This window comes from Zootoca vivipara, chromosome 5 (assembly GCF_965207765.1).
Source record: "Zootoca vivipara chromosome 5, rZooViv2.hap1.1, whole genome shotgun sequence".
Lineage (NCBI taxonomy): Eukaryota > Metazoa > Chordata > Lepidosauria > Squamata > Lacertidae > Zootoca > Zootoca vivipara.
Window position 1 is genome coordinate 81,031,109 of NC_142588.1, and position 121,896 is coordinate 81,153,004.

General features: G+C 44.5%; 2 protein-coding genes across 4 annotated transcripts; one reads left to right on the forward strand and one right to left on the reverse strand.

Moving 5' to 3' along the window:
* Positions 1 to 25,632: 25,632 nt before the first annotated feature.
* On the forward strand, positions 25,633 to 39,015 carry LOC148685752 (uncharacterized). Its single transcript, XM_088669906.1, has 7 exons — positions 25,633 to 25,648; positions 26,804 to 27,000; positions 28,664 to 28,757; positions 34,690 to 34,808; positions 36,291 to 36,433; positions 37,577 to 37,774; positions 38,904 to 39,015. The coding sequence occupies exons 1-7, from the start codon at positions 25,633 to 25,635 to the stop codon at positions 39,013 to 39,015; spliced, it is 879 nt and encodes a 292-aa protein (XP_088526032.1).
* A 23,866-nt stretch (positions 39,016 to 62,881) lies between these two features.
* On the reverse strand, positions 62,882 to 119,047 carry GOLIM4 (golgi integral membrane protein 4). Of its 3 annotated transcripts, none has more exons than XM_060274400.2 (16): positions 118,056 to 119,047; positions 90,769 to 90,843; positions 89,115 to 89,164; positions 88,144 to 88,197; positions 87,206 to 87,356; positions 86,909 to 86,991; positions 85,809 to 85,892; positions 81,000 to 81,167; positions 77,296 to 77,655; positions 74,041 to 74,237; positions 72,749 to 72,825; positions 72,312 to 72,430; positions 70,381 to 70,548; positions 69,179 to 69,247; positions 67,865 to 67,945; positions 62,882 to 66,568 (listed from the first exon to the last, which is right to left on the reverse strand). In XM_060274400.2, the coding sequence occupies exons 1-16, from the start codon at positions 118,240 to 118,242 to the stop codon at positions 66,401 to 66,403; spliced, it is 2,091 nt and encodes a 696-aa protein (XP_060130383.1). In that variant the 5' UTR covers positions 118,243 to 119,047; the 3' UTR covers positions 62,882 to 66,400. The 3 variants fall into 3 exon arrangements, with proteins under 3 accessions (XP_060130383.1, XP_060130382.1, XP_060130384.1); XM_060274399.2 differs by having other exon boundaries at positions 73,999 to 74,237; XM_060274401.2 differs by lacking the exon at positions 85,809 to 85,892 and having other exon boundaries at positions 73,999 to 74,237; positions 118,056 to 119,045.
* Positions 119,048 to 121,896: the final 2,849 nt, after the last annotated feature.

Here is a 121,896-nt window from a genome sequence, read left to right on the forward strand (position 1 = left end):
TTCCACCCACACGCACAGGCCCCTATTGAGGATCCCGCAACCGCTTTGCAATTCGCGGCTCATAACCTCCTCCCCCCCCCCCGCTCGCAAGCCCTCCCCTCTCCCGCATCATGCAAGCTGGAAATGGCAGGGGCTGCGAGAACCCGCAATGTGGGAGAAGGGATCCGAAGCAAAGCCGCCATGCGTCCATCCCGCCCCTTTAAAGTCATCGTCGTCTGCTGCTACCACCTTCCTTCCCTTACCCTCCCCTTTCTAGCAGAAAGAACTACACACACACCCTGCGGGTCTCACCCTGGGGGTCCGGATGTGGGGAGCACTGGAAGAGCCTCGACTGTGGGCGTATCTGCATGTGGAGCGGATAGAGGAGCGGTGTCTCGGTTCCTAAGACCATCGGAAATATGTGTTTTCCAATGGTCTTAGGCGACCCCTGTGAAAGTGTCGTTTGACCCCCCAAAGGGGTCATGACCCACAGGTTGAGAACCACTGATCTAGGGGATACTCTGGCAGCAGCTCGCCAGAGTTCTTGACCATCACTTGCTGCCTGGTCCATTTAGCAAGAAATGCTGGGGGTTGAACCAGTGATTTCCACATACAAAGCAAATGTTTTACCACTCAACTAGGGTCCCACCCTCCATTTTCCCACTGTTTCTTCTCTCCTAAGTCCCAACCTTACTCCCCTTGGTCTGCTGACTTGTTTTTCTAGGCCTGTAGTCTTGCCTCCTTTCCAAGCCCCTTCCAGCTGCCTTGCCTCTCCCTGCAGTCTGAGCAGACATATGCCCTTCTGCCTGCTCCCCGCCTCTCTGACACCAGGGCAGCCCAACCAATAACTGCTAAGGCCTTCAACAACACTACAAAATCACTGAATGCATTACAATAGTTTGTCTTGGCTTCCAGAAGAAAGCAAGAGATTGACTGGAATTCAACTCTGCCCTATCCCTATCCTTTAGGGCTGGTTTAGCCGGTTTGCTGAATGAAAGAAAAAGTCTAGAGAAATTTGTGCTCATGCTTCCCTGCCCTGTGCTCAGCTCTTCGGCCCAAACTGAACCCATAGGCAGAGAACGGTGCAAGTACACAGGGGCCATGTGAACCCCCCAACGTGCTTCTGAGCTCACCATAAACGTTTGCAGATATAAGCATGAGGATTTGTGAACTGGTGGTAGTGGATCTTTGTTAAAGGAAGCGCTCCTATTTTGTCTGCTACAACAGGTGTGAGGAATATTTGATCCTCTGGATGTTGCTGAACTACAACTCCCACCAGCCCCAGTAAGTGTGGCCAATGACCAGGGATGCTGTGAGTTGTAATTCAGCAACATCTGAAGGGCCAAAGGTTCCTCTTTTTAAATCATGACCCAGGCACGATTCATCCAGCCTTTCTATCTGCCATTGGAGGAGTGGCAATGTATTTCCTTCAGAAGCCCCGGGCATGTTGTTTCAGTGCAAAAGACCATTGTAAACCACTTTGCTTCCTTGAAGGGAACCGCATGTTGTACATGGGCTGTACTGCCCTTCACTGCCCTTGACTTCATTTGCCCCCACTAACTACTGCTTATTCTGATTGGCTGTGGTGACTCACATGACTTAATGCTACATCCAACGAGATGGTGTCACAGAGGTTCATAAAATCACATAAGTCATTACAGCATATCAGAGTCAATATAAGTATGAGTAAATGAGGCCAAGGTCAGTAAAGGAAAAGCAAATGATAATGGCACCGAGAGGCAGCAGACAGAGGAATAAAAGAATGCTAAATAGTGTTGAAACAATGTGAATGTTTGGTGCAGTGAATATTTTTTGCTGTAATTGGTTTAGTGGCATCAAATATGCTAATCTTGAAGCAAATATCAAAACTGAGCCTATCTGATGATGACTTGCTGAATCATGTACCATTTCATTTTTCATTTTGCTTTTACAGTAATTTGTATACCGCCTTTCTACATTACTATACACAAGGCATTTCACAAGCTGAAGAAACAACAAAGACTTCGCACCTTATAGCAATCATATCCAATACAAAAAAGTCATAATAAAAACATAAATTTAAAATACACAACTTATATCATAGAATCATAGAGTTGGAAGAGACCACAAGGGCCATCCAGTCCAACCCCCTGCCGAGCAGGAAACACCATCAAAGCATTCTTGACATATGCCCGTCAAGCCTCTGCTTAAAGACCTCCAAAGAAGGAGACCCCACTCCTTGGTAGCAAATTCCACTGCCGAACAGCTCTTACTGTCAGGAAGTTCTTCCTAATGTTTAGGTGGAATCTTCTTTCTTGTAGTTTGAATCCATTGCTCCATGTCCGCTTCTCTGGAGCAGCAGAAAACAATCTTTCTCCCTCCTCTATATGACATCCTTTTATATATTTGAAAATGGCTATCATATCACCCCTTAACCTTCTCTTCTCCAGGCTAAACATACCCAGCTCCCTAAGCCGTTCCTCATAAGGCATCGTTTCCAGGCCTTTGACCATTTTGGTTGCCCTCTTCTGGACACGTTCCAGCTTGTCAGTATCCTTCTTGAACTGTGGTGCCCAGAACTGGACACAGTACTCCAGGTGAGGTCTGACCAGAGCAGAATATAGTGGTACTATTACATCCCTTGATCTAGATGCTATACTCCTATTGATGCAGCGCAGAATTGCATTGGCTTTTTTAGCTGCTGCATCACAAATGAAGTAATATTCAATAATCCATTAGAATATAATAGTTCACAATACAATTAAATATCAGCAAATAATAGAAATCCACTCTTAACAATTACAATAAATAATTTCTAAATTATAATCAACAAAAACAGCAGGATTTTTTTTATTGTACCATGTAGTCCCATGTAGTCCATTGTTGTTGTTGTTGTTTAGTCGTTTAGTCGTGTCCGACTCTTCGTGACCCCATGGACCATAGCACGCCAGGCACTCCTGTCTTGCACTGCCTCCCGCAGTTTGGTCAAACTCATGTTCGTAGCTTCGAGAACACTGTCCAACCATCTTGTCCTCTGTCGTCCCCTTCTCCTAGTGCCCTCAATCTTTCCCAACATCAGGGTCTTTTCCAAGGATTCTTCTCTTCTCATGAGGTGGCCAAAGTATTGGAGCCTCAGCTTCACGATCTGTCCTTCCAGGGAGCACTCAGGGCTGATTTCCTTAAGAATGGATAGGTTTGATCTTCTAGCAGTCCATGGGACTCTCAAGAGTCTCCTCCAGCACCATAATTCAAAAGCATCAATTCTTCGACGATCAGCCTTCTTTATGGTCCAGCTCTCACTTCCATACATCACTACTGGGAAAACCATAGCTTTAACTATACGGACCTTTGTCGGCAAAGTGATGTCTCTGCTTTTTAAGATGCTGTCTAGGTTTGTCATTGCTTTTCTCCCAAGAAGCAGGCGTCTTTTAATTTCGTGACTGCTGTCACCATCTGCAGTGATCAAGGAGCCCAAGAAAGTAAAATCTCTCACTGCCTCCATTTCTTCCCCTTCTATTTGCCAGGAGGTGATGGGACCAGTGGCCATGATCTTGGTTTTTTTGATGTTGAGCTTCAGACCATATTTTGCGCTCTCCTCTTTCACCCTCATTAAAAGGTTCTTTAATTCCTCCTCGCTTTCTGCCATCAAGGTTGTGTCATCTGCATATCTGAGGTTGTTGATATTTCTTCCGGCAATCTTAATTCCGGCTTGGGATTCATCTAGTCCAGCCTTTCACATGATGAATTCTGCATATAAGTTAAATAAGCAGGGAGACAATATACAACCTTGTCGTACTCCTTTCCCAATTTTGAACCAATCAGTTGTTCCATATCCAGTTCTAACTGTAGCTTCTTGTCCCACATAGAGATTTCTCAGTCCATTAGTTTTACATAACTCACTATCATGAAACTAGAGTAGAAGTAAATCAATAGACCTGATTTATTCAGAGGCTCATTTCTTATTTTAAACAAAGTCGGGATCAGGTTCAGTGAACTGATTGTGTACATAGAAAAAATGGTTGTGACTGGAGCATTTACCACACAATGGCTCCAGTCATGGACAGGAGACATCCAGGCTGCACTACTGTAGTATATGTATACACATGGGGATGCCTTCAGATATTATTTATAAACTTAAAATAATGCAAAATGCAGCCCCCAGGTGTTGGTGGGGACCAGGTGGTTGGAACACTTATCACTGATACTAGTGGCCAGTGCATTCCTGAGCCCTGTTTAAGGGCTTGTGTTAATCTTTAAAGCCCTACACCATTTCGGTCCAGATACTTTTGAGGATATGCATGACCCTGTCTGGACCATAAGATCAGCCTCAGAGGCTCAACTGTAAAATCAATTTAATTGGTGGACACGAGACAGGGCTTTTTCGGTGGTGGGTCCCAGAACTGTAGAATTCCCTTCTAATCATTCTGCCCGGACACTGAGGTCCAGCGCCGAGGGACTTCTGGTGGTTTCCTCACTGCGAGAAGCAAAGCTACAGGGAACCAGGCAGAGGGCCTTCTCGGTAGTGGCACCCGCCCTGTGGAACACCCTCCCATCAGAGGTCAGATAGATAAACAACTACCTGACATTTAGAAAATACCTAAAGGCAGCCTTGTTTACGGAAGTTTTAAATCTGTGATATTTGATGTATTTTAATGTTTGTTGGAAGCCGCCCAGAGTGGCAGGGGAAGCCCAGCCAGATGGGTGGGGTATTATTATTATTATTATTATTATTATTATTATTATTATTATTTATTTATTTATTATAATTAAGTTGAACATTGCCCCTTCAAATGGGCCTTCAAAATCCATTTGTTTGGGGCAGTTTTCTCTCAAGTGTGTCTTGGCCCTGGCCTGAAATTATTTTCCAATTTCTTATGTGGATTTTTTTTTTTTTTTTTACGATTTCAGCCTAAGCATTGGTTTTAATCCGCTGTTCTAATACAGTAGAAAGGTGTTATTTTAGGCTTCATGACTGTCTTAGGTGTGCCACTGTGTGAGGGCTACACCCTCACAGGCAGCCTAAAAATGCACAAATGAACAAACAAACGGCAAGCCATAAGGCAAAGCATTTCCTGATTCTATCCAGATTTCAGGGTCCAGTTCCCCTAAATTGTGCACAGGAGGATCAACCGAGGCCTCATTTCATGCACTGTGCCCTGACTAAATAAGCAAAAATTCCGACACAATAGAAACTCCTTAAAAAATAATGCTCAGGATATGCTAGACTGCATCAACTCCGCTGGACACCTTTTATGTAGACAAAGGGCCCTCTCATCTGTGGAAGGATCCTTTGTGCTTGGCAACACCATAAAGAAAATGAGTACAGGGCAGCCTTAATGTGCCCAGGCAGGAACATAATTCTATTCTTCCGGATTCATGAACCCGCAACAACGCACACCCATCAGCTCCATGTTCCTCGTCGCTCACACAGTTTAAAAAATCCACGTTCTACCACCAAATGTGTATTGAAAGTGAGGGAAGAAAATCTATCCTTCTTACAATTCTTCTCAACTCAGAATGTGTACTTACAACTGCATGGATAAGGTGAGGGGAAGCATTTCTCCATCACGGTTAAGTGAGCTTGAAAAGGTAGTTCTGGAGCCTTGGCTTTAAAATTTGATTCAGGGGCTAATGTTTTGTTGGGCTGTGACACACCATGCATTTAAAGCTCCTTCTGTCATAGCTAGCAACAGGTAATCCTGCTTACATTTGGGGGGGGGGGCTGCAGATCTCAATTTTTGCGTTTCAATAATTTTCAGTATCAAGCATGATTGTTTTGGTACAGAAATTTTTAAACAGAACTGGCAGCTACACTGTACAGTATATAAAATTGACACACGCAAACACCAGCCAATCGGGCGCCTGGGGCCCCGGGGATGGGGCCAGCCGTCCGTGGGGGCAGGGCCAGCCAGGGCAGGACGCTCCGCGGGGCCTCCGAGGAGTCTGCCTGCCTCCTCCCACTCAGCTGGCCTACAACTGGGGGGAGGTGGCGGGTGGGCCGTTTGGGGCAGCGGGCACCCAAGCCACTGCGCCACTCCCATAAGAGACGCATGGCTCGGGAGTGCTGCAGGCCCCGCAATGAGTGCTGCCCGGCATTTTGTCACCCCCCCCCCCTCAGTGATGACACCCAGGGCAGACCGCACCCCTCTTCCTCCACCCCTGACAAACACACCCCACAACACACAAGGTTGCTTCTTTCTGGTGTATTTCAGGTATGGGAGAATGTGATGCTAATGTCTAACGTAGGTCTACCAGACTTGCATGCTGCTTTATGGAAGTGAGTCATGGGCAACTTACAACTGCCAGAAGCATTGCCTCAGCACCTGCCATCAGCAAGGTTTTGGGCATCACATGGCAGGACAGAGTCCCCCCAAAAGATGTGCTCTTCCAGGCCCACATTCCTGGCATGTTCATGCTCCTGTCTCAGTGATGTCTATGCTGGCTTGGTCATGTCCACAGAATGCAAGATGGCAGGATCCTCAAGGACATGCTCACTCTTTGGGGAGCTGGCTTCAGGCACCAGGCCCATTGGCAAACCAAATCTGTGTTACAAAGATGTCTGCAAACATGACATGAAGGCAGGCAACACCAACCCCGCTCTGAGGGAATCTCCTGCAGACAACCAGAGACAGGCAGTCAAGTCATGCAGCCATAGCTGTGACCAGAGGAGGAATGATCGCTGGGAGGTGCGGAGAAGAAACATCATGACGCCTCTGCAGCATCACAACCAGATGCCTTCTTTGGTCCTAGCTGCAACAAAACATGTTTTCCCCACATCGGTCTCTACATCCACAGTAAGCACTGAAAGCACAGTAAGCACTCTACATCCACAGTAAGCATTTCACTCCTCCGTTGCTGGATGTGTGATTGTTACATCACATGTCTGTGTTTACTTTCTAGGCTTGGAAAGTGTAAGAATGGAACCCAGTCTTATCTCTTCCGCTGAACTGTACTTTTGTAGTTACTTTATCTCTCTCTCTTGGAGAAAAAGAGGAAAGACGCCATGATTGCTTTGTGCGGTATATATTGCTTAATAAATACTTAGAATGCACACACCGACGCTCCACTTCATTTCTGCTAAACTCTGCTGAGCGTGCACATAGTCTTCTGATATGTGTCGCTGGAAGAGTGCCGGGATTTATGGACATCCCAAGCTGCGCTTCATAAGGAAGATGCCTGGAGAGGTTTGTCTCATTCCGGGGGCTGTGTGTGCCCCCCAGGCATGTTCCAACACTGTAACTTTCCAACAGTTTGACTTTGACTTCACCCCAAAGGTGCACTCCTTTGTCTCCCTAGAAAGGTGGATGCAAATAACTAAAACTAATCTAATCTTTCCACAGTTACACTGTTCCGGTTAAATCCATAATGAAGCTGGAGCTCCAATGCAAATGGGGAGTTCATGTCTGCAAATATTTCCTGACTTGACATCCACTGGGGCGGGACACCTTTGTGCATGCAGTGATTTCCACGCTGTCCTCTGTACTGAAATGAACAGAGAAACTTGTGTCTTCAAGATCTCCATGTATACATAGGAGTGTACATGGAATCCTAGGGCAATGTCTTTCATTTGGCAGCATCGCAACCATACGTATCTATCATTAAACCACTTTGAAGCCTGTGATTATTTTGTGGTGGTTGCATTTTGGCAGTTCTTCCAAGTCTGTAAATTCCACAGTATAAACAGTCATTGGGAAATCTCTGAAGCAGGGAAAATTATTCGCATCCTGATTTGAAAATGAACATTAGAAAGCTGCAAACGGCAATAAAAACAGGGTTGACAAACAGGGCAAGATTCTCATTGACTCCAGCAAATAAACGTCTATCTCAGTGTATAAAATGAATGCTTGTGAGACCAGGAGTCATACAGCGACAGAAATGAGTAAGTGATCGTTTAGTTCAAATGTGTTGTGCTTGTGTTTCTCCAGATGTTTTTTCCCCTTCTCGCCAACATTTATCATCGAGACAGTCTTGCTGAGTCATATCAAACCTTTACAGAAGCTGGATCAATGTATGTTATGCCTTTGTTAGAGCCCTGAGAGCAGGATCGAGGAAGTAATCCATTCCCGCCACGATTAAATGCATAATCTTACAACAAGACTGCCACTGCAGGTTGAGGAAGCAAGTACTGTAATTCACCCTTAGCTTTCGGGTGCCTCCCCCCCCTCAATTACTGGTAAATACCATATTTGAAAGAGTCATCCCCCCCATGTTGATGGGCTTTCTATGTGGGGCTTATCTGCCCCCCCCGTATTTTATTAAGGATGGAAGAGGGAGGGAAGGAAGGAAGAAATAGAGAGAGGGATAACTCATATTTGTGGGTGCCTCTGTGTGACGCTGTGATGCTGGAACTCTGCAGCAAGAGGAAGATACCGGTACGGCTGTACAGGAGCCTTGTAGACAGCTTTCTCTCTGCTTGATTTACAGCAGGCACGTCCAACAGGTAGATTGTGATCTACCAGTAGATCACTTGATGTCTGTGGTAGATCACTGCTAGGTCACTGGCACCCCTGAAAAAAGCTCACCCAAAATTTTCCTCCTCCCTAAAAAAAGCTGAACTATGACCTGAAGCCCTAAACAAAAATGGGCCTCCCACCCTCCTAAAAGAAGCTCAACAAGTTTGACCTAAACCCCCCAAAAGAGGGCTTCCCTTCCTTAAAAAAACAACAACTCAACAGCTTTGACCTGAACCCCCCAAAAGGGGGTAGATCACTCCCAGTTTTAAACTCTGTGAGTAGATCAGAGTCTCTTGGGAGGTGGCCACCCCTGATTTACTGTATACTGATTTACAGTATACAGATGCAGGAGGAGGGGCAGACTGGAACACCACTGCTTTTTATAAACATCACTGTGTCTGTCAAAGCTACAGCCCCCCCTTTTCTTATTCACTTCCTTTTAGCCTTGCAGAGCCACCTTAGTCAAATTGAATCCTCTGCACCCTCATTAAATCACCAATACTGTAGAACTCTTAATGCGATCCCTGAATGCTCATTAACAACTCCCACTGAAGAACAATAGGGTGAAGTGGTGAGCTATCGAATCTTGCCTGGGGATATCTGCTCCATTGTCTTAACTGCTTAACTACTGGTAGCCACTTTGCTTTATTTATTTGATGTGTTTTTGTTACAGCTGTGTGTCCCCCAGCAACCCCCCCCCCAGCAAGCGGAGACTGAGCTGCTCTTGCTAAAGCAAAGCCCTTTCCACTTCAGTTTTTGGAGGGGGGAAGTGCTGGTTATGGTTTGTAAAATACATTAATTTTTTGCTTCTAGGGAGGGTAGCTGCCCCCTCCTGCCCCCCCTGCCTACGCCCATGGAGAGAGAGACTGCATCTTTTTGGGTTTGGCCCTGTCCACCACTAGCATTTGAAAAGAGGGTGGTCTTCCCACAAGTAGCCCTGGACTCCATTCACCACTGGATCTGGCCCTCCCCATTGCCAGCATGCAGCCCCCACCCCCACCCTGACACATTATCCCCTTGGCAGAAAAAAAAGGTGCTAGTGATCCTAAAAGACAAAGCCCTCTCCTCTCCCTGCCTCAAAGATAGCAGAGGCCTCTGCAGGACTGCAACGGAGAATCACACCCACTGCCTTAAAATAGGTTGATGAAAAACCAAAGGGAAAGTAATCAATGCTCATAACCTTAAGAGGGTATAGACCACCAGGTGTCACTGTGCCCTAAGAAGCAAAATTACTTTTTACAAACCATAGTTCAAAGGGGTTTTCAGCCCTTTGTAAACTGCAGTGAACAAAAGGGACACCTTCTGCTACTCAGTTTGCACAGTGCTTTGGGCTGGAGATTTTTCAGTGCAGTAAGAGTTTGGCACGCTCTTTCTCCTTCTGTGTCCCTTTAAAAGCAGGGGTGGGGAATGCCAGCCCTGGAGGCCAAATATGGTCCTTCCTGTGGCCACACCCTTTACCTCCTGGCTTTGCTCTATGCCAGTGGTGTCCAAACTTTTTTCAAAGAGGGCCAGATTTGATGAAGTGAAGGGCCATGTGGGCCGACCATAAACCAAAGTTGTTGACCTTTTTTTAGGATTGAAGTTTTTGAGCTTTTTTTTAGGGTTGGAGTTGTTGAGCTTTTTAAAGGATTTTACCCCAGGAAATAAACTGCCACAGGGGTCGGATTAAAACAACTTGGATTAGGCCCCCGAGACGGACTTTTGACATGCCTGCTCTACGCCCTCTTTGAATGCCTTTGTGTGTGGCTAGAATATGTACTTAGACTGTGAACGTTTTTCTTGCTTGCTTGCTGTGGATGGATCAGAGAACTGTAAAAACTTCTGGTTTATGTGTGGATGGAGCTTAGCCTACTATGCAAAGAATCACATCTGTTGCTCCTCCCATGTTTGCCTCTGGCACTGCCCAGCTGGCCTCCAGAGGGCTGCCCATGAGGGAATGCGGCCCTCAGGTTGAAAAAGATTCCCCCCCACCCCATGCTTTAGAGCACTGAGGAATTGTGCTGTGCTGTGCTGTGTCCGGCCACATTCACAACATAATTTTAAAACACCAGGTTAACACTTTAAACAGTCATGGCTTCTCCCAAAGAATTCTGGGAGCTGTAGTTTGTTAAAGGTGCTGAGAATTGTTAGAAGACCCCCATTCTCTTCACACAGCCACAATTCCCAGGGTTCCCTGCAAATAGGAATGGACTCTAGGAATGGTAGCCCTGTGAGGGGAATAGGGGTCTCCTAACAATTCTCAGCATACCCAAACAGCGGAAATGTGCAGAATACTTTATGCAGATAAATAAGAATAAGAATGTATTATTTATATTCTGTCCATCTGACTGGGCCGCCCCATCCAACAAATTAAAAACATTAAGCACAGTAAAACATTTTAAAAAAACCTTCCCTATTCATGAGAAATAAGACAAATGGTACAAACTGTTGTAAGAATGTATTAAAAAATATATAAAGAATAAGTTAATAATGACAGGTACATTCATTATCAGAATGGGAGTTACACACCGGGAAATAATAGGAAGCCCAATTATATGCTTTTAATTTATGTTAGTAAATAGACAAGAAAATAAGAGATAGTAAAAAAATATAAATTAAGCTTAATTTCTGTAAATATATAGAATATTACTTCTATATGGTTTTTGTTTATACGGTTTATATTTTTGTTTATTTAAGAAGATGTACACTATATTTGTTATATAAGATTGTCAATAAAGCATCAAAAAACTCAAAAAAAAACTTCCCTATTCAGGGCTACCTTCAGAAGTCTTCTAAAAGTCAGGTAGTTGTTTACTTCCTTGACATCTGACAGGAACGCATTCCATAGGGCGGGTGCCACTACCAAGAAGACCATCTGCCTTGTTCCCTGTAACCTCACTTCTTGCAGTGAGGGAACTGCCAGAACCATGTATAACATATACAGGTTACAGAAACTCCGCTTTGCTTGATGAAGCATCTGGAGCAGAACACTGCTATGTTTTATTTTGAACATCGAATGCATTCAGCCTGTTGGCGACGTGTGAGATTGTTGTCTCTTTAAATATTGCTTCAGTTGGGGAGATGACAAATAATTGAGGGGCAGGGGGAATGTTGCTGCCTCAGCATCAGCCCACATTTCGACCAGGAAAACAGCACACTCAGATATTCCATTGGCTTCTGCTCTTGTAGCCCAAGGGAAGCCGACTGGCGTCTTGCAACTTTGTCTTTCAAAGACGCTGACTGCAGCTTCCCCCAGGGCCTTCCTTGCAAGTTAGAGCAACAGTGATGGACACAAGCTAATGGAAGAGTCTAGACTACAGAACGAGCACAATCCCAAAGTGAGGTCATTAAATACGTGGAGCAATGAACATGGGCATGTACTTAGTGCACCGGCAGATGAGTACAATGCTCAATGCACAAATGGATTCTCCCTTTCGATTCAGTGCTAGAAACTCTCAGCCTCGTTCCAAAGTGACCTTGAGAAACTTTAGACTCACAGAGCCACCCCGAAACAGTGCAATTGTATTATTCACAATGAGGCATGTAATATATATGTAAATGGTTTATATATAATAGACCTACATTGCTTTGCTCTCCTTGGGGGAAAGGGATGTGAATATTACGCTGCCCTTCCTTTGAAGCAAAGTGCACTGAGACTTACTTATTTTATTTTTATTGCTTTTATTGAATGTGCTGAAAGTGACCCGAAAGGTGTTTACATAAAAAGAAACAAAACTTTTCATTGCAAATCACGGAACACAATTACGATAACAGTGAAACAGCAGCGGCATTATCAATAATAAAACCACAACATTAGTACTGTACTATGAAAATAAACAGTCTGGAGGCTTGAAAAAAGTCTTACCATTGAAATCAAGAAGTAGAAAAAACAAATAATTAGCCATGGAGCAGTGTACTCCAAGCACATATGTGGCCATTCATGACTTCAAAAAGAGGGTTTGTGACTTGCGAAAAGAAATCAGGAGAAAGAGACTAATTTGAAATAAGACATGACTAATTTCCAGGAGAAAGTGTTACAATTAAAATGCATCTTTAAACATGTTTTCAGTAAACTGGCAATGCTAATAAGCAGAACTTGTGTATTTGGCCATCAAATATGTTAATGTGTATTAGAGATATTTATGCTTCTGATGCTTTTTTAAAATAATGCTTTTAAAAAATGTGTATCGAACCTCTTCATTCTCTTCTATCCTTTTAAAAGGAAGCTGTGTTTTTAACCCAGTTGGATTGAAAACTTTAGTTGTGAGCAGTGCTGAATATATCAACTTCGATAAGAAATAGTTCAAGCCTTAGTTACTGCATAGCAACCAGTGCGTGTGTGTGAATGGGTTTTGCACTGAGCATGGGGGAGGCTATGCAAAGAAGCAGGCTTGGCTTAGCAGATGAATTGTGATGTCAGCAATCTAGACTTTTTGCTACTTTGGGGAAAATTCCAGTGAGTGTGGAGATTGCCATACTGAGAAAATCCACACTTGGATCTTGTCAAAGAATGCTGTTCTCACAAGCCGAATGCATTTCTGGATTAAATGGGAAATAACTTTTGTTTGCCAGGACATGTGACTACAAAAACAGTTGCCTCCCAGTACTAGCTTAGAGAAGGCAATATGGGTTGAAGAAGCCATAGGCAGAAAGGACCAATTGGAACTGGAAAGACCAATTGGAAGAAACCAGTTGGGGAAGGATAACAGTCAGATGCAAAGATTGCAATTCAGAGAAGAAGTAAAGAGCGGAAATCCAAAGAAGCAACATGTGTCTCATTTTTTCCCATCTGGCAGCTGTATGAATGCAATAAACAAACAGATAAATAAGACTTGTGTATTATATCAAAGATCTTTGGGGGTAGGGAGATATTTCATAGTGGCATCATCCCCCACAATACAGATGTTGGTTTTCCTCTCCTGTTGTGGCTGCTCAGGCATTTAGCTCAGTTCAGGCCTAGAGAGGAGGAAATCGAAATCTGATTGAGCATTTGCATGCATGCTGATCTGTGGACACCTCTTGATTGACATCACTCGCCTTCCTCTATTGGGCTATACCTGTGGTGAAATCCCCACTCAGGCATAAGGCTCACTGCATGACTGGCTCAGGCAGTACCTCTCAGTGTAACCTACTTCTCAGAGTTCCTGTGAGGAAAGAATTGTGGAGCAGAGAACCATAGGACAGAATAACAATGCAATAAATAAATGCATTCCTGGAGCAGCTTTGCAACTGCATTTAAATCTATTTTTGTAAGGTGAAAAATGAACATATAGGCAAATCTGTGCCTACGTGATTGGGTGCTCAGTCACCCCATAGTCGCCCCATGACTGGTTTTCCCCACTCCATTTCTCATTACCAGCACTTCAGCTAGCATGCTATTTTGTTGTTGTTTTTTCAAGTCAAAAAAACCCTGTAGTTAAGTATTTGTTTTGCAAAACACAGTCCATTTGATCAATAAATGTAATTCAGTCAACACATAAGTAGATAATGAGTTAATGAGCTATTAACATGGCCTAGAGAAAAACATGCAAAAGGTTAACATTTTCCATTGACTTTTTAAAATATATAATCACAGCAAAGCCATCATATCAAGGCGCCCACTCAGCCTTAATCAAGTCAAGGTTCCCACTCAGCCCGGATTACAAATTTTGTGGGTGGCCAATTTATTTATTTGTTTACACTAATACAGAACCTGTGACCCTTCAGACACTGCTGCACTCTTAACTCACATCAGCCCCCAAAAGCGTAGTCAATGGCTGATGGGAAATGGCCATAGATTCCCTGCTCCTGGATTCCTATGCATTCTATAACTAGTCTAAACCAAAGCAGGTTCATTTCAGCATATTTATACCAGGGCTATTGCATGTCTGAAGGCAGATGGCCTTCTTGGTAGTGGCGCCCTGTGACGGAATAGTGCCTGATGATGATTCCAGTTCATCATGGGTTAATCTATCACTCCCAGTTTTGGCAGGTGTTCCTTGGGAGGCGGAGCTAGAGGGCATTCTAAAGGGCAGTTGGCAGTTGGGAGTTGTGGAGAGTAGAGGGTGATGCAGGAGCTGTAGTAACAAGTCTGTGTTAAATAAAAGGAAGATATGTGCTTTTAAGAACCAAAGAAACTCATGTTTATAAGTGAAATAATAAAGTTAAATGTGCTTAAACGTTCACTGACTCGGCAGTGTCTCAGTACCTTCAGAGGTGTGACAAAGAGGGGAGAACAAAGCTTTCCTGGGGAAGAGGAAACTGTTTGCTTTTTCTCCTGTCATACAAAGGGCTGGTTAGCGAAGCTGAAGGAGCCACATAGTTGCCTAAGGGAGAGGCACACTGTAGCAGTAGGGGTCCATGGGAGGGACTTCCCACTGGTGGCCATAGGTTTCGAACGCAGCGCCTGAGGTACTCTGGAGACAAGTCCAATTTGGACACTCGAGGTTTTCTTCTCCTGTTTGTAGAGAAGCACAGGGAGAGCCTCTGATGTTAAAGCAGTGAGGGGGGGATCCCTCACATTTTTGGTGGCAGTGGTGGGATCCTCACACGCCCGCCCTGTGGAAAGCCCTCCCATCAGATGTCAAGGAAATAAACAACTATCTGACTTTTAGAAGACATCTGAAGGCAGCTCTATTTAGGGAAATTTTAAATGTTTGATGTTTTATCGTGTTTTTAATACTTTGTTGGGAGCCGGCCAGAATGGCTGGGGAGCTCCACCCAGATGGGCAGAGTACATATTATAAATTAGTAGTAGTAGTAGTAGTAGTAGTAGTAGTAGTAGTAGTAGTATTTCTGTTCCTCCACATTATAGGGATTGTAGAGTAAATGGAAGAGCTAGCAGGTAGGCCAATTGTCATAGAATCATAAAATTGTAGAGTTGAAAGGGACCCTGTGGATCATAGTCTAAATCTCCGCAATGCAGGAATATGCAACCGTCTCATATGGGGATCAAACCTACGACCTTGGTGTTATCAGCACCATGCTCTAACCCAGTGTTTCCCAATCAGGGGCTATATAGCCCCCTGGGAAACCCCAAGATATTCCAAGGGGGCCACAGGTGAAAATCGCAAAAATGGGGGGGGGGGCACAGCACGAGGCTAGGGGGCCACAGAGGGAAGTGAGAAGTAAAAATCACATATATTTTTAATTATGACAAAATTCCTGATTGGCTGGCTATCTGCTTGGCCAATCACAAGCGGGTAAGGGGGCTGCTCACCAGGGCCCAATGCTCCTTTTTGCCATGTGTGTTTTCTTGGAGCAAACCGGGACTGAGCTACCCAGGCAGACCACACACTCTGCCACAATACACTCTGGAGGACATGGACTTCAGTCTTGATCCTCCATAATCTGATTCGACATTCCCCAACCTGATGCCCTCCAGTTCTTTTGAATCACAACTCCAATCAGCTCCAGCCAGCCAGTAACTAGGGATGATGGGAGTTGTAGTTCAAAACTTCTGGAAGGCACCAAGTTGGGCTTGGCTGCTCTAATCCATTCTCAAAATGGCCCCCTGGGCAAAAACTAACTGCTACTCTGCCATTCCTCTTTAATCAGGTAATAAAAAAATGCTAGTATCTGGAAATGATGGATAACGTGGCAGATTTATCCCATTGATGAATCATGTATAACCTCGTGTGTGTTGTCAGCCTCTAGAAAACTCCCGAGGAAATAAAGGGTTCTTTGCTATTGGCTGGAACCACACAGGAAATCCTTCGATGCACTTAAGAGATTGGTAACAATACCTCCTTCAGGTGGACGAGCATTGCGAGTCGAGCAGGCTGTCTCCTTAGCGACACTGAATCCAAAGAGTTCCAGCCAAGACCCCAAAGGGGTTTTTATGTTTCTGTCAAAGGGATGCCGTGTTGCAAAGCCAGGAAGAGGAAAGCTGGGGGGAGATGCTTTTTTGGAAGGCAAATAGCTTCATTGGAGCCTTGAAAGCTTCACGCAGCCGCGCAACATGTCTGAAAGGTAGGCAGCTGAAAGTAGGCGAGTAACTTTAGTCTTTGCACTATTGACTTGACACACTTTGAAAAACCAAGATAGGGTTACAGGATTGAGTATCTCCTTTTTTGTATATTAACGCACAGTTAGCAGTCACTGAATGGCTGAGGCTGGTTCTGCGTGCCGGGAAAGCGAAGGGGAAATATGTCACTTATTCATTACTGAAGACAAATAGCACCCTCGAAGAAATGGATTATTTATGAAAAGCAGGTACAAACAGCCGCTCAAATGCGATATTAAATGTACAGTCGTTAACATTATTGACGACTAGCCTGGTGTCCGCGTTTTGCATCCGCCGGCGATGGCTAATTGTATGCGATATGGCTAATTATGCTAATTGGGCCTGAATTGGAAGTCAGAGACATTTTCTGTGCAGCAAAGAAATGAATGCCGCAATGTTAGGATAATCCTTCACGGTGTGGCCACACGTTGGAAAGGTATGTGCGTTGGTAAAATTGCTCCCAAATGGTTCTGTTATAATACTTGGAGCTTCTAATGAAGCCCCAAACAATATATTGCTGTGTCTAATGGCTGAAATGTCGATGGTGGTGGTGGTGAGACCTGGAATGGGCACCTCTAAAGTATGCCAAGCTACAGCTGGGCTGTTAAGCTAGCAGGAGAGAGATGGCTGCAATCACCAAAACAGCAGGGTCAGAACAAAATAAGAATAAAAGAAAAAGAAAAATAGCAGTCACTGTGGAGTGTTGAAAGGACTTTGGTGTAATGTAGGCGGCTCCTCATAGAGGAGGCTCCACAGCTATTTATTTCCATTCCGTCTCACATAATGGTCAACTGACCAGAAAAAAACAATGCAGTTTTCTTTAGTTGTTCTGCTTTCAGGTACTTGCCGGAACATAAATAGGGAAGGCTTGCTATTGTTTTTCCTCCCTAACCTGCCTGACTTTTAAATAGGGTTGCCAGACTCAACAGAGGACAGGACTTCTGTGCCTTTAATTGCCCTGCTCTCTTTTGAGTCTGGAAACCTTAAAGAGAAACCAGCAGACCCTTTGTTTAATTTCCAAGCAAAGGGTCTGCTGGTTTCTCTTTAAGGTTTCCAGACTCAAAAGAGAGCAGGGCAATTAAAGGCACAGAAGTCCTGTCCTCTATTGAGTCTGGCAACCCTACTTTTAAAGCGGTATATTTGGGGTGAACTGCACTGGCCACACAACCAAACTCTGGGCACGCTAGCCCCCAAACCTACCTAAAAGAATCGAGCTCCACCTAGGGAGGCCAGGTGCCAGTCCTCTATTGGAAGGGTGGTTCTGTGTTTCGCCCTCTGATGTTTACGGAGAAACTCACTACAAACTGAGTGAATGCTATAGCAGACTTTATTCTTCATGAGGCCTGGGAGCCAGGCCACACCACTGGGATAACTCTCCAGGTGCTGGTCTTTGTCAGAGTTGTGTCTCTTAAAAGGGGCCATGTGGCACTTATTTAGCTGGTAACGCATATGCTACGGTCTGGTCCAAGTCCAGTTTAAAAATAAAGAACGGGAAGAAAGGAGGGCAGGACGGACCTTAAAGTTGCCCACCAACTCTTAGATTGAGCAGACACAGCTTCTTCCCTGCTATGGTGAGAGGTCTTGTATTTTCATTATAGCTTCCTTACATGAGCATTAGCATATCCAAATGTTATGCAGATCCGTGTCATCATTTGCCCTCCTTTTTTGGTGATGAACAAGTGCCCAACTCTACCCTTCGAGCAGCCTAGCTTTGGGCTCTGTCCTCATGCCCTGCCCTGGCATCTGAATTTTGTATTTCAAAGCTAGTAGTCCTAACCCCGCAAGCCATCCCTCTCGGTCCTCACATCCCTCACATTTACTAGTCATTTACAGCAATGCATTGTTTTTCCATTCATCCCCGCCAGTGAGATTGCAAAAGCCAAGCTCCACACACAGCCCTCTAATTCTAGCTGCCAATTGTAAGTTGGCTCATGTGGAGCAAGAGCACAGTGCCAATAGGAAGTGCTGCTATGTTATCCTTCTCTTGATAACCCCCTGCCTGGATTGCCTGCCGCTCATTGTTTCTTTCACACATGGAGTTGGTGTTCAGCCGGCAATGCTGGAGTTCCATTGCCGTGCGGTTCACTTTTCTTATCTCTGTGGGTTTTGCTATTGGAGAATCCACTCCTGTGGTCTCAAATGACCCTGATTCTTTTCAAATGCTTTCCCTCATCCCTCGGAAAAATTGAAGGTGGACATTCTAGGGCTATCAGGCAGAAAAGGACAAAGGTTTGTTCTCTGCTGCCCCAGAGGGTGGTACTTGAGCCACATTCACAGCAGACATTTATAGCACTATTAGATCACTTCGAACAGTCGTGGCTTCCTCCCAAAGAATTCTGGGAACTGTAGTTTGTTAAGGGTGCTGAGAGTAGTGAAAAAGACCCCTGTGCCCCTCAAAAAGTGGCAATTCCCAGAGTTCTCTGGGAAGAGGCATTGGTTGTTAGGCTATACAGTGGAACCTCAGTTTATGAACACTTCGGTTTATGAATTTTCAGTTTACGAACGCCGCGGATCCATCTGGAATGGATTCACTTTCCATTACTTTCAATGGGAAAGCTCGCTTCAGTTTATGAACGCTTCAGTTTATGAACAGACTTCCAGAACCAATTACACCCATGCTTCGGGTTAAGTACGCTTCAGGTTGAGTACTCCGCGGACCTGTCTGGAACAGATTAATCCACTTTCCATTACTTTCAATGGGAAAGTTTGCTTCAGTTTATGAACGCTTCAGTTTAAATACTCCACCGACCGTCTGGAACAGATTAATCCACTTTCCATTACTTTCAATGGGAAAGTTCACTTCAATTTATGAATGCTTCAGTTTATGAACAGACTTCCAGAACCAATTGTGTTCATAAATCGAGGTACCACTGTACTGGAACTGTAGCTCTCCTAACAACTTTCAGCACCCTTAATAAAATACAGTTCCTAGAATTCTTTGTGGGAAGCCATCACTGTCTAAATTGCATGATGATGCTTTAAATGTATTGTGTGGGTGCAGCAGTTGCTAGGAGGCTATTGGACAAGATATTTCTGGTCATTGGATTACTCAGTATTGGGTGACTCTCAGATGAATTGTCTCAGTTTAAAAGATGACTTTGAATGATGTGAAATTGGGTGCCGCCTCATTCACACATCCAAGCAATTGCTTGTTACTGTGGTCAGTGAGTGATGATTATGAGCCCTTTTTTTAAGACGCTGAGAGGGGCTGAATGTTTATTTGAAACCTTCCTTCCTTCCCACAGTACCATGTGTCAATATTATTTTTCTCTCCACTGGAAAAAAACCCCACCCAAATATGAATATAATATTTTCAGACACCATATTCAATACTATATTGGATTCACTTGTAATGTGTTGCACACCTCCAGTCCTTTTGCATATGGGATCCTTTTTTCATGTTTTATCACGTAATATAAACATCTAGAACAATGGCAAACAATCCTCTCTCTTTTTTTACATATAATGATAAACTGTATTTGGATTATTGTAAATCTTACGATTTCTTCTTTTCCTCTCCCCTCCCCTCCCCCCTCGCCCATCCAACATTATTTGGCAGCAAATTCAGACAGCGGATTATCAAAAGTAATTTTTCTCAAAAGTTCCTGTTCTGTGGAGAGAAAAGATAATGACAGTCTTGACTGTTGACCGTAATCTATTTTTAATAAAGGATAATTTGGAAAACGTTTTTTTTTCTCCTTCAAATGGGCAGAGCTAGATAAGGGCAGAAAGCCCTGGTAACATGTGGAAAATCTTCAACCCGTTCCTTGTTGTCAATTCTCTTCAGGATTCTATGGGCAGTGGTCTCAAATCTTTTACATCCCTCTGTAGTATCTGATAAGTGAGTCCTCCCAGCAAAAGCAGAAAGCGCAGAGAGGGGACCAATTGCTTTCTGGCTGATGAGGTCTGAGAGTACCCGATTCCACGTCTAAAACACGCAGCCTAATTGTTGATGTGAAACCTACCAGCCATAATTTGTGTTTCTAAGGCATCCCCAAACTTCGGCCCTCCAGATGTTTTGGACTACAATTCCCATCATCCCTGACCACTGGTCCTGTTAGCTAGGGATCATGGGAGTTGTAGGCCAAAACATCTGGAGGGCCGCAGTTTGGGGATGCCTGTTCTAAGGTGTGTTTAATTTAGTTAGCTCATGGCAAGGGGACATTATCATCCTATAGTTGAATTTGTTTTGTGATTATCCCCCTCCCCCAGTTAGGCTTATGGAGTTTGTTAGTGAGATTCTTGCCAGTAGAGAGGGGAGTTGGCTTCATCATAGCAGTCCCTATCTACCAATGTTGATTATCAATGCTGATGCGGCCTCTTTGTGGATGTGGCCCAAGCAATTGCCCCATGTACCCCGCCACACATATACCCAAACAGAGATGACCATGCATTTGTGAACATGAACTACCTCCCATCTGGTTTGTCCCCAGAGACCCACTTGCAGCAATATTCAAATATCAGCAGTCCCAACCTAAAGGGAGACCTCTCTTGTTACAAATTACCAGGAGGCTGAAAGAGGAAAAGGCCTAGGACTGGGGAGGGATAAATATTATAGCTCAAGGGCCACATTCCTTCAATGGGAACCTTTCCAGGGCCACATACCAGTGATTTTGTACAGTAGGCTGCATCCAAGCCATGGAGACTTTACTGCACACCTTTCTCTATCCAAACAAGTAAGAGGCATTATTGCAGTTCAGTATTCCAGCCAGGCAAAAGCATGCAAGGACGGGGCTGAACTGAGCCAGTGAGGGATGTGGGATGTGAAGGAGCATGGCCTAGGGAAATTCCTGAGGGTCATATAGATAGAACTGGAGGGCCACATATAACCCACTCACACACACACACACACACACACACACACACACACACACACACCACTTCTCTGGACCTGAGGTTTCCCACTCCTGCTATGAGCATAGCAGATTTCTGTGAGAGCATTAATGGTATGAATTCCTCTCTAGAAGTAAGGCCTGTGATTTATGGTAACAACCAATTTCTCAATGTGAGCAAAAGGAGGGAAATAACTCTGCCAAGACAGACAGCATGAATCTCCCACCCCCTTCCACTTAATGGTTGATATCATCTAAAGCGTGTCTCCCAGAGGGCCTGTTTGGAGATTCAGACCGAGCCAAAGTGCTCTCCGATCTAGGCAGAAAGCTAAGGTAGTTTAAAATATGGTAAGCTGTAATTGTTTTAAATTGCATCCTGCCTCCACTGCCACAATTAGTTAAACTCGCCCTTAAGAGGCAATAATAAAAAGGAGAGCGAGGGGGAAATTGTCATCTAGCTGAACCGATCACCTTACTTGGAGTTTTAAAATATTATGAGGTGTGAAAATACAACCAGCTGAAGCTCAGCATCTTGCTGGCTGAAATGCTGTTCACCTTTAATGTATCTTTTATATACCTGCCCTGCAGCACCAATTCCCCAGCCTCCATTTAGCTCAGCTCTGTCTAGTATGAAAGAGAGCAAGTTCCCAGAATCTGAGCCAGAGGCCTCTCACGGCACTTCCACCTGTGATGCTTTTAGCTGGGGATGGAACCTATGACCTTCCACTTATCCATGTCCTGTACTTTCCAGATACAGTCTCACACTCTCTTGCTTCTTTCAATGGATAGAGATATTAAGGCAGCCTTATGGGATAAGAAGAGTGCAGAGAAGGCTCGTGGTGTTTTCGCCATCTGTGTTCGTTTATGAAGATACAAGAAGGCCAGATGGGAAGGAAGCAGGCGGAAAGGCAGGCGCAAGAAGATGTTTTAAGGCAGGTCAATCCATAGCCTTTGTGCATTAGACACATGGAGATCCATCAATGCAATTAAGGGGAAGTAGGGCCCCTCCACTAGCTTTGTCTCCATAAGAACAGCCCTGCTGGATTGGATCGAAGGCCTTTCTAGTCAAGCATTCTTTTCAACCAGATACATCTCTGGGGCCATAGGATACATTGGCTCTCTCCTTCCAGTGTTGGGAAGAGAGAGAGAGAGAGAGAGAGAGAGAGAGAGAGAGAGAGAGAGAGAGAGAGAGAGAGAGAGAGAGAGAGAGAGCTCTGACCTTGGAGAAGGAGATCTAATGTCTGATTCCTCTCTCTGAATCTCCCATGGCTTTATCTAGCCTTCCAAATATGGGACCACCAACAGCAATAGGTGTGGAAGAGGATGAGTGTCAAGGCATGCTAGTGCAGACCAGGGGAAAACTTGGGCCTTCCTGATCCCTAGACACAAACTAGAGATTTAATTTTGCCAGCCAGGAGCTGGTGTAGCTCAATCCCGTTTCTTTCCCTCCAATTGCTCTTTTGCATATCTGTAGAGCCAGTCTGCAACAGGCTTCATATTTGAATATCATCCTATCAGATCAGCTTCTTCATTCAGCTGTTTTTTTTTTTCTTTTATCTTCATTTCTTCTTTTATCTTCTTCTCTTTTTTTAACTGCAACTTTGCATTTTCTTAGCATTAAATATCTGCAACTGAACCTGTGGTATCCGTGCTGTAGCATTTTCAATCTCGCATTTGTAGACTAAATCATTTTAATTTAAATCAGGGGCAGGCAGACTTGAGGCCTGTCGGATCTGCTTGGTTTTTTACTAGAATCCCAAGGTCTGCCCATCAGAGCCATTTTCAAAAGGGCAAAACGCTTAGAGTGAAAGAAAAGGGTGCCTCGGAGCACATTTGGAGTATAGGATTGGAAGAAGTATTCTTCTGAATACCAAAAGTGGGGAAGAGTTGTTTCACTTTCACTCAAATCCTGCCGGCTGGCTGGCTTCCCATGGAAATCTGGTTGGCCACTGTGAGAATAAGATGCTAGACTCAATGGGTCTTTGGGAGCTTTCTTGATGTTCCTCAACACCAGCATCCATGGTTTTCCTCTAGGCTTGGTTAAAGCCATCTTGGGATTGACTCTGCAGAAAAGAAGCTGCAAAGGAATGGCACAGAAGAAGACCTATCCAGATCCAAGCCAATAACTCTTTTGCATTTTGTCTAGATGTTTATGAGTTCAGTAAATTGTTCCTAAGTGGCCTCAGTCTCTTAAGAAAATATCACTGCTGCTGCCAGATTTCTATCTTGGAAAACATCCCCATAGAAACCTGATCAGAATTGGGTAATGTTAATAGTGAACTTTTCCATTTTGTAACCATCTGGTGGCATTAAAGGTGGAAGGAACCATAAAATAATAGCACCTCATTCCACTTCGCAATGAAGCTCCTTGGGTGGCCTTGGGCTAGTCACTATCACTCTGCTAAACCTACCTCACAGGGTTGGTGTGCTGATAAAATAAGAGAGAAGCATTGTATGCCACCCTGACTTCTTCGGGTAGGGTAGGAAATAATATTTAAATCATCATCATTATCATCTCCTCTATAACACTCTGCACTAACAACCACCTCTCTCCTATTCTGAATTATTTTCCGCGTGCATTGTGACATGGTATAATGACATATTTTATGACACTGACAGTGCATCAGATGATTATATTGTATAAAGCTAATAAAAGTCACCCCCACAGAACAGTTCGCTCAAAACAGCTTCAAATCCTTGCGCACAGCAACAATCTGATGTGGCTGCATGTATAGAAATGGCACAGTAAATTAACATTTTTATCGGCTTGGGAATTGAGGCACGTAAAAATTGTTTCTCAATCCAGCTTCATAAATCAATCCTAAAACACCAAAACACATACACAGATGTTTGTCAGACTCTAAATTTAAGCTCGTATAAGTCAGCCCATGTATAAAACAAAAGATATGTGAGATTCAGAGGATGTGTTAGTAAAATGACCATGTGCTTGATCCAAGCCAGGGTTTGTAGGGGAGTCCTGGCTGAGCACAGTAAACATCCAGAATAGGCTGCAGGTCATCAGGACCCTGGACAGCTCACAGTGGCACTTATTAGCTCCTAGGTAAAAGCTTGCTCCGACAGTAGTCTAGATAAGGTGGTTCCCAACCTTTTTTGGTGTGGTGACTCACACGTTTACTTGGTATGTTGATCCATCAGTTTATTGTCACTTGAATTTTGGACCTTAGGTCTTCTCTGCCGCCAGCCTCCAGAGAACTAAGTGTGGTGTAATGATTAGAGTGTCAGACTAGGACCTGGGAGACGAGGCTTCAAATCCCCACTCAGCTACAAAGTCCATTGGGTGACCTTGGGCCAAAAAGGAAACATTTATATCCCACCTTTCTTCCAAGGAGTTCAGTGTGGCGCACAACAATTGTGAGTCCTGAAGTCTTACTTCATAAGTAAAGCCCAAATAATTGCTGCTTGTAATCCATCACAAGAATACCTCTTAACATTTTTCTTGCTGTTTCACTGCCCTATTATAATGCTGTGTTCACACTTGTAACCAAACATTGGAAAGCATTAAAATTTAAGGCTCAAGACTTTGGTGTGGTACCAGAGAGAGGGTTCAGAGGATGAGACTGAAGCATCCCTTCCCTCCTCAGTGCAGGAGAGAGCTATCTCCTCAGCCACAGAGGATGAAGGCATAACTGGTCTCTGATGCTCCCCTTCTGTCTTTGATGGAGCAAAAGTGTACAGAGTCCAGAACCCTGGGAAACTGAAGGTTCAAGACCATGTGAACAGGAACCTGGAGTCATCCAGATGTATCTACTGTGCAAGCGTTGCCATTCGTGTAGGGATGGAGAACCTGCAGCTCTTCAGATGTTTTAGGACTCACCACAGACCATCAATCCAGGTTCACGATCCATGCCTGAGTACATAAAGGCCAAGGGGTGGAGTCAGTAGGCATGGCCCACAGCTTGTCCACCTCCACAGATCTTTCTTTTCGATGCCTAGCACACACCCAGCTTGTCTCCTGTGTAAACAGATGGCATGCCTTTGAGGAAGCCAAAATTTTGCCACAGTGCACAGGAAGTTCATGTCAGGCAAATCAGAATGGAAAGGGTTCCCCTGAGCTTAGGGAGTTTGAGAAGCATTGCTTTAAAGAGCATATGCAATATTTGGCAGAACCTCTTTTATCGGATATTTCAAAACAGTGAGTTTTGCCGAAGCAACTTATGATTCTGTTCAAGGGTATTCTCAAATGGCAACACTGCTTCAATTTGAAGCCACTTAGTACTTTATATTGGCCTTACACTCTCGTGTAGAAGGAAGGTTCCATTACCATTCTTACCAGAGCGTTTTATAGTTGCACGTCTTCCTTGGCTCCCTTGTGCAGCTGTTATAATCATGTTTTGTGACAGATCATGGGGCTTGTAGAATAACCGGAGTGTGGTTTGCTGAATCGACTGTGCTACTAAAGATCAACATGAATATCTATCAAGGTATTCCTCCATAGACTTCTCTGCGCCTTTAGAGATGTTCATTTGCTTGAAATCACAACCTTGAAAATTGCACCGTTTATGCAATAAAGAATAAACCAATTTCAGTTCTCTTGCCCAACAAACTAACAAACCGTATAAGCTCATCTGGTGCATGCATAAAATGCATAAAATTCTATCTGTCAGACTCGGCTCCAATGGTGGAGAAGAGAATCATAGAATCACAGAATTGTAGAGTTGGAAAGGGACCATGAGGGCCATCTAGTCCAATCTTTTGCTCAATGTGGGGCTCGAACCCACAACTCTGAGATTAAAAATCTCATGCTCTGCGGACTTAGCTATCTCAGCAAAAAGGGGAAAGTGTCAAAATGGAAGTATAGAGTTTGCAAGTTGTTCTGGTCAATGAACAAGCCTGATCCAGAAGCTTTTATAGGGATCAGGGTGTGTCAAGGTCTGTCCTATCCTTGTTAAGAGGCTTTCTTGCTGGCCATCTAACAGTTCCCTTCCTTTGTGCAGTGCCAGGTGATGTTACAGAGGCCCCATGTCCTGGATTCAGTGGCAGAGCACATGGATTGCATGCAGGAGGCTCCCAGTTCAACCCACAGTACCTGAAGTTAAAAGGACCGCTCACTGAGACCTCAGAAGTTGCTGCTGATCAGAATTGACAATGCTGGGCTAGATAGACAAAGAGCCTCACCTGATACCAGGAAGCATCCTTGCCTTGTTCAGGCATTGTGCATGAACAGGGAATTCCCAACATGAACAGAGAGTACAGGGTAGGGGGGAAGCACACACGAGCCCCACTTCCAAGAATCCAGTGCATGTTGGCCCCATCTACTCCACCCTTGATCTTCTCGTGTTGTGCAGGTGGGTCTGAAGGAGATGTCTAAACATGTTTGGGTGAATGTGCTTAGAATCCTGTGCTATCAAGGTTCATGCCACAGGTTCTCCATTTACGTTAGAACCAGACTTTAACCCAAATGCATCTTGGATGCTGAGTTCTAAGAGTAAGTGGACTATGATGTACATTTCTGCAGAACCAAGATCATTTTCAACTCTGCGCTTTGCTCCTATGCTTTGTGCACACCAGCCTCACAGCAGTGAACTGTACCTCTGTGTTTCCCACCCCTATACCCTGGGCCTGATTGCTGATACCAGACCAGGAGACCCCTCTGCGAGTTTACAATGTGATCTTCTTAAGCTCCTCAGGTCTGAATGCAAGCTGGCTTAGATTGCGCACCAACCATTCATCGCCCTTCTCCGATCTAAGTGATACAGAAATCCCTTTGCCGGTGTTATCGTCAAGGAGCAGAGGGGTTCGCCCGCCCAGTTGTGATTCCGGCATTGCCTCTCCAGTAAGCATTCTGGTTCTGAGTTCTGTGGAAAGAAGCACAAGTTGATGGTAACCTCACTACTAGCCTCTCCTTCTGCAGCATGACAGTGCAAACATTCTCCCTGAGTTTTAGCCATCAGAAACAAGAGACTGTCTATTGTAATAGGAAAAGTAAGGGTGGCCAATTTGGGTGTGTGTAGAGATGGATTGCCTCTTCAGATCCACCTGAGTAAGGACTTCAAAGCACCTTGCAAGGTGCTGTTAAAATAAAGTCGTTTCCCCTCCCTTTAGTTTTAGCAGGGTATTTCATGCAGTTTGCATGGAATTCTGCTGAACTGAGCAAGATTTAAACCCTCTGCATCAGCTGATGAGCTCAGTTTTCACATATACAAGGAGATTAAAAAATGTATACAAAATCTCATGCTCGAAGTCTTAAAAGTCCAGTATAAAGTGCAATATTCAAGTCCGATTAGGTTGTTTATACATTTAATATCTGCACCTCATGGTGGTTTACCTTTTCATTGTTTCACCAACATGTTGGACCGTGTTGTCTGTTTGTTGCTGCTACGATGAGCTCAGTTTGGCTGCTTGGTCCTGTTTATTGCTAGGAAAAGGCATGTGTAGCCTATGCAGGGTTTAATCCTGTCCTGTCACCTATCAGATGATGTCACAAGATGATGTCACAAGTTACGTATGTCAGCTGCTGGGCGTGTGGACACGGTCTGAGGGAAAGGGCCTCGTGGGCCAACTTGAGCTCCCTCATGGGCCACAGACCAGAGGTTTCTCACCCTTGCCTTAAAATAATTAAGAAGTGCTCAGGTGGTACATATTCTTGCTTTTACACTTTTTCAAACTTTGCGACTTCTCGCTAGCCTTGCTTTCTGGTGGTTATTTGAGTCCTCAAATAGGCTTATAGACCTCCCAATAAGCCTTTAAAGGTTTGCAGCAAGACTTCCATTGCAAAGCTGTCTAGTGGTGTTCCTGTGGAATTCTGAAGAGCTCTGAGGTTTATGTGTTGCTAAAGTAGAGCAGTTTTTTTAAAAAAAATAACTTAAACTTTTCCATTTTAAACATATCCTCTGCTGTTGTGCTCTAACAAAATAATAATAATAATAATTCAGAGCTCTTCCATGCTCTGCAGGCAACGTTTTGGACAGCTTCACTTCTGGCAAAGCCCATGAACCTAGAGAAATATAGAGTTGTATTGACACAAAACAGAGTATTCTGTGACAGGGGTGCCAATATGAATAAAATATTTGGGGGGCAGGTAAGCCCCACCCTGCATAATTGATCACAAGACATGGTGCACACACACACCATTTCCATGGCAATGCTGACCAATTTGGGGGAGGCCAAGCCCCCTCAAATATGATAGGGGACAAAGGGACCTTGGCTCCTATGTTCTGTGGCTTTTGGGGGGTGCTGATCCAAATGGAGTCAGTTGTTGACATTGTTCTTCAATATAGGGTGGGAGACCCCTAAACCATCCTGATTTTTCAGTGCCCCCACCACCACCCCTAATAAATGTGCCGTCCTTTTAAGGTGCTTTTGCTATTTTCTTTCAAATGCATTGAAAATGACCACTGTTTGGAAACAAGCTAAAGTACTGTCTGAAATTTTTGTGCTGATTAAAAGGTATCTGGCAGAAGGGGAAATATTCCTAATTTGGTTTCTCCTCTTTCAAGCTTCCATCAGATTCCTTCAAGTATCTCACCTGGCATGAATTAGAAGAGCATGATGTTCAAGGGAACCAAATCCGCTGCCCCCGAGTGAGAGAAGGTATAGAAAAAGAATCTGGTTTGTAGCCTCCATGATATTAGGAGATGGTGTGGTGTGAATGATGGCAGAAATATGAACTGTCGAGGCAGGTGCCTTGCTTTGGAGCTCATGTGTGCTTCAACGAACGTGCCGTAGGATTGTGCAGACAGACTGATCTATGAGTTCACTGAAGGTGTACCTCTGCATTCCCACAGGAGGTTGCCCTTTTCAGTGAACTGAATGGGTTTAATTAGTCTACTCGGTAGATAAATCAAAAGATTTAGATAATTATCCGTTGCAGGCCAAAATTTATTCAGCAGGGTTCCATGTTAAAAGTAGGCTTGTTTGCATTGCAATTGGCCTGTTTGCATGGTTAATAATAATAATAATAATAGTTATTATTTGTACCTGGCCTATCTTACTGGATTGCCCCAGCCATTCTGGGCAGCTTCCAACCTGTGTCAATATATAATAAAAGGCTTCCCTAACCATTCCTGTTAGGCAGTTCACTGACTAATAGCCCAGAATGATTGTTGCTATCACATCAATGGAGCTCATGGCTAGCAGATAACTGGATGTCTCTCTGTGTTTCAGAGCCTTCACCAACCTGGTGTCCTCCAGACATTGTTGAGCTACAACTTCCTTGGACACTGCCCATGCTGGCTCAGGCTGATGGGATTTGTAGTCCAAAAAAAGTCTGTAGGCATCACTGTTGTTTGTTTGCTTCCATTTATGACTTGCTTCCGATAAACTATCTCAAAGTTATTTAACAGTAAAGACATCAACAATAAGAAAAAAAATGCAAGAATTTAAAATAGAAAGCAATTTCAAACCCAGTACTGATCATAGCTGCCAAGTTATCCCTTTTTTACAGGGATTTTCCCTTATGCTGAATAGGCTTCCTCGCGAGAAAAGGGAAAACTTGGCAGCTATGGTACTGATAGAGACTGGGATTAAAAAAAAAATATCCATAAGGCTTGCTGAAAAAGGAAAGTCTTTAAGAAGCACTGACAAGCCAATGGAAACTGTGCCTGTCTGATATGTAACAGAAGGGAGTTCCACAGGGTGGGTCCACCATGATGATGATGTTTTTGGAAGGAGGCTCCCTGCCTGTGGAACTTCCTCCTCCTCCTCCAATATTGAGACAATTTTTTTTCTCCTGCAGGCTCTTTCTTGCAGAGCATGGTGATCAGTTGGGCATATGAAGGATGAGATGACCTTTTAGATACTGTATCCTGGTCCCAAGCTGTAAGGGCTTGGTACACCAGTACTAGCACCTTGAATTTAGCTTAGTAGCTAACTGGTAGCCAGAGCAATTCTTTCAGCAGTGGCACAGCATGATGGCAATATTCTGCCATCAAACTGTTGCATTTTGCATTAGCTTCGGTTTCTGGACCAACCTCAGGGCAGCCACACACACAGTGCATTGCAGTTGTCCAACCTGGTGGTTGCCAATGCATGGAGGACAGTGGTCAGGCTACCCTGGTCCAGAAATGGTTGTTGCTGGAAGCTGGTGAAAGGCATTCCTAGCCACTGAGGTCACCTGGACCTCTAATGATGGATATGGATCTAGGAATGCCCTCAGATTATGAATCTGCTTCTTCAGGAGGAGTATGACCTTGTCCAAAGTGGCCAATTTACCATTTATCCTGGCTCAGGATCTGCTCACCCACAGTGCCTCCATCTTGCCAGGATTCAGACTGGGTTTATTGGTCCAGGACTTGCACAGCTTCTCCCAGTTCCGAAGTGATAGAAAAATAGCTCTGGGTATCATCAGCCCCAAATTTCCTACTGACTGGCAGCTGCATATACAGTAGATGTTAAATAGCACTGGAGTCAAGATGGTATCCTATGGTATCCTGCAGTACAGTTGCCAGGAGGCAGTCAGATAATCATCCAATGACATTCTCTGAAAGTGATCCCAGAGATAGGATCAGAACCAACGTAAAACAGAGCCGCCAGCATGCATCTCACTGTGTCAGCTCAAGAGGATATCATGGCCTAGGGTATCAAAAGTTGCTGAGATATCAAGTAACAACAGGGTCTCAATCCCCATTCCTTCTCCTGAAAAAGGTTATCCATCAGGGTGATCCAAGGCCGATTCAGTCCCACAAGTGGGTTGAGATAATTGGCTTGCAACCATCCTGCTGTGACCCTCTCAATCACCTTCCCTCCAAAGGGGGCATTTGTGACCAGGCAGAAGTTGTCATAAACCAATGGATCCTGGGTGGGCTTTTTCAATAGTGGTTGAATCACTGTCTCTTCCAAGATGGCCAGGACAACTTCCTCTCCTAAGCAGGGCTTTTTTCAGCCAGAACTCAGATCCAGCACCTCTCAGCTGCCATTATAAGAGAACAAGGGAGGCATTCATGCCAAGTTCTGGCACCTCATTTTCTAGAAAAATAGATATCACAGCCCCCAGAATATCAGAAGCCTGCTTCACAGTAACTTAGAGGGGAGTCTTCAGTTTGGTTGCCCCCATGCTGTAGAACAGCATCTCTGTTGAGATATGACAGGCACCCACAATCCATACTTTGCAGAAACATTTGAAGTCGTTTTGGTTTTTCTTTTGGCTGTTTTTTCCAGCAAGGTGGAAATGTCTGTGCCTTAGGTCTCCATTCTGTCTTCAGTTGTTTTTGTACTGTTTCAGAGACTATTGTTAGCTGTTCTGTTTTTATGGTATATCTGTAAATCAGTTTGAGACATATGTAAAACAATAATAACAGCACTAATGAATTAAACTTTATTGTTTAAAGCCATAGACAGTCACAATATAAATAGAGCAAACAATATATTTAACATATTCAATGATGATGATGATGATTATATCCCCTCAGCATGCTTTAGAAGCCAGGGGCAAGGATTGTCTAGCCCAGTGGCTCCCAATTAGCCAATTACTGAGGGCCCCCTATTTTTCAAAAGTCAAGCCACGGACCCCCTACTTTTGAAAATTTTGATAACTCTATGGCAGCGGTCCCCAAACTATGGCCTGGGGGCCACATACAGCCCGTGAGGCTCTTTTATGCAGCCCCCAGTACCCCCAGCCGCCCGCTGCCGCCGCCCGCTCTTGCTGGCGTGGTGCGGCGCGGCTACCCACTCCGACTGAAAAAGCGATGGAAATAGCTTGCGCACATGCGCAAGCACATCATTTCCGGTGTACTTCCGGGTCGGAGAAGGCTCCTGCAAATGCACAGAAGCTATTTCCGGTGCTTTCCAGGTAGGGAGTGTGCCAGAAATAGCATTTGCGCATGCACATGGCCGCACCCGGCCGTGCACTCCCCCGCGCGCTCCCCCGTCCTCCGGCCCACCGCGCGATCGGCGCGGTGGGCATCCGGCCCAAAGCCGGGTAAGTTTGGGGACCCCTGCTCTATGGTAAATTGCAAAGCAATTTTTTGAACAAAATGTGGGGTAGCCCCTAATAAGCAAAGGATTTTAGGTACACTTTAAAAAACAGAACATAGAATTTGTGATATTGCCATGCAAAAATGACAAAAACTTAGTTGGAGGAGAGGCAAGGAATGGGACCATGGACCCCCCAGGGGTCCCCAGACCCCAAATTGGGAGCCATTGGTCTAGCCTCTTTCATTGCCCTTTGTTCTCTAGTATACCAAAGTGCAGAACAGGCTCAGCAGTGCCAGAGAATACTGTATCAAGAGAGTATCATGTCTCACTTGTCCACTGTGCCATTGCCACCTGGAAAAACAGCCCCTGGAAAAACTACTCCATTCCCCCCCCCCCGCCAAACATTCCCTCTCCACCTTTGTGCATTTGGGATCAGCTCTGGTTATCAGTCAAATGCTGTATTTGATTAATGGATCTTCTTAGTAAACTTGACGCAGCTTACAACAAAGAAATGGGCCATGCTAGGATGTTACAGAATGTTGGGAGTTTCATAAGAAGCAATCACCTTACTCTTTCCTTGGGACCATAATAAAGCACATGCCGTGGGATTTTGGCAGCAAACACATTTATTTAAAGTGGCAGAACAATGCAAAGCAGGTAGAAGATTGTGGAACTGCCAAATCCAAAGCTAGGCTTGTGTCGGCAGGTTAGAAGATGTGGGTTCTTCGGGGGGGGGGTGTTTCCTTCCCCCCATTTTCTGCCAGCTGAGGATTTTAAAGGATTTTACTTCCCATTGGTCCTGGTGGAGGAGAAAATGAGTATGCCAAACCAGGACTGGCATATTTTACCTTCCATTCTGGAAGAATAAGAGATTTGGACAAGCTTCCCTAAATCCAACTCACCCCCCAACCCAACACATACAGAGAGCACCTCCTTTTTTGCCCTCCGCTATAGGAGCACGGGACACGGGTGGCTCTGTAGTCTAAACCATTGAGTCTTGGGCTTGCCAATCGGAAGGTCGGTGGTTTGAATTCCTGCGACGGAATGAGCTCCCATTGCTCGGTCCCTGCTCCTGCCAACCTATCAGTTCGAAAGCATGTTAAAGTGCAAGTAGATAAATAGGTGTACCACTCTGGCAGGAAGGTAAACTGTGTTTCCGTGCACTGCTCTGGTTCCACCCCGTTGCGGGGATTCGAACCGCCGACCTTTAAATCGGCAAGCCCAAGGCTCAGTGGTTTAGACCACAGTGCCACCCGTGTCTCCCTTAAAGGTCAAAGGCGGCCCATTACATTGGGCCCAGAACCCAAAAGGAAGCCAGTGTAACTAGCCCAGACTTGGTGTGCAGTAATGTGATCTGAACACCTGGCACTCAGCCTTAATGGCTCTCTCTCACAAAATATATATAATGTACTCCAACTACGGAATTGTCTTCCCAGGGACGTCCACCTGGCAGGAGAATCATTATTGTTTTGGCACAAGGCTTTACCTCCAGGAATCAAATCTTTAATGTTTTGTCTGCTGGTCTGGGTTTGATTTTGTGAGCTGGTTGTTCTAATAGTGGCTCCTACCCGGTACTAGTCTAGCTGTGCAAATTTTGAATCGCAATTGCTTTTAGTGAGCCATGTTTCAAAAAGGACACCCCAAAAGATGAGCTAAAAATGCGATTTTTAGATTGACTTGCCTATGATCCAAAGATCCAGGACAAAGAGCCACTTTTCAGAAATTTCCTCCGGATGTGTATTCCGCCTTTGAAATCCCGCTAATGTCTGGGAAGATTCGGATGTATGTCAGCCCTAGTTTGTATTCTATTTGTATGTGTAAGCGGCCTTGAAACATTCGAGGTGTAAGGCACTATAAATATATGTGTGTTTGTATACAAATGTGTGTGTGTGTGTGTGTGTGTGTGTGTGTGTGTGTCACACACACACATGTACATATATCCCCTCTTGCATATTTCTAAGCTTTCAAATATTCTGTTAAGATACAAGGTAAAGGACCCCTGGACATTTAAGTCCTGTCAAATTTTACTGTGGGGTTGTGGCACTCATCTCGCTTCAGGCCAAGGGAGCCGGCGTTTGTCCACAGAAAGCTTTCCTGGTCATGTGGCCAGCATGACTAAACTACTTCTCGTGCAACAAGCCCTTGTGATGAGTGCCATACCGTATGGAAACGCAATTTACCTTCCCAATGCCGCAGTACCTATTTATCTACTCACGGTGGTATGCTTTTAACTGCTAGGTTGGCAGGAGCTGGGACAGAGTGATGGGAGCTCACCCTTTTGTGTGGACTCAAACTGGCGACCCTCCAATCGGCAAGCCCAAGAGGCTCAGTGGTTTAGACCACAGCGCCACCCACATCCCTCTGCTAAGATATAAATGATAGGAGCAGGAATATAATATTGAGATGCCCTTCTCTCTCTCCACCTCTCCTCTACCCCAGCCTTATACTGTCTATAACATTCGTGTCTCACATTGAATATAACTGATCTGTAGAAAAGACTCCATGAACTGAAAGCAGAGGTGCTGTATGTACTTTTGTAACGCCATAAAATCTTATTTTATTTTATTTTATTTTGAAAAATATTGAGATGGATATCTATATTTCTGAACAGGACCTTCTGAGGAAGAATGTTTTTTCAGAGGAGAGCATCACACTCTGTGTGCAAGAAAAAAATTGACAGAGAATGAGAAATGGGAACGAAGGCTGCAAGAGAACTGGGAAAACTGTGTGGTAAGGACTTTTTAAAATTGTGGGTTTTATTTTTAAAAAATATTGTTAGTAATATCTCATTCAGGCTGCATTCCTATACACTCTTACAGGGAAGTAGTTGTCATTGGACTCCTAAATGATTGTTTCTGACTCTGAATAAAAAGTATAGGACTGTCAGTACGATTTTAAATTTATTTTATTTGAAGAATTTGTATCCTGCACTTCTGCCAAAAACGGTTCCCACAGCAGCTTATAGATCAACACAAGACAGTCCCTACCCTTAGGTTTATAATTTTAAAATATGGGGCACAAAGGGAAATCCGATTAGGAGGAAAGAAGTTTGTACTTATGCATGGCATCCTCCTACCTAATCAAATTTCCATTTGTGCCACATCTTTTTAGATTACAGATGTGTGTAAACTTTATTCACTTTAGTAATCACTTATTCTTAAAAGGTAAAGGGACCCCTGACCATTAGGTCCAGTTGTGACCGTCTCTGGGGTTGCGGCGCTCATCTTGCGTTATTGGCCAAGGGAGCCGATGTACAGCTTCCAGGTCATGTGGCCAGCATGACAAAGCCACTTCTGGCGAACCAGAGCAGCACACGAAAATGCCGTTTACCTTCCCGCTGTACCTATTTATCTACTTGCATTTTGATGTGCTTTCGAACTGCTAGGTTGGCAGGAGCTGGGACCGAGCAACAGGAGCTCACCCCGTCACGGGGATTCGAACTGCCAACCTGATCTGCAAGCCCTAGGCTCTGTGGTTTAACCCACAGTGCCACCCGCTGAATAAGAATAAGAATATTCTTATTCATATTCTTCCTCTACTACTACTACTACAGGATTCTCAACCCTGTCAGGTAGTTTGAACCTCTGCCAAAGGAGGCAGCAAAAATCAGCTTGTCAAATTTGTCACCCTAATTTGTTAGCAGTTATAGGTATAACAGAGAGCCTATATGCAAAAACCAAATCAACTCAGAGTGAGCCTCACAGTAGCTCAGACATCTTGCTTAGAAGTTAGGAGGGTTCTGCGTTGCATGGAAACCAAGGGCCAAACAGAGATGTGCAAAGTAATCTCTGCTCCCTTTAAACATTTATTGTATCCTTTAAACATTTGCAATCGAGCTATGGAATCTGGGGATCCATACTGGAAGTGTGACAGGGGACATGTTAACCCTTTCCTCTGTACCATTTCCCCCCATGAATATCTACCAACACCACCTCGGAGCTGTGATATGCATTTCCCAAAAGAGTAAATAACAGTTTTGGAAGAGATTTTTCTTGGCGAAAGAACATGGTGGGATTAATCGTCCCACCTCACCAAATTACTCAAATCCATATTGTGGTCCTTTGGAATTGCTATTTGCAAGACCTGAGATGCATTCTCGTCTAGTTTTGTATTGATGCTGTCATAAACATTCAGTGTGCAGAAGATCTCCACTTGACTGTTCAGCTAAATGGAATCTATTTGTGTGTTCTTTGAATTCCCTCCCACCACCAGAGTTTAAATCTTTCGTACCAAGACTTGGGAGACCTTTACCAGGTAGAAAACTGCAAAAGGATTCTCCGCCGTCTAATCCGAGTGGAGAGGCTTTGGCTGGTGGACAACTCCTTGACAGATCTAAGTGCCATATGCTTGCCAAGGTAATTTGATTATTATTGGGACTTTTCCAAGCATTAACTAAGTTAACAGCAGAACTATGTATATCCCATGCACCGCATCTGCAGTCACGATTGCAAGCAATTTACTATAGTGGGTTTAAATCATTAGATCACGTTATACATCATTTGTTGCAAGCGCCATCTGGAAAGGTGTTTTTTGGCCACTAGGAATTGCACTCAACCTTAGTTCATCCAAGTTTTATTCAGCTTGGAAACTAGGGTTTCCCAGTTCAGAAAAGAAGCCAGGAACTTGAACCACAGTTTGGAGTCGGTATAAGATCCTAGACTGTTCTGACCCTGGAAACCACAGTTTGCCAGTCTGAATGAAGAAAGGGAGGATAACGATTGAGATATTGTGCAGAGCTGAGGCTTCTGCAGGACTTATTCTCAGTGTGTTTCACTGGAACATTATCTCATCATCCCAGAAAGTAGCACACCCAAGCTGTAGCGTAGCCAGTGCTAAATAAACAACCTGAGAGAGGCAGCCAGGTGAGAGGCAGTGAAGAGTGGAAGGTTATGTCTGTGTTGCAAGGAGGGAGGAAGAACCAAGGCAAGCTTCTTATTTTTTCCCATGAAGAGAGAGGAAGGTTAAAAACCAAAAGGGCAAATCTAGGTTGGGAGACATTTTGCTCTTGCAGCGATACCAAATAGTCTCTGTGTGGTCTTATCAGAAAGGGAGTTTTTCCACACATTGGTTAATTGGAGACTTCTGGGTTTAATTGCCGCAGGTTGTGAAAGGGGAAGCAAAGTGGCTGTTGACATCTTGGCTAATTGTGTCAAGAAACTGTTTTCCAAATGAGCCCCTTCACTGACACAGGAAGAGTGTCAGAGAAGTGCAATGTGAAACCAAGCTGATACGGTCCTCACCTGAGGTCTTGACCATTTCGCAAACAGATCTTTGAGCATAGTTCTTGCAGCACTGGAGACTAATTAGCACATTTTCTGGTGCCTTTTGTATGATAGTGTCAGTATAGGGGTCCATTGAATTGCTTCTTACAAAAGAATCATTGTCTACATTTTCAGGGCTTAAAAAATAACCTCCCCCCAAACCCTTGTTGTTGTAAGTTGGAATTTCTTTTCCCCTGCATGTAATAACCGATCGCACACATTTAATGTGCTTTCCAGATGCAAAGAGCTGAAACTCAGCAGAAATCATTTTACATCCTTCAAGCAGCTGCCAAAACTACCTGCGATTCAACATCTGTCCCTTGATGAGAACAACATTGAGACCCTACATGGGCTGTGTGCCCTGAGACATACTCCATTGGAGTCTCTCGTACTCCAGAGGAACCCCTGTGAGTTTCATGACAACTACAGGCAGCTGTAAGTTATTGCACGCCACTGGAGTGTATTTAGTAACAAGTCGGCCTGCAACAAAACGTTGCAGCTTGTCCAGCGTCTCATTTAGTCAGCCACGCCCTGCGCTCCACTCCAATAGTCTGTTCCAGGGGTGGGGAACCTGTGGCATGACAGCTCCCATCATTCCTGACTCTTTCGCCACCCCTCTTATCCGGCTCCCCCCTGCCAACAGTCACTTGCTTCTCTATGAGCAGTGGGCAAGTTGGGTCCTCACTGGTATGTTGAGGGGAAGAGGGAGGTTGCACCCTTGAATCCCCCCCACCCTTTTGTACTTTGCAAACCATAGGGTTCCTTTGAGTCTGCTGACACCTCCCTCTCATACATGGATAAGAAACATAGGAAACTGCCTTTCACAGAGTCCGATCGACGATCCTTCTAGCTCAGTATTGACTGGCATGGACCGTCCAGGATTTCAGACAGGGGATATTCCCAGTCCTATCTGGAGATGTCGGGGATTGAACTTGGGGCAGCGTTTCTCAAACTTGGATCTCCCCAAGCTGTTGTTGGACTACAACTCCCATCATCCCTGACCACTGGTCCTGCTATCTAGGGGTGATGGGAATTGTAGTCCAACAACAGCTGGGAACCCAAATTTGAGAAACACTGACCTGGGGGTTTATGTGTGCAGTTCAGATGCCCTACCACTGAACTATGGCCCTTCCCCTGGTATTGTCCTGAGTGGTGGTGTTTTGCTTACCGAAACACTTCCGAACACTGGAAATAGAAGGAATTGTGTGTTCCTGGGAAAGCACATTAAGTTGTTCTCAGATTCACTGATACACCCAAAGGCATGGGAGTTGTAAGTTAAGGCACATAGCCTTAACCTCTGCACCATGGAGTCAGTCAAAGCATTCTACTCTCATACAGAGTTTAATTTCTGGGCACCAGCTGTTTCCTTTGGTCTTTCTAGTGGGTCTGCTAGTGGCAAAAGTGAGGTTGACCGACACACAGACACCAAATTTCAGGAATGGAGAGCCCAAACTGGAAAGGTGGTGTGGGAGTAAAACTGAAGTTAAGGTCAAGGGCAGTTAAGGTCAAGGGCATGGGATGATGGAAATAAATTAATTTACTCCTAAACCATATTCTCTTCTAGTGTGTTCTCTAACTTGCCAAACTTGAAAATGCTGGATGGGATCCTGAAACTGCCAGAGGACTGTCCTCCACCGGAAACCAATTTTATGTCGAAAATATGCACCATCCTATAGCATTACATTTTGTGAGAGGACTGAAGGACTTGCCACAATTCAAAGAATGAATCCTGCGAATGCACAAGTCTGTTTCCTGCCCTTGTGGCCACAAATAGAGCAGATTGTATGTCGTGCCAAAAAATGTCCAAATTATGCACCACAGAAAACCAAAATATGCATGTATATATACTTAATTTGGAGTATATTTCCAATACTTTGTGGCGGCTGAAGGTGGCCTCAATGGCTAGGAGTGCCTATTTCCAACCGCAGTTGGTTCACCAGCTTTGACCACTGTACCCCATGCTCTGGCGACTTCCAGATTGGATTACTGCAACATGCTCAACATGGAGCTGTCCTTGAAGATGACTTGGAAGCGTCGACTGACCCAAAAATGCAGCAACCAGATTACTGGCTGGGGTTTAGGGCTCACATAGCTCCTGTGTTTAAAGCCCTAAATGACTTGGGCTCTAAATATCTGACTTGGGCTCCTTCCCTCTTGGGTGTGAAGTTAAGCTGAGAGGTACCTTTTGGTAATTCCACCCACCTTGGAAGGAAAGGGCATTCTCTAGGTCAGCCCCTTCATTGTGGAATTGCCTCCCCATAGAGGTGCATCTCGCCACCATCCTTGTATAACTTTCACATACAAGACACACCTCTGTAACCGGACCTTTGGCAATGGGGATATTCATTTTCAGAACCCATCCTGTTCCGTTGATTGTACATTGTTTAAACTGATCGTATTATTATATTTTTACATTGCCGTAGCCTGCCTTGCAACTTTGTGGTGAAGGGTGGGTAAGGGATCTAATAAAACTATTGTTATTACTATCATTGATGATGGTGGCGGTGATGATGATGCTAAAGATGAAATAATTCTAGTCCTCATATAAGGAGCTAGATATCCTGCCCCTCCTCCAAGGGGGCACATGCTTCCCCCTCTCCCCCCCCCATTTCACCCTCACAACAACCCTGTGAGATAATGGCTAGGATTTGAACCTGGGTCTCTCCGGTCCTGGTCTAACATTCTAACTACAATGAGATATGGCCGAAAACCTTCACTTTTTATTTTGATGGACTCTTATAGAGCAAACAGGCCTCTTCTTTTCTTTTTCTTTTCTTAGAATAAAAACTAAGGGCTTATTCTGACACCATTACCTGGCTGATGTTTTAGCTCACTGAGCGAAGAAGTGGCCATTGAGGTTCTCATGGGTCCCCTGGCCCCCAACCCCAAAATAGGTTGGGGTTGATGGATGTAGTAAGTCTATTCCCATTGCAGCTCAGCAAAATAGGGTGCTATACACTTCCCGCTACTCCAGCCCCCAATTGGGGAGAGCTTTCAGGAGCAATACTCACACAGGTTTGGAGAGTTCTCAAGAGACTTGCAATATTGTAATATGTGAATTTATGTACAAATATATTGTTATGGGTTTGAAGGGGGGCAAGTATACCATACTATAATATGTACAAAAGAGTCAAGTTCCATGGTGCACAATATTTCTGCAGCGTAATTTTATAAGTATATTAATGCATACATATTTTTACACAGTTATTATATGCACTGATGTATATATCTATCTAATTTGCTTTTTACTTTAGGGAACCTGAAGTATATAAGTGTGTACTATGTGTATAATATTGTACGTATAATAACACATATAATAATACGTATAATATTGTTTGTGTTTTATCAGAACTGGGGGGCAAGGGGCTTTCTTATCATCAAGGTTAAAGAACAAGACAAGAATTAGGAGAAGTCCATACAGAACTTTGACGTTGATATTTTCAGAAAGTTCCCTCTCCTGAGCTTCAGTATGGGAGGAACAGGGAGCTACAGTAGATATGGCAAAGTAGCAGGCAAAGTGTCACCAGAAGACACTTGAGCCCTCTAATTGTTTCCTACAAATACATACTATGTCCTGCCAGAGAATGTGTTGCGCTGACAGATAGCCAAAACATTTGCTTTCTGCCCTCTCCCTCTCCAGCTGATTATAATCAAAACCTTTTCATTCATGGTGACCACTGACTTGGCCATCCCCAAAATTGAAAACCGCAGAAAGCCTGTGGAGAGAATTTCTTGGTCATCAGCACTAAAAGAGAAAAATGAATTTAAGCACACATGTGCTGATGGATGCTCTGATCAATTTGGAAGCATGTACAAAAGCACGCAGGGGCACCGTTATGAGAACTCGAGTCAGGCGCATGCTATTAAGCTGTTTCGGAGCCCATCATTTTTCATTTGTGAACTCAATCGCAATATTTATTTCAGGTGGTGTGCACTCTGCCACGCTTAATAATTGAAAGTGCTGACAATAAGGAATGGGGTTCACAGGCAGCATATGCCGGAGATCAAAGGAAGTGTATAAACAAATGTAATCAGTTTGAGAAGAATCCTGCAGGCTGAGACAGTGATGAATTAGCAATGACCGCTGCACTCATGAATAGTCAAGGGACAGGATGCCCCTAAAAGCAACAGAAATGACGAGATGCTTTAAATACGGAGAAACAATTGACACTGAAGAGTGTGTTCGTTGTCCTCGCACCGTGGTCCTTCATGTACAAGACTGATATCCTGGGGCTGGGGATGTAGACACAGAGAGAGAGAACTGACAGCGAGGGCAACCCTTCTACAATGATCTTGAAACTTTGTGCTGGGGCATGCGAAAGGGCTGCAAAAAGGCACAGCAGTGTCCATCCATTGCCTGTTTTAGTCACCACACTGGATGCATCCATTATGCTAGGGGCACCATCCCATCAGATGGATTAAGAATGACCTGGGATAGCTCAGTTGGTAAAGCATGAGACTCTTAATTGCAGGGTCATGGGTTCGAGCCTGATGTTGGGCAAAAGATTCCTGCATTGCAGAGGATTGGACTGGGTGACCCTTGTGGCCCTTTCCAGCTCTACAATTCTATGATTCTAAGAATGAACTGGGAATCTTTGGGTTTTTTTACTTAGAGCAAGGGATTTCAGGCTCAGGGGATGCAACCCTACAGGCCTCCTTATGTGGCCACCAGGATCTTACCTCGGCCACCATCAGTCTCCCAGAGACACCCATCACAGCCCCACTGCATATCCTCCCAGAGGGCTTACAACTGAGTCAATGCCTCTTGCTTGCTTGCCTGGATGGAGGATGAAGTAGCATTCATGTATGTATAGACACCTCTAACCTTTACCTGTAGCCCACCACACCAGAGTCGCATCTGTTACTCTGCCCACTATTCCTTCTGGCCCTGCCGGTTCCTGAAGGGTCTCTGGGACCATATAACACTGATCCTAAAGGATCTACATTGGCTCCCAGGAGGCTTCTGAGCACAATTCAAAGTGTTGGTGCTGACCTTTAAAGCCCTAAATGCATACCCTCCAACATCACTCAGATGAGAATAGGGACATTTCTCACTCCCCCTCAACTGACACGCCGCAACTCCCCATTTTTACCGGAAGTCTGGGAGTGGGGTGAATTAGACACATTTAGGGTTAGTTACATACCTACTTGATGCAGCTTTCTCTACACAGAGATGTGGAGAGAAATCCCAGAAGCATCAGCATTTGCCCCCCAAAAAAGTCCCATTCCTAGGGATGAGCAGATCTCCCTGTTTCATTTTCGCTCAACTTCACCATTTTTCCAAGCTAAAATTCAGTTTTCCACATCAAATGATGCCGATGATGCTGAAGGTGATGATAAATGGTGCTTGCAAGCCCCTGGCCCGATCCAGCAACCTCTTATTATGTTCTTATCACCGTTTATGGCTAATGGCCATTGATAGACTCCCATGGTTGAGTATGTTTAGCCTGGATAAGAGGAGACTGGAAAGAGATAGCCCTCTTCAAATACTTGAAGGGCTGTGACATGGATGATGGAGCAAGCTGGTTTCAGAGATTCCAACAAAACATTAGGAGGAACTATCTGGTGGAAAGAGCTATTTCAGAGAAACATACTGCCTTAGAAGGTGGTGGACTTTCCTTCGCTGGAGGCTTTTAAGCAGAGGTTGGGTGGTCATGTGTCAGGGATACTTTATGTAGTCTAGATGGCCCTTGGTTAGTCTAGATGGCCCTTGGTGTCCCTTCCAACTCTACAGTTCTATGATTCTGTGACCTATCAATGGGTACTAGTCTTGATGGGTCATGGGTGGTGCTGTGGTTTAAACCACTGAGTCTCTTGGGCTTGCTGATCAGAAGGTCAGCGGTTTGAATCCCCAAGACAGGGTGAGCTCACATTGCTTTGTCCCAGCTTCTGCCAGCCTAGCAGTTTGAAAGCATGCCAATGCAAGTAGATAAATAGGTACCACTGCAGCAGGAAGGGAAACAGTGTTTCTGTGCACTCTGGTTTCCGTCACGGTGTTCCGTTGCACCAGAAATGGTTTAGTCATGCTGGCCACACGACCCGGAAAGCTGTCTGTGGACAAATGCCAGCTCCCTCAGCCTGAAAGTGAGGTGAGCACCACAACCCCATAGTCGCTTTTACTGGACTTAACCATCCAGGGGTCCTTTACCTTTCTTTACCTTTACTACTTCTAGGAAACATGTTTTTTTTTTTGAACATACTTTTTATTAATTTTACAAAATACAAAAAAGCAAAAAAACGGTACATACTTAAACCCCTTTTCCACCTCCTTCCTACCCACCCACATGGGTCCTCCCCTGCCACAGAAGTATCCCATGTATGTGAACAGTCAGAGATGGTCCATTTTATGCTTGGGTTTCTGTCCTCCCCCCCCTCCCCTGACCCCAAAGCCCCCCCCCTGCCACCAGGGAGCTCCAGCAAACCAGGGCAGTACGCAGGAGGACATCCATCCAACCATCTATTGTCATACCAAAAAAAAAGAGAAAAATAGAAATAGGAAAAAAGGGAAGAAAAAAAAGAAAGGGCGAAAAAAGAAAAAAGAAAAAACAATACAAAACAAAAAATTTTTCTTGCATTCATAGTTGTAAAACCATATTTTGTGGGCTTCCCCTCCCCCCCTTCCCCGGTTTTCATCCCTTTTTTATCATCTGCAACAGTTTCTTACTTTATAAAAATACACCTTTGCATCTTATACAACTTATAAATCAATTGTTAACATTTTCATCTAATATTCAAATCACTGAAAAATCAAACTCCCATTTTCTCTTCCCGTGCCTAATTTTTTGTTTTTTCTCCCTCTATAAGCCTCCATATTTTCACATTTTCCAAAATCCATTCACTTTTAAAACTATAACTATTCTCAATTTAACCTTACATCCCCGATTGCCGGCTCCACCCCCCCAATCCAGCAAATTCCAAAATCAGCAGACCAGTTATAAACCTGTTAATCCATCCTTAATCACAACATCACTTTCCCTTCACCCCACCCCCTGTTTACAGTCTTTTGCCATCCAGGCCACCATACAGGACCCCTGGATTTCTTCCCTTCTCTGCATATTTTTTCCTTCTTCCCTGTGGGCGTTCTGGAGTTCCAATAATACCAATTGTGCCCCCCTCAAAAGCAGGGCACTCCATCCAACTTTTTGTAGAGTAGAGTCATCATTTTTTTCGTGATGTGCTTCATTTTGTGTTGAATCATCACAATCCTCATCTTCATCTTTTCCTTCCCCATCATTGTCATTCTCACATTCATCTTTTTCAGTGTCAAAAGCTTCATCTCCTAAAAAATCATATTCCGCCATCACCTCCTGGAATTTTTTCTGTAACTCTTGCCGTCGTGTCTCCTCTTGACATAACTCTATTCTTGTTTCCCACATTAAGGTCAAAACAGACCGCTGGAACTCAGGGGAACACTTTTTTGTTGACATATTTCAGTCCTGCCAAGGTCAAAACTTGTCACGTGGGGTGGAATATGATCACAGTTTATTTTTTCGACTCCATTTTAACAAGCTGGCTGCATTCTTCAAGTCTTATTGACAATAGAGTTCGAACTCACATTTCACAAACACTTAAGCCAAGAAATTCCACAAAGTCCAGAAATACAAAGTGAAGTAAAATTTGACTTATAAATCCTGACAACTCACTGGGTTGTCTGGGCTGCCGGCTCCCGAGTGGAAAGAAAGGTTTTTTCTTAGGCTGTACCTCTTATTGCAGGGCAGTCATAAACCGCAGTCTCTCTCCCCTTTTCACCCTGCATCAAAGGGGAGATTCTCTTTGATGCCTTTGAGGGATCCTTTGAATTGTAAATCTTCTGTTTATGGCTTCGGGTTTCTATTTACTGTCTCTTTTGTTGCCGTGGGGGGGGGTGGCTTCCTCTTTTCTCCCCTCTCTCCCAGATCCAAATTATTTTATAATAATCCAAATCATGAGATTACTTAGTCTTTTCCAATCGTTTTATTTTCGGAAGAATCCAGCGCTCTCCGCCTTCGGCTTGAAGCTTCTCCCTGCTAGAATAACGTTGCCGCTCAAAATGGCCCCCGCGACTTCTACCCTCCTCACTCCGGAGCTCTTATTAGAGCTAGCCGAAGAGTTGGGGAGTCCGGATTGGGTCTGTGCCGAGCAAATTGCCCTCGGGACGCCCTTCCCGAGGTTCTAAGGGGCGCAGCGTCGCTCTCGCTGCCCTCCCCACTCCTAGCAGAGACGGGCCATCTCGGAGACGAGACGAAGCCCCGCCGATCGACGCTGGCGCTGAACCCGGAAGCCTCTAGGAAACATGTTTATGAACATCAGTCACTGTGGATCAACTGCAGTCATGTCCTGTTTGTGGACTTCCCATAGGCAACTGAGGAAAACTGGATAACGGCCAAATAAGTCTCTGTTCTAATCAATCAGTACCCTTCTTACGTTCTTCTTCTTATGTTCTTTCTTCATCAATTTGTTTAATTGCCTGTTCAAGTTGTTTCAGCTTAGTGGTCATCATAAATTCCAAAAATTAATCATACATTTTATGAAGACATTCTTTCATTTATCCGTCTTGAAATGACTTTTCATCAATTCCATTGGGTTACCTCAAACTCTAGTGTTATAGGAATGAGAAATAAAATCTCTGTAGTCAATTTTCCCCAATCCCCCCCCCCCAACACACACAAAGGTGAAAATGAGCAAAAGCAACACTAGTTTCAGCATAACACTAGAACATTCTACTTTCTCTCTCTCTCTCTGTCTGAAGTTTCTTTATTTAACCCCGCAAAAGTTAAAGAAATATTTAGGCAGGTATCCTCTGAGGATATTTCAGGAAAAAGGAATTCTGTCTTGGGACTAGGAAGTCACATGAGATGATGCATTGGATTCCTTGCAGCCCCCTAATTCTTCCTTCTATATTGCTCTCCGGTTTGTATCATCCATCACCGCAATCAGCGTGTTCAACATTAGCAGGTTGGCATCTCCTATGTAGCCCATGTAGACCCCATAAATCACAGGTGGAGCAGGTGCGTCTACAGGAAAAGGCAGATCCATCAAGGCTCTCATCAATTCCAGTGTTGTACACACAGCGTCCTTGGGGAGTCTTTAGAAGGCAAACACTTCTTCAGGACGAGTGTCTGAAATGGCATATAAAAATGCGAGGGGGAAATAACTAAGAAAAATAATAAAGGCACCAAGGTTCCAAAGACCTGTGAGATTAAGCAGGACACAGGCAAGAGAAATGGTGCCTGAGTTTTTTTCCTGGTTATACAGAGAATGTAAGAAATGCCCTGCTGCGTCAGAACAAATACCCTTTCCAGTCCTGTTTCCCCACAGTGACCTTCCACAAGGCCTTTCCCACTGTTAGGCCCCAACAGCTGATGTTCAGAAGAAAGTTGATTCTCATCCTGGAGGTAGCATATAGCCATTATTAGAGGGTGTCTCCCAGTACATTTCTGAGCACAAATCAAAGTGTTGGTGCTGACCTTTACAGCCCTAAATGGCCTCAGCCCAGTATACCTGAAGGAGCATCTCCACCCCCATCGTTCAGCCCAGACACTGAGGTCCAGCACTGAGGGCCTTCTGGCGGTTCCCTCATTGCGAGAAGTGAGGTTACAGGGAACCAGGCAGAGGGCCTTCTCGGTAGTGGCACCCACCCCGTGGAACACCCTGCCATCAGATGTCAAGGAAATAAACAACTATGTGATTTTTCGAAGACATCTGAAAGCAACTCTGTTTAGGGAAGTTTTTAATGTTAGATGTTTTATCATGTTTTTAAAATTCTTTTGGGAGTCGGCCAGAGTGGCTGAGGAAACCCAGCCAGATGGGTGGGGTATAAATGATTATAAATTATTATTATTATTATTATTATTATTATTATTATTATTATTATTATTTCTACTCAGAGCAGACCCTCTGAAATGGGAAGTTTTATTCACACAGGCACTCCAGTTGCAGTTACTATGCCCAATTCCTGCTCCCGACACTGGCCCTGGCTACATTCTAAAAACTGTGCATGCTCAGGTACACACGTGAATTTCCTGCACACAGCCTTAAAGGGACTCATGCACTTACTATCTCTGTTTAAAATCAGCCAAGATACTCTTTCATTTGAGTGAGCCTATATTGGAGCCCCTGGATCTTGACCACTTTGTGTGGTTGACTAAAGTTCTTAAGGATCTTTCCCTTGAACAGTTCCACCTATTTCAGTAACGTTGCTTCTGAAAAAAGTATCCTCACTCCTGCAAATGAATTCGTAGAGTTCCACAACTCTTCAATTAGTACAGAAGCCCAAGATGAAGTTAATAAAGCAAGAGATTTATTCATGGACAGAATCCAAAGCACATAGGCTTGCCTACTGCATCGTAATTGAAAACTGCCCCAGCATTGTACATTTTCTGGCACAAAAGGTCTGAATTGGACCATCCAATAAACAGCAGCTGGAGAGAGAGGAACAGCTCCCAAACCATGACCGATGGTCCACGGAGTAACTGTCTGAGAAATTAAAGTGAACTAGATTATCCTCAGTAAAATAAATGTGTTATTAAGAAGCTCCCCCAGAGGCATTTGAAGATGAATAAGCATTTCACAGGAGAGAGAAAAATTAAATTAGCTGAATACCTTCAAACTAAATGCCATCTAAATGCCAAACTCTAATGCAGAATTTCTTATTTACTTTTTTCAGTTTCCCCTCCCCCCTTGATTGTCTTAAGTAACTGGCTGGAAATTGTTTCCCTCCAATTAAATTCTAAAAGCAGATCTTAACATCCTCCATCCTTTTTTTCTCTTCCATTTTTTGAGTTTTAGTCTTGGTTTAAATTTACTTTTTTGTGTGTTCTAACTTTTTAACATTATCTTTCGTGCGGATCACATTGAGACGGTGGTTTAGAAGACAATTAATAAAGCAATAGTGTGGTAGTGGCCCAAAGGGCCCTAATGAATGTGATAATGTGAACCCCTATAAATCCTTGAATATGTTTCTAATAGGAAGAATTTATGGTAACCTGCTGCTTAAAAAAAACTGATGATTTGGCAAGATGCTGTCCCCCACTGGGACAGAAGGACAGCTAATACGTCAATCACAAAGATACAGCTCATAAGCTAGAACATAAGTTGATACATGGTACAAATGGCTACACGTAATAGAGGTACCCAAGATGCATACTAACACAATGTAACAGACAGGGATGGCGCCTCCATTTAGGCAAACTAGGCCTTGGCCTAGGGCGCCGAAATGGAGGGGGCGCTGTCGAGCCTGCCCGCCGGCCGGCCGTGCCAGGAGCAATGAGCGAGCGGTGGCGGCAGCAGCACCCGTAGCTGAAGCCTTCAGCTATGGGCGCTGTTGCTGCCGACGCTCGCTCGCTGCCGCGGCCGCTGAAGAGCTCACAGCGTCCCCTCTATAGCTGGGAGGCGCGCGAGCCAAAATGAGAGCTCAGCGCCCTCCCGCCTATGGAGGGGGCGCAGCGGGGTCAGCGGCGTTGTGCACGCGTCATGACGCATGTGCCAGGGGGGAGGCGCCAGGTGATTTAACCTGGTAACAGATCACGGTGATCTGCTTATTGCTCATGCATATTAAACATGAAATGAGGTAACGATGTACATGATTGGTTAAAATTGAAATCCTTTGTTTGAAATGTTATAAATACCCCTGCCCGGACCTTTGGGCGGGGTTGCAGTTTTGCGAAAAGATTTGACTGTAACCTACCTATTGCTTTGCAATAAACAACAATGGACTCCTAACTCCTCTTGTCTCTGAGTTTTATTGGCGTAACTCAGAAGATAAGCCATTTTTGGCTTACAACAATAGTAGTAATAGTAGTAATAATGATAAGAAGAAGAATCCACAACAGGTTATATCATTGTCCATAAAAGGTTATGTTATAATAAATGTCTAGGGCTTTAAGGTAACACAAGACTCTTGGTCATATTACATCAAGTACAGGTTACTGTGTGTAATGTATGTAATTTGATTTTAAGTACAATTTCCCTCAGTGTTGAGGATGATGTTGACAATAGCAAATAATGCCTTCAGAGAGGTAATCTCCCCTCCCTGCCCTGTATCCTCCCTCCATCCCGTCCATTTTCTAAAATATTTTTCTTTAAGGGTGTCGTGATTAGTGAACATTTCACATCCAGTTTTTAGTGCTGAAAAATTGCCAGAAATAATCCCTACTGCTTTTGTTACAAAAGAACCCCCCCCCCACACACACACACACATTCACACACATCCCTGCACCGGCATGATAGGCAAGCCTGTGGAACTAATGAGAATGAGCATTGCAAAGTTAATCCAGTCCACATTGCACTTGAGGGATTCATCCAGGTTGAATGGGAACTGCCAGAAGGCCCTTGGCACTGGACCTCAGTGTCTGGGCAGAATGATGGGGGTGGAGACGCTCCTTCAGGTATACAGGAGGTATAATGGCTGTTTAGGGCTTTAAAGGTCAGCACCAACACTTTGAATTGTGCTCAGAAACGTACTGGGAGCCAATGTAGGTTTTGCAAGACCAGTGTTACCGTGTTTCTCATAAAATAAGACGTGCCCACAAAATAAGCCATGGCAGGATTTTTTTGAGTTAAAAAAATATAAGATATACCCCAAAAATAAGCCGTACCAGGTAGTGGTTGGAGCAGGTCTGGATGGCGCTTCCGTTAGAAAGAGGAAAAGGAAGATGCCTGTCGGTGCCTGGAACCAGATACTGCTGCCACGTGGAGCCCCGACCGAGTGGGAGCCGGCAAGAGCTGCAGCACGCGCCACGCCACAGCCGAGCCCCGACCCAGCAGGACCCAGAGAGAGGTGAAGCCCCGGAAGGACCCGGCAGAAGCCCCGGGAAGACCAGCAGGAGCTTTGGCGCACGCTGCGTGAAGCCGCAGGACCCGGCAGGACCCGGCAGCAGCCTCAGCCGCACCGCGTGAAGCCCCGGGACCCAGCAGCAGGCTCAGCGGGCGGCGCGCAAAGCCACAGGAGCCAGCAGCAGCCTCAGCCGTGCCGCGTGAAGCCCAGGGACCCAAAGAACAGTGTCAGTCATAAATATGATTTGAGCTTCTTAGCTGCGGTTTTGCTACCCTTACTTCAACAAAAACCTACCAGGAGATTCTAGGGGTTGAACTTGGGACCTTCTGCATGCAAAGCAAATGCTCAACAACAGAAGTTGAGCAATACAGAGAATCTGCAAAATTGCATCTACTCTTTTGTAATTTGTAGCACTTTCAAGAGTTTGACTTAAGATATTGACTTGCGACTTCATGACCACCATTATTTGCCATTTCTGTAGTCCAGGGGTAGCTTAAACTTGGCGTCTGAAATTTCAGCGACAGCCTGTGCAATGCATTTAAACAACTCTCATCTCACACCTTTCATTGGACATCATAGTTGTGGGTGCCTCTGCAACGGTGCCCCAGAAGCTCCCTCCCCTAGATCTGCCTTTGCTAACGTGATTCTCTCCTGACTTTGTCGGGCTACAACTCCTATCAGCCCGTGAACACAGCTCACCCACCCTTCAATTCCATATTATAGATACACACACATATTTTACAAAGCAAATGCAATGTTACAGAGGGATTTGGGCATGTCATTAGGAAAGGTTCTGCTTATCCAATATTTGTGCTTCTGCTCAATCGGTTTCAGGTGCCTGCCATGGTTGCAGGTATTATTCATATTACAGCATGAGCAAGAAGTTCCATCGGCATACTGTGATGTTGGTGCTTTATCACTATTTGTTTCAGCGACATGCATAATGAAATCAAACTGCTGTGAAATAAACACATTTGTATTTACCCTAGCCATTCTTAATTTATTTGTCAAATTTTCCATTAAAGCAATGCTCCGTATCCTTTTGTAACAATAAGCTTTCATGGTCCCTGTAGTATCTTTCCCAGAATAGCTAAGTGGACAGTCAGGCTGACACTAGTCAGAGCTTTGCTTTGTAAGTGTATGTTGTTCCTGGAACAAAATAGTCAATAGTGCTGGGTTTCCCAAAGTGGTTGATACAGAACTCCTTTGGGGTTGACGGGACGGTGCAGGGAATGAATAAACTCTAGAAGTTAACAGAGGGCTGAAAAAAGCCTTAGGGTGGAAAAGAAGTTTATGAAGTTTAGTGCAAAAAAAATTAATTAGGAACTACATATGAGCCTCAGAAATAAAGAACATCATGGGCATGTGCAGAGCGCACTCATCTTGCCAGTGAGGAACCTCTGCATTTAATAAAATGATTCCACGCCGCAACAATATTCTCAGGCCATGCTGCTTTATTGCTTAACGTCCTGATTATTTTACATTTTATGATCCCAAGAAATGGCCATGGATGATTAAGAGGCGTTGATTATATATTGATTTCCCTTGACTTTATTTCATTGATATTCCTAAGAATTAGTGTTGAACTTGACCTCAACTTTACGAGCTCACCAAGGGCTCAATGAACTCTGAAGTTTTGGAAACCCTGGCCTAAAGCCATCCATGAGTGGTGCATCCTTTACTTTGTTCCTCAGTGAGTAGAATGGGGTGGCTAAAACTTCCAGTAGGTCCTGGCTGTTTTTTTTCCTGCTGGAACGTTTGAGAATTTCATATGCATAGCAATGAAAACCAGTGAGAACCCGCCTGTTTTAATCTAGTAGCAAAACATCACTGTGATTTACAGTCTCCTTTGCCGCATCCTATTAAGCTCAATGACATCCCAGAGTATTGAGGCAGAATTTAATTTTGCCTGCTTCAGATTTTTATAGGGGGCTATAAAAAAAGTTACGGTATGTATCGGTGTTGGTGCGATGGTCCCAGAAAAAGGCCAGCTCCTATATTTTGGTTCAGAGTTAATGGTTGTTTTCTAGGCTTTCTGAAGTTTGACGTTCTCAGGTCCTGCTGGAATTCAGTGAAGAGGTATGAGCTCAGAGTTAGAGGATGTGAGAGCATGGGGAAAGCCAGGATTGTACCTTTAGGAGTCTGGGCTTTTTAGCAGCTACGCAATGGACAGGAAGTTAGAACCCTAATACGTGGAACTGCCATATCCTCAGCTTCCCCAGACTAAGGAATGCTGAATTTTGTTAAAAGGAAAGCACAAAGAGCTTCTCAGAACAGTTGGCCCCCAGAAGCTTGCCCAGAGGGAATGTGGCCCTTTTAATGAAAAAGTTTCCTTTCTCAGCAGTGGCTGGTGCTCACTAGGACTTGTAGGGCAGAAGATAGAGAGCCCAATAATAGGAGGAGTCAGCCAATGACAGGCATAACCAATGGATTCTTGTTGTGTCCCCATCAGAGGCACCAGCTTCTCCAGAGGATCAGGGAGGCACCACAGCATCCTCTGAATATTGAGGGGACCCAACCCCCTGGAAAAAAAGTATTTGGGGGACCAAAACTGCCTCGGCCCCTAGGAGTTGGCACCTATGGTCCCCATCCTTCTCCCTGCTGAATTCTATAAGGGCAACACTGAGACTCTGGAGAAGGAAGCTGACAAGCAGAGACATCCCCTAGCATGGCTGAGAGCATCTGGTTGGCCAGACAGAAAACATTATGCTGGGTGCTGATCTGTGGACTGATCCAGCAGGCCTCTTCTTACATTCTTGCATACAGATGATGTGCTCTCTCCCCCCCCCCACTAAAAACATCACTTATAGTCCCTCTGTTAAGTTCTGGCACTGTCGCAGCAAAGAAATTTGCCCAGATCTGCACAGTCTGTTAAAAAGCAGCCAGTTGATGTGATGGATGGATCTCTTTGCCCTGCCAAGCTGTAAACTGAGCCGATTCCACACCTGATGGCTTTAAATGAAGTGCTGGACGTTCATTTAAACACAATGAAAACAAATGAGGACGTGCATGTCTCCTTTTAAAGTCAAATTTGATTTGATTTACAGTCTCCTTGGCTGTATTCCTTTCAGTCGAATTTTGTATTGCTTGAGAACGAGAGAGCAGGCAGGTAAGGTGGAGACTTGGTCAGGCTAGAGGGGCAGAGAGGAGTTGTTCTCCCTCTTTCATACAGCTAGAACCTGGGGCCATCGAATGAGTTGACTGGTGAGAGGTTCAGAACAAACAAAGTGATATCCTACTTCATTTGGGTCAGTATCAAGGATAAGCAACAGCAGGTGCCTGCCGAGTGCCTGCACGTTTAGAACAACCCATTATGAACCCAACTACCAATGGGGCTCCAACCACTATCAAGACTCACCCGCGCCGCCCCTTCCTCTTTGCAGACATATTTACCCAAGCAGCAGTGCTTGTTGCCCAGTTGGCAGCAACATTTATTGCAGAGCCAATAACTGAGTCAGCATAGCTCAAGGAATCAAACATGGTGGCTACCAGAGTTTGGAGGGCAAAGTTCTGACGCAAACAGCTTCCCCTACTGATGGAGGCGCCCTGCACAATTTAGAACCTTGCATCATCACGACTCTTAATGAAGCGGGGAGCTTCCCTGCTTTAGAACTTCACCCTTAGGTAGATGGATAGAGATATTATATTGCAAATATATCATTGGTCACTTCGAGAATTTACTTGAAATATGTCAGGTAACTAACTAACTAACTAACTAACTAACAAATAACTCACAGCTGATGATGCGATCGAGCCAGCAGTAAATCGCACTAAGCAAGTGATGTTAACTCTTTATTAGCAAAAGCAGAATCTGCACAGGAGTGCCAGGCCTAATAAGCACAGCAACTCATTTCTGGTAGCTCTTGCTGGGACTGAAGGTCCCTGCCTCCCCACAGCTGCCTAAGTACCCTCTTCTCCAGGGTTTTCCCCAAGCAATCTGAGACTGCGCCTGCACAATGCTAGTTTCTCCTCTGCCCTTTTCATACCTCTTCTGGTTCTGGGAGGCAAGTGGGGAAGGGAGCTTGTCGCAGCAGGAGAGGAAGACACCCTGGCTTCTTCACTAGCCAGACTCATTGCTTCCTCTTGGCCTCCCTCCTCTCCTGTTTCAGCTTCTGCCTCTGATTCTGGACTTCTCTCTGCCACAGACTTTCCCCGCTCACTAAGCCCTGTTATCTCTTCAGCTTCCAACACCTCCTCCTTAGTCTTCTCCCTCTGACCACTCATCATCATCCCACTACCAATCCCCAGGCTCTGAGCTTTCTTCCTTTATGGATTCCCCAACTGGTTCCTCCCACCATTCCTTTGCATTCAACCTTTCCGTGATATCTGGCTGGATCCTAATTAAGGCTAAAACATCTTTTCAGCAAGCCTAAGCAGGCCTGAGGCTTGGTGTCCACCCATTTTTTTCAAGATATATACCCAATGTGTCAAAGGAGAAGCAGACCCTGCCCTAAGGGCCACCGTCTATGCATCCATCACCACCAATGTCTGTACAATCAGTGTGGTCCGAAAAGAGTGCCTCTCATCAGAAAGCAATGTGAGGGTGTTTAGGGAGGCAGGAGAGGATATATTGTTTAATAATATCCTTCCTAACTTGCATTAGCAAGTTCTATAACTTAGCAGAGTTCTAAACATTCCCCCTTTTAAATTACACAGCAGTTAGCTTGTTGCTGGCTCATCTGAGTCTTACTACTTAAGATTCCTGGTAAGATCCCTTCTAATCCCTCTTAAAAAGAATAGACATGAGAATCTGATTAAACTTAATATAAAAAGTAGTTTACTCACAGATTCATTCAGGTTCACAGATAGAGCCCTGAAGGCAGGCTTAGGTTACACAACTATATATCTACATGAACTGTCCCATAAGGGAATTAGTCACTTCTCCTAACACACAGGAACACAAAATGGAGGAGGAGGAGGAGGAGGAGGAGGAGGAGGAGGAGGAGGAGGAGGAGGAGGAGGAGGAGGAGGAGGAGGAGGAGGAGGAGGAGAAGAAGGAGGAGGAGGAGGAGGAGGAGGAGGAGGAGGAGGAGGAGGAGGAGGAGGAGGAGGAGGAGGAGGAGGAGGAGGAGGAGGAGGAGGAGGAGGAGGAACATCTGCTCCTCTGCTCAGAATAGGTCACACCGTCTTCATGTCACATGCAGTGGAAGTTTGTCCCAGCTCAGGAGGAAACAGGAAGTTTTCTCCTGAGTGGTACAAAACATCCCCTAACATGTCCTCTGGAGGAATGTTGTACTTGACTAAGTTTCACATCCCACAAGCAATACACATGTAGGCTCTCTGGCCAGCCCATCATGAGGTGATGTGAAGTACCTGCTTCAGGCGATGGAAGTGCAAGAGGCAGCACTCTGCCTACCCCCCAACTTCTTTTGCTGGTAAGAGGGAGGCCTTCTGGCACACGGCATTGCTGCTCATCTTCTGCACCCGTGGGTGGAGCAGCTGAGCAACAACGCTTTGAGGAGTGTCCCGGCTCGCTCTGAATTTGGCAAAAGCTGGGGCCCGGTTGGCTCCCACCCCAGGGGGAAGCCAAGGGGCAATGCTTGAAGGATTTAATGGCGTCTCTCAAATGTCACTAGGATTCCCTTACAACCCTGGACATAGGATCTCAAACAGTAGCTAGAATGGGCTGGAAAGGAAATCTGCTGTTACTAATACAATATTAAAATCCTGTCACAGAAGCCTTTTCCTACTTAAGCCTACTCTTAAGTTTCAAGTTCTGCTTTTTAAACAGATTTGCCCGGCTGCACATTCATAATAGTTGTAAAAAGAAGGGAAAAAAAGAGAATCCAGGTGTTATACTTTCAATAGGGAAGTCATATAAATTCAGTGGATTTCAACCTGAGAGAGGTAGCTGCTTCCCCACAAAAAAAAAATGCTGCGTTGCACACATAAGAATTTCACTGAATATTTTCCTCCCAATTGGATTTTTGTATCCAATTTCCTTTCTCGCTAACTCACAGAAAATGGTTAGCAGGAGGGGAGAGGCATCAGTATGTATTGTGATTATATTGTATGCTTATTCTTTAATTGTCATTCTTTGTTAACTTCTTTACTGCCCTGTTATCAAGCAAGGTTAGCAAATACAGCATTTCAAATAGAATAGAACAAGTTATTTGCAACACATCAACAACATAAAAAAGGATATTCTTCTCCCTTTTAAAATAAAAAACTACCAATGAAGAGACTGGTGAGATGGAGATGGCAATGATGTAAACAGTCTCTCTGCACCACTTGCATTGGTTTTTGTGGGCAGCTGGGCTTGTAAAATGGGATTCTCATTTTTGTGCAATCCTGAAATAGGGCTTGGAGGCCCATTATTTGGGAGAGTGTTGCAGCTTCTAGTTTCACCTCAATCCTAAAAGCATTACCCATGAACATTTACTGGTTATTCACAGTGTGCTTTCCTATGCATGCCTACTCAGAAGTAAGCCACATTTTACATAAACTAAACCGTTCAGTATTCCATTGTTACATTGATCAAAACTTATTTACACTGTCGAATTTATCTTAATGCTGCCAACATTTTCAAGTGTACACAATTTCCCCCCATATATTCAATAAGCATTTTCCAATCTTCTTTAAACATATGTTCTTCTTGTTCTCTTATTCTATATGTTAGGTCCACAAGCCGCGCATATTCCATCAGTTTAAGTTGCCATTCTTCTTTAGTTGGGACCTAACTTGTTTTCCATTTTCAGGCTAACAAAACACAGGCTGCAGTAGTGGCGTTCATAAATAACCTTTTTTGACACCTGGGAATTTCCGTCTGAATTATCCCCAACAAAAAAAAGACTCTGGTTTTTTGGGGAAAGTACTTTTAAACATTTTTTTTCCCAATTCATTATGGATTATGTCCCAATACTCTTTTACCCTTTCACAGGTCCACCACATATGAAAGAACTTTCCCTCGACCTCATTGCATCTCCAGCATTTATCTGATTCAGTCTTATACATCTTAGCAAGCCTAGGTAAAGGTAAAGGGACCCCTGACTATTAGGTCCAGTCATGGACGACTCTGGGGTTGTGGCACTCATCTCGCTTTATTGGCCGAGCAGCGCACAGAAACGCCATTTACATGCTTCCAAACAGCTAGGTTAGCAGGAGCAGGGACCGAGCAATGGGAGCTCATCCCGTCGTGGGGATTCAAACCACCAACCTTATGATCGGCAAGCCCTAGGCTCTGTGGTTTAGACCACAGCGCCACCCATGTCCCTTCATAGCAAGCCTACTTGGAGTTAAATACCACCTGTAAATAATTTTCAAGTAGTTCCCCTTCAAAGAATAACATGCTGTAAACTTCAAATCGCTTTTCCAAAGGTTTTCCCAGAGATTAAAATCTATATTATGTCCTATTGCCCAGTGTGTCACAGAGGCTTTGACAAGCTCGTCTTTTGTTTCCCTGACCGGGATTCATTTCCAGTTCATCATCAAAGTCTCATATATTTGCATGTACACGTAAGGCACCCGTGGCCCAAATCTAGGACTTCTTGCATTAGCAAAGAATTGGAACAGGATTGGTCACAAGGGTCCTCGTCTAGTGCCACTGGCAGTAGGATCAAGGAAGTGTGTCAGCGGTTAACTTGTCTGGTGAGATCCCGCAGAACTGGAGGTGGCAACCCTATCCAGGAGACCTCATACCAATGACAAACTTAGTTGGTCTCTAAGGTACTACTGGAAGGAATTTGTTTTGTTTTGTTCCCCCCCCACATCATTAGAGTTAGTTCACGGTATCTGACCATTAAAATACAAACCCATTCCTGCTATAGTCTTCTGTGTAAGCTCCGCAGCACAAAGCACAACAGTATTAAATGTCTGTGCAGATGGGGTGTTAATTGGTGACTGAATGATCAGTAAACAGAGACGTGTGCAGAGAGCTAGATGGGATCTTGTGGAAATTGGTGCTGGCTTCCATCCAAAACTAAATCATTCCACTAAAACAACTTCAGCAGCAGGATTTGGGGGGGGACTGAACGATGACTGTGCTTGCTATTCAAATAAGGAAGAATGTTTCAAGTGTTGAAGCTTCCTTCTGAAACCATTTCCAGTTATAGGCAGTTGTACTTTACCCCCATATTACCCTCAGTGAAATTAGCCGCCTATTTATTAACAACTTTTCTCTGGCTCGCAGCCAAAAAACTCTTGTTATGAATGTGGAGGGGAAGGTTAGAACAACTAAAACACAATGTTTAAAACAACTTACAATTCCGGAAATAAGTTGGAGCCTAAAGAGATACAGTGGTACCTCTGTGTTAAGAACTTAATTCATTCCAGAGGTCTGTTCTTAACCTGAGGTACCACTTTAGCTAATGGGGCCTCCCGCTGCTGCCGTGCCGCCAGCACGCGATTTCGGTTCTCATCCTCAGGTAAAGTTCTTAACCCGAGGTACTACTTCCCGGGTTAGTGGAGTCTGTAACCTGAAGCGTTTGTAACCCAAGGTACCACTGTACACCTCAAGTGTCAAAAGCCAGGGTAAAGAGGTGTCTTCAGAAACCACTTAAAGATAGTGATAGTTGTGGGATGTGTCAGTCAACTCCAACATTCCAAGAAGGACCAAGTGTCATCTCTGAGTCCGTTTGTTTGGACCGTTGAACAGTTGAGCTGCTGCTGCTGATAGATGCTATGAAGGAGTTGTTAAGACTCACTAATATGCAACATATAGCTTATTTTATAACCTAAGTATGAATCTGACAGTTTTATTATAACACAGATTCATGTGTGTTGTTTTTAAGAGGGATGAAAGGGATTTGCAACTGAGAAAGACTCTAACGAGTCAGCAAGCCGTTTTGCTGCTGTGCAGACCTCAGTAAGGAAACGTTTGACTCTGCAACTAAACTAAAGTATATTATAAACGTTCCTACAATAGTCACTGGCACCCACAGTGTGCTCAGTTTTTTTCTGTATTGTTCCTGGTGCAACATGTTTTGAAGGGTTGAATCAGACGTCAGTGAGTCTGAATCTGAATCTGTTGAATCAGACGTCAGTGAGACAAAAGACATGAGTTTTTTCACCAAGGATGGCCTTTCAGTTGCTCCTTGTCATGTTGACTGGTTCTGATGGGAGTTGCAACTCAAGTCTATTGAAGGACCACTGGTTACTCATGTGTTCCCAAGTGAGCAAGATTCAAACGGTCAGTAGGGGTTAAATCCCGCTGTTTCAGCTGTGCTTGCCAGTTCCCAGCAGGGGAACTAGCACGTGCAGTTAAAGCAGAATCAAACCGGACCTGCCACCCACCAGCTGATATTGGAATGGCATCAGCTGATTGGCAGGTGGACATGGATTTTTGAAAATGTCCTTGCAGGCCACATTTGACCTCCGGGCATTTGACCCCTGGGCAGGCCAGGACTGGCCCATGGCTAGGAGGGTCCCCAACCCTGACGTACTGTAGATCAATGCACTTGTTTCAGTTGGACGCTGCATAACAGCTGTTAAGATGTCTGTCTGCTGCACTTTCCATTCTCAGCAGCTGGAAATATTTATATTTAATACGTTGCAGACTAGTGCCTCTTTTATATTCCAGGATTCAGCTAAAGCTCAATGTTGACATTTAAATTCCAATAAAAATGTAAGCATGTGTTTTGACTTGATGTGGCAGGCCCATTTATTTCATATTTTGTTTATATGTATTAAAAATGGCTGGTGATGACCGAGAAATTAATGAATAAGTGAAAAATTGAGCCAACCCAAAATATTGAATTTCTTCCAGGAAAACTATCAGAAGTAATATTATTATGTCGTGCATATTAAGGGAAATGTTTTATCTTGCTGCAGTTCAGCAGCTTTGGGTGTATGGGTCTTGACATTCTGTAAGTATTTCAGTTGTTAAACTACAAATGCACCTGCTTATAAATAGCAAACAAATGTGCACTTTCAGAATTTGAAAACCCTCATGAAGGTCACTTAAGAAAATCAATAGAGTGCTGTGAAGCAGCATTAAAATTTAAAACATACTGTCTTCTGTTCAAATATGTTATTGGTTATTCTGAGTCAGTATATATGGGGGTAGGAGGTGGGGAGAAGACTTCATAGTCTCTTTGACCGCCTTCACCTCCCCACAAGCAAATCCTTTCCTGTCATGACATTCTGTTTCCATTTGTCTCCCAATTTTAAGACTCCATCCCTCAAACTCTAAATTCCCCATCCCTCTGCAGTACACAACTCTTCATCTCAGAAGTTCCCGGACTTTCCCTGCTCTCTCTCCCCCCCTACATACTTTGGCATCCTCCTCCTCAGCTACCAAGCTTCCTTCAAAAAAGTGTAGGCCAGGGAGCACCAGTAACTTCTATGGCACCCATAATAGTTCTCAGCAGACATGCCCTCAACAAGCCCACAAAGCCCAGGAACCTGTGCTTCCTGCTCAGTTCCTGTCGGCATTGGCTTGGCCTTGCCTACACTGAGCCACCCCTTTAAACTTGCTAATTTTTCACTGGTTGCAGCCGAAAGCTTCTCTGCAAGCAAATGTGGTGTTGTGCCAGGCCTTGACAGCAGCCATTTTGTCACTGCCAACCACTGCATGGATGTGCCAACTGACCCATGAAACTTCATCTAGTGCCACTTCTCACCTTGTACTGCCAGTGAAGCGTGAAAGGGCTTTACCTCACCATACCTCAACATTTGGGGGGCCCTGCACCCACTTAGCCCCACTCCTACGTCCTCTTCCCACACAAATTACTTGCTTCTCCACAAATAGCAACTGCACAGATTTTAATACCTTTTTTTTATTACCAGCACCTTGCTCCTTAGCAATTTAGATATGCCTAAACCAGGCATGTCCCAATTCCAGCCTGGGGGCCTAGTCTGTTACAGGAGCGTCCTCAGGCCCGGCTCTAGGGGTAGTCTCGGTGGTGGGGGGTGCCAGAGCGATCTCCGCGCCACGGCGCCCGACCTCCTTGAGACGGCCCTGAGCATCCTACACATGAGTAGGACCTTGGCAAAGACACATGCCCGACTGGCATGTTCTCTCCCTCCTGGTTGATCGTTCGGGAGCTTCAAAAGCTTTCTTCAGCCTGAACATCACAGCGACTGATGCCAAAAAGCATTAGCACGCTTAGGGATCCGCAGAGTCTTCGCAGTTTGCGTAACAGACCTCAGCAACTCAGCATTTGGCTAATCCATTTTATTTACTGATACATATAAACACACACGGAGCACTGCAACATGGCTCCCTCTCTCTCTAGCATCATACAGCAAAGAGAGAGAGAAACAAAGGATAATAGTCTCACTTCATGGAAGACAGTAACACAAACACCCTGTCTCCGTCACTTCCAACTCTGTGGAGTGAAAAACATACGCCGTCATGTGATAGACAACAATCCCATGACTGCAGACACTGGGAATGAATCTTCAACATAATCCGGCCCACCGGTTGATTTAATCCAGCCCCTGTGGCAGTTTATTTCCTGGGTTAAAATCCTTTAAAAAGCTGAACAACTTCAATCCTAAAAAAAGGTCAACCACTTTCGTCAGCTCTTACGCATGTTCACTTCATCAAATCTGGCCCTCTTTGAAAATAGTTTGGACACCCCTCGTAAGCATTCTGGTGACATCATTTGTCTTAGAAAAGCTTGGAAGAACCTAAAGATATGAAGGAAGGCAATGCACTATGATTATAATATCAGTAAAACATGGCATATGAGTCAAGACTGATAGGGTTGGGTTTGATTAGCTTGAAGAGGGAAACCTGTAACAGCCTTCAAAATGCAAGGACCCTTGTCTATCCTGACTGTAGTGTGTCCATTGGTTTTACCATAAGATGTATTTCTCCTTGATTGTAAAGATGTCTCCAAGGCCACCACATATCACTCAGGCACAAGCCAGGCAACTCCAGTGCAGCCTTGAGCAAAGGGAAGATTCTCCAACTCTGGGCTAGGTTCTCTTCCTTTCTCCTATCTTACTTCAGAGGCCTATTCAGAATTGAGGCAGCAACAGGAACACAAACAACTTTCTCTGAAGCTACACATCACTAGATATGGTCCACCATCCTTTCCCAAGGTAGGAACAGACTGAAGCGTCCTCCGAGGGTTCTGTGAAATTTGTTCTAGAAGACTGAGCTGTTTTTTTACCTTCTTTGATGAAGGGCTTGGTATAATTAAAATGTAAATAGTTTGCACCAACTGAAGTCGGTTTAATAAAATATAATTTTCTTGACCATCAGTACATTATGTTTTTTCTCTTCCTACCAAATAAAATACTTTGCTCTTGTGTCAGAGCAGATACAGTCAAGATGATCCATGTGTGAACATTTCTGACTAAAGACGAAACAGGAAATACTTAATATTTGCAAGCATTCCTTACCTGCAATTTTATCCATTCATTCTCTTTTTTCTTTTTAATCTATTTATTAATTTTCCAATTAAAACACAATTATATCACACCTATTATTTCAAATTATACCAATACATATCAATTAAACCGAATGTTATGCCAAATCATTAAAAAAAAAATTGAGTTCCCATGCTTCAAAATTTGGGGATTCCTGACAACTGTCCACACTGCCGTCTTTATTCTAATGTCCAAATCGTCACTCAAAGTCTGTGATAATCCCGATCTTTTCCCTCCAGTCCCTCTAGATGTTTTCTTTCTTTCATTCAATTTTTTCCCCAGCTGCTGAGATAAGCATCAAACGAGATTTCACATATATTCATTCTCCTGTGTGAATTTTAACCAGTCCGGCCCCCCCATAAGTCACTCTTCATCTGGAGTGCCTCTCCTGCTGCGTCCATTCATTCTCAGAACAGCTGTGAAACTGCCACCAGAGCAACAGCAAAAAGAGCACCAGACTAACATAGCGGTTACTTTTGATTCTAACTTTTATTGATGACCCTAAAATATGCCTCAGAATAATTAAATACTGCCCCATGGCATTAAAAATACACACAAATGTATCAAAATATTTGTATTCCGAAGATTATGTACATATCATACACTTTACAGTCATTTATGTAAACAGGAATCTCTTTTCTCCATGTGTGATAAATCTTTTTTTGTAACATTTAGGAAACCTCAAATCCTCACCCACACACAAAGTCCTATGAAATGTTAAGAGTACCCCACTCTTAAATATATATATATATAGGAAATAGTTCAAAGCATCTACAAAAGCAAAATTATTAATCAGGTTAGTACAAAAATGAATTATATTACATTCATATAAAAAAGTTAAAATAGTAGCCTATGGGTCATATGCAATTTCTTAAAAGATGGGAGGAAGTGTTGGAGCCAGCCCAAGACCTTTCACTTCCAAAATGTGAAGGGTAAAATGGTGCCTCTATTCCAATCCATGTGTAGAAGCTAACTGGCCTGACAGATTAATCTTACTTCCAACACTAGCCGCTGGACATCATCTTCTGCCACATCTCTGGGTGGCAGGTTAGCTCAAGGGGCAAAGGGCAGGTCATGTGGCACACACAATTCTGTCCTCCAATACCTTTTCCCATTCCCTGCTCACTAGTATCCCTAGGAACAGAAGCGCATGAAGGATGGGGTGTGTGCAGTATAATCATGGATATAAGTTCTGCAACTCAGCTACGATCTTAAAAGCCCATGATCACAGAACATGTCACGTGTCCCTCAGACAAACCAGCAGTCACACATTGTATTGCCTGCAGAAATCACAGCTATGCACTACACCAGCATCACCGAGGTAGGTCCTAATTTCTGGCTAGGCCATTGTGAACTGTTGCCCGTTAACCTGGCCCATGCCCATGATGCTAACCGTACAAGATTGCAGGTGGGTAGGCAGAAGGAAGCAGGTGAGTCATTCTCTTGGCCCATGTGTCACTGTTAAAATTGTAGGAGCAACAATAATATTAGTGGGAGAATAAGAAGCAACAGAGTTGGTGGTCCAGTTATTCAGGTACTGTAGGGCTAGTATGTCACGGGTATCAATTCCCAGTTTCTGACATTTAACAATGAGGACTTGATTTTTAACCCTTTTGAAGCCAACGTACCACCATGCCACCATGCCAGGAAAGAACCGCCCATTTTATTTCTGCCAGGTAAAGCCTTTCCGCTTGCCTGGAAAGCAGCACATCGTTAGGGAGGTGAGGAATAAGAAACTTGTAACCAGTCAAATGTACCACATTTTGTACCACACACCTTTCTAACATAAAATAGAGCTACTGATCCAAGGATCAACAGATCAACATACCACCCAATTACTCCTTTTTTCACATTCTTTTCATTCTTCTGTCAAACATAATACTAAATTTCATTTGAGATAAGAGGAGACCATCATCTCCACCCACTTATGATAGGAAAGGTCTGGTTTCAAATCTCATGTTAGCCATACATTCGTATATGCCTTAATAATATCCAGTCTTTTACACCGGCTAAGCAACCAGAGGGGGAGGAGGAGGAGGAGGGGGAGGAGGAGCAGGAGCAGGAGCAGGAGCAGGAGGAGGTGAGGAGTTGTTTGGACTTGATATCCCACCTTTCACTCCCCTTAAGGAGTCTCAAAGGGGCTAACAATCTCCTTTCCCTTCCTCTCCCACAACAAACACTCTGTGAGGCTGAGAGACTTCAGAGAAAAGTGACTAGCCCAAGGTCACCCAGCAGCTGCATGTGGAGGAGAGGGGAAGTGAACCCGGTTCACCAGATTATGAGTCCACCACTCTTAACCACTACACCACGCTGGCTCTCTGGCAAGCCACCAGTCTCCAGCACCTTCCCTTCTTATGGATTTATTTGACATCCTGCCCTCCTTACTGACATCATGACTAAGTTTTAAGCCAACAGTGGAAGCCCTGAGAAGGGGAGCTTTTATGCACAAGAGGAGAATGGCTTCAATGACCCCCTGGGTAGCCTCCAGCCAGCTGTATTCTTTAAACATTAGGATACATACATTTGGAAATATGGGGACACTATTGCTGGTTTACCTTACAAGGGTTGTGGTAAGGATTACTGAGATAATATATGTGAAATACTCCTTGAGCCCTTAAGAAAGGCACTTTACGGTCTACAAACAAAAACAAATCCCACACAACTTTTTGAGAGGTACGCAATGTTAAAGAAGAAGAAATTGTGACTGTGACTTCAAAACGTGTGTAAAGGTAAAGGGACCCCTGACCATTAGGTCCAGTCGTGACCAACTGGGGTTGCGGCGCTCATCTCGCGTTATTGGCTGAGGGTCATGTGGCCAGCATGACTAAGTCGCTTCTGGCGAACCAGAGCAGCACACAGAAACGCCGTTTACCTTCCCGCTGTAGTGATACCTATTTATCTACTTGCGCTTTGACATGCTTTCAAACTGCTAGGTTGGCAGGAGCTGGGACAGAGCAACAGGAGCTCACCCCATCGTGGGGATTCAAACTGCCGACCTGCAATCCCTAGGCTCTGTGGTTTAACCCACAGCGCCACCTGCGTCCCAAAACGTGTGTATCATATGGTAAATAAACCAAATTGGGGGATCTATATCTATCTTCTTTTGATCTAGAAGGGATTTGAGTGGTGGTAGAGTCATACCCCAAATATGTTTACTCAGAAGTAAGTTTCCTTGTTTTCCTTGGGGCTTATTCTCAGATTGCAGCCTCTAAGATAGGGCAATAAGGCGATGGACAGATCTATCTCCACCACACATGACAACAATGTTGGGCTCAGATGTACAATGGTCAAGTCTACATGCACATAATATTTAAAGCGGTAAGAAGAAACCCTTTGATCCATCTATACTTTATGGCCTGTGGTGACACACTTGCATGGGTTAGGTACTGCATATATATGGATAAGACCAAATGTCTGCATTGAGCTAATCCAATCAATTACACCTCTCTAGGAGGGAGAGCAACAAGAGGGTGGGAAAGACCCACAACATCAGTCCCACCCAGTGTGTATGAGTGTCACAGAGGTGCTCGAATGTGCTGTCCCGTAGATAGCTGGATGTAAAATCCAGTATCTCACAGAGATATGGGTGCAACCCTGCAGCCGGCCGTTTCTCAAACTCGAAGAGATTAGGCACTAATGTTCAGTCTCCCCTAACCCCCAGAAATACACCTGAAAGCTAAAGGCTGGTCACAGTTTGGACAATGCCAAACAGATTTAAGTTGAAGCTGATCCTCAAACTTCTAGAAAAGAAACAGTATAAAAATAAAGAGGAAAAATAAGGGGGCAGCCACCTCATCTATTTGTTTTTGTCACATAAAATCTTGTAGAAAAGGAATGCTAACCTAAAATATTGCATTTGTATAAAACCACAAAGACTTCTAAGAGAAATTTTTTTAAATTATGTATACATATAAAAAGGCCTTCTCTAGCAACTAAAATTTTTCTTCTTTTGTTTCCAAGCAGATGCCATTTTGCAGCTCAACCTAGAATCACATTTCCCCTCGTCTATGAGCCTTTGCTGCTACAGCGCCACCTTCCTCTTCTTCCTCCTCTTCCTCCTCTTCCTCCTCATAGTTCTCATCACGGCCTTCTTTACGATTATTTTCCTCTTGGACTTCTTGCTCTTGATCTGCGCCTTCACTCATTTTTTCTTCAGCCTGGCAGCATGAGAAAATAATAACCCCAGAACAAAGATAACAAAAGAGAAAACTATTCAGCTTTTTGGGAAACAGGTATTTGATGATAAAACTCTGCAGCATCTGCTATGGCGAAATATTTCTTAACACCCACACCCACACCAGAGTCATAGCACAGAACAAAACAGCATTATTGTGCTACTGCAGGCTGTTGAAATTCTATGATTACTAAAGCCTTGAACCGAACTATCTTCTGCTGGGAGAGATCAAGCATAAAGTTGTGACAAACAGCTGGAGCAACATATTGTGCTCTTTTAAGACTCCCTTCAGCCGTATTGCTATAAATTCTTCTAAAAAGAATACCAATAATTACATTTGAGGTTTGGGCCAATTAACCTGTCCAACATTGTCAACTGATCACATATTGTTTGACAAAGGTCAAATAGTCCAGGGAAACAAGAATGCCCTGGTGTTCTTTCCACTGCATCACGGAGGCCATTCAATAGCAACTGCAAGAGCGCAAGCTGTTTGCTCCTCAGCCTGGAGTAGTCAGGGTCTAGGGCTGCGTACAAACAACCTGCTTGCAGCACAAAACATGTTGCTTTTCCTCAATCCAGAATCAACCGTGCTCATCCTCAAAATGCTGCTAGATTGATTCCAGATCCTGCTGTCCACAAAGTTGGGTGTGATTACTTGATATGCCTTTTGAAAACCCTCCTCTTCTCTTGACTAGCTGACCTATGCCTTCTCCTCCCTGCACATGCCCCAGGTGAATGGAGAAGGAAGTGGGGACTGCAATCTTGGCATATGCTTACCCACACTGCCACTGGGCAGGTGAATGCACACCCACCCACCCACCCACCCATGTTTTCAAATGAACACACTGTGGGGTAATGCGGAATTAACCCGTGATGAGCTTTCCTTTCTGGAATGAAACCAGTTTGTCCTTTTTCTTATTTTATACGTAGCCCAGTAGTGTTATGCAGACATCTCTGACCTGAATATTCAAGAAGAGTTTGGATTTGATATCCAGCTTTATCACTACCCGAAGGAGTCTCAAAGCGGCTAACATTCTCCTTTCCCTTCCTCCTCCACAACAAACACTCTGTGAGGTGAGTGGGGCTGAGAGACTTCAGAGAAGTGTGACTAGCCCAAGGTCACCCAGCAGCTGCATGTGGAGGAACGGAGAAGCGAACCCGGTTCCCCAGATTACGAGTCTACCGCTCTTAACCACTACACCACACTGGCTGGAAACACACAAAACCTCCCTTAACCACCCATTTTATCGAGCATCCCCCATCTACGCAGTGTGCCTACATTTTCATCATTTTCGCCGTATGGCTCCTCGCCGTTGTGATTCAGCTCCCTCTTCTTCTCCTCGGTCAGATCTCCCTGGGCCTGAAAAGAGACACATATGCCCAGTTGGAGGGGAAGTAACAACCCATTTGAAGCCACCTGAAGTTTTGTGTGGCCATTCATTAATTACATTTATATCCTGCCCCTCCCCCACCCTCTCTCTCTCTCAAGAGAACAAGTGGTTTTTATACACAAACAATTCAGTCCAACATGGCTACACAACCTCTTTGGATAATTAGTTTAATTACCCTCCTCATTTAATCCCCACAACAACAACAACCCTGTAAGGTAGGTTAGACTGCTGGGAGGCAGTGACGAGCCCAAGGTCACCCAATGAGTTTCATGGTTGAGTGGGGATTTGAACCCTCGTCTCCCAGGTCCCAGTCCAGCACTCTAACCACTACGTCACCCTGAAGACATGCCTTTGCAATGCGTAGTAGAGGAAAGCAAACATTCATTAACTACATATACATACAGGAGGGTTCAAAGTGCCTTGACCTGCAGAAAAATTGGGATTTTCTCCTCCTATCTCCTAGAATATGCTTTGGTTCATTTCCCAGCTGCAAAAACTTATGGCAATTGTACTCAATATATTCCATTTTCTTACTCCCATATCCTACAGGGAAGGGCTGCAGGTGAGTGTACAGCAAATCTCTTTCTTTTAAACCGTTTTTAATATGGTATTTTTTATTTTTAAAAATGCTGTAACCAGCCTTGGGACCGTATGGTGAAGAACGGGTAAGGAATTTAAATAGTAATAATACAGATATATGCTGACAATTAAGAGAGCTGTTGCTTTGGTTCTTGTCGATGTTACCGTACTTTACCGTGTATAACACGTCCCCATGTATAAGACGCCCTCTATTTTTGGGGACTCAAATTTAAGAAAATGGGGGGGATATGGCACAAAGTTGTTCAGCTTTTGCGGGGGAGGGGGATTACCCAGGGCTGCTGAGCTTTCTTTAGGGGGTATTGACGAAAATAGCCTCCCGTTTGTCCCATTGCCAGCAGAAGCTGCCAATCGCCTGACCAACTGCCACAGCATCAGCCAATCAACACCACCCATTGACGCAGCAACCAATAACACACACAACAGCCACTGACAGCAACCAATCAATCGCCCACCCTATGCACTACCCATGTATAAGACGACCCCCACTTTTTAGCATGAATTTTTTAAAAATAAAAAACATAGTCTTATACATGGAAAAGTACAGTACTTATCACATTTTTAGCACATTCTTCCTCCAAAGCAGGTCCCCTCAGGTTCCTTACCTCTTCTTCTCCCTCTTCCTGGTACTGCTCATCCACATTGTCTTCTTGCTGATCAGGGTTACCCACCATCTGCAGACAAACACATTCCATAGCTAATACCTCTAATATCACTGAAAACCATGCATTGACTTACTTATTTAAAATCAAACCCAGGAGAGGCGTAACTACAAAAAAAAAAGGATGCAACATGGCAAGGGTTTGATTTCCAATGCTCACCTTTCACCAAGGGATCTGCGCAGGTATAGTTTTGTTTCGTCTTATAGCAGCAATTAAGGTGCCTCTACCGGAGTTTATAGTTAAGAAACCAACCATAGTTAAAAGCTAGTCACAGTTCTGTTACAACCAGGGCTTAGTCACCCTGGGCTCTCTTTGGGGAGGAAGAGCATGGTATAAATCTAACAAATTAAAATAGATTTGTGTAAAATAAACCCGATATTTCTACATTAGCATGCACTCAAAGCAGCTTATGCATTTTGTAATCAGTGAGCAAAGTGACAAACAATAGATGTGATAATGGAATACTGAATAGTATAAAGGTAAAGGTAAAGGGACCCCTCACCATTAGGTCCAGTCATAACCGACTCTGGGGTTGCGGTGCTCATCTCGCGTTATTGGCCAAGGGACCCAGCATGCAGCTTCCAGGTCATGTGGCCAGGATGACAAAGCCGCTTCTGGCGAACCAGAGCAGCACACGGAAATGCCGTTTACCTTCCCGCTGTAGCGGTACCTATTTATCTACTTGCACTTTGACATGCTTTCGAACTGCTAGGTTGGCAGGAGCTGGGACCGAGCAACAGAAGCTCACCCCGTCGCGGGGATTCGAACCGCCGACCTTCTGATCGGCAAGCCCTAGGCTCTATGGTTTAGACCACAGCGCCACCCGCATCCCAGGATCATGAAAGGAAGGTGTAAATAAATGAAACAAATCAGCTGCGGCAAACTTCACATGTGGTCATTTTAGGAAATTCTCCCTGATCCAGTTGGAAGGAAGGTGTGGCAGAATGCAAAGCAGAGCAAGCCCATGGAAGTCTAATGCCATGGGAAACCCAAGGTCTGAATATCCATGCGTTGCAATGCATTGTGTGTGAGGTGAAATGCCTATTTGCAATGGCTATTTCATACATACAGGACATCCCTTGAAGCTGCAGCCTTTGTTTGAAATAGGGCCTCCACTTGATAGCTATGGCCTTTTGTATACTGACCACTAAATGTTCTTCCATTTCAGGGTTCTCTTGTTTTGGGTTATTCGGCTTCAGTTGCTTATTCTCATCAGGCAGGTTCTCTTCCCTCTCCTGCTCTGCTTCCTCAAACTCATCTTCTCCTTGATTGTTGGGATCATCAGCTGGGTTGACATCATCCCCGGCTGCCTTCTGCATTCCGAGAGAATTTCAATAAAGAATAAAACGCATTTCACTACAACGTCGCCTTAGGTCCATATCCAACACACCACTCAGATCTGCTTTAGATTTTCAAGAGCAGGCAAAATTACAATCTATGGGTTGTACTCAATGAAGCCTTATCATAGCTGTCAAGTTTTCCCTTTTCTCGCGAGGAAGCCTATTCAGCAAAAGGGAATTTCCCTTAAAAAGAGGGAGAACTTGACAGCTATGAGCCCTATTCAGAGTAGACTCACTGAAATTTAGTCATTCCCATTAACATCAGCGGGTCTACTCTGAGTAGCAGTGGTACTAGATACCACCTTACATTTCTGATTTTTTTAAAAATGTATTTATTGAATTTATATACCGCCCTATACATGGGGGTCTCAGAGCCATTCACCACAAGGAGACATATACCCAGATGCGAATCTCCAGTGGCTGCAAAGTCTGGTGGGCACCCAGCCAACTCTCAGCTGTTGAACTGAGTGTATGAGATGGCAGCTTAGAGGCCTTCACCCAAAGGCCGCAGGATCAGGGTTAGACTTATTGATCCTTACAGTAGCCCTGTGAAGTAGGTCAAACCAGGAGAGAAAGTGACTTGCCCTAGTAGGTTTAATAAAGACTTACAAGTTAGTACACCCAGGGTAATTCTTTACAGCATCCACTCCCAGTCAAGGGGCACTGCTATAAGAGGAGCAAGTAGGCAGGTGCTCACTGTGTTAAAACTGACAGGGCCATGCTGATCTGAGCACATCTCTTCCTACTCCAAAGCTTGATCCATCAAGTCTGTGTAGCATAGCAGCGAAGATGTTGAACTGCAAACCAAGAACCCCCTGGAGCCAATATCACCCCTGCCATGAACTTAAGAAACTGCCTTATAAACAAGCCACCCTCTCTCACCTCAACCTTTGCTATGTGGAGAGAATAATTGCCTGTCTTGCCAAGATCAGCTGGCTTTATTGCTGTGTGTGTGTGTGTGTGTGTGTGTGTGTGTGTGTGTGTGTGTGAGAGAGAGAGAGAGAGAGAGAGAGAGAGAGAGAGAGAGAGAGTTACTTGACTGCAGTCTAAATTGAGCTATTAAATGGCTTTTGTTTTAAATTTGTTGCAAATCACATTGAAGTGGCATTTGCTCAGAAAGGCAGGATATAAAACCTACGATAAAGGCATATATAAGTAAAACAAAATATGAAACACTTTGCAGACATGGCAGTGCTATATAAATGCTGGCTGTTATTATTCGTACTTCCTCCCTAACCCTTCCTTCCTTGAATTCTGAAGAAACTGATTTACTATTTCAAGATACGGCAAGATTCTTGGCCTGCTTTTTGTTCTCTGATGTTACCACACCCCATTTATTTATTTGTTGTTTTGCTTTTAACACAGGACCACCAGCCTCAGAGCCAGCTGATGAGGAGGGCTCAGCAATGGGCTCCTGGCCACCATCGTAGTTTTCCCAAAATGCAATGCTCCAAACATTCTGTGGAACTGTTGTTTTTCTTTTTTTAAAAAAATGGCTGCCACAAAATACCTGGGAAAACTTAAAATGGTGGCCCCAGTCAGTGTCACCGACAATCCAAGGCAGTACCTCCAGGCCAAATAAGCCTTGCTTCTGCCTCTGTTACAAGAAGAAGCACCTCCAGCATGGTGCCTGACACACAATTAATGACTTAACTAGCTTCCTGTCTATTGCTGTCTGTTATAAAACTGCCCCAAAATGCAATTTTAAAATATCAATGTATGCTATTCCCACTCACCGGTTCTTCATTCTGCTCACTCTCTGCTCGGTGGTCCAGTTCATGATCCTGTTGTCCGTTTGCATTATTGTGGTCTTCTTCCTCCGCTTCACCTGGGTGCTGGTTCTGCCGATCGTAATCTGATCAAAGTCAATTCAGATCATTCATTCAGCCCTCCTTCCATTCAGAAAGACCGCATAAGCGGAACACCGTATTTGTAAGCCACGAAAGAAACAGCTTCCATGTGCAATTCAAGACGTATGAAAGTTGGATAATGTGGACAGAGAAAATTTCGGCACAAGAAGATAGAGATGAATGAGCCCCATGAAATCCAGAAATAAGCCAAGCTGGGCTTTACCTGCTTTAAATATGGCCAACCCATTGATTGCATTTTCAATTACACACGTCTTATTTTAAAGGCAGCGTTAAAGACAAGAGTTGGGGAGAACATCACTTACTTTCTTCTTCTTCCTGGGCACCTTCTTGTTCTCCTTGCACAATATCCTGATCCAGGTTGTCGTAATGGGATTGGTGGCTGGAGAAACATTATACGAAGGGGTTAATTCGGATTCGCAAGGGGATTTTTATTGTTGTTAAAACAGGGGTGGAGAACCTATCGCCCTCCAGAGGTTACTGGACTACAACTCCCATCAGCCCCTGCCAAGCATGGCCAGGGATGATGGGCAATGAGGGTTCAGCAACAGCTCAGGGGCACACATCCTTGTGAGAAAAGATGGAAGACCAATGCTTGCCCATTTGTTTATTTGTTGGGGTTTGGAGCCAGCTAGGCACCTCTTTGTATTGGTGTACAGAGAGTGTTGGTGAGGAAGGCAGCCTTCCCCCATTGTGGGTTGCACCTCCAACTTTACATGTGTTGCCACAGCAACGCAATGCACCCATGTGGAAGGAAGTACAGGGCCATTGCTAGCTGCACTGTGAGTGTGAGATGGCAAGAGAGGGTGCTCTTTCATGAGTGGGAAGAATAACCCAACCCAGGACACCAAGTGAGTGCGCTCCCCTAGAACACACACACACACACACACACACACACACACACACACATACACACCTGTTCCCAGAATCCTCTGCAATGCGCAGGGTTTCCATGAGGGAAACTGTGATAATGGATGCAGACTGGAGAGATGCATGTACGCAAAACCTCTCACTTTGAATGGCTGGAATGTTGTTCACTGTACAAATGCTAAGAGTCACACCCGCTATTCCACCTACTAGGCCTGCCCACCACTGGCACGTGACCCCCCCCCCCCCGTAAGGCTTCCCTTGAGAGAATGTGGCCCTGAGTCCGGAAAAAGGTCCCTTGCTTTAAGGCAATATAATGCAGAAAGGATTCCTGACAGCAGACACTTGAAAAGCCAGTTTGTAGGCGCCCATGGTGAACGCCGTTTTCTAAATGCTTGCTGTCAGGACATGGTGCAAGTCAGGGAATGGCCCGCATCTTTATCCTGCTCTCGTATCTAGCAGCTGTGGAGAGGTGGGTCGGCCTGCACCTCCCCACAGGTAGCATATCAGCAGCCTGACCCCCACAAAGGCAGCGTGGCCCTGAGCTCCAAGCAGGGGTTTGAAGAAAGTACCAGAAGGTTCCAGAAGGTTCCGGAAATTCTAGTCACTTTCAAAGTCTGAGGCAACCTGAGCTGACCTCCTTTCTCAGAGGTTGACAGGAGCCAAAAGTGTGTTTTAGAAAGATAACCTTAGGCGGTGTTTAAATTGCTCTTCGCCCTGCTCTGCCTGCCTGCGCAGTGTCAGCTCTCGCTGCTGAAGCTGCTGCTGCCGTAGCAAGTGCTCTTGTAGCCTCCCCTGGTGCAGAGACTCCTGGTGTTCTCTGAGGCGATTGGCCTCCTCCGCTCGCTGGGCGGCCAGCCGCTGTTGTTCCAGCTGCTCCTCGTAGGCAGATTTGTATCGGGTTATCGTCTTCACCGTTGGTGGTTCCTGGGCGAAGACAAATAGCTTAAAGTAAAGACCTAAGTAAGAAAAGGCTTAAGTACGGAAAATAAAGGCAGAATGAACTGCAAGAGCCGTAGCTCAGTGGCAGAGCATAGGCTTTGAATGCAGAAGGCTTGGGGTTCAATCCCCATCACCTCCACTTAAAAGAAACATGTAGCACAGGGGGCAGAAAAAAACTTGTTGCAAGAGCCTGGAAGCCACTGCTAGTCACTGCTGGGCTATACAGACTGTGGATCTGGTGCCAAATAAGGCCGCTTCCCGAGTTCTAACATCTTGCTAAGTACACCAGCTCCTGAACTGAAAGAACCTGTTCCACACTTAGAATCACAAAGTTGTAGAGTTGGAAGGGACCCCAACGGTCATCCAGTCCAACCCCCTGCAATGCAGGAATCTCAATTAAGGCATCCATGACAGATAGCCATCCTACCTCTGCTTAAAAACCTCCAAGGAAGGAGAGCCCGTCCCTTTATGGGTCGTCGCGAGGATTAAGAAAAGGGAAATGGGATTAACCCCTCCCTGTTTTGGCCAGGACCCTCCTTTATCAATGAGATCAAAGCATTTCAAGCGTTCCACCACCGCTCCTTCCCCAAATCCCAGAATCCCTTACTTCCATAGATGATAGGACCTAAAATAATGGAGGGAAATGACAGGTGGATGCCCAGACAGAAAGAGGAAAGAGGGCTTGAAAGAAAACCTCTCTCTCTCTCTCTCTCTCTCTCTCTCTCTCTCTCTCACACACACACACACACACACACACACACACACACACACATATACAAGGGATGCTTTTAGCCAGGAAACCCTCTAAAGTTGGGCAGGAGCCCCAGGGGAAATACATTTCACGTAACGATTTGAGCATCAGCCAAGACTCTGGGCTGAGGGACACTCGTGAGTTCTAATGAAGCTTGAAATACAGGATGACTTTGTTAGTCAGATAAACACCAACAAGGTCCTGGGCTGAAACCAAAGGAACAAGCAGATTTTTGCACCCCTGAGACGTGACCCAGAAGGCAGAGCCATCTCTCCGAGATTCTATTTACAGCTCTACACAAAACATTACCTGTATGCACTGTACCCTTGAGACGCTCAGTTCCTTGAGGCAGGTTGCTTGCAGAATTAAAATGGCCTGTCAAAATATTAGGGCACATCTGGATGCAAGGAAGAGCGCTCTGGACTCAAAGGCAAATGGCAAGAACAGATTCTGCCATCAAACGCAAATATACTGCCTGCAGATTGCATACAACTTGTAAAGGGCTCTTTTATTATATCGCTGCTTTTATTTTTAATGATGTTTCCAGCTGGGCTAAAAGCCTTAACAAATTTAATTGACTGGAAGGGACACAGGAAGTTGCCTTATAGAGAGCCAGACCAATGGTCCACCTGGTTCAATACTGTTGACATTACTGTCTTCAGCTGGTGCATTAGGACCTGCTAGTGGGTCACGACCTGATCCCAGGTGGGTCACAACAAGAGCACTGCTACCATGCAGACATATTGTAAAAAGTTGAGAAATGGGTCCCCCAAATGCATGTTTGGGGTAATAATAATATTATAATAATTTATTATTTATACCCCGCCCACCTGGCTGGGTTTCCCCAGCCACTATGGGCGGCTTCCATCCGAATATTAAAAACAATACAGCATCAAACATTAAAAACTTCCCTAAACAGGGCCGCCTTCAGTTGTCTTCTAAAAGTAAAATAGTTGCTTATTGCCTTGACATCTGCTGAGAGGGCGTTCCACAGGGCGGGTTGCCACTACCGAGAAGGCCCTCTGTCTGCTTCCCTGTAACCTCACTTCTCGCAATGAGGGAACCGCCAGAAGGCCCTCGGCGCTGGATCTCAGTGTCTGGGCTGAATTATGGGGGTGGAGACGCTCCTTCAGGTATACAGGACCAAGGCCGTTTAAAAGTGCACCCTGGGTCTGAAATGTTTGAAGATACCTTGGTAGCAGATCTCCTAGGTTTCTGACAACGGTCACCCCTCTGGTGATGCCAGGAATTGAACCTGAGACCTTCTGCATGCAAAACATGTTCTCTACCACTGAGCTATGGCCCCCCTCCCAGTGAGAGAGTCACTGCAGTGTGCCCTATAGTGCATATGTATGTATGTGTATGTATGTATGTATGCATGCACACACTCATATAATACTCATATGATTCCTGGGCCAGGAAGCAACACAACGCTGGAAAGAAAAGAGTGTCCGATCTGCTTCAATGACATAACCAGGCCCAGGATCCCTTCTGGCTCCTGCCCACGATTCCTGTTGCCTACACCACTTATGGCATGCAGGATGCTTGCCCACGAACTAAAGCTGAATAAATGTTCCGGCTTCTGCCTCTGCCAGTAATGTAGCTGGATTTCAAATCAAGCACCAGCTTAAGGTGACAGTCTAAACAAGGTGGAGGATGATGAGAACAAACAGGGTGAGGTTCCTGCTATTTAAGCACCATTTAAAAATGTGTTTCAAAAAAAGGAATTTAAAAGGTGTAGAAATTCGCTCTGGCTTCCAGTGCCCCGGGGTGATGAATGTGATTTTTTTTTTGAAAGGTTAATAGAGAGATCGTGCAACAAACACACCCCTCCTCGCTTGCAAATTTTAGAAATGGGAAGACAACTAGTGTTACCAACTGCATCTGTCACACAGCACATCACATTCTGTAATATATAGCATGCACTGCATTTCAAGGTGGCACGATTCCCTTTCCAAAGTGTGGCCAGGGCTGCGCACATCCAATTAATCAACAGGGTGACAGCGACAGCATCACACTGGCAGGCTCCATCCCTTGCCCTTTGCAAATTGCAGCACACCCTTCGGGTCATGGTATGTGCCTCCGTTCTGAAAGGGCTTGTTTGTGACTGGCACAGCAAAACCAGCTAAATTGTTTCGAGCCCTCTCTCCCTGCTGCTTGAATTGCAATTCCAAACCGACTTACTGGGCAATGAGTCCCGATAGATTTAATAGGGTTTATTTGCTAGCTGGTGTGTTGAACAAAAATCATGACAGTGCTCTTATTTATGTGTCTATTACACCAACAGCTCACCTCTGAATGATGGTGTTCGTGCAGGGTGTTGGCTTCTTCCTCTTCAGCCTGCCCTTTCTCCTTCCATTCATGCCCCAAGTTGCCTTGGTCAAGATCCTCTGTCAAGCGTTCAGGCTGCCCAGCTTGCTCCATCTCTTCCTCCTCGAGTTCCTTCTTGTGCTCCTCTGCAACCTGTTCCACATGTTGCTCCTCGTCTTCTCCCGCCTCTTGCTTCTGCTGAATATTGAGCTCCCGCGGCGGGTGACCTTCATTGGCTTTTCTTTCAGGATGAAACGGCTCCGCTCTGCCTTCTCTTCCTTCCAAGTGGATTCCTCTGTTGGCTTCTTCTCCCCCCAGTGGCTGATCACCATTTAGCGTTATCTGAAACAGTGCAGAATATTAAACTTCAAATGGCCTGTTTCAAAGACTGTCCTGCTTATTTTTTATTTTTTAATATAGAGAGACTTCTAGCCCATCCCTCCAAATGCTAATGAACCATTCAGGGCAGCTTGCAACAATTAAAAAAACTGCAATGTCATGAAACACAACTAAAATACATTAGCACACAATAAAGCAGGCATAGGCAAACTCCGGCCCTGCAGATGTTTTGGACTACAGTTCCCATCATCCCCAGCTAACAGGACCAGTGGTCAGGGATGATGGGAATTGTAGTCCCAAACATCCGGAGGGCCGGAGTTTGCCTATGCCTGCAATAAAGCAAGAGATTAAAACGTACAACAAAGGCAAGGAGCACAGAGGAAACATGAGCTTTAAAGCGGATACTTAGCAGTGTAGAATAAAATCATAGAATCGGAAGGGACCCTGAGGGTCATCCAGTCCAACCCCTTGCAATGCAGGTATCTCAACTGAAGCATCTTTATTTCTCAAATGTGATAGGCTAAGAATGGGGGATATGTGGCATGGGCCATGACTTCTTGTCTGCCTGGTTTGCTTCCCCAAAGCATGTGGCTGATCACTGGTGGTATAACAGACCTAAATGTTCAGCAAAGCAGTTCTCCTCTCCTTAGAAGTGTGGGCTTATATCCAAGGGAAGAGTTCACGCAACAGTCCTGCCTGTCGGCTGCCAAATGCTCAGAGAAGTCAAAGTTTTCCTATCACCCCACCATCGCCCATGAACACAACGTATTTCAGCAGAGGAAGTGCACATATTCAGTTGTGAATCAGAGCCGAGAATCTTCAAAGGGATGGGACATCAGTTGGCAAGCACCCAGGTGTGAAATCAGCCCTAAGAAAGAAATGATCTTATTTTGATTTCGGAAATGCTCCAATTACAGTTCAGCTGCCTGCGCAAATCCTTCACGTTTGAACTGCCTGCGGTTTCTGCTTCACATCAAGTCACCCTGCGATGGCAGTCTTTATGGAACCCGTGTCTCCCAACATGTATTGCCGAAAACTCAGGTTGATGTTTAGTGTTTTTAAATATATAAATGGATCAGAGATGGTCTGTCATTGTACTTGACTCTTTCTTTGTTTCATTAATTTTTTATGAGAATGATAACCAGATTTACCCCTTTTACATAAAAAAAAAGTGCCGCATACAGACAAGATGACACCTGGGGGTTTAAGCGGCTTTCTTTTGCTCAAACTATAATGATGTGACATTTGGAAAGAGCAAAGATCTTCCGTGCTTTACTAAGCACAAGGATTCACAAAGGAGCCATTGCTCAACACACGTATGTGGCCATCCATATGCGAAGCCAGCAAAGGACACAAACATTTGCTTGCAGGCCAATCTTAAGGGAGACAAGCCTTTGCCTAAAATGAACACAGCACGGAGGTGAATTGCCAGGTGAAGCAGAACTGCTACACTACCAGCATAGAATCATAGAGTTGGAAGAGACCACAAGGGCCATCCAGTCCAACCCCCTGCCAAACAGGAAACACCACCAAAGCATTCTTGACATATGCCTGTCAAGCCTCTGCTTAAAGACCTCCAAAGAAGGAGACTCCACCACACTCCTTGGTAGCAAATTCCACTGTCGAACAGCTCTTACTGTCAGGAAGTTCTTCCTAATGTTTAGGTGGAATCTTCTTTCTCGTAGCTTGAATCCATTGCTCCGTGTCTGCTTCTCTGGAGCAGCAGAAAACAACCTTTCTCCCTCCTCTATATGACATCCTTTTATATATTTGAACATGGCTATCATATCACCCCTTAACCTTCTCTTCTCCAGGCTAAACATACCCAGCTCCCTAAGCCATTCCTCCCTCATAAGGCATTGTTTCCAGGCCTTTGGCCTTTGACTGGCAGGCGGGTCATTCTTGCTTACCAGAAGAAGGCAGAGTTGGTGGGAGGTTGGTGTGGTGCAACCCTGCTGCCTTGCCCCCCCCCACAGTAAGCAAATATGATAAGGGGGAACTCATCAAATTTGCAGATGACACCAACCTGGGAGGCATAGCTAATGCCACTGAAAACAGAATCAGGACTCAAGACGACCTTAACAGATTGGAGAACTGGGCCAAAGCTAACCAAACACCTTTCAACAGGGGCAAATGTAAGGTTCTACGCGTAGGAAGAGCCAGCTGCACAAATATAAGGTGGGGGATGCCTGGCTTGCCAGTAGTGCATGTGAAAAGAGATCTAGGGGTCTTAGTAGATCACAAGCTTAACATGAGTCAACACTTAATGCTACTCTAGGGTGCATCAACAGAGGTCTAATGTCCCGATCAAGGGAAGCCGAAAAGTGCTGGGCGAAGTGGCTGCAGCAGCCGAAACCATCTTCATTTTCCCAGAATGCCACTGGGCCCAGCAGCACCGAACATCATGAAGACTGCAGCAGCTATAGCTGCAGTGATTCTCTACAGAGCATTGGGACCTGAAAAATTGTTTTTAAAAAGGGAGGCCGGCGTCAGCCACAGTGGACCCTCCAGAACATATTTGCTGCAACATGCTGAGCATCAAGGCCAGGCCCATGAGGGGCTCACGATTTTTGTGCTGTTTTTATATTGCTCAGTATCAATTTCTGTTTTTGAAGTATTCTGTGCAAGTCACCTTGAGTCTTTCGGGGCTCCCTTGAGATCAAAAGTTCAGGATACTGAGACCATAAATAAATTAAGCATTCAAATCCCAGAAAGCCAGCTTCTGTGAGTCTGCTATGAACAGTTTAAACATATGAAACTAACAAATCTCCCCGCCCCTTGTTTGCAAATGCCATCTATCTAACCAATAAGATGCTTTTGCAACGTTAAGACACAAATTTTGCTCAGCAACAGCCAATGGTACTACACAGGCTAAATTTGATCAACCACCACCATTACTAAACATGTAAATAGCAAAAAGGGCAATGTGGGAGCTGCTCCAGAGTTCTAGCCAGCCAGCCATGCCTGCTCCCCAATAATCTATTCCATTTCTCTTCTTCATCCCATCTTCCAATTGCTTGGCATTCCCATTTTGGTGTAGGAATCTCTGGAAGCCAACAAATGGCCATATCTGCGGCCCATCACTTTGAATAGTTACAGCAAACCATGGTTTTTCAACTAAAGCATCCTTAACTGTGGTTTAATGTGATGCCTGAATTGAGTTATTGTCCGTTGTTCTCAATTTCTCCCCTCCTGCTTGTAACGTGTAATACTGACCTCCCTTGAAATATAGTTATAAAAATTGCTGAGATAATATATGGAACCCTTTCTGAACACTGAAAAGCACACTATATGAATGTTAATCACTGCCATCAAGGAAGATGACTTGGCCAGTCAGCCAATATTACCTCCTTCTGCTCTTCAACCATGTCAGGGCCATGTGCTTTGGCGTCCCCTAGAGGTGAAGACGCCGATGTCACCGGCAGGACACGTTGCTGCTCAAAATTTTCTGGCTTCTGGAAGCTAGGCATCTTTTTGAGTGTTTCTTTCAGCTGTCTGTATTCCTCCACCTGGGACTAGAATTCAAATGCAACCATTAGATATCACTGTCAGATGAACCGCTTCTTATTAAAAAACTGCAGGGAAGCTGGAGGCTCCAAGGCAAGATGGGTATTTTAACTAAACATGCACATCCGATCAAAAACGCCCATGTGCTAAAACGAGATCTCTTCTATGCGCCAGAGTGCGCCAATTTAATACATTACAGCAGGCATGCAAAGTCTAGCGTAAAATCCCCACAGCCCAGAAATGGGGATTAGTTTTTCATGCCACGCAGAAGAGGAACAGAACTGTCAGAAGTGAATTATTACATTTCCTTTCAACCCGTTTTTGAGGGGGCTGGGGAGGGAAATCGCAAATGGGGGGAAAGTCCCATGAACTGAAAAGATACAACCACCACCACCACTAAAAAAAGAAAGAGAAAGAGAATGACCGAATGAGTGTGTATGATGAACAATTGCAAGCATCTCTTCAAACGCTTGCAAGAAAACTGGCTTCCCATTCTTAATGGAATTGTCCAACATATGATGGAAATGAATTTATCCGGAACAAAGTTGTAGTGTTATTTCATGGGTGGTTCACTAAAACAAAATACGCAGTGGACCAACACACTTTCCACATCAAGGCAGCATTGTGGTTCATGTGGCTGAAAGGCAAGATCCTACCCTTTCCATCCTAAAAGTGATTTTGGTGTTCGCTGCTGAAGCTGTCACACATGGCTGCCCCATTCATTATTTTCTTCCCCATCAAGCAAGGGGAGCAGCACCATGCGGCTGGGCCAGCTCTGCCTACAACCTTTGTATGGCATGCCTACATCATCATTTCCCCTATATGCAATGCTCAGGCAGTGAGCGTTTTTCCTAACATAGCCAAAACAGCACAAGAACACAAGTAGAGCCTGCTGGATGAAGCCAATGGCCCGTCTAGTCCAGCAACTGGAGACAGTCAACACTTTAAGAAGACCAACTAAGTTTATATTTTGGTATGAGCTTTCGTGTGCATGCACACTTCTTCAGATACATTCTTCAGATTCTTCAGATGGTGTATCTGAAGAAGTGTGCATGCACACGAAAGCTCATACCAAAATATAAACTTAGTTGGTCTTTAAGGTGCTACTGAAGGAATTTTTTTTATTTTGCTTCGACTCAGACCAACACGGCTACCTACCTGTAACTTTAAGAAGAGTTCAGCAGGTTAGTTTCTAGGGGAGAATGCAGGCTCTTTTCTTTGGTCTCATGGTTGCTTTTAGGAAAATGGAACCTGCTCAAAAGCCTATGAACCTAGAGGGTTTTGGGGTAGGGGGTTACGCCACAGAAAGCACAGTCGCTATCACACTGCTGGTTTCATCTCTGAAAAAGGCCACCATACACATGCAAAGTGTTGTTCATTTTCCAGCAGAGCAACTCCATCCCCATCAACAAGAAGTTTGAAACACACTGGGAGCTCTCCCTCTCCCTCTCCCTCTCTCTCTGTGTACATCCAGCACACAACCCACCAAGTGGTGTTTGCAAACTCATCACGGTGCAACTCAAACCAATAACCTGGAGCACCCCCCAAACCCCAGCAGGGTTGGCACCTGCAATGCCAAACAACAAGGCTGAGGGTGCTCTCCAAAAGGTATTTGAGTGCCCACGCGAAGGACCACTTTAATATCTGCTCTGCCTTATGACGAAACAGATTTTCCCCCACTCAACCAACGCAGAATCAGAAAAGCCACCTTTCACCAAGGTCAGATCACTGGACTATCCACCCAGTGCTTTTCCAGAATCTTGGGCAGAGGTCTTTCTCCCCACCCTTTGCATTACCTTCTCCTTTTAAAAACTGGAGACAAATGGGATTGGACCTGGGACTTTGCATGTAAAGTCTGCAGTCTACCACTGAGCTATTGATCTGGTGCTGCCTTGGAGTAAGTTTGCACTGCAAGAAGCCCCTTGGCAAACAACTGTCTCAAGTTCTTTGAGCTCCTAAAAAACAGTAAGGTTTTCTTCCCCTGCTTAAGCGTCCTGCCAATTCCCCCCTCTCCCCCACTTTACCCTATGCAACTCAAAGCTCATCATCCATCCCCTGGGTAACTTTAAGGTTGTATTGCTTCAATGCCTTCGAAGACAGTCTGGAAAGTGTAGCTAGTTTAGAGCCCTGTGCCTAGGCTGCTAAAACGTAGGTGCCAGGCAAAAAAGGATGTTCCTTTACTATTAACGTAAGCACTTTTTAAATTAAATTTAAACAGACTGATGCTCCTGTCTATATGAGGTACCTGAGTTTATTTTAAACTTGTTGTATGAGTTTGTACACTTTTTATTATCATCACCACCATGAAATTGTACTCCCCCTGCAGTTGCTACTTTTGCTAGCCTCTCTGGGTAACACACCTTGATGCCGAAGGGGGAGATTAAATGATGCAAAGCCCTAGACAAGCCACTAACCTCACCAGGTGGTGCGGGCCAAGTTGCAATCTCTTGACTACACTTCTCTTGCAGGGCTGCTCAAGGATAAAGCGAGATAACCCTGAAGCTCCTTGGAGGGTGAAGGACACACGTCACGAGAAAATTAAAAACGGGCAACTATAGCCCGGCACTGGGAATACCATATGGAACCACGACAAATCACCTAGCAGCTCTCCAGGGTTTCAGGCAGGGATTATTCCCAGCCTTACCTGGAGTTCCCAGGAATTGGAACTTCTGCATGCCAAGCATGTGTCCCAGTACTGAGCTACAGCCCGTCCCCTTTTCACTGAGACACAGGTCTCCCATAGAAGCTTTGCTAGGTGCTTACAAGACACTGTCTGCAGGGGAAAGGGCTATAGCTGAGTGCACTCGAAACCTGGTGAGGGCTCATCGTCGAGCCTGCCTAGTGGCAGTGAAGGCTGAGCAGAAAAGAAGGCTTCATTTGCTTCCTCCATTGCATCCTCACTGTGCCACCCAGCAGAGCTTTTCTGGGTAGCGCGGGGCCTTTTACAGCCTGGCCCACAGGAGGCAGCAGAACCGACAGTAGCTCGCTGTGACTTGCTTGCAAAGCATTTTGATGATAAAATCGCTTGCATCTGCCGGGACCTTTACTCCGCTCTTACAAAAGGTAAAGGTAGAAGACCCCTGGGCGGTTAAGTCCAGTCAAAGGCGACTCTGGGGTTGCAGCACTCATCTCGCTTTCAGGTCGAGGGAGTCGGTGTTTGTCCACAGACAGCTTTCCACGTCATGTGACCAGCAGGACTAAACCGTTTTTGGTGCAACGGAACACCGTGACGGAAGCCAGAGCGCATGGAAATGCCATTTACCCTCCCGCCACAGTGGTACCTATTTATCTACTTGCACAGGTGTGCTTTCGAACTGCTAGGTTGACAGGAGCTGGGACAGAGCAACAGGAGCTCACCCCGTCGTGGGGATTCAATCCGCCGACCTTCTGACTGGCAAGCCCAAGAGGCTCAGTGGTTTAGACCACAGCGCCACCCGCGTCCCGCAGAGGCTATAATTCCTCTTATAGCAGAGGAATGTCATGGATTGTCCAGAGCATTGCCTAGTCTTGTTATATTGGATGATTTTGTTGCATGTGTGGGTTGTGGGTTATGGGTTATGGGTTTGCTTTGTCCTTAATACAGTGGAACCTCGGTTTATGAACACCTTGGTTTACGAATTTTCAGTTTATGAACGCCGCGGACCCATCTGGAACGGATTAATTCACTTTCCATTACTTTCAATGGGAAAGTTCGCTTCAGTTTATGAACAGACTTCCGGAACCAATTGTGTTCATAAACCGAGGTACCACTGTATGTACTTTGTGCATTCATTTTGTATTTTCATTTTCTGACCCACCTCGAGACCTTCAGATGAAGGGCGCTATACAAATTGAATAAAATAAATAATAATAATAATAATAATAATAATAATAATAATAATAATACCATCTCCTTTGCATGCCAAAGATCTCAGGTTCAATCTCCATCATATCTAAGTCGCAGTCGGAACACCACTATCTCTGAAATCCTGGAGAGCCACTGCAGATCAGTGTAGACACAATACCTAGCAAGAGAGACCCATGGTCTGACTCTGCTTCCTATGTTGCAAGTCCTTAGCACAAATTTGCATGAGCTAATTTATATGCACGCGTGCAGGCTTAGATCTCTGAGCAAACTGAGATGGAAGGTGGCTGGGGTCTCGCCAGAATTGTACTCTGCAGAATATTCAGCAGCCCTGCAAGCAAAGTCACTTTTTAAAAAGGGGGGTGGGAAAGTTTATATGATCCAGGGGGACCAGTGCGAAAGCTCCAGGGGCTCAATCCCCTCGAGCCACACCCTCACAGCCCCGCTGTATGGAAGTCGTAGTTTGTAGCCTCCTGGACAAGAAAGAAAGATGTGTTTTTTATCCATACATGCATGCATTCACTCGAGCCCATAATGGAGCTGTCAAGAAACAAAAACAATTTACTACGCTATAATTTTGGCAGAGCAGAAATCCTTCCAAGCATGCATTTCTTGCCCCGAAAGGGCAGCTGGTTGTTAACCAGAGATCCCCCACCCCCCACCAAAGGCGTGCATGCATAAAAGTTGTGGTCAGCAGAAATTTAAAAAAAAGGAAAGAAATGTTAGGAAGGTTTTTTAAATAGACGAAAACAAAAACACCATTCATTAAGAGCAGAGTGGATGCAAAGCCATTTTCTTGGCTGACCTGCGCAGCTTCAAGCGCACTCTTGTGTTCTTCTAGCGTCACTACAAGCTGGTCATGTTGAGAGATTAAACTCTTATGCTGCAGCTACACAAAAGAAAACGCCACCATCAAGGTTGATCCCAAATGCACTTCATCAGACACCAAGAAATAATCTTAGGATTGCCAGCTGCTTAACTGATTCAGCACCTGCTTTTTAAACAATTTTTGTGTGTGTGTGTTTTGTGTTTACATCTTACCAACACTTCAGTAAAGTTGCCATTTTGTGCAGTAAAGTTGCCATTTTGTGCAGAAATAACTGGTTTTTGCCTCTTGTGCTGCCCCTGTGTTTTGGCTTTGGACTGCAACCCAAAGCCAAAACACCCCCCCCCTTATAGCCCCTGTGAATGGATTTGGGACTGCTGAATTTGGTTTCATCTAAAGCAGGACATTAGGCAAATCTGCCATTGTTGTTCCCAATACAGAGAAGGAGGTGTTGGTTAGCGTTTGGAAACCATTTTGAATCAAGGTAGCAAACTGAGCCATTCTGAACTGCCTTGGTTTTAACCAAACATGGCAGGAAACCAGCAAATTCATTACGCATTTATAAACCTCAGGGCTTTTTGGTTTCTTAGAATTCCCGAGCAACACTGGGTACTTTTTTCCTGGTCTGCCACCTATTTTGGAAAGTTGTTTGCTGGTTTGCTGTGCATTTCAACACCACTTAAGCTATCACAAACAAATTTTACGTGGTGGTTCCTGAGATCAAGGAGCAATGTTTTGTGTGTGCTTGGATTCAAAATGGACAGCATTCTGGATCAATTCAGTAGGCTGAATCTTTCAAAACTGCAGTAATTTAACCATTGATTTCAAAATTTCCGTGGATTCTTGGGTTTCTTAGCATTCCCAGGCAATGCTGAGTTCGAGGCTGCTAGTAAATAATTAAAAGGTAATATCAGCACGTTTGTGCGTGCATTTAAGAAAAACATACCCATTGCACCTTTCCTTCCATTAAGCAAGAAAAGATCTATTTGCAACCATCATCTTGTTTTCCCAGTTGCAAACAAGGAGATTTTTCTCTCTCCCTGCCCCCAACTCTTGCCTTGGGAGGGCCAAGTTCTTACCTTCACATCTTGTAGCTGAGTATGAATATCTTGGTGGGCTTGCCTCAGCTGCCTGTTCTCTTCTCGCAGATTATACATGGATTCTATTAAAAATTCAATGCAAACAAGAATTGATCCGACAGATTTATACACAGCAGAGAGAGACAGAGAGCATCCTAATTATTCACGAATTTAAATATTTGCAGTCAAGTCCTAATGGAAGCTAAGTTAATGCCAACAAAGGTGGCAGTTCTAGGGAACGGCCTGGCCCCTCTTCCCCCCTCCCCAAAATTTAAACCAAGTAACACAATGCTGTACCTTTCAGCTTGGAGAGCTCCTGCTCTTTCTCTTGCTGTAACTCCATATATTTTTCCTTATGATCACTGACCACTCTGTTGAAGTCATCTCCCTGCCTCCTGTGCTCCTCTTCCAGGTCTGCATGCTGCTTCCTCAGTTCTTCATGCTGGCTCTGCAAAAAAAAAGGGGGGGCAAGACACATCACAAGGAATTATTTGTCTGACCAGCTGAGAATTTATGTATTTGGGACGTCCAGGGCAACCCCATCCCAGAATGAGAGCATGTTTTAACATAGGCCTGTGGGATTTCAATACTGCCATGGAGTCGGTCTGGTTAAGATGAAAACCATGAGTAGCATTAACCTTGGGTTAGCGTTGGTGGGAGTGTTAACAATGCCTTGATTGCCATAACGCTGAACCATGGTTTACTCTTCCCTCTCCACTGGTTCAACCTTTTCAAGTTCCACAGTAAACCATGGTTGGTTTCAAACAGGAAGTCGATCTTTCCAATGTCGTCCTTGCAACCATACCATGAAGAAGAGGGGAAGGAGTAGCATAATTGGCACAGCACTAAATTATTGTTTCTGCATTACGTGCAAACCAGATCAGTGATTCAATTTGAGTCTTGCCAATGTTGTAAAGTCCTCTGATGGGTCTGTTACCACCTCAGATCGCTGCTTCAGAGTGTTCCCCAAGTCAAACACTTCTCAGTGTGTAGAACAACAGAAGATTAAGCCAACTACTAGGGGACACATGTTCCAGAACAGTTTTAAATTTTGCACACAATCACCGGGAAGCAAACATTTTGCAACTAAGGCCTTTTCATGACACCCAGAAGGTCTATTGGTGTTGGAGACATCCATTTCCCAAAAATGCCAACTAGGACTGGAAGCCAAATGTTGTCATCTTTTTCTAACTTCCCTGTTAAGACAGGATGATTAAGAAGATGCATGTATCTACCTTCAACATCTGGTGCTGCACATTCAGTGCTCCATATCTGCTATTGGAATCTTGCTGTAAAACAAAAAGAGTAATATATAGTTAGCTGACGTACTCAGCTCTCTGTAAATTTACCTCTCTGTAAATTATAATACTAGTAAACTGTGAACTTGCCAGTGGATCTACTTATAGGGCTGTCCACAGGACATCTTCTAAAGTTGCAGCCTGCAAAATCCAACCCCAAACTGCTTTTCTGCCACACTACTCAGCCACTTAGCAGCAAGTCACATGGACAGATTTTCCACAAACAGGCCAACTTTAACCCCCCAAGATGGAGATGAGGCAGAACACAGAAGAATATAGGGAGTTCATCGGTCCTTTTAGTTCACAATGGACTGTACTGACCTATAGTAGCACTTCAGAGTTTCATGCCCAGCCCAACTTAGTGATGGCAGGGATTGAACTCAAGACTTTCTGCAGGCAAAGCAGATCCTCCGCCATTGAGCTACAAAGGTGTCAAACTCTGGACTGGAAGCAGTAGCAAAGCCTCAGCATTTTGTTAGACATCGTGACATCACTCTCCACCTTCAGAACATGCAAGTTGCACTTCCCCTTTGTCTCCATGTAGACTGTAGGAAGGGAACCAAAAGCTCCCACTGTTTAACTTCAAGTATCCAAAAATCACCCCCTCCAAATTAAATCGGTCTGGGGGGAAAACACTTTTCTATACCAAGAAACAGACCCAGCAAATCTACCAGGGGAAACCATTGGATAGCCTTATCCTTTGTGAATTTGTTTAATAAGACACCTTAGGCCTCATAGGACAAGCCAACCTCCAAGTAATCTTACTTCTTGTGAACTATAATTATGTATGTTTTCCTTTTTCTTCATACCTTGGAAGAGGTTAAATGTTAAGAGCATTCAGAACTCCATTATCAGTTCAGCTTATGCAATAAGCAGAAACATCTTGTTCATTACTTCTGCTCACTTACCCTTCCTTTATTTAGCGTTTCTTGTGCTTCTAATTTATAAACAAGAAAGTCTAAAAAACAAAAAAAGGAAGAGAAAATGATGTTAAAAGGCTACAGTCTATTTATATTTATAAGCTCCATCTATTCAGCTATCAGGGCGGGATACAATGTGTTTAAACATTTAAAAGTCATACAATAAATCAACTGCAAAAAGAATAAAGAGACAAAGTCAAAACATCTCTGCATACACGTGGTATCAGTCTAATCTGCTATATCCTTAATTAGGAAGGTGACTTGCTAATTGGAAAGATGACCTAAACAGGATGAACAATGAAACCATCTTACTGTTTTGAGGAAGAAGCCTTCTGCATCTCTCCCCCAGACAAAGGAAATGCAGAAAACCTCTTCAACAATACAGCAAGGTGAATTCATTGTTCATCCTCTTTTAGGGCATCCCTGATCAAGAAGGACAAATTCAAGAGTCCCTCTGGGTATCTCAGTCCAATGAAGGAGTTGTTCATTAATCATAGCACTGCATTACTTTAGTCAGTGTAACTAACTCCCATTCAGAGCAGCCCTACTAAAATTAACAGACATGGCTAACTTAGGGCCATTAATGTCAATGGGTCTTCTCGTGACCTATTGCTACGGACTCTGCTGAGGCTGTTGGTTTACACATTCAGCTACTAGGAGAGTCTTCTTCAGGCATTTGTTGTGCACACGTAAAGAGGCAAGTGAGAGCACCTGGGACAAACCAGGTCTCCACAATTATGCTGCATGCATAGACGCAGCAATTCCCAAGCAACACATATTCCATGTTAGTGGGAAGGTTTACTTGTGCTTAGGGTTTCCAATATGGAGATAGGAACCCTGATCAACCACAGACCCATTTTGACAAGTGAGCGGGGCCACTCACCTGTCAATCGCCTGACATCATGGGATGCCAGGCACGTGCCGTGACAACAGGGATTTCCCATCACACACAGAAATATTAAAGCCACAGCTGCAAAGGAACTGGGAGGGCAAATCAGGCTTGGGAAGGGGGGCATGGGCTTACCCAAAACAGCCTCGCAGGCCGAATCCAGAGACCTGGGGGGCCTGAAACCGACCACTGGAATAAGGAAATACCAGGACTGACTTATTAAGCCTGTGTTACAACTCATAGAGATGCAGTGGAATCTCAGAAGTGCCAACATGACCCAGAAAGCACAGCCCTAGCCGAATGAGCAATGGTTATAATGGGATGCCAGGAGACACTGTTACCTGAATTATGCCATAATCTGTAAAGTGTGTTTGCCTACTGTTCTGGGTACTGGCCAGGAACTATATCCATAGGTATAACTGTAGAAATATAAATGTGTTTTTGAGTGGAAGAATCAAAACTTTAGTTTGGGAAAACACTCATAGTCAGATGCCGTTTTGTTGCTGTTTTCTTTATCCACTAGATGGCAGTAAAAACTCATTAAGAAACTCCAGAGATTTGATCGCTACTAAGCAAAATAGCCAATTCTCGTTTTCAAAAATGTTTGGCAAAGCATAACCTATTTTAAAGGAGTTTTGAAAACCGCGATGACCCTGAATGCAACACACTGTTCCTGTAATAACAATACAAGTGGGAACAACATTTCTCCTGTTTCCTATTCTTTTTCTTTTTGAGAAATGTAAAATCCTTTACCTTCTTTTGCTTTCTTATGTTCAAGCCTTTCTTTCTGCAAAGATTTCTCTAATCTTGACCGGTGCTCATATACAACTGAAAAAGTAAAAAAAATCAATAAACTGGATGTAAATGAGGAGTAGTTCAACAGGTAAGAAAGTGTGTGTGTGTCCATTTTGAAAACATAATATAATAATAATAATAATAATAATAATAATAATAATAATAATAATAATAATAATTGGATGTACAAGAATAGGAGGGAAGGAATCCATAACAAAATCAGCAAAAGAAAGTTCAGTGAAGTTGCACAAACCATGCAATTTGTGCATCAACAATGTGGCCTTTGGGAAATGACAGGTTGCATGCACCCAGGTAGCCAAAAGCTTGCCAGTTGGTCTTTATTTGATGGAAGATGCTGTAGTTCCATTGCAGAGCATCTGCTTGGCAAGTTAAAAGTCTTGGGGTTCCACCCAAGGTTCATCTCCAGCTAGGGTTGGGCAAAGACTTTAATCAGAAATCCTGGGGATCTGCTGCCAATCTGCGTTAATAACACTGGGCTAGATGGACTAATGGCGTGACTCAGTGTAAGGCTATACTGGCTTGCACATATATGGATATTTGCGCGCGCACACACACACACACACAATCTTCCCCCCTGCTGGAGAAGCTGAATATTCTCCAGAAACAGTGTTCAAAACTCCTGTTGTTCTTGGCGCATTTTGCAACAGGGAATTTCATTAGCGCAAGCAGTTTCTGAGCTCTGGGCGCAGTACTGCGCCTAAGATTTCAGATCTGCAGAGTGGAAGGAAAGGAGGACCTTTTTCTGCCTCCCCACTTCCAGATACTCTCTGAAGACTGGAGAAGGGACCCTCTTAAGAATATTAGAGGGGTGGGCAGGGAAAGGACTAGACCATGTGAAAAATGAACATAATATTTTAGCTGCAGTTCATTCATTTTCAGCTTTGTATTCTTGTTATAAAAAGTGCGCCTAGACATTCCGTTGTTGCGCCCATAACCTACGTTTAAGGTGCCATGTAGCTCCTAGCTTTCCTATCCCAGTTTCTAACACTGTTCAGAAGTTAGTTTCAGGTTGATCTTTTGCAACACGTTCCTCACAGGTGGAGAGAGTTCAGCTCCAAAGCCTCTTTCATAAATCCCCTCCATATAACACATGGAAGCAGGAGTGAGATCGTGCTGGTGGCCCTGCTCCAAACATTGCCACCCCTTCCTTTGTGTGCCCCACGCTCAGATGTGTGCATGAAGAGCAGGAGATCTGAAAAGAGGCCCCTATGCACACAAACCTGTAGGTACGCAATGTATAAATAATAATAATAATAATAATAATAATAATAATAATAATAATAATTTATTATTATTATTATTTATACCCTGCCCATCTGGCTGAGTTTCCCCAGTCACTCTGGGCGGCTTCCAACAGAACAGAACATTAAAATGCAATAATCTATTAAACATTAAAAGCTTCCCTAAACAGGGCTGCCTTCAGATGTCTTCTAAAAGTTTGGTAGTTGTTTTTCTCTTTGACATCTGGTGGGAGGGCGTTCCACAGGGCGGGTGCCACTACCGAGAAGGCCCTCTGCCTGGTTCCCTGTAACTTGGCTTCTCGTAGTGAGGAAACTGCCAGAAGGCCCTCGGAGCTGGACCTCAGTGTCCGGGCAGAACGATGGGGGAGGAGAGGCTCCTTCAGGTATACCGGACAGAGGCCGTTTAGGGCAGGCACCCCCAAACTGCGGCCCTCCAGATGTTTTGGCCTACAACTCCCATGATCCCTAGCTAACAGGACCAGTGGTCAGGGATGATGGGAATTGTAGTCCAAAACATCTGGAGGGCCACCAAAGTTTGGGGATGCCTGGTTTAGGGCTTTAAAGGTCAGCATCAACACTTTGTATTAGTATTATAATTATTCATGTTCCACTAATTTAAGATGGGTGTATTGTTGGTGACTGCATTTTAATGTGAGCTGATAGCTTGGTCCTTTCCCCAGTCTCTCACTTTTCTTTGCTATTATATGTACAGTGGAACCTCGGTTTATGAACACCTCGGTTTATGAATTTTCGGTTTATGAACGCCACGGACCCATCTGGAACGGATTAATTCACTTTCCATTACTTTTAATGGGAAAGTTCGCTTCAGTTTATGAACGCTTCAGTTTATGAACAGACTTCCGGAACCAATTACACCCATGTTTCAGTTTATGAACGCTTCAGTTTAAGTACTTCGCGGACCTGTCTGGAACGGATTAATCCACTTTCCATTACTTTCAATGGAAAAGTTCGCTTCAGTTTATGAACGGTTACTCCGCGGACCGTCTGGAACGGATTAATCCACTTTCCATTACTTTCAATGGGAAAGTTCGCTTCAGTTTATGAACGCTTCAGTTTATGAACAGACTTCCGGAACCAATTGTGTTCATAAACCGAGGTACCACTGTAGTCCACCTTTACAACCTGCTAGCATTACAAGAGCAAACCATCTGTGTTAACCATTTGCATGAACTTCCTTTCTTTAGCTTTCTGGTGCATTTCGAACGCACGTAATTGGGCTGAGCCCACGGCTACAGGCTCAGGGGTCTGTCGGAAGCAACAAGAAGAGATATGCTATGCACTTTAAGCTTCCCAGTCAGGAGGCATGGTCTTGCGCCATCCTGCAGGATGGAAAGGTGGGGTGCAAATATGGGAAGGGCAGCAAGGTGCCACCTCTGAGCTTATAGAGTCCCTTTCTCTCTTTGAGGAACAATTTTGGGCCGGCAGATTGGCAGTGCATACAGAATCTCAAGAGAGCTGGAGGTACCCAAGGGTCATCTAGTCCACCCCCTTGCAATGCTGGAATCTCAGCTAAAGCATCCATGACAGACGGCCACCCAACCTCTGCTTAAAAATCTCCAAGGAAGGAGAGTTCACAACCTCCCGAGGGGAGGGAGAGTGTTCCACTGTCAGAACAGCTCATACCACCAGAAAGTTTTTTCGTATCTCTATTTGGAATCTCCTTTCCTGCAACTTGAAGCCATTGATTCGAGTCCTACCTTCCAGAGCAGGGGGGAAAAACAAGCTTGCTCCATCCTCCATGTGACAGCCCTTCAGATATCTGACAATGGCTATCAAATCTCCCCTCAGTCTCCTCTTTCCAGGCTAAGCATACCCAGCTCCTTCAACTGTTCTTCATAAGGCTTGGCTTCTAGACCCTAGCTAGACCATAGCTGAGTGGCAGAACATCTGCCTTGCATACAGAAGGTACCTAGATCACCAGCATCTCCAGGTAGCACCGAGAAAGACCCAACTGCTGCCAGTCAGTGTAGACAATACCAAGTCCTTATTAGAGTTCTTTCCCATCTTTCCACCAAGAAGCTCAAAGTCACAGCATGAATGACGTTTCCCCTCCTCATTCTATCCTCACAGCAAGCCTGGGAGGCTAAGAGACAGTGAATTGACTCATGGTCACCCAAGGTGCTTCATGACAGAGATTGGATTTGAACCCTGGTCTCCCAGATCCAGGTCGGACACCCTAACCATTACACCACATGGAGTTCAAAGGACAAATGATATGGTATAAGGCAGGGATGTCCAACAGGTCGATTGCGATCTACTGGTAGATCCCCGTGAGGTTTTGGTAGATCTTTGGCTCCCTTTCTTGAGCGTCGCTAAAACTGACTCCTGCCCCTTTAACCCTCCCCCCAAAAGCTTTTTTTAACCCCTTTCTGCTCCCTAGAAAAAGCTCAACAACTTTGAGCTGAACCCCCCAAAAATGGGGGTAGATCACTGCCAGTTTTTAATTCTGAAAGTAGATCACAGTCTCTTGAGAGTTGGCCACCCCTGGTATAAGGCAACTTCCTATTTTCAGAAGACAGGATGAGGCCATTAGGGTGCTAAGACCTTTTCACAATCCTCACACAGATTACTGCCTGGTTTCAAAAGACGCAGCTTTTTTAAACTGTCTAAACTGAAAGATGCTGCAATCATTTAAAGATTCCAGATGTGTGTGTTTTAAAAACGCATATAATGGAAGCTGTTCTCCTCCCCTTCTGCTTATGTACATAGTGCAATGCGGGAGGGAAAAGGGATACGAAGGTTATAAACAGGAAAAAATCAGTTGGTAGCAGTCAATGGTGGCCCAAAGGGATGATAAACCTAATCACACATCAACACACAGTCAATACATGCCAAGTGAACTAGCAATAAATCAAGTAAAGTCAGAATTATCTTCCATCTGATTATGCATTCTTTCCACCCTTTAATTGGAGCATGGGCGAGGGGAGAAAAAGAACACAATGGAACTGAAAATTAAAAGCCTTTTTCTTCCCCTGCCTTTCTGTCACACACACACACACCCCAGTAGATGTGACTTGATTGCAAATTATCATATTATGTGAATAATTCACTCATTCACCCTGGCGCCGTGGAGCAACGGATCCCTCCGGCGCCCCCCGTCCCGTTTCCCAGCGAGGCGGGCGGGCGCAGCGCAGCCGCCACAGGCGCTGCTGCACGGCGGGCGGGCGGGCGGGCAGGCACAGCGCGGTTGCCGTGGGCGCAGCTGCGAGTTGAACCGACCGGCCAGCGGGTGGGCGCAGCTCGCGGCGCCCTCCTGGCGGCCCTGTGCCGTAGTGCCCTGCGCCACCGGGGATCTACCTAGAGCCGGCCCTGCCTGTGGTGAAGGACAGCTGAGAAATCTTATAAAAAGGTACAGGGGACACGGGTGGCACTGTGGTCTAAACCACTGAGCCTCTTGGGCTTGCCGATTGGAAGGTTGGCGGTTCAAATCCCCGCAACAGCTCCCATTGCTCTGTCCCAGCTTCTGCCAACCTACCCATTCGAAAGCACACCAGTGAAAGTAGATTAATAGGTACTGCTGCGGCAGGAAGGTAAACAGCGTTTCCGTGCACTCTGGTTTCTGTCACAGTGTTCCGTTGCACCAGAAGCAGTTTAGTCATGCTGGCCACATGACCCAGAAAGCTGTCTGTGGACAAACGCTGGCTCTCTCAGCCTGAAAGTGCCGCAACCCATAGTCGCCTTTACTGGACTTAACCGTCCAGGGGTCTGTTGTGACGTGGGGTTCGTGATTTCAGCTCTCTTGACATAATATGCTGGAAACAGTTCTCTAGTAACACTTCTTTATTAAAGCAAACAAGACTGGGCTCTGAGGAGAGGAAAGCTATATTTATAGGGACAGGGGACTAGCTAGAAAGGGACAGGGGACTAGCTAGACATTTTGGAGGGAACAATATCAGGCAATCACAGTGCTGCCTTTTGGAGGGAACCGATAAGACAGAGGATCCAAATACAGCAGCTTAAATGAACCAATAGTAGCTGTACCTTCTGGAACCAAAAGACAGTTATACCCTAATGCAAATACAGACAATAGTAATACAGATATAAAATCCTTTGACTCAATACACAACAGGGTCCTTTACCGTTTTACCTTTACTTACAAATTACTGAGGTGTAAAGTGATGGCTTCTAGTCATGACAGCTGAATGCTACCTTCAGGATCAGAGGAAGCATGACTCTGAGTAAAAGTTCCTTGGGGAACAAAAACAGGAGATAGACATTGTCCTCCTGCCCTGCTTGTGGGTTTCCCATAGGCACCTGGCTGACCAATGTGCTGGATTTGACAGACCTTTGGTCTGATCCCGCAAAGCTCTCATATTGCTCTTATGACCTGATGTTGCAAAGAAAATGAGACGTGGTGTTCTGAACCATATTCCCCAATACACTGGTGCCTCGACTTACGAATTTAATCCGTTCCAAAGGCGGAACGTAGGTCGAAAAATTCGTAAGCCAAAAAGCGCCATTGGAAACACGATTTCCCATAGGAATGGATTGGAAACGAAAAAATTCGTAAGCCGAAGCAACCCCATCTAAAAATTCGTAAGTCGGAAAAACCCTATCTAAAACTGCCGCGGTTTCCATTCGGATGTCGAGAAATTCGTAAGCGTGTGGCCATTTTACCCACTCGTAAGTCGAAAAATTCGGTTGTTGAGTCGTTCATAAGTCGAGGTACCATTGTAATAACCCAGAGGTCGCATCCTCATCCTTCTATCCTTGGTTCTCCTCCTTGACCTCAGCGGAATTTAAGCAAGCTAGTTGTGTGCTGGACAGCAGCCTCCAATTTATTAAATTCCATCTCAGAGGGTGGTTTGTATTCATTTCACTTACACAACAGCCCTATCTTAACTTGGAACAGCTGCTCAGCTTGTCCTAAACCCATCAACCTGTTTCATCCTTACAAACCTAAATCAAAGAAACGCTGCTAGGAATGACCTGAACAGCTGTGTTTCCAAGTCTCTATACTCGGTTCAGCAAGAATCAGCACACTTTGTGCAGTGTTAAGATGGTGCTGTTTCTGGTATGAAACAATTCTGCCAGTTCAGCATTCTGTACTTCCCTCAATGTCCTGTGGAAATGTGCAAACAGACTGTAGTGACAATACTCCTCACTTTAAAATTACTGATTGATTTTAGCGGGAATGTTACCCTGAAGATCCCAAAAGCAATTATTCCCTATGTGTAAATAATGAAAAGTTATCAACATAACAATAATAATTGAAACTACTATCTTATGTTTTAACATAAATTATAATATCATCGAAAAGTGCATTTATTTCAGTAATGCAACTTATTTTTTTATTTTAATTTTTACAAATGCTTTCTTTTGGAAATCCCACAGTAATAAAACAAATAGTTACAATAATACAAAAATAAACAAAAATAAACATCGCTTTTACATTTCATTAATTACATTCCATTTATAGAGAGCCAGTGTGGTGTAGTGGTTAAGAGCGGTAGACTCGTAATCTGGGAAGCCGGGTTCACGTCTCTGCTCCTCCACATGCAGCTGCTGGGTGACCTTGGGCTAGTCACACTTCTCTGAAGTCTCTCAGCCCCACTCACCTCACAGGGTGTCTGTTGTGGGGGAGGAGGGGAAAGGAGATTGTTAGCCGCTTTGAGACTCCTTCGGGTAGTGATAAAGAGGGATATCAAATCCAAACTCTTCTTCTTCTATAATTGACCCGCCTAACAACAACTAATTACAATTACAACAAATAAAGGCTTGACATATCTTGCTTTGCATGTCATGCATCTATCTGATATATTGGTTTCACCTTTTAAATTGCGTTACTGAAATAAATGCACTTTTTGATGATATTCTAATTTTCTGAGTTTCACCTGTAAGACCATGGAAAATTCCCCAAAGTTTTAATACACTTTTTGGAGATGCCAGGGACTGGTCCTGCCCTCTGAAACCCAAAGCAATAACAACTAATAATGATATGTAACAATAAGGCTAGTTATGTCTGGTCAGGAACGAATCCAGCCCGTCTCCCCCATCAGCGGTCAGCATGCAGCTCTAGGGAATTCCGACAGCCCTTTCCCGACGATTTATTACGACCCATGTCTTGGAGACACTGAGTCCAGCAGAGATAAAACGCAGATGGAGCCAGGCTGAGGTTGTGTACTGAAAGCTACTTTATTAAGTGTAAGGCAGAACAAAAGGAAAACATGTCTCCTCTCGCTGAGAGAAGTCTGAAGAAAAAACAAATGGAAACAGAAAACAGAAAACATCCGCTCCCGTGATTCCAACAATCTTTACTGAAATGCATAACAGAGGCATGTTACCTGCACAGTGAGAGGAATAGAAACCTAACAAGTTACTCTCAATTGCCATAGGACTGCATAATCAAAGGGTGGCTTACTCTCTGACCTCTCCCACCAGCCAGGGCATTAAGGGCACTTGGAGGCTGTACCTTGTCTCTTATAAAGAATACCATGCCAATGGGGAGTAAAACCTGGTCCCATCCATTGGCCAGTGCAGAAGAAGCTGCCCCAATGCTTGCTTTCCTCTTCCCTCCCTATTCCTTTTTATTTTAGTATTGCGGCTATTAGATTGTGGGCCTGCAGGCAGGGGCTCTCTTATCTTTTGATACATATATAATGCTTAGGTAATTTTAGGTGCTTTGTAAGTGTTTAACAGTCTGCATAGTGCTTAACAATAATGAAAAATATTAATAACTAGCAAATAATGCTGTGCCTATATTGAAACATCTGATTTAAATAATCTGGTTTAAATACCAGCAAAACATTGACCTTCTGACATCTGTAGTCCAATTCATCACCACAGCCATAGTTTCAGGGTGTTACAAAACTGTGAACTTCTAAACCCAAAGATGAAATCATCTTTTCATTACTCTTATTTTTAAAATTAAAGAAAGAAAGATGGAACTCTAATTAAACATGGGTGTTATTTTAATTAAAAATGAATTCTTCCAAATTTCAAGTTAGAAGTGCATAGTGGATTTTTCCCCTGGCTGTTTGTATGCACACTTAAAAAAAATAGGCCCACTGTATAAAAGCAGAATCACTGTCCTCCCAAAAATTTCCACTTGGCATAAGAAGCTTCTGAAAACCAAGAGCTTATTCATTCCTTCTGCATTCTCTCATTTCCTTTCAATAAAGCAAGTACCTCAGTACAGAGGGCACTATTAGAAACTTGCATGTTGCAAATTCATATAATTAATGTCATCGGTATATTGGAAGCCTTAACTGGAGTGGGCGGACATTTATTCTTCCACTTCATAATTATAAAATGACAATCGAAAGGATGAGAAATGTTCAGAAAGGATAGGATCTACTAAAGGCTATTAGCTAGGAAGGACATTTGCAGGGGGTAGACACCTCTGATTGCCAGGTCCTGGGGACAAGCAATGGGTAAGAGGCTTTATGGTTAAGAGGCTCACATCTGCTAGAGACCCCCCCCCCAAAAAAACCCCAATTCACTAGAGACTCTCCAACCTGATGCTCTCAATGTTTCTTGAAATGTTAATGTCCATCATCCCTGGCCAACATCTGAGGGAACCAGTTTGGGGAAGTCTCAGAGGTGAGCCTCACTGAGTCCAATGGGACTTGACAATTTAAAGTGTGTCTGGGGCTGCAGACGAAGCACTGCTTTCTCCTGCCTTAAACTTAAAACCGCAGCGAGTGCACAGATATGAAAATATATTTTATTCTGGCAGAACCAAGAACCACGGTGCAGATCTATAACAACTAAGGACACAATTTTGCCTTAGCAGTGTTGTTGTCATTGCTTTTAACATTGTTGTTGCTGTTTAGTCATTTAGCCGTGTCCGACTCTGCATGACTCCATGGACCAGAGCACGCCAGGCACTCCTGTCTTCCACTGCCTCCTGCAGTTTGGTCAGACTCATGTCGGTAGCTTCGAGAACACTGTCCAACCATATCGTCCTCTGTCATCTCCGTCTCCTAGTGCCCTCAATCTTTCCCAACATCAGGGTCTTTTCCAGGGAGTCTTCTCTTCTCATGAGGTGGTCAAAGTATTGGAGCCTCAGCTTCAGGATCTGTCCTTCCAGTGAGCACTCAGGGCTAATTTCCCTCAGAATGGATAGGTTTGATCTTCTTGCAGTCCATGGGACTCTCAAGAGTCTCCTCCAGCACCATAAATCAAAAGCATCAATTCTTTGATCAGCCTTCTTTATGGTCCAGCTCTCATTTCCATACATCACTACTGGGAAAACCATAGCTTTAACTATACTGTACGGACCTTTGTCGGCAAGGTGATGTCTCTGCTTTTTAAGATTCTGTCTAGGTTTGTTATTGCTTTTCTCCCAAAAAGCAGGCGTATTTTAACATAAATAACTTTACAGACAACGTTTTGGCTAGGACTCTGTTTCAAAAGTCACTCCATCCTTGATGCGACAGCAGAATTGGTTTTCTAAGATGTTAGGGAGCTTATCTGATCCTAACATTTTAGATCCAAACATTATGGGATTCTAGTATTTTTCTTGGCTCAGTCCTCATCTCCAACCGATTCTTGCCAGAGAGGAAAAACCCAGGAGGGAGATGTGGTTACCAACATCTCAAAACTGTTAAAGCCACTTCCTCAAAGCAGTTTTGTTACACAAGGCTTAAGACAGATACACTCAAGCCCAAATCTTATGTAGAAAAGCAGAACTAGCAGTGCAGCCAAGGAAGGCCCTTGAATTTATATACATTATGAAGATTCACACCTTCAGTGTCACACATTTTTGCTATACACATTAACCACAACATAAACACACACACAAATTTAATGACCTGTGTGTGCTTCCCCACCCCCACGTTCAACACATTTAGAGTTATCTAGAAGTGCAAAGCATAGGATTTCCAGGTATTTTGAGGCTCAAGACTCAAAGAGAGTGGGGGCTATGAGATAAAGAGAGGTGCCCAGCAGATCAGAGGGTGGAAACTGGTAGGAGAAGCTGTGCCAGCTGCATCAGCATGGAGCCTGGTGAACATGGAAGGGGACATTCAATAGCAAAAGCCTTCAAGCCATGTAGAAAATACTCTTACCCCTGAAGTTTAGGACATTCCCTTAGAGATCACGATGTTTGTGGAGTGTAAAAAATAGGTGGAGATTTAGATCCGGCCAACAGACCAGATCCTTATTTCCCCAACCCCTACAGGCCAAATTTGACAGGTGGGCAGGGCCACCCACCTAAGAATCACCCAATGTTACAATGACAGCAGGTGGCCCATTTTTGCCCACAAGGTTTAAAATCAAAGGGTTCAGATGAAGGCACTGTGCTTTTCAAGCACCGATGATCAGCTGATTGTCGGCACCTGCAGATCCGTGTGGGCGGCTATTTGCAAGCCTCTCCAGTCCCCTGATTGACAGGGCTTGCAAAGCGTTGTGCAGGGGGATTTGCAGGTGCCAACAATCAGATGACATGGGGTGCCTGGAAACCGCAGACCAGTCATGTATTTATCTACCCCACACCTGGCATCAAACAGGGGGAGGCCTGGTGGGGCCCATGGGCTGGAGGTTCCCCACCCCCTGGCTTAAAATTCTGAAATACACAGCAAACCCCGAGACGTGAGCAACCTAAGGATGCACACTATTATCTGCTGCAAGAAGGTAGGAAGGGATGGATGGGAGAAAGTCACGAGGCGGGAGTCCAAGGCACAAAACGGATTCATTGGCTAAGGTACCGTTAAGGATTCCCCACTGGGGTGCACCTGTTTCCCATTAATCCAAATAACTGAATTTAGATAAGACCTTCTAGTCTGTGAATGTAACTGTGCATTACTAGAGCATACATTAGCAGGATGTTTCGCAATGTGATTTTCCTTCTTGCCCAACAAGTCCAAACAAGCGTAAAAGCCATAAAACTTCACTTCTCCACTTCCAACAATTCCGTAGGAGTATTTTATTTCCAGAATGAAAAGTAGAAACGTTTATTAGTCAGTTTCCACTTCCCAACCCAGGGAAAACAGCCTCGCCAATTTTGAATCTCCATCCATGCATTGTTGTTTATTATTTGTCATTATTGCTAGGGTTGCCCCTGACCATAGAATTGAAATAGCATCACATTCAAGACCTTAGATATCAATTAGCACTTTGGGCATGTTATGTCAGCAGGTATTTAGAGTCCAAGTAATTTTTACAGAGAATCAGAATGACTGTCACAAAACAAAGCTGATGTACTGCAGAGGCTAACAGACAATGCCAGAGATCAGGGAGTCACGAGTTTGGATCTTGCTTCTGCCACAAACTCGCAAGGGGGCCTTAGGCAAGCCAGTCTCTCTCTCAGGCTCAGTCAGCCCACCTATAATATACTATAATATAATACACACTAACTTTACGATGTTATTGTAAGGATTACAAGAGGGTAATGTATGTGAAAGCACTCTGAATACTTAAAACACTATACAAGTGTCAAATATGGTTACTGCTTTCAAGCTGCTAATGGAAAGATTGTTCTGAGAGCTGAACAATCATGTGAAGAATGTGAAGATTTGCTGGTTTTGACACCAGCTGCATCTACTACTGCTGCTGCTAAAAGTTCCATGGTGCCATCTGTAGAGATGCCATGGTCAGACTGTTAAGGGAGTTTTATGGATAAATGTAGACTGCGGGAAGTATCCTTCACTGTAAAGCTATTTTTTTCCATTTAGAGTCCTGACATTTAAGCCAAATGACACTGTGATCCTATAGAAGTTGACTCCAAAGTAAGACCACTTGAGTTCAATGGGACTGTTGCTGCAATACTAAGCACATTTAGCAGAGGAGTCGTGTTTAAACAAACTTACCAAGGGAGTAGCGTTTCATACCACTTTAAACAGTTATGGCTTCCCCCAAAGAATCCTGCAAAGTGTAGTTTAAGGGAGCTGAAAGCTGGTTGTTGTTGTTTAGTCGTTTAGTCATGTCCGACTCTTCGTGACCTCATGGACCAGAGCATGCCAGGCACTCCTGTCTTCCACTGCCTCCCGCAGTTTGGTCAAACTCATGTTCGTAGCTTCAAGAACACTGTCCAACCATCTCATCCTCTGTCGTCCCCTTCTCCTTGTGCCCTCCATCTTTCCCAACATCAGGGTCTTTTCCAGGGAGTCTTCTCTTCTCATGAAGTAGCCAAAGTACTTGAGCTTCAGCTTCAGGATCTGTCCTTCCAGTGAGCACTCAGGGCTGATTTCCTTAAGAATGGATAGGTTTGATCTTCTTGCAGTCCATGGGACTCGCAAGAGTCTCCTCCAGCACCATAATTCAAAAGCATCAATTCTTCAGCGATCAGCCTTCTTTATGGTCCAGCTCTCACTTCTTAACAGACATAGCTGCCAAGTTCTCCCCCTTTTTAAGGGAAATTCCCTTATGCTGAATAGGCTTCCTCGTGAGAAAAGGGAAAACTTGGCAGCTATGAACAGACCCCTATTCTTCCCCACACATAACTACAATAACCAGAGATTTAACGATCAAACTCTCTTCCCAGGGAATTCTAGGAACTGTGAAGGGAAGAACGGCCTCTTAACAACCCTGAACAGACTACAGTTCCCAGAATTCCTTGGGGGAAGCTATGACAGTTTAAAGTGGTATGATATGCTACTTCCTTGGTAAGGGAGATGGGGCCTTGCTAGTCACTTGGAAACAGGCTGCTTTTTCTATTAAGATAGCCCACACCTGCCCACACTCGACAAAAGGTCCGTTTTAAAAACTTGCATAATAAGGAAGCACTCCAAAAAACATTTTTTCCATCCACAATATCCAATAATTAAGAAAGGAGGACCATCTAGGCTAACACAGAGATAATTTTTCATGGGTATGTCAATAAATTAAGATGCCTAATGCATGTAATTAGTAAAGCTTTGATTACTGTCTGTAAAGGGTGCTGGACTACAAGAGCTATTCAGTAATTAAGTTTGTTAATTGGCTCCATCCAGGGATGAAACTAAGCTGCTGGAAATTAGAAACCAATCCCTTTGGCATTTAATCAGAAATATTAAAAGGAAGGGGTGCTGGGGGATAGAACAAATGTGACAAAAACCCACATTTGTCCTCCTGTATAAATATTTAGAACAGTTTCCCCTTCCAAGGAACCTGAAAAACCTGCACAGTGGCTAGAAAAGGCTTGACTGAATATCTTATTTATTATCTGAAAAGAGGCCATACATTTGCAAGTGACACAATAATAATAATAATTTATTATTTATACTCCACCCATCTGGCTGGGTTTCCCCAGCCACTCTGGGCAGCTTCCAACAGAAATATTAAAATACACTAATTTTTTAAAGATTTAAAGCTTCCTAAACAGGGCTGCCTTCAGATGTCTTCTAAAAGTCTGGTAGTTATTTTTCTCTTTGACATCTGGTGGGAGGGCGTTCCACAGGGTGGGTGGCACTACCAAGAAGGCCCTCTGCCTGGTTCCCTGTAACTTGGCTTCTCACAGCGAGGGAACCGCCAGAAGGCCCTTGGTACTGGACCTCAGTGTCCAGGCAGAACGATGGGGGTGCAGACGCTCCTTCAGGTATACTGGACCGAGGCCATGCAAATGTGTGTCGTCTTTTGGGGGGGGCAGAGGGCCCAAATCTCATACAGAAAACCCTGTTGGCACCCTTGGTTTTTGAAGTTACAAGTACAATAAAACATCCTCCATAACACCCAGGAGGCAACAGAGAAATCTAGCACATCCAGAGTGTTGATTTTAATAAACATAGGGGACAATCCTTAACCCTGGCCAGAGTGGCAGCAAAAGGCTTGATGGAACACCACAGCCAGCCTGCTGTTTGGGGAAGCACACTCTGGCATTCTCGCTGGCAGAGGGGGAAACCTGTGCCAAGGTGGACCGGGTGTTTGCATTGCTCTGTTAGATTGCAATCTTATTGAAGCTTTCTTCTAGGAAAGCTGCCATAGCCAGGCCCATAAGTCCTCATGCCATATTCCAGTAGCTCTACAAACACTCAGTACCTGTGGCATCTATGGCACCCATAGCTTAGACTTGATACCCTGAAATAAAAGCTATTACTGCATCATTTGATACAGAGGCTAGAATTGCATATTTCAGGACAGGATCCAGTGCCGTTTTTCTAGAAAAAAAGGTGCTGGAACTCACCATGAATGCCTCCCTTATTCTCTTATAATGGCAATGACGCGTGCCAGAACTGAGTTCCAGAGAGTTCCGGCTGAAAAAAACACCCTGGTCATATTACACTGGGGACTTTGTAATCAAGAGACACAAACCATGTGAGTTTATGACACTGAAGGCAATTTTAACCTGAAACAGGTGACTGGGACAAAGGTGGTTATAAGCTTCCCAGACACAAGAGCTAGGTGGTCAAGCTCTTGTGGTTCTTTACTGATCAGACAGAGGAGATTGGCTTGTCAAAGATGTGGCAATACAGAATTATCTGGCCCTTCAAGTATTTTCCTTATCTTATCAGCAGGTAGCCAGTGCTAATACTGACAACCTGATGGTTTCCTCCAAGATGTGAGCCTGCCCTGTTAAAGAGAACATGTTCTAAAAACGGCCTCGGCCCAGTATACCTGAAGGAGCATCTCCCCCACCCCCAATTGTTCTGCCCGGACACTGAAGTCCAGCGCAGAGGGCCTTCTGGCGGTTCCCTCACTGCGAGAAGTGAGGTTACAGGGAACCTGGCAGAGGGCCTTCTCAGTAGTGGAGCCCGCCCTGTGGAACGCCCTTCCATCAGATGTCAAATAGATAAACAACTACCTGACATTTAGAAGACATCTGAAGGCAGCCCTGTTCAGGGAAGTTTTTAATGTGTGACATTTTAATGTATTTTAATCTTTGTTGGAAGCCGCCCAGAGTGGCTGGGGAAACCCAGCCCGATGGGTGGTGTACAAATAATAAATTGTTGTTGTTGTTGTTGTTGTTGTTGTTGTTGTTGTTGTTGTTGTTAAAGAAAGATAGCCCAGTTGCTGCCTCAATGAGACGTCTTACTGCAACAATCCATGGGCCTGGTTCGTATGTCGCAAGAAGGCAAACTATGAGCACACCTTGGCCCATGGTTAAGAAGGAGATACCTTAGGCATGATCTCAGGTTCAGACGATGCTTTGGTTGACCTGCTGCACCACGCTGAGCTGAAAGGACTGGGGAGGAGTGTGACGGGCGCATATTTGCGCTAAGTCACAGTTTGGCTTAGTGGTATGTGCAAGTGCAGCTATATATGTACAAATGCAAAAATGAAATTAGAAAGGTGTCCCTAATCTACCACCAGTGTTCCTTTTCCTGATTAATACCAAACACAGAGGCAGACTTAGGGCAGCATGACCGGTTCTGCCACACTGGGCACTAAGCCTAGGGGGTGGTGCAGGGCATTGCAGCTATGACATAGTGAATTGAGCAGAACATAAGGTGAGAGGGTGCCAAATTTTGGCCTCGCACCACGGCTCCGCTGAAATTTGAAACAGTGAAGTCCGCCCCTGCCAAACATCAGTGTTGTGAATTAGTACTGTACTGTATTTTGATACCATGGATCACTTATAGTTTATGTAAGGGGGAGGGATTACAGAGAACCTCCCCCCCCCCATCAGAAGCAGCCCGTCTCCAAGCGAGGGGTCTGAAGAGGTGAGTCAGGAAGCGGAGAAGGAGTGCCAGGGCTCTGACAGGACTAGAGAGCCCCTGCTCCATAGGCAGGAAGAGAGAGAGGCGGAAAGAGTGGACAGGAGTAGGGCAGACAGAAGACCAGTACCTCCGATGCCGGAACTGCGAAAGAGAAGGAAAGGGAGGCGCTTCTCAGTTCCGAGGCTTTTATGCTGGTCGAAAACGCGAAAGAGTTTAGTGCAGGAATCTGACTCGAGTGGGTAGACATGACATGAGCAATCCATTACACTGTAAATAATGTGCACCAATAAAAACGTCTGAAAGACAAGCATGTGGACAGTCGTTACTCAAGAGTAGTCGCAACAAACCCTGACAGTTCAGATGCGATTTTATGACAGCAATTTTTTCGTATTAAGCCACTTAGAAATTATCAGCATTTAAATTGTATAAATAAGTAAAATAAACATGTCTAAGATTGACGGCAATGGTTTTAAGAAGCTGAACAGAAATTGGACGCTGCATCAGGTAGTCCTTTGATCTGAAGCAACAGGGCTTTTCTTCTGTGTTATTTCCATGCAGAAAATGATGGGTTGGTGGTATTTTCAGATGCTAAAGCTTTTCTACATCACACGGCCATCATCATCATCATCAAGCTCCCCAAACATTAGATGTCCTACAATCGCAAAGTTAATAAACATGCCTCCAGATCAGCGCTGGAGCAAGCCAATTGGGCATCTGGTGCGGCGCGCATGCCCTGTGCCCAGGGGCAGGGCCAGCCGCCCATAGGGGCAGGGTGAGCCAGGGCAAAATGCTCCGTGGAGCCTCCGAGGAGTCTGCCTGCCTCTTCCCACTCAGCCGCCCTGCAGCTGAGGGAGAGGCAGGTGGTGGACTGTTTGGGGAAGCACGGAGCCTGTGGGCGCCCAAGCCACCATATCAGTCCCAGGAGAGAAGCTGCAGGCCCCACGAACCGGTGAGTGCCACCCAGCATTTTGTCACCCCCCTCACTGGTGACACCCGAGCCAGACAGCCCCCACCACAACCCCCTTCCTCCACCCCTGCTCCAGATATCAGCCTGAGTCAGCATAGCCATTGATTTGGGAGGATGGGAGTTATTTTTATTACTATTACTATTAATAATAGAATTTATATACCACCTTTCATTTCATGAAAGAGGCCATTCAAACAATTAAGAGCCAACAGCAAAATAACAAGAAGAAACCAAACTATTATTATTTTAAAAAATGCAACTCCCCATAATGCAACTACATTAATCCATGATTAAAATACAAAATAACCACGCCCATGAAAGCAGCATAACCGTTAAGACAACAATCAAAACAGGAGATTCAAGTCAGAGCAGAGAAATGCTTGTCTAAACAGGTGAGGCTACGAGAGCTGTCAGAATGGCTCCCAGGTTTCGGCAGGGAAAGCAATCGGTGCCATCAGCAAAAATGCCCACCTCTGTGATACCACCAGATTGATATGCCATGGCAAAACTAAAGAGAGTCAAATTGTTGGTCATATTGCCCTTATTGAGCACTGGAGGCAGTGAGAGCCCCAAACCTCCTGATCACTGCTCCCACTTGCTTTTTATAGATGTTGAATAGCATTTGGGACAATGCAGCTCAACGTATTTGGAGGGCACCGGGCTGGGGAAACCTCCCATAGGCTTACAATCTAAAGCCAAAGCTTTGGACCTTCAAACCCAGGAAACTGGTAGGCAGAATTGAAAGCCCAGATCTAAGAACAAAGACCAAAGGGAAATTGCAAGATTATTTCAGGCCAGGGGTGGAATGACATGACACTTTTTGATACAGAGGTTTGTCTTTTTATTTGTTCTTCTTTTCAGATGCTCTCTTGCTCCTGCCCCATGAGCCATTCACTCGCTTTTATTTGGACAACGATGTGGTAACTGTCTAGACCTCCCATGCTATCACATTTCCTGAATCTTGTTTGGGCATGCAGGGTTTTTAATTCTTACTGAAGACCACGGAGTAATTCCTATTTTAAGCACTTGGGCAGGCTGAGCTAACATTCCTGCTCTTCCAAAATTACATCAGTATCCATTTCACAAAAGAGCAACTGGCAAAAGCCACGCTGGTAAATGGAGAAAGTATGGGTAACTATTTATAGATTTTTGCCCGAATCGTGCAGGCAGCAATACATGCTTAGGTGGCATTGTCTTCATCCCACTGAAGACTACATCAACCGCACACAGTATTATATCATTTCAAGCTGCAATCCTACACCCATTTAATTGGGAGAAAGATCCATCACTGTCAATGAGATTTACTTAGGAGTAGACATGTATAAAATGCCATTTCCCCCCTATTGCAACAAATCCACATTTTAATAAATAGAAATAAATTCTATGGGTTTTTTCTCTTGGCTAACTTTTAATAAGGGCGGCCGGAGGGGGGGGGTTATAATCAGTTAGTATTTGAAATGCAAATTTGGACTTTCCAGAACAACATGTGAGCAAGAGCAGCCACCCTTTGAAATTCACATTTCTCCATATTTTGCAATGCAGTTTTCCAGCCAAGTCATGTGTGTAAGAATGCATATATTGTGGCAAAATGTGCATATAAATGCATAACACCATGCAAACAACACCATGCAAAAATGTTTTATATTAGGAGAAGCTGCTTTGCAAAGGCCAAAACTACATACTGTACAAACTTGTATAGATTTGAATAAATTCACACTAAAACGGTGGTGAATTTTCATGGCTTTTTTTTAAAAAAAAAAATTGCAAACTGATGTGGAACTGTCCTGAACTTAAGACAAGAAAAAAAATGAGAGAAACTGAAACAGACAGATTTGCCTACACCCTATGTGTTAGAAGGTACTGGGAAGCAAGCAGGCTATGCCAGATGAAATCTCAGAAACCAGGTAAGGGACAATAGTCCATCTTGGTCATCTGCTCTTTCCGCAGTCGTAGGCAGCAGAACAAATTATTCAAAACAGTCAAATATGAAACCTTACTTTCGTATAACTTAAACAGCTTGTGCAATTCAGCTTTTACCCAAGGGACATTTGGATTATATGGGTCCAGAACCTTTGATTGCATTCTTTTTTTAAAAAAAGTAAACAAACAGCCTCTCTTTCTTTTTGCATCTATTTGAGTTTTTTGCACTCTGCAGCTAAGGAGCCCAGTCCTCTGATCAGAATGGTACCAATGCAAACGTTGCCATGCCTCATGAACTAGCGCTTGGGGGGGGGGGAGCCTTAACTCACTAAAACAAAGTTTTTTCAGTGGTTGATATCCGTCTCCCATGGAGCTTTGACACAGGTAGAGCAGAAGAAAAACCCCATGGTATTTGTTCAGTCAGCCAGAACAGACATTTGTGCTTACAGCATTCCTGTTACCATTCTCCACCGTGGTCTTCATTATCCCTTGCTTGCCGATGTGATCTTGAGGGACACGGATTACAGATCAGTGGTGCAGGAAAAGGAGAAGCAACTAAAGCCTATAGACTTCTGCATGGAAATACAGTCGTACCTTGGTTCTCAAACGCCTTGGTACTCAAACAACTTGGAACCCAAACACTGCAAACTCGGAAGTAAGTGTTCCAGTTTGTGAACTTTTTTCGGAAGCCGAACATGCTCCGTTTTGAGTGTTACACTTCCAATTTGAGTGCCACGCTTCCATTTTGAGTGTTACACTGAGGTCTGTCTGTTTTTGCTATTATTTTGCATTTTTGTTTTTGTGACTGTGAAACCCAGTTCATCTACTGATTGATTGACTGTGTGACTGCGGTACATTGTTTATTGCTTCCATTTTATGGATCAATGGTCTCGCTAGATAGTAACATTCATGTTAAATTGCTGTTTTAGGGGTTGCTTTTAAAAGTCTGGAAGTGATTAATCCATTTTGCATTACTTTCTATGGGAAAGTGTAAAGTACTACACTTGGGCAAAAAAATGAAAGGCACAAATACAGGATGGGTGAAACCTGGCTTGAGAGTAGTACATGTGAAAAGGATCTAGGAGTCTTGGTAGACCACAAACTTGACATGAGTCAACAGTGTGATGCAGCAGCTAAAAAAGCCAATGCAATTCTGGGCTGCATCAATAGGAGTATAGCATCTAGATCAAGGGAAGTAATAGTACCACTGTATTCTGCTCTGGTCAGACCTCACCTGGAGTACTGTGTCCAGTTCTGGGCACCACAGTTCAAGAAGGATACTGACAAGCTGGAACGTGTCCAGAAGAGGGCAACCAAAATGGTCAAAGGCCTGGAAACGATGCCTTATGAGGAACGGCTTAGGGAGCTGGGTATGTTTCGCCTGGAGAAGAGAAGGTTAAGGGGTGATATGATAGCCATGTTCAAATATATAAAAGGATGTCATATAGAGGAGGGAGAAAGGTTGTTTGCTGCTGCTCCAGAGAAGTGGACATGGAGCAATAGATTCAAATTACAAGAAAGAAGATTCCACCTAACATTAGGAAGAACTTCCTGACAGTAAGAGCTGTTTGGCAGTGGAATTTGCTACCAAGGAGTGTGGTGGAGTCTCCTTCTTTGGAGGTCTTTAAGCAGAGGCTTGACAGGCATATGTCAAGAATGCTTTGATGGTGTTTCCTGCTTGGCAGGGGGTTGGACTGGATGGCCCTTGTGATCTCTTCCAACTCTATGATTCTATGGTTTTGGAAAGCTTTGGTTTTGGAAGGGACTTCCGGAACGGATTACGTTTCAGAACCAAGGTACCACTGTATCACTTTGCAAAAAGCAAAGAACCACTTAATGCAGATCGGCTGGGATGGAACAGAATGGGAACTAGTTCACACATGCCAGTTCATCACTTGATGGTTGCAACATCAAGTGATTTATTATTATTTATATATATTACATTTTTATCTTGTATTTCCTGCAAGGAACTTAAGGTGATGTATATCATTCTTTCTTTCCCCATTTTATCCCCACAACAACCCTGTGAGGTAGGGTTAGGTCACCAGTGAGCTTCATGGCTGGGGAAGGGGGGTCTAGAACCCTGGTCTGACTCTAACCACTACATCACACTGACTCTAACCACTAACCACTCACACACAGATGAGTGAGGCATCATGCACTGAACACCAAAGGCAAAACTTTCGCACTGACCCACAGAGAGTGCTTTTCAACAGCATCTGTCCCAATGTTCAGCTGAGGGTCATCAACTAATCTCCAGTGCTGCATTCTCATGTGTGTACCATTCATTAAAAGAGTAATTTTTTTTTAAAGGTTAAATGCAGTTGAGGATTGTATCTCCACACTTTACACAAACTGCGTCAGAAAAAGTGTCCCCCTTTCCTGCGTTTCAGCCATCTCTTCGAGTGAACAAAAGGCTTGACAGAGCATGATGGGAGTTTAATTAATGTGTATTAAATTATCTTGGGAACGCCTTCTCAAATAAATTGCTCTGTGATCCATGATTTGTTACTCTTCTGACTGACTGCTTCTGTGCAAATGCTTATTTTAATAAGAAAAATACCCACTCGGCATTTGCTCCACATTAAGACAGCAATGTGCCAAAGTTTCCTGTACTGGTACATTTCAGGAGCAAGGCCATGTTATTTTCTAGTTTGGCAGAAGCAAACGGGCCAGGGGGTGGGGTGGGCAGGCACGCAGGAAAGAAGGGTGACACAGAGTTGTTGAATTTTAACTTTACAAAGGGACATGATGTTCATTTCCAGAAACGGCTCTTGAAATATGTTTGTCAAACACACCAAGTTGCCAACTTTATCCATCTGCCACACGGTCAGCACTAGGCCAAAATGCTTTGTGTATCTTTTCAGTACCCAGAGGTTTGGAGTACACAGGTGTGTCCCAACGATTGCATCTCTGAAACTGAATGAATACAACACCTCAACTTCACTGCAGTTCAAAGCTAGGCATGTCTACTCAAAAGTAAGTCTCACAGAGTTCAACTGGACTTACTCCCAGAGAAGCAGGACTTCAGCCGTAGTCCCCCATGCAGTCCAAGTTTTAAGAACCCCATTAGAGTAAATGTTCAGAATTTGATGTCTTTCCAGGAACTCAGAAACAGTTGCTTTTGACTGTTGCCTGAATGCAATTCTGAGTCCAAAAAGAGAGGAACCATAACCTATGTAACAGTTACAATGTAATTGGTCAAACATGATAGTACACAGTATTGCAGCTTGGAAACAGTTTCTGAAAAAGGTGGACATGCTTCATATTCCAGCATAAAGAAGACAGTATATAGCACACAGGAGCCATCTCCAGGGGGGCATGGGTGCTTGAGCTCCCACAATAATATAATTCACCTCCGCCCTCCACAGCCAGCCAGCGAGGCACCCTTTGGTGGGGGGGGGGCCTCAGACACGGAGGCAAAGTCTCTCTGCCTCTGAGTCGGAGCCCCTCCCCACGGAAAAGGGTGCCTCGCTGGCTGCGGACAGAAGGAGGAAAAGGAGACGCCACTGCCGCAACGTGGACATGCGACATCACAAGCACATAGTGAGGGTGATGTAACATGCACTCCATGCAAGCATGTGCATGTGATGTCACATGTCCACGTTACAGCGGCAGGCACCCACAATCCTGAGGGCGAGGTGGCACCCCCAATTTAGTGCATGCATATATATATATATATATATATATATATATATATATATATATATAATTTTCAGCATCAAGATTCACGAGTCTTAATAATCCCAGCTGTCTTTTTGTGATGAGCAACAACAAGAACTAAAACAGCAACAACAACAATTTATCATTTATATCCTACCCATCTGGGCAGCTCCCAACAGAATATTAAAAACACAATAAAACATCAAACATTTAAAACTTCTCTAAACAGGGCTGCCTTCAGATGTCTTCTAAAAGTCAGATAGTTGTCTATTTCCTTGACATGTGTTGGGAGGGCGTTCCACAGGGCGGGCACCACTACCGAGAAGGCCCTCTGTCTGGTTCTCTGTAATTTCATTTCTCACAGTGAGGGAACCGCCAGACGGCCCTCGGAGCTGGACCTCAGTGTCTGGGCTGAACGATGGGGGTGGAGACGCTCCTTCAGGACATTCTCTACATGTATTCTCTATATACTGTATTTCAATCAATCAATCAGACTTTATTCGACCGTCAGTCAGAAATAAACATTTATCCATACAAAAATTAAAACATCAGACATCTAAAGGAACTTAAAACTTAACCCAACAATAAGAAATAGGCTATACATTTAGACCCATGTCAATGCTGTCAATTTTAACCTTACGACGCTTAAGGCCAGAAAAAGAAATTTGGCCACCAAGGAGGCTGTTGTTCCAGTAAACTTGTTCAGCAAAAACAAAACCTGTCTTTCTCTGGCTAGAGGGCTAAGTTGGCATAGGAGTGGAGCTATAAGTTTTTGTCTAAGATCTGCATTGAATGGACAGATCAAAATAATATGTTCAGTTGACTCAACCACTCCCAGGGCACAATGACAAGATCTCTGGGCACATGGGACTCCCCTGTACCTTCCCAACAATACCTCCGATTCCAGGACATTTAACCTAGCAGCTGTGAGGAGTCTACGGTATTCCACATAGTGGATTTCCGCAAGATAAGGGGCTGGTGTAATCTGAAATATCTGATCCCCCAAGAACATCCCAGGTTTCACAAGGGCAATGTCCTCTTGTCTAGCAATGTCACTCAGTCTTTGAGAGATCACAGCTCTGGCTTGAATAAATGTCATAGACTCCAGGGCAAGATGTGACAATCCGCAGGCCTGCACTTCATTTATGATCTCCTTTTCCCACGATGATTGGAAATCATCTCTATATTTCAGGTACTTCTACTGATATGGAGGTCGGAAGTACATTTTCCCACCCAAATGTTGTTTTCACAGGTAGTCATTTCTACAATTAAGTGGTCAAGACCTCATGAGAAGATTCATAACAATGAAGAATGCATGCCTCTTGTGTATTACTCTCAAAATCCCAAGAGGGTATACTGTAATCTGTTTCTTATTATCTTTAGATAAAACACTGTTTCTACTTTACAAGTGAAAACAAAGGCATCATTTAAACAACTAAAAAGTTTGATAGCGTTGCAACAGGGGCAGCTATCATTGGCTATTCCTGGTTGACTGAGATTTTATATATACTGTATATGCAAAATGAGTTTTGGCTCTGTGCTACATAAAATGCTACAGATGACTATAATTATTACTTATACTGGTCCATCGATTTAATGCTCTGACTTGATTAGCCTTAGCTGAATTACTAGCACTCAAAAATACGTTTCCAATATTCATCTGCAACAGAATCATTTTCAGAAGATGTGATTGAGAAAGTTCCCATGTGTTATGTTGTAACCAAATGGATATTCCAATATTAAATAGGACATTTTATTATGAGCTGTATTTCTCTTCCTGGTATTGCTTCATGGAACGTTAATTCTAACAAATACACCACAGGGGAGCATTCTTACATTCCATCATCACGTCAACAGCATATGAATGATGTCGGTCAGTATCTTCCAGTTGGTAGGCTTATGCTAATATGGTCCAGACACTTTTGAGTCAATCCCTGTTTCAAACATTACTTTTTACAGCTAATCATCTAAAAGACACATCAATGACATTGTTGTTGTTTAAAAAACAGCAACAACACATTGATCTCATTTCAATAATTTAAATTTATAACCCCATCCATTCTGAAGGCGCAAAGCGGATAATTCCAAGCCATTCACATAGAAAGCAAAGTAATACTATACTCCTATGCATGTCTACCTATAAATCTGATTGAATTCAGTAGGAGGCAAAGTGCATTTGATTCCCCCCCCCCCAAGAAAAGGAATTTAAAAACCAACTTGTGGCTTACCAAGCCATGCACAGCCCGCCAGTTAGGAAAGCTTGTCTACCAACTACTTGATAAATTCTCATGTTTCACTGCCTGCCCGGTATTGCAAAAACAGAGCAGGGGAAGATGAAAGGGTGTTTATTAAGCACCAATAGATGTCAAAGTTATTTATTGCCAAGGCGGTTCACTGACATATCTCAGGCTTTTGATATCAAGCAGGCACCTTCACTGTACTTTTTGGGGCGCCTGCTAAAAACATTTTTGTTTAGACAAGCCTACCCAGACATTTAGAAAGCTGGTATGAATTTCATTCTGTTTTCAGTCTATTTTTATTTTAACTTTTCAAAAGTCTTAAATTGCTTTTATTAATTTTTCTGATTGATAATTTTATTGTTTTGGTTTTTTTGTAAACCACTTTGAGGTTTGTTTTTACAATAAAACAGGGCATAAATTTTATGAAATAAAAATGAAGAAGCAGGCTCATAGCTCGGACACGAGAGCTTCTCAAGCAAACTGCAAACCTGATTTTTAAAATAATCATAATGCTGTTTTCATTGCCTGTTCCAATAATAATTGAAAGAGCATCAACTTTAAGTAATCTGCAGAGCAACAATAAGACAGAACTTTAGCTTGCGTATCGACTGACAATTTTCCTCAAACATCACCTTGGCACAGAGACATTTTAGCTCAGCAATTTGTCACTTTCTAGAACTTTTTATTACAACAAAGATCTGGGATGGACAACTTTCTGCTTTCTGAGAGCTGCTCTAAACTCCAGACAGCAGCTCAGAGGTAGAGAAGGGTAGAAGTCTACTTCATCACAAAATTAGACTCCTTCCCAACTGAGAAAGCTCTATAATAACGTTTGAAGACATCTTACAAGCACAGGTTCCCAAGTTATAAAGCACATAGGTTGAGACTAACATTGCATAGAAATATGGGGACAGACATGTTCCATGCATCTTATTTGAGGATTCTGTCACTTTACAGTGGTGTAATCTCCTGTTTTCCTGCCTGTCCTGATTACAGCTTGATAACATGGAACAGTGGCAAATTGCTTACTAGCTCCTGACGAAACTTTTGATAGGAGTGCCAGATAAATTCTCAGCATCTGACCCTCGGGCTAGCAGTTACCTGTTCTTGTCCAAGAGCACTTTGCTCATTAAGCATGTAAACTGCCCTGAGATCTACGAGTGAATTTAATATGTATTTATTTATTAAAAATTAGGTGTAAGTTCCTAATGAAAAAACAAAAATATAAAAAGGCAATGTATCTTACAGGTGGCTCCACAAAAAAGTTCAATGCGAAGACGAATTAGAAAAGTCAACGGTGAAAAGAAGGGGTTGTTAACAATTTTTGGCATTCACCAATCCTCTGGGGGCCACAAGTCAGCAGTGGGTGTGGTCATCACACAAGCTGCCTCTCACAAACCCTGCATAGACACCCAGACAGATGGCACCCGCTACTCACTTGATATGCGCGGAAGTGGGGTTAATGACCCTGTCCCTGACTCCACTTATCAAATGTTTGACCTGATGATCAGGATACAGGTCATTTTCTATCGCCATCAGGGCGCTGGACTCTGCCCATCCCAGTGCTGTGTGTACTTTAAGGGAAGGGAAACTACAGCTGAACCAAATATTTTGCATAAGTACGGCTGTCTGCCCAGAATTGGCAGCCCTGAAGATGAAAAAGCAGATTCCCCAGGGTGCAAGCTAAGTTCACAATCAAAAGGTTTTTCACGTTTGAACACAATTCTGGTAATGTGAAAACAGAGGGAGCTGCACTAATAACAGATCAATGAAAATGATGGTGAAATGTTCCACAGCCAATTCACAGCGCAATATTATGTTGTGTGGTACAGTGGTACAGTAGAGTGCTGAATTAAAATTGGGGCGACGGGTGTGGGGAATCCATCTATGCTCCCTTGAGCACCTTGGAGGAAAAGTGAGACATGAGCATAATAAGGAGCTACTCAGAAGTGACTCCCATTGCGTTTCCATAGTTCTTACTCCCAGTTAAGGCTATAGGATTGCAGGTCAAGCCTTTTGTTGTTGCTTCTTTGGGGAAAAGACAACTAAGGAGGGGAAGCACAGCAGAGGTTCATAAACTTATGAATGGCACAAAGAGTGAATAGATGGACTTTTTCTTTCTTTCCTCCTTTCCTCATACTCCTAGATGTCAGCACCACCCACTTCAATGACCAGCAGGTGGTTAGTGCCGATGAAGGGAAGGTCTTCACAAAATGCATAGTTAAATTACGGAATTCTCAATTGCAAGACACAGCAGTGTTTGGCTTTAAATAACTCAATGGAACCTCCATCTTCCGAAGCAGTACACCTGTGAGTAGCAGGTGCTGGTCATAAACAAGAGGATATCCATCACCTTCATTCCTTGCTGGTGACAGATAAGAAATGGATGGACCAGGATTCAACCCAACAAGGCAGTATGGATGCTGCATCATGACTGAAATTCCACAGAGTGCTGCATGCGCACAACTCCCATGAATTTCAATAGCGCATGCGCGCACACAGCTGCATGCCAGAGCCCAGCATAACCGGCTGCAGAACTAGGATGGCTCACTTTGCTGGGACATAAAAATAGCTTTAGGGAGCGTCCCTTCCCCCCCCCCCCCAAGTGGAAGGAGAGGCAGAGCTTTTGGATGGGGAGCAGCAAAGCAGCTTTTACCTTGTAACTGAGCTGAAAGAGACTCCTGGTGCTGCTGGTATTTGAGGGCCACAGCCTCCGCCTTCCTCAGCTGGCTCTGCAGCTCGTAGTAGAGCATCGCCCCGTAGATGAAGCCGAAGACCACGATGAGGAGCAAGAGGGACTGCAGGATCCGCTTCTGCTTTCGGGAACACATCCCGTTGCCCATAGTCCCTTCCTCTGCGGATCCACCTCAAGGCTCCTCTATCCTCAGACAGCAGACGGAGCACGAAGCAGCATCAGGGGCAACGGCCCAGGCGGCGGAGGGGCCTCGGAGGAGAGCTGGACCCATAGACCCTGGAGCCAACTTTAACCTACCTGAGCCAAGTTTTGCCAGGCACCTGAGGTCATGCAGCAGGCAGGCCGAGCTGGAGGGCTGAGACTTCAAGGGATCCCGAGGAGCATGCAGCCTTTCGGGCCCCCGGGGAGGGTCAAGAGCGACTCCACTCCCTAGGCCCCCTGCCCTCTCCACGGAGCCAACGCTCCCTTTGCGCGTACGCGGAGGGGGGAGCCTGGGGAGCACGGGTATCAGGAGGCAGCTCAGAAGAAACCGGGCATCTCCAGGCAGCTCTGCCCTTGCTGGCGAAGTTCTTTGGGGGAGAGTCTCTAGGAGGGCGATCCCCAAGGTTATTCTGCAAAGATCTCTCCGGATCTGCTTTCCCCCATATCAGTTCTTTCTCTAACTGCAGGAACAGTTCGAAGGGACGGGCAGGATCTGCTCCCCCAACGTTCCTTTGCTTCTGCCCGTCTTTCCCTCCAAGATCCGTTTCTCCAAAGCGAAGTTTTCCTTTGCAAGATCTCCCCGGGATCCCTTTCCCTTTGCCCTCCCTCGGGGAGCTAAAGTTGCTCCTCCGCTGATGGGGGCAAGAACTTCCCTTCCCCTGCCTTGCCTTGGCCACCTTCCAGCCCCGCACATACGTGTCACCCTCCACTCCTAGGCTGCTTTCGCCAGCGGGATCCCCGAAGGAAGTCCCGCTCAGGCCGTTGCCTCATTGGGTGCAGCCGCTATCTCGGGCCGGCCCTCGGGCCGGCAGCGCTGGCGCGCATTGGACGCAGGCCGCGTCCGTCCGGCCTATTGAGCGCCGCGCTCTCCAGCTCCCGCCCCGCCCCACCGCTTTTCCCAGCCTGGAGCGCGCGGGAGAATTGAGGAAGTGGGCGGGGTTGCTGGAGCAAGGCGCTCGTCGAACAGGAGGCAGCGGGGGAGGGTCCTCGCCTGTTAACGCGGGTATCTACCCGCGCCCCGCTTTGGAAAGCAGCGTGTGTGGGGCTTGGACACCTCCCACTTTAGTAAAACTTCTTTATATTTATATGAGGGTTTCTATCTTTTTTTATTTTAATTTTGCATAATTTTTATTAAATGTTCTGTTTTACATTTTAGAATATTCGTTTAAACAAAAAATATCAATGACTTCCCTTATCTTTCCATGGTTCATTTTGAATAACATAATTCCCTGCATATTTTATAATTCTATTATTATTATTATTATTATTATTTATACCCTGCCCATCTGGCTGGGTTTCCCCAGGCACTCTGGGCGGCTTCCAACAAAATATTTAAAAAGACAATGGTCTGTTAAACATTAAAAGCTTCCCTTTACAGGGCTGCCTTCAGATGTCTTCTAAACGTCTGGTAGATGTTTTTCTCTTTGACATCTGCTGGGAGGGCGTTCCATAGGGCGGGTGCCACTACCGAGAAGGCCCTCTGCCTGCTTCCCTGTAACTTGGCTTCTCGCAACGAGGGAACCGCCAGAAGGCCCTCGGTGCTGGACCTCTGTCCAGGTAGAACGATAGGGGTGGAGACTGTCTCCCAGAGAATTGTAGGCAGGGCCGGCTCTAGGGGAAGGCTGGGGGGCGCCGGGCTGCGCACACCCACCAGCCGCGGCAAGAAACGGGGCGGGGCGGCGGCGCCAGAGCGATCTCCACACCACGGCAGCAGGGCGCCCGACATGCTTAGGACGGCCCTGGTTGTAGGTAAGCCTGATTCCTGGACTGTCTGCTGTTGAGTCCCACTGCACTGCCCAAATTACAAGTTTACCTACAAGACCAGTTTACCTACGAGGTTCGCCTTACCCCACATGTGCCACTAGACCGCTTCAGTCAGCGGAATTGGCACTACTACAGATGCCACATAAGACCTGTTCCGCGTTTGCAGACGCCTTCATTGTACTGTTTTCAGCACCTATTAAAACTTTCTTGTTTAGACAAGCCTACCCAGATGCTTAGAAAATTGATGCACACTTTAACCTGCTTAACTTTCTGTATTTTTTAACCTATTGCTCTATTTTCCCCCTTGATTTTCCTGTTTTATCTTTTCATAAACTGCTTTGAGGTTTTTTTCCCTGCAATTAAATGTTGCCTGGATTTTATGAAATAAAGAAAGATAGTTATACCTTGGGGGTGACAAATTATGAACTTACTGATATTGGGTCATAGCTCAGTTAAATCTTCAAGTCTATTTATTTAGTATTCTTGTAGATAGTTTTTTTGTCAAAAGTGAGCTCAGAGCAGTTCATATCAAAACAAACATCAATAAGAGTGACAAAAATGGGGAGGGAACAATTAAAAGCCAGCAGCCTTATGCAGTGCTGTTATTTCCCTAATTTATCCTTAAGTAATGTTCCTGGCAATCACAAAAAGCTTTGCAGAAGCTGAGCTGGTAAATCGAACTGGAATTCATTGCAAACTCTCAGTTTCTCTGCAGGGCTAATTATCATAATTTCTGTAAATTGCTATTGGCAAAAGAAGGATTGCAAGTTTATTAGAACATACAGCAAAAAATGCAACCGGTTGATCATAAATGCATTTACTTAGAAGCAGAGTCCATTGGTTTCAGTGTAGTGTCCTTACTAATAATTTGGAGTGGGGTATTTATTATGTCATATTTACAACATGATTGAAAGTAGTCTGATACAGCGACTGACAAAGTTTGGGAGCTCCCCACTCAGCTGTAAAGTTCGCTGAAATACTTTGGGCCAATTTCTATGTCTCAGCCTAATCTACCATATAGTGTATATTGCACTTGCAGGGGGAGAACTTCAGGGAAGGGCAGGAGAAAAATGCAATAAAAATGCATGAATAACACAAATCTATGTGATTATCATAGCTTCCCTCAAAAATATGTGGAAATTGAAATTGCTCAGACTCCTGTGTCCTAGCCACACACACCCCAAGTTGCCAGTCTTGTTACAACAGCTCTACTGCCTACTGACCTGTTTTGGGGCACAATTCAAAATGTTGGTTATGACCTACCAAACCCTATACCAGGCATAGGCAACCTTGGCTCTCCAGATGTTTTAGAACTACAACTCCCATGATCCCTGACCACTGGCCTATTAGCTAGGGATCATGGGAGTTATAGTTCCAAAACATCTGGAGAGCTAAGGTTGCCTATGCCTGCCCTATACAGCTTGGGTCCAGACTGTCTCAAGGACCATATCTCCCTATATGAGCCTGCCTGGTCTTTGAGATATTTTGGGGAGGCCTTTCTTTCGGTACTGCCACCTTCACAGGCATGTTTGGTGAGGGCATGAGAGAGGGCCTTCTCGGAAAGGTAAATGTAAAGAAAAAGATGGTAGGTTTTATCATATGTGGTGGGAATGCAAAAGGGTTAGAAATTATTGGGAAATGATATATAATGAATTGAAAAAAATGTTTAAAAAGACTTTTGTTAAGAAACCAGAACCATTCCTCCCAGGAATTCTAGATCAAGATTTTTAAAAAGAAAATTGGCTTCCGGTCTGCCGCGCCGGCTAGGAGGATGCAGGGACTTCAAGCTACGAAGTCCCTGGCATCGCGGAGGGGGGGGGAATTCCGCGGGGCGTGC

What these genes read in the sequence shown, in the direction of transcription:
- LOC148685752 (XM_088669906.1), top strand. An exon ending in CTGCCCCCGAGTGAGAGAAG is followed by an intron (nt 28,758 to 34,689) that starts GTATAGAAAAAG and finishes ATTTCTGAACAG; the next exon opens with GACCTTCTGAGGAAGAATGT. An exon ending in AGTGCCATATGCTTGCCAAG is followed by an intron (nt 36,434 to 37,576) that starts GTAATTTGATTA and finishes TGTGCTTTCCAG; the next exon opens with ATGCAAAGAGCTGAAACTCA.
- GOLIM4 (XM_060274399.2), bottom strand. Translation starts at nt 118,242, where the DNA reads ATGGGCAACGGGATGTGTTCCCGAAAGCAGAAGCGGATCCTGCAGTCC. An exon ending in GTGAGCAGAATGAAGAACCG is followed by an intron (nt 70,549 to 72,311) that starts GTGAGTGGGAAT and finishes CTCGGAATGCAG; the next exon opens with AAGGCAGCCGGGGATGATGT. An exon ending in ACGGCGAAAATGATGAAAAT is followed by an intron (nt 66,569 to 67,864) that starts GTAGGCACACTG and finishes TCATGCTGCCAG; the next exon opens with GCTGAAGAAAAAATGAGTGA.